Source organism: Rhinolophus hipposideros (genome assembly GCF_964194185.1).
Source record: "Rhinolophus hipposideros genome assembly, chromosome: 15".
Lineage (NCBI taxonomy): Eukaryota > Metazoa > Chordata > Mammalia > Chiroptera > Rhinolophidae > Rhinolophus > Rhinolophus hipposideros.
This window is the reverse complement of record NC_138061.1, coordinates 23036897-23154165: the sequence shown is the minus strand read 5'-3', so window position 1 is coordinate 23154165 and position 117269 is coordinate 23036897. Positions and strand designations below refer to the sequence as shown.

Sequence of the window (117269 nt, the reverse complement as noted above, 5' to 3'; positions counted from 1 at the left end):
TTGCCACCTTTGTTCATGTCCCCAGATGGTGTGTTCTAGGGCCTGGCCCACAGGAGAGGCTTATAGGTGGATAGGAGCTCCTAAATGCCTGATTTCATGAATTTTCCCTTTTAATGTCTACCCATCCCCTTGAGTTCAGGAGCTGACTCAGGGTGGACCTGTTGGAGAGCAGTTAACTGGTCTTTCTGGGTTCCTATCTCCATCCCTGCGTGGGGGGAAGAAGGCAGGGGCTGCAGCAGCTCAGACACTAGGCAGGTCAAATGTCAAATGCACTTTATTGGGCCCCTGGGCCTTCAGATGCTGTCCTCACTGAGCTTGGGGCACCCCTTCCCAACACCTCCAGCTGCACAGGAAGTGGGGTGGGTGGAGGGAGTACATGGCTCCTTCTCCTGCTTCAGTCTTGGGTGATGCTGGGCCCCAGCTGCTTGCCTCTCCCCCTAGGGTCCCCATCCCACCTCCAGCAGCCAGACCCTCCTCAAGGTGGGGAAGAGGGGGTGCCTGGGCCTGCAGCACAGGAAGCTGGCTTCAAAGCAGCCCCTGCTCCTGCTTCAAATGGGGCAAGGGGCCATGTGCAACATTGTGGTAGAAGGGAGGGCTAGGAAGACTGTGGCAGCTGGGGTGGCCCTTTCTCTCATGCCCGGGGAGCTGATGGTTGAAGTGGTGAGGTTCAGCCAGCGGAGGCCAGAGGGGAGGACCGGATGGCCGAGTGGGGCAGCTGGTCCAGCCACGGGTCACCAGTCCCGTTCGGCTGGCTCTCGGTAGGGGAGGCCTAAGAGCCTGAAGACATCCTTCTCCGTAGGGGTGGGAAGCACTCGGCCAGACCCCACCTTGAGGCCGTGGGTGTCCCGCACCACAGCTGTGCTGAGGGCGTGCTCCGACAAGCTCATGCCTTTGGTCTTGGCCAGAGCCCGCATGGAGCGGTTGAAGTGGGCAGAGCCGGTGAAGTAGAGCAGGGCGCAGGCAAACTCGCTGTAGGGCACGACAATGATGTCCAGTCGGCGGTGGCGCCGCCCCGGCCCTGGGAGCTGGCACACACCCAAGTACTTCTGCTGCTGGCCATTCTCCTCCTGGCTCACCAAGTCGTCTGTCAGGAAGCCTGGCCCAACAACGGAGAGCTGCTGGGGGGGCCAGGCACCAGGCCCGGGACCACCCCGTCCTCCCACGTCTCTCCTGGTCATCCTGGGTCCTCTAGTCCCAGTTCACCCATTTTCTTGTCCTCTCTGGGCCTGTTTCCTTACCTGTAAAGTGTGTACAGAAATGCCTCCCATCCCCCACCGTTTCACAGAAAGATCAGATGAGACACAACTCACAGGCGGTGCTGAGCACCTGTGTGTGGTGTGGGGGCTGTTTCATCGCTTCCCTGAAATGGCTCTGGCCACAGGGGGTCCTCACGAAGCAACCTTCCCCTGCTTCCTGCCTAGAGTTTCCAACTTTGAGGCTCTGCCTCCAGGGGCCGTCCAGCGCTGCTCTGCCCTGCCTCCTGCCAACCTGCTCACCCAGAGATGGAGCTTATACCTCGCTGCCGAAGGCTGTCAAGGAGCCGACTGAAGACGCCCTGGTGAGACCGGCCATCCGGGTGAGTGAGCAGCACGTCCACATCCCCACAGGTTGCCTTCCCCCGTCGGTAGGAACCACATGCCACACACAGCAGCCCAGGACTGAAGGCCTGAGCGGATTCCCGGACCTGGGAAAGAGCAGTGATGGGGTGCGGGGCGTGGCAGCACCAGGGCCTTCCCTCCCCCATACTCTCAGCTTATGCCCCAAGCCAATCCCTGGGTGCCTGATAAAAGCCTGAGGGAATGAGTCCCAGGGAGCAGAGGGACCCTGGAGAGTGGCATTTCTCTAGCTTCACTAGGGCAGAAGAGAATACTCTCACACCATGGGAGGCAGCCTAAGGAGAGATATAAGAAAACATACACTCTGATTCTGAGGGAAAGCACTGATCTTTCTCTCTAGAGCTCTTTCAGAGCAGAGAGAAACATCTTTTGGCCCCTGTACCAACCCACAGGCCAGGTCTATGAAACTCCACTTAGGACAAAGGGCAGGTGGCTGGAAGCCCTCAGCCAGGTCTCAACAGCCCCAGGTACCTATGGATTTGGAGTTAAAGGCCGTGTGTGAGTTGGGGCTTGAGGACTGAACAAGCAGGGTGCTCCAGGCCCAAACCCAGGCATAAGGGGGTCCCAGAAATATAACCACACCAACAAAAAGGAAAAGGAAGGAAAGAAAACAGGGAGGCAATTCTGAGCCAATGCCCACAGCCTTACTTGGAGGAGCGGGGCTCGGTGGGGAGGGAGCTGTGACAGAGGGAACTGTCAGCTAAAGGGTCGTCCTCATTAAAGGAGATAAGCCCGTTAGCCTCCACCCCAGACACGAGGCCTTTCATATGCAGATGGCCTTCCCACCTCCACCCCAGGACACTGAGATTTCTGGGGCCCTGGATACCCTCAGCCAAGATACCTCAATTCTCCTGACAAGCTCTCTGCTAATCCCTTCCCTCCCTTCTTGAGCCTCCCAAAAGGATGGACAGAGGCCTAGGATGAGTAATCCAATCAAAAGCTCCCAAGGCTGGAGCCCTTCAGTGGGGGGACGCAGGCCAGGTGGGCAGGGGGCTGGGGACTCACTGGCGCTTTCTCCTGGCCTGGACACGGTGGCTGATTGACAGTGTCATCGCTAGCACCAAGGCGAGGTGATGCATGAACAAAGGACCTGTTCCACACTGCACTAGCCCCAGAGTCCCGGGGTCTGGAGTAGAGCAGAGCAGGGGGCTGATTTTAGCTAAGCTGTCTGTGGAATTTCCGTGCAGTCCTACCCTCTCAAAATCCTAGACCAAGGGAGCATACCTTGCCCAGAACAACCAGCCCTTAATCCTAACACCAACTGGTCAAGTGATACATCTAACCCTAACTGTGCCCTAGTCTCGCTCTAATCTAGATTTTATATGAACTTGATCCCTAACCCAACTCAAAACCAAACCCTTTTCCTAGGACGACCACAAATCTTAACTAAAAGCATGCAACACTAAGAAAACCCTACTCCTAATTCAGGCCGAACCCTAACTCACCTCTTGCTCTAGCTTTCCTCCGACCCCAAACCTAATCCTACAGCACTATGCTTCTTCGCCAACTCTAGCTCAAGCCCTAAACCAGCCTTGGGTGGGCTTCAGAGGGTCCATACATCTGGAAAGAGATACAAAATTTTGTATATTTGTACAACTTTTGAAGAGAAAGAGTGCATAGTTTTCACCACGTTCTGAAAGAAGTTTCTGAATCAAAAAATGCTAAGAACCTTTGCCCTGACCCACTCTACCCTAGCCAGTTCAAAGCTCAATATCCTTCAATTCTGACTATAATCCATCTCTAATCTAGCCCTAACACGAACCCAGTCCTAACACCATTCTAGCATCTAAGCCAATGCTGACTCAGCCTGACCAATGAGAACCCCAATCCAGGGAGCTGGTATTACAGCCCTTCCCGACCAAAGCCACCCACCCCTCCCCGGGTCCCACAGCTTCCTCTGCCTGTTGGACTCCCCACTGAGGGATCAGAAGTTCTTGGCTTTGAGCCAAGGGCCTGGCTCTCCTCACTTCTCTGAGACACTTGCTTACTGTCTGCTCAATCTCTGTAGCCTCCTCCCTGGGAATGCGTTCCAGAAAGTCATCGTAATGCTTCAGGCCGATGGCCTGCTGGGTAGTCAGGGAGGCCTGGTTGCGGATGTCTTCTAAGCTCCGGTAACCCTGCAAAAACGAAGCCAAGGGTGTTGTGTATATGGTGGTGGTGGTTGGGAGTAGGAGGTATGAGGATCTAAGACCAACGAAGAGGCGGTGAATGAACACACACACACACACACACACACACACACACACACACACACACACACACACACAGCTTCCATTGCCCCAGACTCCAAAGAAGACCTGAGGCCAGAGCAACCCCAGGAGCAGATGGGTCTGTAATCAACCCCAGGCAGAGGTCATGGAAGACATGCCCCAATCCAGCCCTGCCACAATCCTAAAATACTGGTTCAAGATTTCATCAGTCTAGGGTGATTCTGGGTATGGCCAAGTTTGGGAAACACTGCTCTGCATACTCAGCCTTGAGACCTGGTCTCTTCAGACAGGCCCTTGCTGCTCTGGGAGACAGAGAAACATACTTCTACTCTCTGCCTACATTAAGACTAATGCCTCAAGTATAGTAAGCAACAGGGCAGTTCTGAGAGCTAGGAAAGGGGTCTGCAAGAGCCTTGGACCCCTTGAAAACTGGTCTCCCTATAGTCTCGGTTCATTCCCATCAGAGTAAGGGAACTACGGGTCAGGAGCTCCAAGACACAGCGAAACTCAAGTGGGGGCTGACCTGATGGTACCACATCTGGGCAGTCTTGGTTCCAGCTCCCCAAATGTTGGAGAAGAGCTCCAAGACAGGCACACTATCGCTGATATAGTCCAGCTTCCGCAGATGTCCGCTCTCCAGGATCTCTACAATCTTCTCGGCCATCCGCTTCCCAATCCCGGGGATACTACAGGCCTCCTAGAAGTGGTAGAGGCAGAGGCAGGAAAGAAAAGTGAGAAGAAAAGAGGAGTAGAGTCAGCAGGTGGGGAAGCTGATTCCTTCAGCAGATGTCTGAAGTAAAGCCAGCTTAGCCACTTGGCAACTGATGGCTGTGTAAAGCCTGGGCACAACTGAAGATGACAAGTTTGGATGGAATGGGTTGGTTAACTTGTGTTTTGGTTGCCAGAGGGATGGAGATCAGCACAGGAAGCGGAGAAAGGGCAACAAGGAAGATACTCGTCACCATCATCATCACAACAGTGAGAGCGTTTACTGAGGACTTACTGTGTAACAGGTCCTGCACTACCGGGATAATCCCGTTTAGTCCTCACAGAAAACAGAATTTCTTATTCTTAGTCCCCTTTTACTGTCGAGGAACCTGACACTCAAAGTTTTAAGTGACTTGCCTAAAGTCACACAATTAGTTAATGATGGAAATCAGAACTCAAATCTTGGATTGCTCGCCTCCAAAATGGAAACGTTTTTAAAACAACTTTTTATTACCGAAAAAAATCCAAAGTAGAGAGAACAGTGTAACAAATCTCCAAGTACTCACTGCCCAGCTCCTATAATTATCAGGATTTTGCCAATCTGCTTTCGTCAATCTGCACCCCCCCCCCGTTTTTTTCCTTTGTGCAAGTCCCAGACATTGTAAAATCTTAAGCACTTCACCTGATCCCCACTTGTGACTGGTTCCTCCATCAACCTTGAGCCAGTCAAGAGCAGACCACACCCCCATGCCTTTGCATACCTGTCCTGGCCCCCAGGTACCTGGTAGGAGGTGACAGGCTTGTGGAAGCTCTTGAGGGCATTGATGGCCTTGGCATAGCCCAGGGCCCTCCACTTGTCTCCCTGAACACCGTAGGCTTTGGCCAGCACTTCCAGCTTCTCTGTGATGTGGGGGTTGTGGTTGGTAGCCTTCTGGCTTGAAGGCTGTGCACAGACCCACTTTTCCAGGCCCTCAGGGGCTCGGCTAGGCTCACCATCTCCCTCAAGAGGGGTGGGGTAGCGGCCACTGATCAGGGCTTCCAGATCAGCTGCGCTAACCTGGGTCTCTTCCCCGTCACTGGTTTCATCCTCAGAGCCGGGCTTGAGGTAGGGAAGAAGAGACAATGAATTCATGCCCCCCCCCCCCGCCCATGAATGCTCCTCAGAGTTGGGGGTTGAGAGTCCTAGTCAGACCTAAGAATAAGGCTGGGTCATCTGCATCAGACTTGGATCTTCTGAAGTGTGGGGCTGTGTTCCATTTGATTCCCCCGGTCCCAGCCCTAGTATGCCAGTGGCATGGGGTAGATATGGTCTAGGCAAATGCAGGAGTGATGAGTGCTGGGAAGAGCTAAATGGCTTCACAATAAAGAGAGTCCTCCTCTCTCAGGGGCCCTGGACTTTCTGAACAACCACCAGGCCTTCCCTGTTTCAGTGATCTACTTCCCAAGGAAAGGGAGCCGTGGGGGCTGAGACTCCTGACCTGGGCGTGGGTGCTTGAGGCTTCCTCTGCCTTCTGGGGAGGAGATACTGGTCTGGTGGGAGAAGAGGGAGGAGAGAGGGCTGTCCTTGGCAGACCCTCACAGGCTCCGGGAGAAGAAGAGTCTTGGTCTGCCTTACTGAGCTGTGGTTGGTCCAGGTACCTGCAGGGATGGTGATGGGAGGTTAAGAGACAAAAAGTCTCGTCCCATCCTGCTCCCAATCCTTCTCTACTCTGAAATCTTGGTTTTCTCTGTGTTCAATTCAGACAATGAGAGTCATTTTTAACAACCCAAGGAGAGAGCTCATGATGCTGCCAGAAAACATTTGAGAGAAGACAGGGACCAGCCCACCTGTCGGGGACGAAGATGCTGAATCCTGCCGTGTCCACCAGCCTTCTCTCCTGCAGGCATAAGCTCAGCCAGGCTGACTTTACCAGCTGAACCCCCGAGGGCAGCCGGGGCAGCCTAAGGAGGCGGAGGGCTCGCTCACAGTCCATATCTTCATCCACCACAATGTGAGTGACCCCTGGGGTCTGGGCAGGGCATATCTGGCCACCATGCTGGACAATCTGCTTCTCAAAGAGTTCTGCTCGCGCTCGCCCAATGCCAGTGGGCACAACATGGGTCCGCAGGGAGCTCAACCACTCTGTGGGGTGGACATTCAGATGCCTATTGTCATAACTTTCACGTATGATCCAAATAAACCCTTTATAGTATCCTACCCCCAAACAATCATTTTCCTTCTATCCAGACAGCCTGCCCTCTGGGGATTCCACCTTAAGCATACAGTTCATTTCTTCAGGGGGAATCTCTTGACGTAAGGGGTAAGGATTCTGATATGTTCTGTTTCCTCGTGTAAACTACAACATCGTCTGACACATTGTACATATCCTATAAGTCACTTTGTTTGATCATTTATTCTTTCAACAAATATTTAATAGACACCTACTGGGTACCAGGCACAAGACACACATCTTGTCGTTACAGGCCTCACATTCTAACAGATTGCCCCTCCCACCCAATATAAGCTTCTGCTATCTATTTGTGAATTTGGCTGCAAAATATCTTATACCTCTGGGGACCTGAAAGGGATTTCTGGTTCCCCCACATTCCCAACCACAGGCAACTTCCTGGAAAGCAAAGGATTCTGCTGGTCATTTCCTTAGGGACCAGGGAGTATTTTCTGATTGATGGAGGTCTCAGGTTGGGGTAAAAGAAAACACAAGTGGCCTGTCAAAGACCGAACCAAACCTAGTGCAAGCCAGGGTGGGCAGAGTCAGCTCTAGTATTTGATTGTGAACAGTGTAGGAAGTCTGAAGGTTCAAGTACAGGAAGGTTCTGAGACTGGGTCCACTCACCTCCTGTTCCTTCTCCTTCTTCCCTCTTGGGAATCTTTGCAAGTGCTTTTGATGATGGATTGGCATGAATTTTCTTTCGCTTGGGAAATGCCTTCACGATGCCCCCAGAGTCCATTGAGTTGCGGCCTGTTTGAAGGTTGATCAGGGTGGCTGTCATGTGGAAACCCAGACTTGCGGTTCCCTAACCCCTTTGCCTATGGAAGTGGGGTCTCTACTGACCAGGCCTTGGGGGCAGCAGGGTCTCTCAAAACGCAATCGAACGTCAGTGGTTAGCCTAGTGCTCCACTCACCAGCCTTTCAAAGTCAGAGTATCGGGGGAAATGAGAGAAGAACGGGACTATTGGGAGTACTTTTGAGGGGTATGAAATGGTATCATTCCTCAGAGGGGTTGCTCTACAGATTCAGTGCAGCGTCTGCCGGGCTGCATTCCCAGAGGCTTTACTAACAGGGAATGTCAGGCTAGGAAATGGCGCTACATCTTTAGGAAGGACGGGCTTCCAGGAGTGGAGACTGGGGAAATCTGAACATAAACTCCACATAAACTTTCTCAGACCCACAGTGGAAAACATAGGGTGGGGTGGGGTGGGGAGAGTTAGGGAGTAACGCCCTGCACCTGCCCTGGTCGCAGGCCTCTCGGCATGAGGGTGCTCAGCCTCCCAGCTGCAGGGAGATGGGGTGCGGCCGCAGCAGGTGTGCAGCGCCTTCCGGGATTGGGGGAGCACCGGTCTCACAGCTGCGGGGGGAGACTCCGGCAGGTGTGGGGCGCCCTCCTGCACACGCAGCTGGCACGAGGTCGGGACTGCCAGCTGGGGCGCAGAGGAGGACTCCGGCTGGGGCCTGGAGCGTCCGGACCCTGCCCCCAGAACCCCCGGAGTCGGCCCGGGATAGGGTTACCTTCAGGTTCAACAAGCCAATAAAGGGACGGGCGAAAGTAAACTACTCTCTACTTACCAGGGCAGCCAATGAGAGCGGACCAAGGGCGTGAGGGGGGGGGAAGGGAGGGCAAATGACCAGAATAATTTCCGGGTGAAGCGGAAGTGACCCTAGGCGGAACGGTCGCCATGGCAGCGGCTGGGCACGCGACTGGGCGGAGGGAAGATGGCGGTGACAGGCTGGTTGGAGAGTCTGCGGGCGGCTGAGAAGACGGCGCTGCTGCAGGACGGTAACTCGAGGGCCCCCGTGAGCTGTTTCGTCCTTTTCCCCAGGGTCCAGCCCTCCACGCTGGCGCCTCCAGGAAGGGCCTCAGAGCGTGGGACGGCAGAGCTGGAAGGGTCGCGGCCGCCAGCCAAGCCAGGTCCTGCATTTGAGATGAGGAAACTGAGGCCCAGAGAGATGATGTGATTGGAACACGTGTCTCTGAACACCCTCTAATTTCCTGTATATCACCGCGCTCCGCTCGGAGTTCTGTTACTAATAAATAATACGTAATTCCTTTCACATTCATTGTCATTTGCTCCTCACCCTAGAGGCTGTTTCCATCCCATTTTACAGAAAAGAAAACTGAAATCCAAGGTGTTAGACCAGCCCCGGCTCCTCCAGCCAGTCTTGACCTGGGATCCCATGAACCTCAGTCTGGGGGTTCTATTGCTGAAGGAAGCCTGGTGTCACGGAGAGGCGGCAGAACTGCGCTGTAGTTAACGACTCTGCCATTGATTTACCCGGGACTCTCCGAGTCGCCCCATTTACCTGTTTGAACCGCACTTTCCTCATCTGTAAAATGAGCTGGATGGGCTGGCTACCTGTTATCCATGAGGTCTATTCCAGTTGTAATATTGTTTGTAAGTGAACCTCTAAATGTTCCCTGGGTCTTTAGGGGAGACAGAGTGAGGGCCCCGGGCTGCGCCTGGAAGACATGGGCACAGGGCTATGGAGTCTGACTTTCTCTCTCATCCTGAGATTGGCTGGTGTAGTCCCCCCACCGTTCCGTGCTTCAAGGTCCCTTCCTGGACCCACTTGGCAGCCAGGATGAATTAGGTCTGAATTCCTGTAGCTTTTAGGATACCAGCTAGGGACTTACATCCTCAGGCAGAGGCCAATCAGGGACGCCTGGAAGTTAAAATCAGCTGCTCATTTGCTCATTTATTCACGCAGCATTTTTACTACGTGCCAAGCTGTGTACTAGAGCAGAAATACATGTTGTCTCAGGACTTCACAGAGTGGTCAGGAAAAGACATGTAAATAAGAGTGTGTGTTAAGTAGAGGTTAGAATCTTCTATAAAATGCTATGGGAGCACAAAGTGGGAAATAATCAGCTCTTTGAAGGAAGGCCTGACAGAAGAGGTGATGTTTATAGGTCCTAAAGAATTAATAGTCATTTGCTAAGTGGAGAAGAAGGAATGGCTATTCCGGCAAGAATAACTCACATGTAAAGGCATGGAGGTGTGAAAGTATATGGCTGATTACTAGGGAAATACAAAACATTTAGTGAGGCTGACTCATTCACCCAATCAGTCCTAAGAACCACTTACAATGTGTCGGGTACTAGGTGCTAGGGTGCAAGGGTGAATAAAAAGTCTCTCTTAAGAAGCAATGAGGGGAAATGATGGAAAATAAACAGAGATTGCGAATAAATTGGGATATGTTGTGATAGATCCCCTATGCCAAGCTAAAGATTTTGAACATTATAGGACAGTGGTTTTCGTTTTTACCATAAAAAATACAGAACATAGAATTTACCATTTTAACCATTTTAAGTGTACAGTTCTGTGGCATTAAGTACGTTCACACTGTTGTGCGAGCATTACTACCATCCATCTCCAGAAATTTTTCATCTTCAACTGAAACTATACCCATTAAACACTAATTCCCCATTCCCCCTGCCCCCAGCCTCTGGCAACCAGCCTTCAACTTTCAGTCTTAATGAATTTGATTACTATAGGAACCTCATGTAAGTGGAGTCATACAATATTTGTCTTTCTGTGACTGGCTAATTTAGCATAATGTCTTCAAGTTTCATGCATGTTGTCACATGTGTCAAAACTTCCCTTTTAAGACTGAATAATAGTCCATTGTATGTACAGACCGCCTGTGGTATGTTCCTCTGTCCATGGACACTCAGGTTGTTCCCACTGTTGTGAATAATACTGCTGTGAACATAGGTGTGCAAATATCTGGTCAAGTCCCTGCTTTTACTTCCTTTGGTCTCAGGACAATGTTGAAGCAAACAGTGTTGAAACCAGGATCTTGGTGAAACAATGTTGTTAGTTTTTCTTTCCAAGCCAAAAAAAAAAAAAAAAAAAAGGCAAACTAATATTAAATATACGAATACACCTTGTCAAACCTCTCCTGTAGATTTACCCTCCTGTAGGTGTGGGTGGGTGGGTGGGTGAGTGATGTGACCTCCTTCCCACCAGGAATCACTGCTGTTGGTAATGAGAACCTAATACATTTTATATTTTTATTCAAAAATAATTTATGTTCATTGTGGAAATATGAAAAATAAACAAGTCACCCATAATCTTATCAGCCGGAGATAATTATAAATTACATTTCATACGTCAGCTATATTTTTCCATGCATCTACAATCACACATATGCATTTTTTCTTTTAACAAAATATCATACTATTAATATTCTTAAAATGTTTTATATATATACATACATATATATATATATACATATATAAAACAACTATGTATTAGACTAAAGTATAAATGAAATATAATCTTTGGGTAAGGGAGGATATTCTAAGCACAACTTCTGGGTAGTAACCACAAAGGAAAACACAGTTGACTATATAAAAATTAAACACCTATTTGGGAAAACTCACTTTAAACCAAGTTAAAAGGCAATTGAAACAGCATATTTACAACATAGATGAGGTGGCTAGTATATACAAAGTATATGCTAGCAAAGTATAATATAGTATAGTATATACAAAGTATAGTATATACAAAGCTCAATTAGATTAGTAAAAAGAAAAAAAAGATGAATACCCAAGTAAAATAGGCTAAAGCCTAAACAGAGAATTCACTAGAAATGTGACCAATAAACACTTGGATCCTGGTAAGGTCATTAGAGCATGGACGTAGGCCGCAAGTGAGTTTAAGCCTGGGCTGGTCACTTCGTATGTAGGTTTATGGCTTTGGACAAGTTGCGTGACCTTTAAGCTTCAATTTTCCTCATTTGTAATACAGGTAATGGTGGCAACTAGGATTATTGTGAGAATTAAATGCAATAGAAGATGAAAAGCGCCTGGCCAATAGTAAGCACTACGTCCTGCCTGGACTCAAGACTGGACTCCAGGGGGAGAAGAGGTTCAGGCCACACACCCTTTGCCGCTCACAGGCAGCATCTTGTACGCCACTCCTGACAGGAAAACCCCTTCCAGCTCCTGGAGCCATCCAAACGATTGAGGGTGTTGTGTCCTCGGGGCCTGCTGAGAGGCATACAGATTTGGTGTGCATTTCCCTAGAATGTATATTAGGAACAACGCAAGGGAACTGTGTCCCAGGGGAGTGAATTGGACAGGAAAAAGACTTGGGAGATCAGACACAGTTGCAAGTGGCACCTTTAGTTGGTTAAGGGCTTTGAGGCTCTTATTCATTTAATGTACATTGGGCCTGCCTGCTGGGCATTCGTCCTCTGTTATTTGAGCTAGATTTTGAAAGACGAGGAGGGCAAGGAGGAGATGAGAAGTAGTATGGAGCTATTACTCGTGGAAGAAATGGCAGAGCGAAGACATGTTCAGAGAAAGCTTCAGAAAGGGAGAGAGTCCCAGAACATGTCTTAAAGTAATGATGGGCGATGGTTGGCAGGAGTTGGGAGGCTCTGGGAGGGTTTCTCAGTGTGCTCAAGGCTCTTGATGTTTCCCAGGTAGACCCCTTGAGCTGCAAGGTGCAAGGCAAGAGGAAGCTTGGGGGTAAGGCGTTCTCTGTTTTGTGTGTAGGGAGAAGGAAGGTGCACTATTTGTTCCCAGACGGGAAGGAAATGGCCGAAGAATATGATGAGAAGACGAGTGAACTACTCGGTAAGTGAAAGGGGCTCCCCGTGGGCCCTTAGGAACACTTGTGGTGACCTAAGCATAGGTGAATACTCCTAACCTGAGCTTGAGGGAGGGGCCCAGCATCAAATGTGGGAGCCAGGGGAGACTGAGGTCTTTGAAGCAAGATTGTTCCTGAGAATAATCTGAGGTCACTAGACACCAGAAGTGGAGTGGGAGTCTGTTTGACCACTCCACCCCAGACAAATGAGAGACTGGGTAATTCTTCTAAGGTGGAATGGGGGATGTAGAGAAACCGTTGGGAGAAACTTTACAGAGAAGGTGGTGCCGGAAGTGAACCTTGTAGTGGTAAGGACAGGCTTTTACTGCAATTTCTTTGCTTGTTTTCTTTTTTTTGTTGTTGCTTGTATTGTCTTTTGAAGCCACATTAGGAACAAGCAAGTACCAGAGGCAGCAGCTTCTGACCTTGCCTTAGAAGCAACACTATGAAATATGACCCTCATCTTGGAGAATGTCTGAATCAAAGGGGGTAAGGGGTCGAAATGGTGGTTTTTGCAGCCTTGTCATTTGCATTCCTGTAGCTCTTTTCCTCTAAGAATCGCTCCAACTTGGATTTCTTGGAATTATTTGATTTGTCCATCCTCTGTTCCCAGGTCTGCACATCAGCATTAACTGACTTCCCAGAGCTAGGTGACTGATTCCTTGACCCAGAGCCTGAGACTGTCAGCAGTGGGAGTTGGTCTCTTTATTAAGTTCTACCTGAAATGCTAAGACCAATGATGGAATCATGCACTGGGTTATTTTCTTGTCATTATTCCTGACTTTAATTTCTTCCTGGGTCTGATCGACAGGTAGTAGTGGTGAGGGAATTTCTTTTTCCCTTTTTCTGACAGCTCATAAATGTCTAGAACCGACAACATGGATTATGCTGGTTTGCATTCTCTTAGTCTCCAGTCTTTAAATGTTTGTCCTGCGCATGTTCAGTCACAGAGTAAAGTGTTGATCCCTCCTTATTATGAGCTGCTTGGGCTCCAGTCCCAATTGGTTTAGTCTGGTGCTATTAAAAATCTTGATGTGTTTAGCATATGACACTGATTTGGTGGAAACCAATACAGTAGTAATATCCTCACAATGCATTGTAATTTATAGCACTCCCAGGGGGTGACAGCCTTGGAATGCCTAACAGGGGCAAGCTTATGAAAGCAGAGGTCACGTGGGCTAACCACCAGCATCACCAGGCTAGAGACTAGCTGCAGCTCCTCTCCCCCAGCCCCCAGCGTCACCTCTTCTCTACACAGAGCAAATCAAACAGCTATAGCTGCTGTGGCTATAAAAATAAACAAACAAATAAAACCTGGGTCTCTTAGTTGTACTTGGACATGAAATTAAAATGAAAAAAGTCCAGATTCCTTCATTTGTAGCATCCCACATTAACCTGTCATTTCTCCTCTTGGCAGGCGGCGAATAGACAGTGGTCTCCAAACTCCTTTTTTTAAAAAGCAGAAATGGAAGTTCATGGGAGAACATTGTTTGGCTAAAGTTGACCTAGTAATGATATGCATATCGTAACTTTCATTGAGCACCATGCCAAGTACTTTATGTGAATTATCTCGTTTAGTCATCTTCATTATGGCCCAATGAGTTAGGTACTGTTGTCCCCATTTTACAGTTAAAACAGGCAAACAAAACCCTGGAAGCTTCAAGAGTTTAAGCACCTTGTTCAGAATCACATAGCTGGTTAGTTTCAGGGCTAGGATTTAAACCTCGGTCTGTCTGATTGAGAGCCTATGCTTTAGTCAGCAACTCTTGGGAATTGAGAATACTTAACCCTGTTTTCTTTTTACTAAATTTTGCTCTCCCCAGAATGACCTGAGTAGGGGCTGGTGGGGGCAGGACAGAGATGGGCAGAGAGGAACACCCCACTCGAAACACCAGGCCCTTTGAACAGCTGATCCTTTTCTTACCCATTTCTAACCACCACACCACACTCCCACCTGCTGTCATTGCAAAGTAGTGTTCATTATTAACTTTTCTTTCTTTTTTCTTCTAATCATTTTTTACTTATTTTCCAATTACCATTGACATACAATATTATATTAGTTTTTGGTGTACAACATAGTGACTGGTATTTATAAAACTTAAGAAATGATCACCCTGATAAGTCTAGTACCCATCTGACACGGTACATAGAGTTATTATAATATTATTGACTGTATTCTCTATGCTATACTTTACATACACATGATTATTTTGCAACTACCTACTATTTTGCAATTACTTCTTAATCCCTTCCCCTTTTTCACCCATCCCCCCAAACCCCCTCCCATTTGGCAACCATCAAAATGCTCTCTGTATCTATGAGTTTGTTTCTGTTTTGTTTGTTCATTTATTTTCTCTTTTACACTCCACACGTCAGTGAGATCAAATGGTGTTCATCTCTCTCTGACGTATTTCACTTAGCATAGTGCCCTCTAGACCCGTCCATGTGGTCGCAGGTGGCAAGGTGTCATTCTTTTTTATAACTGAGTATATTCCATTACATATATTTATCACTTCTTCTTTATCCATTCAACTATTGACGGACAATTAGGTTGCTTCCATATCTTGACTATTGTAAATAATACTGCAGTAAGCATATGGATGCATATATCATTTCAAATTAGTGTTTTGGGTTTCTTCGGATAAATATCCTGAAGTGGAATTTCTGGGTCCTTCTTTGTCTCTTGTTATAGCGTTGTTTTCAAGTCTACTTAGTCCGGTATAGGTATTGCTACTCCAGATTTTGTTTTGATTTGTTTTGTTTCCATTTTGATGAAATATTTTTTTCCATCCCTTTGCTTTCAGTCTGCGTGTGTCTTTCAATCTGAAATGAGCCTCTTACAGGCAGTATATATATGGGACTTGTGTTCTTATCCATTCAGCTGCCCTATGTCTTTTGATTGGAGCATGTAATCAATTTACATGTAAAGTAATTGCTAATAGATATATAGTTATTGCCATTGTATTATTTATGTTTTTTATCTTTTTTTCTTCTTCCAGGAGTCTCTTTAACATTTCTTGTAATACTGGTTTGCTTTTTCTTGTCTGGGAAGCTCTGTATCTGTTCTATAATTCCAAATGATAGCTTTGCTGGATAGAGTAATCTTGGTTGTAGGTCCTTGCTTTTCATCATTTTGAATATTTTGTGCCAATCCCTTCTTGCCTGCAAAGTTTATGTTGAGAAATCAGCTGGCAGTCTTATGAGAGTTTCCTTGTAGGTAACTAACTGGGTTACTCTTGCTGCTTTTACTATTCTCTCTTTGTCTGTAATCTTTGGTGTTTTAATTATGATGTGTCTTGGTGTGGGCCTGTTTGGGTTCATCTTGTTTGGGACTCTGTGCTTGCTGGGCTTGTATGTCTAATTCGTTCACCAGGTTAGGGAAGTTTCCTGTCATTATTTCTTCAAATAGGTTTTCAATTCCTTGCTCACTCCTTTTTGTGGTACCCCTATGATATGAATGTTGGTATACTTGATGTCCCAGCTATCCCAGCGGCCCCTTAAACTGTCCTCATTTCTTTGGATTCTTTTTTCGTTTTGCTTTTCTGATTGGGTGTTTTCTGCTACCTTATCTTCCAAATCGCTGATTAGGTCCTCTGCTTCATCTAATCTACTGTTGATTCCCTCTAAGGCAGGGGTGTCAAAACTTTTTTCAACGTTTTTTACCAAGGGCCATATGCGGTAAAATACACAAACAGCCGGGCCACTCACTCGAGGTGAAGTACGTATTGCCTCACCTGATTTATTTAAGTAAACTAAATATATCTTTGGAATTTGCTGCAGGCCAATTAACAATGGATTGCAGACCGCAGTTGGCCCGCGGGCCGCAGTTTTGACCCCCCCTGCTCTAAGGTATTCTTCATTTCAGTTATTGTAGTCTTCATGTCTGACTAGTTCTTTTTTATGTTCTCTATCTCCATTTTTATGTTTCCTAACTCTTTGTTGGGGTGTTGGTTCTGGGGCCTCTTGGAAGGGACTGTGGTACAGGCCAATGTTAGCCACTTTCTGTGCCCTGCCTACAGCCACTTGGTATGAGCTACAAAGTTATCTGCAGATGGGTGTCACTTGTGCTGGGCTTGGAGGTGCCTCAGAGAGGCTAAGCTGCAAACTGAGGCTGGCTGCCGCTAGTGCTGGGCTTGGGACTGCTTAGCAAGAGGTACAGGGCATGCCAAGGTCAGATGCTGCTTGTTTTGGGGTTTGTGAACCTTTGAGAGATTTTAGGAAAGCCCACAGCATGAGCCAAGACAGACCGTTTGTATGAGAAAACTACTGGAAGCAATTTGGGTGGGCCTGCAAGTTGGGGGGGGGGGGCTGGTCTCAGGGAGTCACCAGGGTGGGGTGAATGGTGTTAGCCAGGTTGATGGAGACTCAGATGTGGTGCCCTCCTGCACTGCAGGCTGGGTGGGTGTAGGTCTCAACAAAGGAACAATGGCTTCTGCCAGCACTTCTGTCTAGGAGAAAGCTGCCCCTCCAGCCCTCGTTCTGAAGCCAGACAATTCAGTTCCTCCTCATATGTCCCTGGCACCTTTTGAGCTGCTGCCCTAGCTCTAGAGCTGAGAATGAGTCTGTCAGAGAGTAAGTCCATGTGAGCCCTTTAAAAGGAGCTCCTGGAACTCCAACTGCCTTCTGTCTCATTTCGTCACAGTCTCCACTAGTTTCCACATCCAGAAGTCATGGGGTATCTCTTCCTGGCACTAGGAACCCTGGCCTGGGGAGCCTGATGTGGGGCTGGAACCCCACACTCCTCAGAGGGTACCTCTGCAGCTGAAATATCCCTCCTGAGTTTTAACCCCCACACATGGGTGTGGGACCAGCCCATTCTGTGCCTCGGCCCCTCCCACCAGTCTCCATTTGGCTTCTGTACATCCTTAGTTATGGGACTTCTGTTCAGATACGCTTCAGGTGGTTCTCAAAGATGGCTTTTCTGTAGTTTACTTGTAATTTTGATGAGGTCCTGGGAGGAGGTGAGCACAGCATTTACCTACTCCACCATCTTGACGGTCTCATTATTAATTTTTAAATATAAATAATCCCAGGGTCTGAACTGACTTTTACTTGTGTGTTCTATTAAGTAAAATATGAACAGTGTTTTAGTGGCCATAAATGGTAATAGTTTCCATTTTTCTAGCTAATTATATAAATTTGATAATTGGCAAAACTGGTTTTCTGTTAGGAAAACTCAGAAAGTAATTTATAGAGGAAGAATTACCGGTAGTGCGTCTGTCTAGGTTGGAGTTCTTCCAGTCGGTGTTAATAAGCATAGCAGTGTCATAGTTTTTCTACCCTCTCAATGCTATTCATTCTTATCCCTGAATACATACAGCCCCTTACATGAAGGCTGTATGCATTCATAGAGGGAAAAACTGAAGGGCCCCATAACAATGACCGGAACATCAAACCAGCCCCAGAGGAACACAGCATGTCCAGAGGTGCAGAAGCTGAAGGGCAGGCCATCCCCTAGCGATTACATTCGGATTACCGGCTTAATCTGCTTTGGTATTTGACTGCCAGCCTAACCACCCCAGGCTGCATTTGGAGGATATTGAGCACTTTCATCCCCAAGCACTTCACTGGCTTTATAAATGACCCACTCGATTCTCTTCAGCCTCCTCAGGGATGGGACGTGGCAGCTGTTTAATAGCCACATAGCAACGTTGCAGTGTTTTAGGGCAGAAAAGAAGAATCCTACATCCAGTTTAAGCTGCAGGGAGCATTTAGGAAAGGGGAATGTAATTATCCACATTGGAAGTGGGCCAGGGTTTGGAGCTTTGGGGAAAGAGGCCTTTAGGACCTCTACTTTCCAGCCCACCTGAAAGATGGGGCCTCCTTTCAGCAGTCTGGGACATCAGCCTGCTTCCTGCTGACTTAGGAAAAAGCCCCCAGGCGCTGCCTCCTTCATGTATTCCCCATCGGATCCTTTATAGGGTCATTGAAAGTCTCCTTTCCAAGGACTGGCCCTGGCTCAGCTGGGAAGATATGACAGCGTCCCAGGGAGCTGCCTTGCACACACCAGTTTGGGTTTAACATATAATCAAATCAGAATGACAGCAGGTGGAAGCAGTCTTCTGTTGCCGCAGGAGCTGTCCTTGAGTTCAGGAACAAAGACAGGACAAGAAGATAAGACAAAGTGTGGATTTGCACGTGTGCATTCATGACCACGTCCATGGGAAAAAATAACAAGGACTTCACCCAAATCATTTATTGGTCTTATAAGGGAATGAATAAGGAGACTTTCTAACAAAGAATTTAATCCCAAAGAGTTGAAACAAACAAACAAATAAACACACAAAACAAGGTGAAACAACCAAAGGTACTAAGTTCCTGTGACCTGAGTGACTTTTTAAGGTCAGTGGTAAAGAAATGAATAGCTGACTTTCCTCTTCCTTAGTGTACTCCTTGGGAAGGCCTCTGTGCAAAATCCAACACTCCTTGGAGTAAAAGAGTAGACAGGAAATCCTGGGATCTCCATTGCCTCTGTTGGCCACACTGGTATCATACGTTAGGACATGTGATTTAACAAGGCCCGTTATTACTGGGGTGCCTCACTTATCCAGCCCCAGAGAGTTAGGTGCTCCTCATAAATTGCATTGTCAGATAAAGCCTTTCTTTTAAAGACTAAAATATAAAAAAAGAAGTAGAGCTACTTAAAAAAAAAGGAAACCTTTCTAAATATCATGTATGCTTATTGAACATTTATAGAATATAATTTAGCCTTTTATTAGTGATTCAAATTCTGGACTTGGAGGTAGGAGACCTGAATTTTAGCTGTGGCTTTTGCAGGTTCGTTTATCTCTCTGAGTATTGGTGATTCTTCATACTCTGTCCCCTTGGAGGGTAGTGGCAAGGGAAGAAACGCTATTTCCCATTTAGAAAATACAGGCATTGGACTAGCTGCTTTCTAAGGGAACCTCCACCTTTAAATGTGTGATGATTGTGTTCCACCGTACAGTGATCCCCTCAGGGTCTAAGGGTGCGTGTTTGCCCTCACACTGAATGGTCCCCGTACTTTGTAGTTTTGCCATTGCCCTCCAATGTGGGCTGTCCTCTCATGCTGTTACCAATATGCCTGGGGAAACAATTTTCTGCCTTATTCTACACATAGCCTTTTATATATAGTCTGAGTGAGAATCGAGGAGTGATCTTTCCTGCGGTATAGAGTGAGCTGTGTGGGTCTCCTCACAATAAGCCACTGCTTGGAGGCACTTGTCACTTCTGCGTTTGTGACTGTGACAGAGGCCCCCAGAAGGCTGGCTTCCAGTTAAGCAAGGTGCTATGTTAAATGAATAGATTTGGATATACTCCTGGTCACAGTCCATTCACTTAAGAGAGTAGAAGTATTTGTGGAAAAAAAAGAAAAAGTTGCCTATAAAGCATATTTCCAAATTTTACTCTTCCATATTAATTTTCATTATAAACTTGGAAATGTGTTCCTAGGGAGAATTTCTGGCCCTAAGACGTAATAAAATCACACTGCAGAATGCAGCAGACCTTGTAAAGGCACATATTCAAGGGAAAATTCTAATTTTACAGCACACTTTTGTGTTCAGCTTGCGTGCTTTACTTAGAGCAGTGAGGCTGTTTGGGTTTGGCACAGCTGCTACAAAGGTCTCAAAGAAACCCACCCGTGCTCCCGATTCAGAGAATCAGACAGCAGCTCTCATCCCCCAGCCCAGAAAAGGGAGCTAACGGCAACAGCTGCGGCAGCATCCCTGGTCCTTTTTGAGCTGTTTAGCTCCTTACGACAGCGTCAGGAATGCTGCTGGCCTTTAGCAGCACCTGGGCTGCTCAGGCTGGATGATGCCCCAATGCAGCAGGAAGGGAAAGGAACAGAGGGGTTACAGCTCCGGAGGTCCCTCCTGCAGTGATGGGCTGCCCTGTGACAGCAGTCCTAATGACACGGCTGACTGGGGTTCCAAAAACCCTGGCAGGGCTTTTCAGGTCATGTCCATTGAACTAGTTTGTTTTCAATGTATGTGCCTTACTTGAAAAAAAAATCTTATGCAAACATCTGGGTTGTAAAAGAAGGTAAAAATAGAGATGGCTGTTTGCATGATAAAAGGATGATTCCCCATCACAAAAATTTCCCATTAGATCTTCTATAAATAATGTGTTTAACATATGATGTATGCCTAAAATTTTGTTTAAATACAACTTTGGGGCTGTTGTTTTAATCCTGGTTTACCTGAAATGAGTAAATTTCTACATTTGAACTTTCTGAGTCATGAGACAAATCTGCCTATTAGCTTTCAGCCTCTTACTTCATTTTTCTTTTACACATTTTTAGATGGAAAAAAAAAGCATGTCAACTCACTTTTTGGGAACCAAATTTTCCCAGTTACCCATAACTATGCTTTTCCTAACTCTTACATTTTCCCCTTAGTCGAAGCCACACCTGGGGGTTTCTTAACTCCACTTGGCTCCTTGCCGAGTTTGTTCCAGTTCCTTTTGTCTGGGTGTCGATGATATGGCCTATATAGGTTGTCTAAGGTTGAAATGCTCTACTGAGATTTCAGAGGATGTGAGGTCCCTGCTCTGATGGACAAAGCCATTGGAAAGGCCCATAGCTCCCACTTTTATTCTGTTCTCTTACCTCCGGTGATGTCCATGATTCAGTAGAAAATAGCAGAGCCCCTTTCATCCCCATAATCCCATTGCTTCCTTCTCTCCCCAGTGAGAAAGTGGCGTGTTAAAAGTGCCCTGGGAGCCTTGGGCCAGTGGCAGATTGAGGTGGGAGAGCCAGCACCCCATGGAGCAGGGAGCCTGGGGCCTGAACTCATCAAGGAGAGCAATGCCAATGTATGTCTATCTGTCAGGTGTCTTGGGTTAGAGGGGCTGAGGGGGAGTGGGCTGCCAGCCCTTGAGGACGGACCATGTTTTGTTCACTCCTCATCTCCAATGTGCCCACCTGCACACAGTAGTCTAGAGGTGCTTGATGAATGAATACCCAAAGGGTTTTGGCTTGGTCATCCCAGGGCGAGTGTCCCAGTCCTGGAATGTCACAGAGATAACAGCATCAGAGGGAGCTGAGGAGAAGAACTGTCTCCCGTGGTCCCTGTGGGCAGAGTTTTGTGGAGGGGAGTCATCCCTTCTACCCCTCCCCAAGAACAGTCCTGGACTTGGATTTGCCTTCTGCAGCCCATCTTCATGCGCAAGGACACCAAGATGAGTTTCCAGTGGAGGATCCGAAACCTCGCCTACCCTAAGGATGTCTATAGTGTCTGTGTGGACCAGAAGGAGCGCTGTGTGGTTGTCAGAACAAGCAATAAAAAGTAAGTAGTGTGGTGGGCAGCAGGCTGCCTGTGTCGGAACTGGGTGGGGGTGGGCTTTGACCCGGATTAGGGCTCAGACTGCCCCCTACCCCTGTTAGGGGCCTCAGAGACACCGCCTCCAACTCTGAGGGAGGGAGGGAAGAGGGCTGCACTAAAACCCCAGTAGGCACTGAAAGCTGAAGGGCTTCCTTCCAGCAAGACCAGCTGGAATAATGTAATTGGCTCCATCAGGGCAGGGAAATTTGAACATGTGTCTGGTCCAGTACCTGACACATACTGGGGCTCAATAAATGTTTGTTGAATGAGGGGATGAGGGAATCATCTGGCTGTTAACTTGTGATCTCAGGTGGTTTTGCTGTGAGGTTATTGTGACTTTGACCTCTGGCTGGATCTAGTCCATAGTGAACTTGGCCTGGGGATATCACTGTTGGAGCTGGCAGGGAGCCAGGACCTGGAAGTCACACTTATCTGAGGTGGCAGTTACAGGACTTTGAAGTGTTGGCCTGGGAGCAGCAAACCTGATCCCTTCCTTGACTGAGGGACAGTGGGAAGATGCTTTGGCCTCTTGGAAGTCTCTTACATTATGTTTCAGAAGGGGTGCTCAACTTCTGTTTGCTCCTCTCCTGGTGGTCTGCTGGAGGAAGGCAAAATGTAGGGTTGAGGGAAGAGAAGATGGCCAGGGTGGAGATTTGATCCTGGCAAGGATGCCTCCGGACTGACCATCTTGGAAATGCATCGATCCCATTTACGTTTCCGGAGCTCTGACTGATCACAAGAGAAGGAAGAACGCTGTAACGAATCAGTCTTGCTGTGGGCCAGAGGGCTTGCAGTATATGACCAACTCCCATGACGTAGATTCGGGGTATTGACATGGGAGGTTTTGTGAGTTACTGGTCCACAAGCTGTGAAGCCACCCAACATGGCTCATGGGGTGCTAAGCTTAGCTCAGAGGTGCCCCCGCTGGTTTACATGCAGTAAGGAGGACACAGCTCTGCCCATCTTCTCAGGTGGTGTAGTGCCAGCCTCCCCTTTCATCTTCCTCAAGTCCACCCACAAGGCCCACAGGGAAGCGGCGTGGCTCCCAGGCTTCCCCCAGTGCAGCCCTGGGTCCTGCCCACTTCTTATGACCTCCCCTCTACCCCATCACTTTGGCAGGGTTAAGGGGACAGGGAAGGGGTGGAGATGAATGAATTAATTTCAGGATTATTGCTGTACATGCAGCCAGTAGCCCCTGCAGTGGACCTTGTCTATAAATATAAAGTCATAATAATAAGGGTTTGCGTTTATAAAGCACTTTGAAGCCCTCAGACAAAAGGCACTTTATTCCCGTTATTGTTCTCATCATTAACAGGAGTCAGTGCCTAAAGTGGAATTTAGCAATTTCAGACAACAGAGAAATTGCCTTTAGGAAAACAAACTCCATGCTTCAGCAAGCATTCCCTGGCGTAAGAAGCCTTGGGTCCAAACTGGGAACAAAAGTGCTTCTGATAGCACTTGAATCTGCAGCCCAGCAGTTTGTGGAGCTGGCTGCTGCCTCCCTTTTGTCCCCCAGAGGTCACTGTCGAATACAGATATCAGACAGAAATGTGATTACTGGGGAGCGAGAAAAGAGAGGCTAGCTAACTCACCAAAAAAATTCATCTGTGGGGAGGTCCTCTGGGTCCCATCTCCTGCGTGTCTCCAGCCGTAGGTGGCGCTGTTGGCCAGCAGCTCCATGGCTACAGGCCCACTCCAGCGCCCAAGGCAGCAGGAGACATTTTTGAACTGATGGGTGAGGCCAGGTGGGGTGGGGTAGTGTCCCTGGAGGGGGTAGAACCAGGGGTTGGAGAGGAGAGGAGTTTGTCAGTGTCCCCTTTGGAGCCAACGCTGAGCCTCTGGTCCAGTGGCCCAGCCTAGCCTGCCTCAGGTCCCTCTGCTGGGAGGTAGGCGAGAGGGACCACCAAGCCCCTAATCCTGAGCCTAGTGGTATTTTCATCTTTGACCTGGAGTAGTAATGTGTCCTGTACCTTTACTACCATTAATTAAACAGAACTTAATGGCTATTCCTTTGAGCAGTGTTTAACTTTCTTAGGATACTTTAAAAATATTTTTTCTGGTCATCACACTGTCCAAAGGTGGGCAGGGTACATATTTTTCTTCTTGTGTTATATGTTAATGGTTATGTAAGGGCATCTGTAAAGTCAGCATGATGAAGTGACTTGCTGAAGGGAATGTTAGTGGCAGTCTCAATGCCCAGGCATCTGGTTTCCACCACTCTGGCATTTTTCTCTGATTTGAGTTCTTCCTTCATCTGGAGGTTCTGTGCCTGCCTGGTTCTAAGGTTCTGGCAGGTGGTTACTAACAGAAGCCAGAGTTCCTCTGTCCATACTACCTTGTCCCTGAAAAACTGTGTTGGCCACTTTTCTTGAAGGAATTGATTCCAGTGCATTATGCCGTTGGCCTCAGGTGTTAGTGAGGATGAATCAGAGAAGGAAGAAAGTGCTTTTCCAGGATCCCAGTGTGGAACCATCTGTTCCTGTTAAGAGTGTTTCTGCAGAAAATGTTCTTAGCCTCCACCTAGAAGCTGGCAGCTGTAAGTAGAATGAGCCAGGGTGCTGGAGTGGGAAGATGTCGGCTTAAATCTGGCCTCTTCCATGTATTAGTTGTGGAATTTTAGGCAAGGTTTCCTCATCTATCACAGGAGAATACTCACACCTACCTCAAGGATTGGAGAATTTGATGAAACCGTATATGTACAAATGCCTAGCACAATGGCTGGCCTGAAGCAGGTTCCCAATTCTTTGGAAATTGGGACCTGAAGAGAGTTTGGCTGATTTGACATCAGCGATACTAAAATGTGGGAGGTGTTAATGTGCATCACTAGAAAAAAGGATTCGGTGTTCAAATAAGTTCAGGAAACTCCGGATTAAACAAGTTTCTCTTTGGTTCATACCATGTTTCCCCAACAATAAGACCTAGCTAGACAATCAGCTGTAACGTGGTCTTAGTTTACTATAAGACCCAGTATAATATAATGTAAGAAATATAATACCGGGTCTTATATTAATTTTTGCTCCAAAAGACGCATTAGAGCTGATTGTCCGACTAGGTCTTATTTTCAGGGAAACACGGTAGGACTTCTGAGAACCTTTAGTATGTGTATGTGTATTGTGACTCTAGGAGGGGCTGCTGTAGGCAGGAATGGCCATTTTTGTGTGGACCCTTGATGTTTAAGGAAGAAGGAAGATTTGCCCACCGATTTTCTAAGGGCTGGACTCTCTGGGGGCTTCTCTGGACCACTCCGCCAACCATGTGTGCAGTTGTACAGGGCACCCCCTTGAGGCTTGTGGGGCACGCCCCCATGCACTGTAAGGGGCAGCGTGACGGACTCCACAGTGGCCCGCCCTGCCTTTTCTTTCAGCCTGTCCTCCAGTCTCTCTCTGAAGACCTGGCTTTTCTCAGTTCACTGCAAGGGAGATTGGGCTGGGAAAGGACTGGGAATTGGGAAGGGGATACAGTGGGAAGAGAGTGATGGGGTATGGTAGGTCATTTCTGAAATAGCCAAAATGAAGGAGGGCTTTTTGACACATGTTGAAGAGAGATACAGAGTTGGCCTGTTCCATGAACTTTAAGTCCATCTTGGGCAGCTCCTTTATTTGAGGAAGGAATTTGGAGCAAGAAACTGAGGGTCCAAAGCTACCTGGCTTTCCCAGGGTCACAGGGCAGGGCCAGGAGGCCTCCTGAGAGCATCTGCCTCCATTTATGTCTTTTGAACACCTTTGAGATTCAGAAAGGAAGACCACCGTATCTTAGAGAGTGCTGTGGGGACCTGCAGGGTGGCTTGCTCCTCGGGGAGCCTACCCCCCATACCTGCCCCATCCTTGGAGAAATGCAGGGAACCTAGACCAGGTGGTCTATTTGAGGTAAGAATGTGGAAAGATGGAGGGGTCACGAGATTTGGTGAATTATTACTTGTAATTAGGGAGTCTCCATTCACGAGTTTTGTGACTTTGGCAAGATACCTAACTGTTCTGTGCCTCAGTTTCCTTTTCTGTAAAAGAGGATAATAGAAGTAACCAACCTGAAAAGGTTGTTTTGAGGATTTAGTGTGTCTAGAACAGTGCCTGGCACAGAATAAGCATTAATAAATGTCACCTTTCACGTGTGTCTGATACTGAGGACAGAGAAGGGAAGTGGAACTGGGGGAGTGTTGGGTATTTGCAAAAAGCCCGGGAATTACCTTCTGTAAGAGTTAGCTTGTAGCAAGAACACAGCACGGTCTCCTCAGGCAGCCATGTGGCCTTGTTTCTTCTTTACCCTTAAATCTCCAGCTCACAGCTCAAGGCCTGGGACACAGTTGACGCCTAGGAAATGTTTGCTACCTACCTAGGGCTGCCTGAGGCTAAGCATTCTGGCTAGTCCAGGTGCTGGTGAGAAAGTCAAATTTCCTTTCCTCTCAGGGCAAACCCCAAAATCAGGGAGTGGAGATGAGAAGGGGGTGGGGCTACTCTGTGAGGAGATGCCTCGTGAAAGGTGGGAGTAGGACAGGGAAGGGGGCAGCAAGCCACACACCTCACATTCCCTTTGACCTGCTGTCATTGAGGCCGAACCCCAGGATTCCTTTGGTAGTCCCGTTGCCCCAGCTTGGGGAATATAGCTGGACATTGCCCCTCTGAGGGTGCACAGGTGTGCCCCTGTCCGCCCAGCATGCAAGCCAGGTAGGCAGAGAGGATACCCCATGCTCTGCACAGGAAGGTCTTATACAGACCCTGTGGGTTCTGCTGGGCTGCCGGTGGTTGGGCTGCTTCTCTCCTGGTTCTGCTTCTTGTGTATATTTGCAGGGAAGATGTTAACACTTCCTAACAAGCCTTTGTGTTCATCTAATCTCTGCTGTTTAACCTTTGACTCTCCCCTATTATCAGTGTCTGCCACCTTTGCTGGCCAGACCTAGGGCCCCAGGAAGAGACCTCAGCCTGTGCTGGCTAGGAAGAGGATGAGGCAGGCATTCCACCCCGTTAGGCAGGCAGATGGATCGCCTTTCCCTGGGGCAGAGCTTTGGAAAATAAAGCAAACCTGTGGTGCCATTAGGACCCCCCAGCCCCCACTCCTTTTGAACTGTCAGCCTTTAAGTAAACATTCTTTTCCTGCCATGGGTCCCAGCACCTTGGTGGGGAGCGGGGAACCTGGGAGGAGAGGGGCCCTGAGAGCCTCTGCTAAACTGAGGGATTTGGGCAGGGAGAACGGGTAGAAGTGCTGCATTGATGTCAACTCTCTGAGTCCCCAGGGCATCAGGGCTTTTGAAGTGGACTCGGGGTAGCTGTCACCACAAGGACCAGGCTCCTCTGAAGTATTAGAAGCCCCTCCTCTCCAGGCCCCTCACTTGAGTTTGTTTGTACCTGCCTGCAGGTTTCCCTCCCCAGCCCACACATCCTCCGCAGCAGCAGTGATGCCGTGCCCAGGTGACAGGTCTGGCAGCCACTGGCCAGAGCCTAGGCTATACTTCCACCTGGGAGAATGCCAAACGGGCCTACTGCTAGCGATGAATAGGCCATTCTTTGTGCTCTGGTGTGATAAGCACCCAACTAGGAGCAAGGAACTTTAATCCTGACTCCATTGACAACTGGCAAGACATTTCACCTTACTGAGCCGAGTTTCCTCTTCTTGAAAGGAGGTCAAATTTCCTGCAAAACAAAGTCAGTTACACACATTATAGGATGGGTATTGCTATCTGGGATTTTTGTTTTGTTTGTTTGTTTACTAAAAGGGGTCATTAATCCCTGGACTGGCACCTACGGGTGATAGGGATTGTGTGGTGTGGAAAGGGGCGGGGCCTCAGGGCCAGCGAAGTGCTCGGGCCCCAGAAATCCAGCTTCCACGGTGAGTCACATGGCTTGTCCTCTGGGAGCTTTCTCCTTGTGCGTGTACTTCCCTCTGCCTACAAGTAAGTCAGCTAGCACCTCCTTGAGAGATCCCAGGGGAAAAAGGTAGCTGAGGCCTTCAGTTGGAAGTCCCATGTAAACAGTAACGGTCAGTCCTCAGTTTGGGAGGACAGCTCTAGATGTCCTTATTCTGTCCCTTGTTAGCACACATATCACATTTTCTTGGGGTGCAGAGGAGGCCCAGCTTGCCTGAGCTGTCTGTGTATGCCAGGTTTCTTCTGCCTTTGGTAGTCCCAAGCTTGCAGAAGTGGCCCAGAGGAACTCCCAGAGAGAGATAAGGGTGGGTGAGGGAGAAGTTTTTATTTGAAAATGCAGAAACCTTGGAAACAGAGCCCAGGATGTGAAGACATGGGGTGAAAAGCCAGAATAAGGGTGGTATGAATCACCCTGGCTTAATCAAGGAGTCATGACTCTTCCTGCTTTTCTGCTGGACCATCTATAAGACCTTTCATTCTTTTGTTTAAGCTCCAAAATACTGGTGTTCTAACTGGCTTCTCGTCTTCCTCTCTGGCTGTGTGGAAGGTGTGGGAGAACTGTTTAAAGCTAGGTGGCAGAGAGCCTGATGCCCATTGTTTGGGTTATCTTGTTGGGTGTCGCCATGGCCGCCTTATGTCTCCACAGATACTACAAGAAGTTCTCCATTCCTGACCTGGACAGATACCAGCTACCTCTGGATGACTCTTTGCTGAGCTTTGCTTATGCCAACTGCACCCTGATCATCTCCGTAAGATTCACCCAAACTTATCACTGCAGCAGGGAGAGGTTCCCTTTTTCCTTGCCCATAGGAGTCCCCAGTTCCTTGGAGTGTGCTTGCTACAGAACAGGCATCTCTAGTTCAGCATGGGGAGAGCAGGGTGGGGGCTCAGGGAGAAGCCTGATCTAATCAATCACAGCTGGAAGAGGACAGAGGGTGACGGGAAGGGGTGGAAATCACAGGACTGGGGTTCTGGTCCAAGGCCTGCTCCTACCATGTGACCTTGAGCAAATCTTTCAAGCCTGTAGGCCTCAATTTCCTCATCTTTGTATAAAGAGATCAGAAGGTGTGTGTGTGTGTCTGAATTATGTCTTCTCCCTGGCTTTGTCCACAGTACCAGAAGCCAAAGGAGGTCCTGCTGGCAGAGTCAGAGCTACAGAAGGAGCTGAAGAAGGTAAAGATGGCCCACAGCAGTGATGGGGACTGCAAGACCCAGTAGTGGACCCGAGCCTGCACTTCCGGGGTGGCAAGTGGGTGAGGCTCTTCCTGTCAGCTGTGAGACTTCGAGGCCTGGGCCTTTCTGGCACAGGCAGTCTCTTCTCTTCCAGGCTCTGAAAGAGCTGGGCCTTGGGGCACTCCTGGCCCCCTGCATCGTGGTCTGATCTGAGTAAAGTCACTCTGAGTCGCTGTAGGTAGACTGCCCTCTTGTCCACTTCTGTATGTTCCTGTCCCCAGGGAGGGTGCTGGTGGCAACGTTCCCTTCTCTGTCCTAGGGACCTTCCATATAAAGGGAGGCATGGGCCTTAGTGGTGAAGAGGGTGGGGGGACCCTGACCATGCAGGACAGGGCCAAGGTCTTCCCCCATCTGTTTGCATCAACTCGGAAGACGACTAGGCTGAAAGGTGCCTGTCTACCTTAGCTTGCAGAAGTGGCCCAGAGGAACTCCCTAAGGGTGGGCGAGGGAGAAGTTTTTATTTAAAAATGCAGAAACCCTGGAAACAGAGCCCAGGATGTGAAGACACTGGGTGAAAAGCCAGAATAAGGGTGAAGAGTGTGTGTGTTAAGGTCAGGTGAAGACGGGTCACCACACGTGGACAGCAGCTTGGCCCCCGGCAGCCTGGAGCCCTTCCAGGGTCCCTTCTCCATACCCCACAGGTGCCACACTTCCACCCGAGCAAAGGGGTGGGTGGTCAATGAGAGGTTTTCCTAAAGAAAAGAACCTTTGTTCCTTGGAACACTGAGCCATGTGGCTGGTCTTACCCTTTGCCCAGCATGCACATCTCCCAATTTGAATCTGTTGTCCCCGCTCCCTGGGACCTCCCAGGACTCCGTAGTCAGTGAAGAACCAGATCTGTGAACAATTAAGCTTTAATTTTACAAAAACGAACATTGTAGCGTATCTCAACAGCTGGCCTGAGGCTGGGCTGGCTCAGAACTCACTCAAAACTACTGGGTTTCCTTTGTCCTTTCTTGGTTTCAATGCGAGACCAGGCCACAGTGCCCCAGAAATGAGTCCACAACCCCAAGAGCTTACTGAGGGGGGCTCTGATCGAGGAGGTGGAGGCCGGTACCAGCGGGGGTGTTGGCAGCCTCACCCCTCCTTCCAAGGAAAGGGTAGAAAGGGAGCACTGAGAAGGCTGGGGGCCTTCCCTCACTCTAGGTGACCACTGTTCTAAGAAGGGCTGGGATGCAGGGTTGGCCTCTCCAGGGCACATCCTTGCCCTGGCCAACAGGGAAGCAAGGCCTGGCGGGTTTGGCTGCGTTCTCCCAAAGCAACAGGTCCCTTCTCTCCAGCCGGTTCCGGGGAGGGACTGTGCCTCTGGGTATCCCGATCCTCAGGGTCGGCAGCCTTTAGCTTAAGGGCTCGAGTACTGTAGTCACAGGTCTGGGAGCACAGGCACGGGCTGGGGAGGAGGTATCACTGCAGCATCCAGGCAGAAGTGTCCCTGAGAAGCTGGCTTCCCTGGCCCACAGGCTGGGGCAGCCCTGACTGTCACGGGTTTTGAAAGTCCAGGACGTGGAGGTTGTAAGACAGCGCGGCGTAGAGATGCTTGGTGGTGAAGCGCAGGCAGTACACAGGACTGCTGAGGGGCGTCGAGGTCAGCGGGAAGGCCTACAAGGAGGGCACAGGGACGGCAAGAGTGGCCTGAGGAGGAGGCGTGGGAGCCGGCGGCCAGGATTCCCAGGCCCCGCGCCGTGGGCCAGGTGCCACGACAGCCTTCCTCCCACCCGCTCCAGGCACGCCCACTCCCACGTGCAACCCAGACAAATGAGCGCGGGCCTCCCGGGGGCAGGCGGTGGGCGGGACGCTTACGTGGAGGCAGGCCCTTTGGCGGCGGTCCCACAGACGCACCACACCGTAGTAGGAGGAACCAGTGGCCAGCAAGTGGTTCCCATCGGTCTGCAAGCAGTACAGGGTGCTGTCGTGGGGCTCCTCCCACTCCATGACGCATTTCCTACCCCGGAAGAGGAGATGCAGGGGGAGCTTCAGGGCCGTCCTCCACCCCCCCTCCCCATTCTGCTGGGAGAGAAACTGAATCACCAAATTCTTTAAAATCCAGCCTTGATGGGGGAAAGCCTCTGCAGTAAAAGTCTTTTTCTTTCCAGACTCCAGGGCAGATTTGTTTCACACTGACGCTGACTACACGTCAAAGAGCTTAAAAGGCCTCGGAGAGGTAGAAAGGCCTCAAGAAAGGCAGGGACAGAATGCGGAGGGAAGGCATACCGACTGTCCCCGAGGCTCTTGGCCTGGTGGCCGTGGTAGCTCAGGTCACAGGGCCACTGCTGCCCAACGTGGGGCGTCTACACCAGCCACTCCCTACCAGCCCCTGTAGTGAAGTCTCTGTGCGGTCTCCCACGTCCCTCAGGGCTGGACTGGCACAGGGCTCCCACTATCTGTCCTCCTGCCCAGTTCACTCACCTGACACTGACGCGGAGGTCCCAGTAGCGAACATAGGTGTCATAGCCACAGGACAGGAGCGTGGAAGGGGACTCATACATGACATCCAGCACCCCAGCTCCTGGGGGAAAGTCACTGCCCAGGTGTGTCATCAGTTGCCCACTGGGGAGAGACGAGGAGCAGAGGCTGAGCAACGGTCCACCTTGGGCCACACAGATTCTCTGAACCTCCAATTGGCACCAGTCAGAGGAAATGCAACTCTCCCTCCTGAACTAGATTTAGACCCTTAGTATGTGGGGCCTAGAGGGGTGATGCTCCAGACCCCCACCCCTCGCACCCCAGTCCTTGCCCCTCCCCCAGCAAAGACCTCCATCAGCTGCCAGCGGCCCCTCCATCACACCTGCAAGCTGGCCACCCGCCACACAGCCTCTCCTCTGGACGATGAATGGGCCGTGCTAAAGGGGTCAGACACACACACACACGGTTATTTTATACTCCTTGATCCTGCAGGTCATGCAGTTCTGAGCTGCCTGAGTCCAATGCCTTAATTCCTGCCTGTAATCTGGGGCTCAAACCTCATTGGGGATAAAGACCACACAAAGGGAGAAGGGAGTCCTAGGAGATGTTAAAACAAGTAAACACCTTTGTGTCTGGGGAGAGAAATCGCTGAGAAAGCAGCTTAGCGGGCTGGTCCCTGGTGTTCCCGGCCGGCTGGCCCCCGGCCCGGGGCGAGCACGCCTCTGTGATCACAGCCCCCAGCCTGCTGGGCTCCAGCTTGCTCCTCCACCCTCGCCCCTCCCGGTGGCCGAGAGCAGATTACTGAGAAGAACAATTTCTTTGTGACTGTGTAATTCCCTCCGTGACCGCGGCAGTGGGCAGACCCCTCGCCCCAATGCCAGACCCCTAGCAACCATGCAGGGGGGCCCCCTGGCCCTAGCAACTACCCCTCAACATCAAGTGCACCCGCTAATCCCTGTGGCTAGGAGACGGGTAGAAGCAGTGAGTTTGCAGAATGATGGGGGGAATTAAGAAGAGGGGCACCCTTCAGCCCCCATTCCTTAACTTTGCCCAAGAGATGCTGGGCTCTCCTCCATGGCATTACAGGAGAAACAAGGCCCTGGACACTTCAGAAGAACACATGGGCAAGAGGCCCCAGCATGGAGTGGGAGGGCTTAGTGGCACAGCAGCCCAGTTTGGGCCCAAGCAGTGCGTCAGAGTGTGAGGCAGACAAGACTGCCAGTCACGTGTGGATGTGGCCCTCAGCGCCAGTCCTCCCACTGCACACAGACTAGACCTTTCTTCTCTTGCTGCCCAATCTGCCTTTGCCCTTGAGCCCTGACAGTGAGGTGCCCCCCCAGCAAGGAGCGCTGTTGCTGTCCGGTGGGGGGGAGTTAGGCGCTAATCCCTGCCCCCAGCCTCCTCCCTATGGCAGTGCTCTTCTTCCTATGGGGTAGACCACGCTAAGCCTCTGTATGTCAGTGCTGGGTGGGAGCAGGGAGGACCCTGAGGGCCATCAACCAGGAAGCACCCCCCCCCACCCCGGCATCTCCTAGACATCACTGACCTGCCTTCTCAGATGGGCCACCAGCCATGATTCACCCCCCCCGCCCCCTCCCCCCCCAGCAGGCCAGAGCCCTGAGAGGGGCTAGTCTACCTCATGGGTACACATGCACATTTGTGCACACTGGGTAGGGGCTGTTTTGCTCCACAGTTCTCCCTCTCCTTCCAGATTTTGGGACCCTGCCCCCTCCATTAGTGAGGCCTTCAGGAATGACTGAGGAGCTCTCCCCTTTAATCTATAGAAGTAATTTCATGTTTGTCTGTTTGAAATAGAAGATGAAAGACAGTGGGGTTGGGGGCGTGAAGCCCAGCATGGCTCTACCTGCCCACCCCTGGTCCCAGAGTTCAGAAGGAAGGAGAGCTGGGCACCCATGGCTGGGCAGGGTCAGCAGTGCAAGGGCCACACCCAACAGCAAGTTGCCAACCTGGGCCCTTGCCCCAGCGTCCAAGCCACCACTGGAAAGTGTACTGCCATAGTATGTACAATAAGAACACAAAACCCTACCCTCTGGAGGAGACTCAAGGGCCAGAGTGAGCACCAGTCCCCCGGGACCAGGACAAGTCCCGAGACCCCCTTGCCTGCAAGCTCAGCCTGGCCATCGGCTGAGGAGCTTCTTTCTGCTGCACTTTTCTCTGATTCTCACAAAAGGCCACACACACCGTAAATGGGCCAATAAAAAGATACAATTTCTCTTGCCTCTGGGCCAGGGACCCTTGAGACTCTGTTGTGCAGTGCCCGTGAGGTTAAGTTCAGAGCATAAACTGACACACCAGGCTCTGGGAAATGGCCCGTCTCTTCAAATAGCGGCCCAGCAGTGCCATAGGAGCCCTGCTGGGGCTTTGATTTGGGAAAACAAACAGAAATGGCACCATGGGCCCTTTGTGGCCCCCACCCCAGGCCCAATTTAACTAGAAAACTAGCTCAACTGCTCTTGGTGGAGGGAGAGAGTTCGGCCCGACAATAGCCCCAAACTTTGGGGGACAAAACAAGCTGTCTGTCTCCTCAGCCCCTCCTCCGGGCTCCTTTTCTTACTGCAAGTGTGTTCTTGTAAAAACGATTAGATTGCAATTTGTATAACATGGTGACCCCCAAATTCAGATGTTTCACCCCTTTTCTCTGGAAAGAATGTTAAGAATGCTTCTCGGCCTATCACTGTGGGGGGCAGGAGGGGGTGCAAAGGTTTGGCTGTCACACAACTTGTGTGGGAACAGGGCTGCCGCTCAGAGCCCCAGGCCAAGACAGGAGCGAGGGCTGGGTCTGTCACTATAGAAGACCAGACAAAAAGTCCCTTCCCTTCCAACTCCTGCGCACAAAGCCTGGGCCTCCAGGAGCCGCTGACAGCTCGGGGGCCTCCACACCCAACCTCCCCAGAGCATGACTCCAGCAATTCTCTCTCGACCCAGGGAAAGATAAAGACAGATGGGGCTGCCGCTGAGTCTGATGAATGAGGCCAGGCTTGGAGGACAGCCTGAAGGGGATGTGTTCCCGCAGCCTGGCTATGTGTGGCCTCATCCCAGGAACCCTTGGGAGTGGGAATCAGGTGAGGGAATCAGGTCTCCCTGGCCCAACCCACCCTGCCGCCCAGGCAATTGCGCTGATGCTGGAGGAAGTGGAAGGCTGGAGAGGGACTTCCTGACTGTCAGGGACGAGGGGAATTTAAATAAGACACCGAGCCCATCACCATCTTTATGGGGACAGCTAACTGGAGGTAGGTGCTGGCCCTGAAGACCCGGATGTCTGATCTGGGACAGGCCCTGAGTGCCAGGCTGGAGTCTGGCAGGGTGGGGCGGTCCCTGGCAGGAACACCCCTCTCACCCCAGTTTGGGCCCTGCAGAGCCTGGAAGCCTGGTGCCCTGTTCCCCTCCCTTCTTCTGTCCCTCCCTCTTACCCTCCCTCCTGAGTCCTTTAATCCCAGCCTCTGGACACCTCCTCCTACCTGGCCTGTCTGAGCTCCCACCGCAAACCTCCGCCATAGAAAGTCCTCCTGTGCTAAAGTGTCCTGAAATACCCTGGGCTCCCACCTCCCGGCCACATCTAAGAATGGCTGTGGACCCCACACCATTTTATAGCCACTGTTAACATGCTGGGTTCCTGATGATGCTTCCTGGAAATCCTATGGGTGCTCATTCGTGCATCTGTTGGGTGTGAGGACGCCCCAGCTGGCATGTGCTACCCCAAAATACAACAATGGCTTTTGGGGGCGGGAAAGGATAGAAGGGTGATAAACAGTTCACCTTCCTACATCTTTTCTGCTCTAGGGACAGGTGGCCTGAAGGTATAAGCTGAGTCCAACACGGTTGCTAAGACAATGGAGGTTTTTCCTCCCCTCCCTCCCTCCTTCCTTCCCTCACTCTCCTTCCCTCTCTTCCTTTCTTTGATCAACAACCATTTATTGAACAGCTGTACACAAAGAATGTGCTTAATAAAAACTGCAGGGAGAAGTGAAGCGTGTGACTTTGCAGGAAACATTGTCCCTGTCCTCAAGGAGCTTTCAATCCAGTGAGGGGGAGAACTCTGTCATGTATCCAACTAACAATAGCAGATGTGACCTGGTGAGTACCAGAAGAGAGATGAAAGAAGGATTTATAAGGACACAGATAGGAAAACATTTTTGGCTGTGAGTATTGAGCAATTCTTCAGTGAGTGACAGGATTGTGACAGGCAATGACGGGAAGGGGGATGGCCCAGGTGAAGGACCAGCAACAACAGAAGTGCAGAGCTGGGGCACCTGATTGGCAGTCTGGTTTGGCTGGAGGCTTGGGCACGTGAGGGGAGCATTATCTGGCTTCCAGACCATGGTGGGCACACTGCTCAGCTGGCATTAATGCCACGAGTGGCGGAGCCACAAGCCTTTTGAGCAGGGAGTGGTTGTTATAGTCCGGCCCTCTGGTGGGGAGACCAAGAGAGTCAAAGAGGCAGACAGGTCCCAGATGTAACCATGAAGTGGTGGAGACGAGAAGCCCATGGAACTTCACCGTCCCTGCCCCACCAGGTGAGAGGATGGGCCTCCCCAAGTACACAGGCTCTCACATGCATGTGTGTACGCGTGCACAACCCCCAGCACCCGCCCGCGCACACGTGTTCAGACACAATGGCTCAAAGGCCAGGCAGCCGGGCAGCCCACTTTGTACTGCTAACAAGGGGACCGTAATTACAGGAAGGGACAGCCGGGCAGATAAAAGGATACAAAATTTCAACATCTGTTGCCATAAAGGGATAAGGAGAAGTGAAACGCAAAGTATCAGTTTGGTGTCAGCAGGCAGAGAGCCAATTTCAAAGAGTTCAGGGGGACAGAGGGGACAAGAAAGAAAAAGGAAAGGGGGGGAGAAAGAAAGAAAGAGAAAGAAATTACAGGGTTCCTTAAAGAGGTAAAGAAAAAAGAAAATGAAAAAAGCTGTCAGTAATACTTTCAAAGAAGAAGGCAGGTACTTTAAAGAGGGGCAATTCCCGTAATCAGCCTGACTGAGGGCCAGGCCCCCTGCCCGGGTGGGGGCGGAGGGCCTGGGGCAGAGACAAAGCCACACCTGGGTGGGATGGGCATTGATGGTGCCCTCAGAGCAGCCCAGCCTACACTCAGGACACCCGTTCCTCCTGCAGATGGTGAAAAAGGCTCAGCCAGGCACCCCTTGCCATTCCAAATGCCAGTAGATGCCCTGATATTCAGCTTCTGTCCTCAGTCCAGGGTCCCAAGGTAAGTTCCTAGACCGAAGGAGAGCTATACCAGGCACCATGGTGGCTGACAAAGTGGCCCTATGAATGCTCTAAGGGTCACCAGCCCTAGCCATAAGGGTCAGGATCAGGGTGGGCTTTCTGATTGAGGTGCTGTTTATGCTGAAGTGTGAGCATGGTCCCAGCAGACAGAGGAGAGGTAATCCAGGCACAGGGGGCAGGCGGAGCAAAGGCTCAGAGAGGAAAAACAGAGGACACCACGGGGACACCTCCAGGTCTGGCATCACAGGCCTCTCCATCCTGTTGCCCAGCTGCCCACCACCACCTGGGTGGCCACTGTACCCGGCTCTCAGAGCACCAATGACAGATCCAGCTCAAGTGCTCCTGGGCAGAAAAGTACAACCCACAGCAAGAGCAAGCCCAGGGAGGGGGTGTGTGTGCTGTCAGGCCAGTCAGACCCCCGCCCCCAGGCCCTCCAGCAGGTGGGAGGCAGGCCCCATACACACAACACCTTCCCTGGGGCCTAACCGAGGGCCCTGCTCCAATGTTGACAGAAAAGCCAAGTTGGGCCTTGATTCCTGCAGACCAGGCTCAGGAGCAGGATGACTTTGACACAATACCTTGGGGCCAGATGAGACCCCAGGGCCCAACTAAGGATATGGTAGCAGTTGGCGGTCAAAATGGAGCCCTTGGGGGCTGAGGCCTGGGCCTGAAGACCATCTGCCCTTGGAAGCAGGGACATGCTGGCACCTCCGGGTTAGGTGAAGGTCTCTCTTTCTTTCTGCCAGGTTTAGACAGGTTAGAAGTCCTATCCTTGGGCCCAGTCCATGGTCCCCAGCCCCAGGAGAGATAAAGGCAAAAAGGAGGACAGGAGAGGGGAACAGCCAAGTTCCTTGCTATCTAGGCAATGGCTGTGTGCCACAACTGCCCTGTGACCTGTGTGCTCCAGCCAGGACCTCCTCTTCCCTAGCCCCATAGGAGACAGAATGAAGGGTCGAGGGAGCCATGGTGACCTTGAAAGGAGTCCCCAGGCGTTGTGAGAAGCTGCCTGAGGACAAGTACTGAGAGGCACAGATATCCAAGGAAGCACTGGTGCCAATAAGACACCTCCACATCCGAGCTGTGGCCTAGCCCCCACCACCATCCTGAGGGCAGTCCCTGGAGGGGTGATGCTCAGAGAAAACTGCCCCTCCAGCCCCCCCTCACCCCCCACCCCGCCCCACTGCCAAGTCACTGCACACACATAAAAGAGAAAATCCCAGTGCTCCTCAGGTTTCAGCGGTGACAGGTTAAAAGCAAAAGAATCCACCCAGCACCGCACCCCGCCCTGCCGCTGAGTCCTGCCGGCAATGTTGCTCCACCTTCCAGATTGGCCTGTCAGTCAGGCTTTGGCCTTATTGAAAGATCAAACTCTGTCCTGCCTGTTCATTACCTTAATCCTATTTTCTACATGGCTTTATTATCTGCTCGGGCTTCTCTGGGAAAGACAGCTACAGACAGTCGTCCTGTCCATCTGCTTCCTCCCACCACGAGCGGATGCCTCCACCAGGGCAGCTTTCCCTCGATGCCCGCACCGCTTGGTCCTCCCAGCTCCCCTGGGGATGGGAGAGATGTTTAAACAAGGCCTGGCTCCTCTCAGTGGTGAGGAGGGGAGGCTGGGGGCTAAAGAGAAGGCAATGCCAAGCAACTCCCAGGGCAGCCCTGCCACAGGCTGGCCAGGGGTACAGTGGCTATTTCTTGTCTGGCTCCAGTGAGAATCGAGGCCATAGCTGTCCGTGCTCATTCTCACTCAGGCTCTTTCTGGGTTCTATAAAAATTCAGTGTTTGGGCTTAGTGAGGTCTAGGATTTTCATGAAACAATGCTGTTCAAGGAGCTGGGGCCTTAGAAGTCACCCTGGTCCTAAGTCTGTGCCCAGGTATACCCCCCGCCAAGGCAACCACAGGCAAAAGAGGTCACTCCAAGATTACTCAACCTTTGAGATAAAGCGGGGCTGCAGGGGTGTACCCACCCCCACCCCTGGCTTGTCCACCATCCTGAGCCCAGGCCACTGATGATGCCCAGGACAAGACCCAGCTAAATGACTAAATAAAACTGACTTTCAGCAGAAATGCCCATCTTTGTGGCCTACAGCCTACTGTGGAGAGCCTTCTCTGTACCATGAGGTCAGCAGGTTCACCTTCCCTTCCACTGGTCACAGGTCACAAACATTTAGACGATTAAAAGGCTGAGCCTCTACAAACTCCCGGTGCCAATGTGGAAGACTGCTGTGGACGGGGAAAAGAGAGTGGAGGAGATAGGCCCTGAGTGTGTACTTTTACAAACTAATTGTTTTCATGCTGGTTCTGTCAGGTAGGGGTAATTAAATCCCACTTACGAATGTGGAAACTGAGGCCCAAAGTGGCTCCCAGATCATGAAATCACTGAGCAGAGTCAGCTCTGAAAGCCTGTGCTCCCTCTGCAGCTCCTCACAGCGTCCCTGCCACACAGCAGAGCAGGGGCTCCTTCTGCCCCAGCCCCATTCAGAAGCAAGAAAGTGCCAGTAGCAGGCTTTGGTGGGGCAAGCCATGGGAGTCGTTTCCAGAGACTGCAAGAACCCCAACATCCCAGGAGCTCCAGAACAAAGGAGCCCTTGGAAGTTTTCGCTATTCTGGCCACACTGTGATGCAATCAACGACAGTCACAAAAGTAGAAGACCTGGAATAAGAGAGGTGCTAGCACCTCCCACTCATCAGCCCACACCTGCTACGTGTAGTACGCAGTTGTAAACACCCCATTTCAAGAGGGATCAAACCAGATAAATCAGAGAAACTTTCAGGTGAGCATGGTCCTGAAATCAATGTGAGACCCACACTGTAGGTCCCATCCAGCTATTCCTCACTCGCTTTCTTGCTGACCAAACCCTGACTCTGTGCTGCCTACCTCTCCTTCCCCCACACCAGTGTGCATGGCGGGAAGCTGAGCTCTTCCCCAGGCCCAGAAGGTGAAGCTTGACTGGTCACTCCATTTTCTTTGCCAGCATTTGGTTTAGGGTGAGTACTGGAATATACTTTGGCTCACTAAATATAAGGAGAAGTCTGTTTGGGGGCTCTTAGGAAGGGCTTCCTCATCTTAAAAAGAGACCACAGGCAGGGACATGTCCTCTTCTTCCTCCTTCCCTTTGGGTATTACCTTATGAGTTGGTAGAGATTTTGTAAACAAGCCTATGGGCAAGGGCAAAAGCCCCCTTGACTGGGGTGGCAAAGCAGGAAGCTGAGGAGAAAATGGGCCTTCATAGTCTCATTGAGCTACTGAACCCATCAATCCTGGAACCAGCCAACCATCCAACTTCTGGATGGGAATTTAAGATAATAATAATCCCTTTATTGTTTGAGCCACTATGAATTAGGTCTTCATTACTTACAGCCAAAAGCACCTTAACTGATCTACTATGTTTCTGAGCAACAACTGAAGAGTCTCGGACTTTTGGCCTGGAAAGGATAAGACCCTGGAAGAGCATACCCAAAGTTTTCTGAAATTGAAAGGTGTGTCTTCACAGGGGAGGTTCAACTTGCTTTTTGTCAGGATCATAGCTCCAGGAAGCAGATTAGCCCTGATGAAGGGTAGGCATTCTAACTCTTGGAGTTATCCAAAGATCTAATGTGGTGTTTGGTGAAGTTGCAAGTTTTGAATCCCTGCAGTTGGATGATTATCAAGAGAATCTTGTAGAGAAAACCATATTTAATTAAGACATCTCATGTGTTATAAAATAAATCTTTTGGAAAGACTGACAACACAATGGATTTTTCAGAAGAAAATATATGGCTCATACTTTCCTTGGGAAATGCAAAGAAAAGGAGAAAACAAGCTAGAGCACCCGAGCAGGAGAAAGGCAAGATGCTAACGTACCCTTATTGCTAACGTACAGTGTAACACTGAAAACCAGACTGTAGGTACCTAGGGTGAGGTGAAGAGTTCTTAGACTTAAAAAAAAAAAAAAAAAAAAGTAACGCCCCTAAATGCAGCTGATGATGTGAAGGAACTAGATCTTTCATACATTGGGGTTAGAATATAAAACGGTAAAGATATTCAAAATAGTTTGGCAGATAAAAAAACTAAACATATGCTTACCAAATGACCTAGCAATTGTACCCCTGGGCATTAATTCCAGAGAAACGAAAATGTATGTCCACACAAAAGCCTACACAAACGTGCACTACATCTTTATTTGCAATAGTCAAAAAATTAGAAACAACCCAAATGTCCTCCAAATGGGTGAATTCTATTCAGTGGGAAAAGAACCTTTGGTGTATCCATGCCAGGGATGTACTACTACGCAAGAAAAAGTAAAGCTCTGCTGATACATGCAACACCTTCTGTGGGCCTTAAGGGAATTATGCTGAGTTAAAGGGGGGGAAGCAAATTTCAAAAGGTTACATACTATATCATTTTATTTATATAATGCTTTCAAAATGACAAAATTATAGAGATGGAGAACATGTAAGTGGTTGCCAAGGGTTAGGGGGAGGAGGAGAGGAGGATGGGTGCAACTATGACGGGTACATGGGGGACTTCTGTGCTGATGGAACAAACAGTTCTGTATTTTGATTGTAGTAGTGGTTACCTGAATCTACACACAGGATAAAACTGCAAGGAACTACACACACACACACACACACACACACACACACACAGTGCAATCTGAACAAAGGTCTATGGACTGTACCAATGTCAATTTCCTGGTTTTGATTTTATATTATATCAAGACGTTACATAGGTACCTTGCTGTCCTATTTTTGTAACTTCCTATAAATCAATAATTATTTCAAAATAAAAAGTTAAAAAAATACAGAACAGAATGACAGATAATCATATGGGAATGTGTCAAGCCTGCTCAGGCAGAGAATTGTGAACAAAACCTGGATGTACTTTAACGGTTCTGTATCATTCTTTCTATGGATATGTAGGCTACTTCCAAATTTTCTTTATTTTAGAAAAATCATCTCTGAGGATAGCTGAGATTTTATGTAGCCATATAGTCAGGCATTCCTCAGAGAAAAAGCATCATAAATCCAAACTGGTGTTACCATAAATTTTATATGAACTTATTTACCTCTTATACATGACTTTAGTCTCCTCAAGCTAATGGAACAGTTCTATGTACGAAGGTGCCACAGCGGAGGCTGTCAGTGGGTTGCAGGGCAGGAGTGCCCTGGACCGTTGGGTAGCCAACTGAAGCAGGGGCTGGCTCAGCCAGCTCTCTCCACTGCCTCCCTGGCGGCTCCAGCCCCACCCCCACTGAAAGCCATGGGGGGCTCAGGAATTTCTTACCTGTTGAGGTCCCAGATTCTTAGGGGTGAGAAGTGCCCACAACAAGCCGTCCCTGTCACAAAAGAGCTGCCAAACAAAAGGAGAGCAGAGTTAGATCTGGCTTGTCAGAACTTGTGGCGGAAATGGCTGCACAATTGGAGGTGCCTTACTCATTCTCCAGGGGGTTGTGGGGTTAAGCCAGGATGAGAGAAGCAGCCAAGAGAGCCATCAGAGAAGTTGCAGGAAGACCACTGGAAGCATGGTGAGGGCTGTAACCTCCCAGAACTGCTTGACCAGAGGAGCCACAGGTTCAACCAGAGCTGAGCTTGCCACTCCGACCCAGCTGTGTGGTCTCCGTCCACCTCACAAACTGGTCTCTAGATGTGCAACTCTGAGGCAAGGCAGAGCAAGCCCGTCAGGCTTCAGTCGTATGACGTTCACGAAGCCATGGCACAGAAACAGTCTCCTGGGAACAGGCTGCTGGGTGCTGAGAGGTGACGCCTGGTCAGAGCCGAGGGTGGCTGGGGGTGGTATTCCTGAAGGTTTTAAGAGCTCAGGGAATCTGGTAATATGGCACAAGCACAGGGCAGGTGCAAAGGCACCAAACTGAGAAACAGAAAACTATGAAAGGTGAGTAACAATAGGAAAAGATGAGATGGGTGAAATGCTAGCATAATATATGAGGATGGGAGAGTAGGGAATTTCGGGGGCAGGCAGCCAGGGCTGCCGTGGAGTGGGATGGGAGTCAGGCAGAGTTGAGAGGACAATGACAGACACTGCCAAGAGGCGGATGGGAAGGAACACTCTGACCATATTTCCCAGAGTGACTCTTAAACCCCAAGAAGTTCAATATATAGAATTCGGAGTTTCGCTTTAAGTGCAGACACAAGTCCAGTGAGAAGGATGCAATGAGCCAGACTGGCTAGAGTGCTAGGACTAGAACTTGAACCTAAGGGCCAGGGCACTCCTTTGTTAGAGGATTTGGCAAGAGTGGGGAGGGGAAGCCAGCAGGAACCCAGGGCTTGAAAACTTAAACTGTGAGCAAGAGAGTTGAAAGAAGTTGTGTCACTCAGGAGCCCTGGGGCAGGGCAGGGCCAAGTCCCTGCATGTCGGGTGTGGGGGAGGGGGACTGGACATACTAATGACACGTTAGCCATGTGAGGCAGCGGCCTATCCGCCCCGGCCCTGCCCAGCACCTGTGGCGCTCTGATCCCAAGAGTGTCAGTGGGGAGATGGATTTCTGCAGAGAGGGCTCTGAAGAAGCCAGGGGCTTTGGCTGGGGGGACGCTGGTCTGTTGGGGGAGATGTTAGGACATGCATTGCCCAAGCCACTGATTTGCAATCAAAATTGCAGGGCAGACGGACAAAATGGCTATGTGAACTACCCCGGGGCTTCCATGCCCTAAGCCAAGACTTCCTCTAGGGAGCTGCTCCATCATCCCAGCTTCCTCTCAACCCACAGGAGTGCCCGCAGCCACTAACCTAGAGTGATGTGCCAAAATAGCCACTCCGTCATGCCCCAAGTGACTCCCAGCCTGGGAAGCAGCTGCTGGACAATGAAGCCCCAACTACAAAGCCAGGAGGTATTGTCCTCACCTCCCTCCCCTGACATTTTTTTCTTGAGTGTAATCCATTAATAACTGGTAAAGCCAATTACCTTGGGTTGGAAACATAATAGCCACTTGGAAATCATTGGAGCGGGCAATTGGGCTCTCCAGACTTTTGAGGAGTCAGGGCCAGGTGAGGGGCGCCAGCACAGACATCTCTAAAGGAAGCCTGTGGCAGGCCTTTGACTGACCACAGGCCTAAATTAGCGTCAAGTCAGTCAATAGAGAGAGATGGGAGGCACCTGGAACCCGAATCCCCGCCACTCCCACAGCTCCGACCCCCCAGCAGGCTGGGAGGAATGAGAACACTTTCCCCTGGGACTCCTGTCCTCTATTCCTACCCACCAGCCCACCCTGGCCCTGTCCGTAGGCCACCAGGAGGAGGGCCTCTCACCTTCACACCCCACCAAGGCCTTTCTTAATTGACTGGACATGACACTCATGAATGTTCCTTTCCACAAGCAGTCCTTTTCTCTTGGTTTACCATGTAAAGCAGGGAGGAAGAGAAGGAGGGAAAGTAGAGAGTCCTGGCACTTATGAGGACCTAAGAGTTTAATCAATTGTAACACTCAGTAAAAAAACCACTTAAGGAACAGTTAAGCACATTTGAAGCCAGGTTGCTCTGGGGACACTCACCAGGACTCACACCAAACCCTGGGACTGCCCAGGGACAGGGACAGCAAACCTGTACTCAACAGGCAGAGGTAGAACCTGCCCGCTCCCCAGGCGCCTTGACCATCCTCCCTCTTTGACCTCACCTTCATGGGACTAACTGTATATTGGGGGTTATCTTCCCATCTTCCCTGGTGAGATCGTGGACCATCTGGTGGCTCTTATGTACTCCAGTGCCCAGTACAGTGCCTAGCCCAGAAGAGGCCCGAGCTCAGGCAAGCCTGGCATCACAGAGATCACCATCAGGCCCAAGCAGTGGTGTAGGAGCCCTCACATCAGAGACAGACACCAGGAGAACTAGTGGTTCTGGTACTCAGGTTGAGAAATAGAAAATAAGATACAAAAAAGAGGAGAGGAGGGCCGGCCGGGTGGCTCAGGCGGTTGGAGCTCCGTGCTCCTAACTCCGAAGGCTGCCGGTTCGATTCCCACATGGGCCAGTGGGCTCTCAACCACAAGGTTGCCAGTTCAATTCCTTGAGTCCCACAAGGGATGGTGGGCTCCGCCCCCTGCAACTAAGATTGAACCCGGCACCTTGAGCTGAGCTGCCGCTGAGCTCCCGGATGGCTCAGTAGGTTGAAGCGCAGGCTGTCAACCACAAGGTTGCCGGTTCGACTCCCGCTAGTGCCCCCTGCAACTAGCAACGGCAAATGGACCTGGAGCTGAGCTGCGCCCTCCACAACAACTAAGACTGAAGGACAACAACTTGAAGCTGAACGGCACCCTCCACAACTAAGATTGAAAGCACAACTTGACTTGGAAAAAAGTCCTGGAAGTACACACTGTTCCCCAATAAAGTCCTGTTCCCCTTCCCCAATAAAAAATCTTAAAAAAAAAAAAAAAAAAAAAACATAAAAAAGAGGAGAGGAAAGTAAGAAGGGAAATTAGTTGGGTGTGGACAGGGTGAAAGAAGGTAGATTCTTGTTGCCTCTGCCTGGTGTAGGTCCTCTTAATTACAGAAGTAATTTATTGAGCACTTACTATGGGCCAGATTCTGAGCAAGTATTTCAAAAGCATTATCCCATCTAATCCTCACAGCCCTATGCAGTAGGGACTACTTTCCCTACTTTACAAACAAGAAAACCGAGGCATAGAAAGGTCATGTAACTTGCTCTAGCTCACATAGGGACCAAGTAGGAGGAATGGAATTTGAACCCAGTGAGTTCTGATTCCAGAGCCCAAGTGATTTTATACCCCTTTCCCTATAAGTGCTCTCCCCAGCACCTAGTATAATGCCTGACACATACTGAAAACCCAAATGCTTATTGAATGAATGAATGGACAAATGAACAAATGACTCCACCTGAAAGAAGAAAGGAGAGCCGAGTGACTGAGGAGGGGCTGCAGAAGTAGCGTGCTCAGCAGCTGTGCTGGTGGCTGGCCTGGAGCTGCCCAGCTGGCCCAGGCCCCAGCCGCTCTGAGCTGGGGCTGACACACTTTGGCAAGGGAGGCCACCAGAGCTGTCACATTATTCACCAACATGCCCATCAAGTGTATTCAGTTCTCTTCAACCCACATTGGCATTTTAATTACTGTTGGGTAAACTAATTTGTACAAATGAAGGCTGGGCTGCTTAATAGAATATGCAAGCTCTCTGACCTCTGACAGGCACTGACACGAGATACAAAGGCCGCCGAGGAAGGCTTTTTATCTGAGCCTTATTACTCTCTATTACTCCAATTAGTCAGGCTCCAGTGCTCCTAATTGGAGGAAAAATTGCAATTAAATCAATTTTTGATGGGCTGCAAGTGGGCTCCTGAACGGCCCCGCTTGTGAAACACTGATATTATAGCAGCAAAGGTCACAGGCCTCATCGGCACCTGGGCCCCCCCAAATTTCCCTTGCCCCCCACCCAAAATGCTCCAAGAAAACGCCTGCCCTTCTATCGGCTAGGCCAGCGAGGGTGGGAAGGAGGGAGTCATTGGAACATGTCAGGTCTCACTGCTGTTGCTGCCATCTGCCAACCTGTGCCACTGACGTCGTTACAGCACTAAGTCCCACAGCATGAATGCTGTGCGAAGGTCACCACACCCCCTCAGCCAGGGGAAGCCAGGGGCAGTAGTGCAGTGACAGCACTGTGCGGGAGGGACTAGTGGAGTGGGAATAGAAAGCCAACAGAAGTCAGGAAGAGGAGACACAGGCCAGGGCAGGTGAAAGTGTGAGGCAGCCAGTTCCCAAGATCCAGCCAACAGGGCACCCTGGGCCACCCGAAGGGATGGGAAATAGATGTGCTTGGGAAGGAAAAAAGAGAGAGGCAAAGAAATCTTGTTCTCTCCAGCAGACGTATCACCTTGCGGCTGGGGAAACATCCACCTGAATGCTGTACACAGACCAGGAGGCTGTGAGTCACATCAGTGGTTGGGACAGGAGCAGACTTGAGAGGTCTGCCATCCCCATTAATGCCTGCTGGGGGTGGGGTGGGGTGCCCGAAACTAAAGCTGTACGATCAGGGAGGGGAAGGTAAACACAATTTGTTCAACAAACTAAAGGATAATAAGACCTTTTTGTTTTTTTAACAACAAAGGAGGTAAGAATATGCAATGGGGGAAGGACAGTCTCTTCTCTTTAATAAAGGGTCTTGGGAAAACTGGACAGCCACATGCAAAACAATGTAACTAAACTATTACACCATACATAAAAATTAACTCACAATGGGCTAAAGACTTGAATTTAAGACCTGAAGCCATAAAACTCCTAGAAGAAAACATAGGTGGTAAGCTGCTTGGCATTGGTCTTGGCAATGATTTTTTTGGATCTGACTCCAAAAGCAATGGCAAGAAAAGAAAAAATAAACAAGTGAGACTACATTAAACTAAAAAGCTCTGCACAGCTAAGAAAATTGACAAAATGAAAAGGCAACCCACTAAATGGAAAAAATATTTGCAAATCATATCCGATAAGGGGTTAATATCCAAAATATACAAAGAAATCATACAACTCAACAGCAAAAACAAAAAAAAACACAAAAAAACACAAGCTGATTTAAAAATGGGCAAAGAACCTGAACAGTTTTCAAAAGAAGACATACAGATGGCCAACAGGCACATGAGAAGATGCTCAACATCACTAGTCATCAGGGAACTGCAAGTCAAAACCACAATGAGATACCGTGTTTCCCGAAAATAAGACCTGGCCAGACAATCAGCTCTAATGCGTCTTTTGGAGCAAAAACTAGTATAAGACCCAGTCTTATTTTACTGATAATATAATATAATAAATATAATATAATATATATAATAAATACTAGGTCTTATATTAATTTTTGCTCCAAAAGACACATTAGAGCTGATTGTCTGGTTAGGTCTTATTTTCGGGGAAATGGTATCATCTCACAACTGTTAGAATGGCTAGATAGTACTAAAAAGACAAGAAATAACAAGTGTTGGCAAAGATGTGGAGAAAAGGGAACCCTCATACACAGATGGTGGGAATGTAAATTGGTGCAGTCACTACGAAAAACAGTTTGGAAGTTCCTGAAAAATTAAAAATAGAACTACCATATGATCCAGCAATTCTACTTCTGGATATTTATCTGAAGGAAACTAAAACACTAATTCAAAGAGATATATACATTCCCATGTTCATTGCAGCACTATTCACAATAGCCAAGACATGGAAACAACCTAAGTGTCCATCAATGGATGAATGGATAAAGAAGATGTGGTACATAACACGATGGAATACTACTCAGCCATAAAAAAGAATGGAATCTTGCCATTTGCAACAACATGGATGGGCTTTGAGGACATTGTGTTAAGTGAAATAACTAAGAGAAGGATGAATACTGTATGATTTCACTTATATGTGGAACCTAAAAAACAAACAAACAATCAAAACAAAACAAAAAACTGAGCTCATAGGTATAGAGAACCGGCTAGACTGGTGGTTACCAGAGAGAAGGGTTGGAGGTGAAAGGTAGGTTGTCAAAAGGTACAAACTTCCAGACCTAAAATAAATAAGTCATGGGGATGTAATGTATAGCATATGACTATAGTAAATAATACCATATTGCATATTTTAAAGTTGCTAAGAGAGTAAAATTTCTCATTGGAAGAAAAATTTGTAACTATGTGTGGTGATGGATGTTAACTAGACTTACATTGGTGATCATTTTGCAGTGTAAACAAATATCAAATCACTATATTGTACACCTAAAACTAATATAATGATATATGTCAATTATACATCAATGAAAGAAATACCCTGTATATAGAAAAGAATGGAAGGAAACATACTAAAATGCTAAAAGTGATTGTGTTTGGGCAATAGAGTGATTAGCAATTCATTCTTCTCTTCAGTTTTCTTTATTTTCCAAATCTTCTTTAATGTGCATGTGCTACTTTTTAAAGGAGAAAACATATTATTTACATCTTATAAGAGAAAACACAACAAAACCAGATATTCTTGTCCACTGACTCATGGCCAGGACAGACAGACCCGAAAAGGAAGTGCCTGTTGGAGTAGGTGTCAGCAAAGGTGGCCCTGGCACACCTTGGTCTGAAGCTTTGGGACTGACCTGTAGCCCAAGGTTAGGACAGAAAGCCCCAGATCAGAAGAGAAGGGCTCCACCAGCCTCATTCTCCCAACTGGGCATTGGCCAGTAGGAACAAGACTGACTTCTGACCCCCAGAGCTGGCAGAGGCCTGGAACACCTCTCCCAGTCAGTCTGTCTCTCTCTCTCTCTCTCTCTCTCTCTCACGCGCGCGCACACACACACACACACACACACACACACCCCAGCCCTCTCTCAGTCCAAGTGCATCAGGACAGGATGACTACCTACAAAGTCAGGCTCCGGACAGAGAACCCAGAGGCTTGGGCTCCCAATACTTACCTTCCCTCTGCAGCTCTGACACACAAGGGCCAACAAAGCAGGGTTTCTGCTCCCCTAGAGAGGAGTGCAGTCCTACTGCTGGGAAATGACTCCACAGAAACACAAAATGACTATTTTCCACTTTAACCAATGGCAAAAGGTCAGCCTGGCCAAGACCCTGGCCCAGACTAGAAAAGAGGCAGCGTGACGCAGAGGCTGCTCTTCCCAAACGCACCCACTCCACTCAAGAAGCAGAAACTTAGAAACTTGAGCAATGGAAGGACAGAATTAACAGATCAAAATTAAGTATATCAAAAACAAAAACTCACAGTACAATGGAATAACATGTTCATTCAATCTACTGAATTTAATAAGAAATGTGCTGCGGGCTGCAAGGAGAAGAGTTTCTATGCTCTATTTTCCATCTATGAGCTCTAAACACAAGAATTGCTCCATCTACTCCCAAGGGAAAGAAATGGCAATATGTTCCAATGCAAAAGGAAAAACTGACTGGTCAGACTTCCAAAGAAATGATGATATGATATCCACAAAACTATGTACCCAACGAGAGGCATGGAAAAGAAAAGAAATAAATATGGTCATTATTTGCAAATATAACTGTCTACCTAGAAAATCCAAAAGACTTGATTAAAACACTGTCACAACAAATACCAGGGTTGGATGAGGTAGTGGGCATGCTGCAAACCATAGTGGAAAGGCGTGCAGGCTCAGCGCTCCTGGCTCTGCCACCTAGTGACCGTGTACTCTTGGATGAGTTGTTTAACGTCTCTAAAGCCCAACTTCTTTATCTGTAAAGCAGAAACAATAAAATGACGTAGGCACAGGCTTGCTGTAAAAATTACGCGATAGGACGCTTAGAGCACTGTACAGAACACAGCAAATACACACAGGTGTTAGCTGTTACTATACACCAGCAGTCACCGAACAAAATGTAATTAGAAACCTATTCACACACAAAATTAAGAAACTATAAAATAGCCAAGAATCCTAACAAACAAACAAAAACCCAGAAAACCAAGACAGCCTCGTATGAAAAAACTATAATACTTTACACTAAAGAACATAGAATTGCTAAATAAGTGAAGAGATACACAATGTTCCTGGATGGGAAGTCTGTGGAACCTAAAAAACAAACAAACAATCAAAACAAAACAAAAAACCGAGCTCATAGATATAGAGAACCGGCTAGACTGGTGGTTACCAGAGAGGAGGGTTGGAGGTGAAAGGTAGGTTGTCAAAAGGCACAAACTTCCAGTCCTAAAATAAATAAGTCATGGGGATGTAAGATTATAAAACTGTCAGTTCTCCTCTAATTAATCTATAAATTTTACTTAATCAATTGATTCTAAAATTCATCTGGAAGAGAAAATGTACAAGAATAACCAAAACATATTTTTAAAAGAACACTTAGAAAGAACTTGCTTTATGAGATATCAAACATACTCGTCTATAAAGCTGTAGTATGATGCTCACACTGGAACAAATAGATCAATGAATCAGAATAAAGAACCCAAAGGAATACCCATATATTGAGGGAATTAGTAGATCCTAAAAGTGGCTTTTAAAGATAGTGGATGAAGAATGCACTAATCAGTAAATGGTATAGAGACCACAGGACACACACATTTGGAAAAAAAATAAAATTAGAGCCCTACCTCACAGTAGACATCAATTCCAGATGGAGTAAGGGCATAAAGTTTTTAAAAACGACACAAAAAACCCCTAAAGTATTAGAGGAAAATATTAGGTTGGTGCAAGAGTAATTGCGGTTTTTGCAATTATTTTTAACTTTTTAAACTGCAATTACTTTTGCACCAACCTAATAGCTTTATAATCTTGGAGTAAGAAAGACGCTTCTCAACCAAACAAAACTTTGAAGCCAAAAACATAGAGATGACAGAACTAATAACCAAATAACAAAACTTTCTACACAACAGAAGACACTGCAAACAAGAAGCTGAAAGGAATTACCAAATATATATAATAGTCAAAAGATTAACACCCAGAACATATAAAGACAGCTTATAAATCACAGGGGGAAAAAGTAGGTAAATGAGCAAAAAATTTCAGTAAGTAATTTATAGGAAAAAATATACATGGTCAAAAACATATGCAGTACTGTTCAACCTCCAAGAACTAGTCTAAGCAGTTTACATAGATTAATTCATTTAACCCTCAAAACATTCCTACATATTTGATATTTTTCTAGGTATGATAATGGTATTGTAAGTACATTTTAAAAGCATCACTATCGTTTAGAATATACACTGAAATTATTTGTTTATATGCCTGACATTTGCTGTAAAATAATATGAGAGGGGAAAATGTATGGGTAGTGTTGGTGAAGCAAAATTGGTCAAGAGTTGATCATTATTCTATTTATTTTGAATAGAATAATGTATATTTTGAAATTTTCCATGATGAAATTTTTTTTAAGTCACTCAGGGATATGTACTACCAATATCATTCCCCTTTACAGATGAGTAAATTGAGGAATAGAGACATCAAGTAACACCAAGGTCACACAGCTCGTAGGTAGGAGGACTCATGATTTGACCTCAGCCAACTGGGTTCCAGAGTCCAGCTCCTCATCACTATTCTGTACTCACTCCCCAAATTAGATATTTTTTACCCTTCAGAGAGGCAAAAATTTTTTTAAAAAAAAAAAACTGATATTACCCAGTACTAATATGTGTAAGAACAAGTACTTGTATACACTGTTTGTAGGTATATAATCTGATACAGTCCAACTGGAGGGCAATTTGGCAACATCCAAAAACTTTTAAACGTACTTACCCTTCAATCTAGCAAGTCTTTTCTAATTACCTTTCCTAGAAAAATATCTGACTATATGCACAGATAGGAAAGTGCAGAAAGTACACAGATCGGTCCTGAGGCATTGTTTATAACAGCAAACCACTGGAAACAACCTCAGTGCCAATCAGTAGCAGGATGGCTAAGTAAAGTACATGTGGTACCTCCACCTTACTCTGAACGGGAATGCAGCAGTAAAAAGAATGTGGTAGAGCGATGTATTCCAACAGCAACGGACCTCTGCACCACATGGGAAGAGAAAGAATTCAAGATGCAAAACAAATGCATAATATGAGCCTAAAACAAAGCAAAACCCTATATTTGTGTGTAAATGTACATATATACATATTCATGAAATTATATGCTGTCTGATATTTGCTTCAAAGGAAAAGATCTGGAGTGACACAAACCAGACTTCCTACAAAAAGAATGATGAGGAAGGGGCCACAGGAAACTACAGTGAAGTTTAACTCTATATTTTATGTATTTTAAACTGTTTGGACTTTTTACAATTGGAACATATTTATATATTACTTAGAAAAAATAAAACAAAATAGAAAACCAGAAATTGAAAGGAAGATGGTAATAACAATATTCATTTTGAAGTTGCCTAAAAGAAGGGTTACATATTGGTGGCACACTGAATTCTGAATATCGGGCTTCAGATTCTGAATGTTACATAAACCACATAGTCACTTGGCTCCATCCTGACCCTGGCTGACACCCTCTGACAGAGACCCTTCACTTGGGGGGCTTCCAAGTGGTCAGGGCTGGGAAACAGTTGCCTATGAGAATTCACAATTTCATCCCTGCTCTTACAGCACTTTCCCCCTAAACTTCTGCTTCATAACCACTCTCTCTGTAAAAAGGTAAACAAGCTTCTTTAAATAGGTGCGTTTCTGATCTCTGCTGGGAGCCCAACAGAGATTGAGGACATGGCTCACCCCACAGCAGTGCCCTGTATGTATCGAGTACTCAAATGACAGTTGCTACTATGGCTAGCTCAGCCTAAAGCACAAAATACACTTTGAATTTCAAAATAAATCACTTTTTCCTTTTAGGTGGTCAATTTTGGCATCGTGGCAGTGCTTAGGCCCAAGGCCTGGGCTACCAGGCTGCTAACACCTTCTCCTGGGCATGGGTGGCACACGTGGTCTGATAATTACTGAGGTTTGGTGTTTTTTTTAGGTCTGCTGATGAACATAAGTGGCTGGCATTTGAATAAAAGCATGAGATGAGAGGATGACGAGAACCATTAAGACCAACGGTGGCTCTACAAGAGAGGAAAGCAGAGCTCGACTGGAGAGCCACACAAATAAGGAGGACATCAACTCAACAAGTTCATTTTAAAATTTGATTCTTTCTAAACATCCCCACATTAACAAACCACCAAAGGAGCTTCAGACTCAGCCTTTATCCAGAGGTGGGCAGGAACAACAGAGAAGAGATGAAGCCAGGTCGAAGAGAATTCTGTATAACCTATAATCCGAGGCCCTACATCTCTGACCCGCTGTCACATTTAGGCCAGCAATGAAGCCCCAAGAGATTGGCCTGATTCTTATTTTTATTCGCAATGTTCCATTGGTTCCAAAGCACCAATGTGGGCAGTCATTTTCATGTGATGAGCATCAAAGTACAATCAAGGCCTTCTAGAAAGAGGTTCTCTCTGAGGAATCAAAGGGCAGCAGAGTCCACCCCGACTACCCACAACATGACTGCATGGCCTTTCTCATCCATTGCCTCCTAACTCTGGCCAGGCTTAAAGTAAGAGAGACCCTGAAGACCCACCAATGAAAAAGAGTCCAGCAAGTTCAAAAAAGGGACGTAGAGGGTGAGTGTCCACCTACAGTCTCACCACCACCATCTGCATCCTTGGACTACTTCTCTTCCACCAAGACAAAGGGAGGTGAAGGGTGGGTGAGGTTTACACTGGCTCAGCCTGGTCTGACTGCTCCACTATTACCCTGAAGGCTATTGCAGGGGAGAGAGGGCACTGAGGAGAGGGAAGGGGGTGTCCTGCAGATGGGTAAGCCAGTAGGGCCTATGCTTCATAAATTATACACCGCGGGGCTATGGATGTAGGATCCATGAAAAGAAGAAAGAAGAGGGCCGTGTGTCTGTATACATAGGAAGTAACAACCCACTCCTCAAGAAAGAATGGCTATGTTGTAAAGAGGCCACCAGCAAACCTTAGCGTGCAAGTCCAACTCATAACTCTTGTGTTGCCTCCTTCCCTGAGATGGGAGACAGCATGAGCCCCAGAGCCCTCACGCTGGCCACACAGACTGAGGGTTATATTACAGGGGAGTGGGAAACAAGCATTAGGCATAAGGCTCAGGATGTATTAAGGTGAGGGCACTGAGGTCCTTTTCTGCAAGACTTCCATACAGGGCTTTTCAGGAAGGAGGAGTTCTGAGGAACCTCCAGGTTAGTTCGTTAGCAGCACCAGGAATTTTGATCTCAAACTTTGCTCCTCTCCAAGATTTCCTGCCTTCTTGACAATGGTACTAAGGAGGGAAGAGTCAGGAACCTCCGTCTTTTATCCTGTTCTGCGAGGTAAACTGTACTCCTGGAGGCTAATTCAGGCCTCCTGCTAGTCACTGTCCTCTGGAGGAGGCCCAGCCAGGCCAGGCCTGTGCCATCCCAGGACTTAGCTCCGTGTCTATGCCCCACTGGGAGGGTGCTGGCCCGCTGCTCATTTGTCCAACCTCACGTGTCTGCAATCTGCCTTTCCCCTGTGCATGTCACGCTAGGAAAGTGGCAGGTTTTTCTAAGGACACAGCATCAACAGCTTACAAAGGAAGACTCTCTGATCAGCAGACCAGTAATAAAGTGAGGAAGAGGAAGTTAAAGGCTATAGTGTGACAGTTTCCTCCAGAGTCTGACTCCAGAGTTTGGCCAGGCTCTGAGCTCAGTCACCACCCACGTACTAGTGCCTTCCACATAAACACTTTGGGACTGGATATCATGGAGTAATTTGGCCTTCACTAGACACCTATTGTTCTGTCTGCCCTATACTTTCCCTCCATACATGTTATTCCCGAGAGACTTCCCCTGTTCTTACACTCTGTCCCTTCTCAGGCCACAGTTAACTGATCAAGGGATGGGCAGCTGACCCAAGCTGAGCCAATGAGTCTCTGGTCTGGGACTTTTGGAAGCCAGTCACTCTCCATGATTTAAGCTATAAGCTGCCAAACTCAGGAACTCCTGGCAGCCTTTGGAATAAGCTGGTCAGCTGGGGAAAAGGGAGGAGCTGAGATCTGGAAAGAAAGAGACGAATACCCCAGATAAAGTCCTGGCAGTACTGTGGCCTGTGGATCCTACTCCTGAGCCTAGCTGTATTTGTGCTCTTCCTTTGGCTTCATTGCTCAGCTTTGCCCCTGGATTTCATGAGCCAAACATTCCCAGTTTTATTTCAGTTCATGTGAATTTGGTTTCTGTCCTAAAACCAATTTGTTTTGATCACTACAGCGCCTCTGTTCAGTAGCTGCTGTTCACTCATCGGAATGTCATCACTGACAGATGAGCAAAGGGCCCTGCCAGGCACCAACTGGTCACCTGGGGGCCTGGCAAGAACAGACACCTCAACCCTTAGATCAAGAGCTGGTGGGTCTGCTGGAGAGCAGATAACACAGGGCAGCACACGGTGCCTGGACGTTCAGAAGGGGGATGGCGTCATTTCTTATACCTAGGCCCAAGGAGAATGCCAGGAAGAAAACTCCACTCCCCCACTCCAAGTAGTAGATGGGGAGATAGTCTGGACAACAGCAGATATCAAGGCGGCTGCTTGCATTATTTACAATAGCCAAGATATGGAAGCACCCGAAGTGTCCACCGACAGGGACTGGATAAAGAAGAGCTGGTACATACATACAATGGAATATTAACCATAAAAAATAATGAAACCTTATAATTTGTGACAGCATGGATGGACCTAGAGGGCATATGCTTAAGTGAAATAAGTCAGACTGAGAAAGACAAATACCATATGACTTCACGTATACGTGGAATCTAAAATAAATAAATAAATAAATGAACAAACAAAATAGAAACAAACTCATAGATACAGAGAACAAATTGGTGGTCGCCAGATGAGAGGGGGGTTGGGGAGAATGGGTGAAAAAGGTGAAAGGGATTAAAAGGTACAAATTACCAGTCATAAAAATAGTCACAGGGATATAAAGTACAGCATAGGAAATATAGTCAATAATATTATAATAATTACATATGGTGTCAGATGGTACTAGACTTACCAGGGGGATCACTTCGCATGTTATATAAATGTCTAATTACTATGTTGTACACCTGAAACTAACATAATATTGTATGTTAACTATAATTAAAAAATAAAATTTTAGGGCCGGCCTGGTGGCTCAGGCGGTTAGCGCTCCGTGCTCCTAACTCCAAAGGCTGCCGGTTCGATTCCCACATGGGCCAGTGGGCTCTCAGCCACAAGGTTACCAGTTCGATTCCTTGAGTCCCACAAGGGATGGTGGGCTGTGCCCCCTGCAACTAAAATTGAACATGGCACCTTGAGCTGAGCTGCCCCCCGGATGGCTCAGTTGGTTGGAGCGCGTCATCTCAACCACAAGGTTGCCAGTTCGATTCCTCGACTCCCGCAAGGGATGGTGGGCTGCATCCCCTGCAACTAGTAATGGCAACTGGACCTGGAGCTGAGCTGCGCCCTCCACAACTAAGACTGAAAGGACAACAACTTGAAGCTGAATGGCAACCTCCACAACTAAGATTGAAAGGACAACAACTTGACTTGGAAAAAAGTCCTGGAAGTACACACTGTTCCCCAATAAAGTCCTGTTCCCTTTCCCCAATAAAATCTTAAAAAAATTTTTTTTTTAAAAAAGAAAGCCTGGCACGAGGCTCTCTCTCTGATGGGACAGAGTTTGGTCCACTCTCAGACCTTTCTATTTTCAGTGCCAGGCATCTGAGAAATAGGTACCTTAAATATACTTTCTAGGTATTTATCCAACTTGAATTAAAGACACACATAATTAAGATAGCGATGAAAACATAGGTGTTAATTTTACTATTTTCTCTTTGTGTATGTTTGAAATTTTTCAGAATTGCAAGTTGAAAACTACACCCACACAAAATTAAAACTTTATAACCTCAAAAGCAACTCCTTTGTTGCAACTTCTTGTATCCCTTTCCTACACTGACCCAGTACTAATGGCCCCAAAACCAAGGGAAAAATAAATCTGACCATATGAGCAAACTTGAATATCCCACTGCTGAAGCCCTCTGAGTGACGCAGTGACACACACAAAAATGCAGGAGGAACCAAACAGAAAACTCACACACAGCATGTAAAATTTTGCTTTTCTTAAAAAACAAATATAAAACAAAAAGCTCCACACATACCAAAAGCAGTCCCCCAAAACCCTCTCACTCTCTTTTTTTAATGAACCTGGCCCTAGGTCAGAAAGACATTTGAAGTCATAAATCAGAAAGTAGGTGTGAAGAAACCAAGGCCCATACATGGAAAACCACATTCTGGAGCATAAAATAACAGATGATATCATATGTCATATAAAAACTATAATTATATCACTCTATATTACATAAATAGACACTTATGTATGTGTCTGTATACACACATAAAAAATGTGAAGTAAAACATGACAAGTATCTGAGCTCCTCTGAAGACACCGTCTCCCTCCAGGTAGCTGCCGTGTGGAGGCCACCACGGCGAGCAGCCCATTCCTGCCCCTCTCCCAACTACTCCATACACGCCAAGACCCCCAAATTCTAACCAGTCCTTGCTCTCCGTGAAACCTCACCTCCATGCTCCTGCTCAGGACTTTGTCAACAGCCCTCACCTCCCCACTGCCAGCCTGCAGGCACCAAAATCTGCCTCCTAAAGGCCCCTTGGTAGGCAAATAACTTGGCATATTTGTTTTCTGGGAAAAGCCAACCCCTCGATGTTTAACTTCACCTCTTTGGAACATTGGAATAAAGGCCAAACACATCATGAGCCACAGGGAAGCACTGGAGCCAGGACAGTACCTGACTCAATGCCATGCCCACCATCAGTGCCACCAGGCCCTCCCCTAAAGTGCCAACCTGTGGGACAGGGAGGGTGTGGTACCTGTGTTACCTGTGATATGCACACCTGTGAATTACCAAATTATAGACTTCTGATGTGTAAGTTTACCTCCCTCTCGCCACCCGCCCCAGATAAGATAAATAACGTCATCTTATCTTTCCAAATGGTGCTTCTCCGGTGGGGGGGGGGGCAACTGGAGACTCCCACCATAAGTCCTATCAGCCAACCTAGATACCAAGAAAGCAAGTGCCAGCCCAGGCCACTGATTCCTTTCCTGCTGAGTCACCACACCTCAACCCCACCCAAGCAGCATGAGGAAGAACCCTGAAGATTAACATGCCCATCCATCACACACACCCCTCTCCCCCAGCCCAGGGCCAGTAGGTGGCTGCTGGCCATTCGGCCCTCAGCTGCCAACTATCCGAAGCAGAAAGTTATGCAATGGCGCAACTCCCAGGTGCTGGTATTTGGCTCCTGGAGGAGAGAGAACACGGGCCCAGTCACAGACTTGGGAAGAGGTACACACCCAGCGGGCTGTCCTGGCCTTGCCATCTTTGCTGAGAAGACACACGTAAGCAGACACACACGCACACACGGGCACACACACAGCCTGTGTTTGCTCCTTTTGGGAAGGTGGCACCCAGGGTGCTGCACACATCCTCACACAGACCCACCACTACTTGGGGAGCAGAGAACGGGTCCGTGGGCACAATACACATCCCACACACATGCTTCACAGCCTCTGTAAGCCTGCACCCCGCAGGAGTCTCCCCAACCTTCTTGGGCAGTCGTGGTTTCCAGTCAGCCCAGGTGTGAAGCCCCTTCCGTTTGCTCCCCTCTTTGGCCGGTCTCTGCCCCTCCCTTCACCCTCCCCCAGTAAGTGCTTTCAGGCCACACAATGAGTGGGAGGAGGAGAAACACTTCTATTGAGGAAGGCGTTTTGTTGTTTCATCCCCAAGGTGGGGGCTGAGGTAGGGAAGGAGGGGGGGACCCACAAAATTTCTAATAAGCAGTTTCTCTCCTCAAAGCTAAAATGATTTTCTTTAATTGCTTGGTGGGAACAGTTCATTGTGGGGGTCTCTGCCCTCCCCCCGGCCTAATTGACTTACTGAAGTTTAACAGGGGCTTTCACCTGGAGAGACTGCAATTATTCCCCCCATCCCACATTCGTACCTGGGCTCTCCCCACAGGGGGCCTTTGTTCCCCCTAAATACAGCAGTGACACAAATGTCCTCAGCAGCAGGGGAACTCACGCAGGGAAGTGGTAATTTTCAGCCCGACGCAATTAGCTGAGGGCTTTTCAGCCTTCCCAGTGAATGGCGGGGAAACTTCGGCATGTGGGAACGGTGCGCAGGGCTGCTCTGTGCAAGTCAAACAAAAGAGGCCTCTGAATTGGGCCCCGTGGTGAGCCAGACCAGGGCTGGTGGGGGCAGTCGGGACTGGGGCCTGGATGAGGGACCTACATGGTCACCCACCCAACCTGTGCCTTCCAATCAGGGCCAATGGCCCCAAATAGCTTTTGGGGAGGCGGAGGCAAGACGTTTGTCTTGTACCTCGCACCATAGCTCTGCACTTATGAAGCCAAGAATTGGAAAAGGGTGGTAGGACGGGGCTGAGGCAGGACAAGGGGAGCCAGAGGGCTACAGTGCCTGGTGCTGGCACTCACATTACACTTTGGACCTTCACAAACAACCCTGAGGAGTCAGGAAGCTTTGGGGAGACAGACTCTCTTGGGAGTGCAGACAGGGAGACCCAGGGCTCTAACACTTACGTCTACTGTTGCCACCACAGCTGCCCCTACTGCCCCGCTAAATAAGAGGAAAGAGAGTCCCCTGCTTAGCGGTAGCTTTGAGGCTGGGGAGGCACAGGGTGAAAGCAGCATGTGGCTTATCTGGGGTCAGCGCCCAAGTGTCCGAAGGCCAGAATGTGGGCTCCAACAGGTGAAGTAATATGGTTACTGCTGGGCTCTCCCAACCAGCCCTAGGAGAGCCCTGACCCCGTTAGGTCAAACTTTTTGCCTGTTTACCCAACACTGAGATCTAGCCATAAAAACAACTGCAATATGATGTGATATCCGTACCCCGCTCCTTCACTGGCCTGGCCTGGTTGCTAGGAACCACTGTTCCTGTCCTCACCCCCACCTCAAGCGGTTCAGAGTGATTCTCTACGGAAAAGTCTACAAAGTAAAGGAAGACTAGTCCAAATACCCACAGTTCAGAGATGTGAAAGCAGACCCTCCCCTCAGACCCCACCGCTCCTAGAATAGGCTCTTCCTTCTGGGAGCAGCCAGACCAACGACCTGCAAGGGACAAGCAGGCCTGTCGCTCAGAAGGGCTGGCTCAGCTCCAGTCAGCTCTGGCCTGGATTCTGTCTTCCCACCCGTACATCACCTGTGTCACCCCTACACAGCCAGCGCCCCTCTGACCCTCAGATGGAGGCTCCTGCTCAGGGACTGACCACCTGTCTCATAGAGCAAGGCCTTGCCTGGGCAATTCCTGAGCCAGAGGCAGGCAGAGATGGGCCTCTGCAATAAGCACCTCAGGGCTTTCCAAGGCAGCACCTATCCTGTGCTAGGCGCTGGGGTGTTCAGGAAAACGAAACTCGCATGAGCTTGTCCTTAGGCAGCTGAAGGTGAGCCAGAGAGTCCAATCTTCAATTCGTATTTTTTAAAAGTTGGAAGCAATTCAAAACAATCAATAAGCTCTAATCCCAAATGAGAGAGAGATCACCGAGAAAGCAGACAGTGTAGCACAGTGGTTAAAAAGCATGGGCTCTGGAGTCAGATGCCAGGGCTCAAACCCGGGCTGTATCAATGAACGGAAATGGCTTTGGGCATGTTAATTAACCTCTCTTGGGCCTCAGTTTCCTTACTTCCAAATTGAGGGTGGTGACAACAGCTATCTGGGAGGGTTATATGAGATATAACGTGTTCAGCACAGTGCTTGGCATTTAGCTGGCACTCACCCTCATCCTCATCATTATCACCACCATTTACAGGCAACAGAGAGGCACTGGGGACTCTTGGTGAAGAAACGGCCTTGTAAAAGAAACCTATACCATGCCCCTCCTAAAGCCCCAAGAACTGGGTAGAAAGAGACCTCGGGTTCCCTGTCCCTATTCTGCCGACCACTTCAGAAGCGACTGTCAGTGCTGATAACAGACATGACAAATTGAACCTGGCAGGACCACAGGGGATCCTGAACCAATCGGGGGCCTTACTGGGACAGCACGGAATTCGTGCCCCTCTAACGGACCACAGACCCCTTCGTCCTCTCCCCCCCTCACTCTCTACCCTCAGCCTGCTGGCTGGAATGCAGGGGCCTCTGTGCCAGAAGGTCCAGGCAAGACAGAAGGCCAGGAGGCACAGGTGGTTCTGAGGACATCCCTGGGCTCCAGAAAGCATTTCCCCCACAGGCGCAATGGAGCTGGGGCTTCTTGTTGGTCAAGATGCCTTTGCTTGTTTGGGCTGCAGCCCAGACAGTAAGGCGGCCGGGGCAGGCCAGGGGACGGAGCGAGGGGCGGGGGTGGGAGTAGTGGCAAGCCCTTTTGGCACCAGCTTCCTCCTTCCCTGGGTTTCTCACTTTGTTCAGCGCGGCAACCCAAAGGAGGCTGGGGAAGCACTTTTCACTACCGGGCAAATAAAGCCACAGTGAGAGGGAGAAGGATGAACGGCTTGGGGGGGTGGGTTAATTTGGTTTTGGGGTATTTAGGTGATTTGAAAAAATAACAAAAGGAAGTTGTTTCTGCAATCCATTTAATTTCAAACCCAGAATTCAGATCATAAACAGCCAAAAGTGATCCCACAGCACCTAATACGTATTATCCCTCTTCTGAGACTTGAAGTCTCAGTGGAGACAGAGTTGGTCCAAAAAGGCCTGGTGGGAATTTTCCTACATCCTGGTGGGGTTGGTTAGGTATGGGGCACAAGCATGGCTTCAGTCAGCCTGACCACAAAACTCTGGGATCTCCAGTTCCCCAGGGCCACACAGACCCATGCAGTCCTGCTAGTCTTGGGTATGCATGGCTTTCCAAACTAAGGCTTGACATCAGGGGCTACCAGAGCCCCCTTCTTCCCAAGAATCATGTCCTCCTGGCCCCAGGTCTGGCCAAGGCCTCCTACGATGGGTGGAGGAGATTACAATGGTGACCTTAACTTGTCTGTTTCCTTCATTATTTCCAGTAAAGGAGCCCCAGCCACAGGTCATTCTGCCTCTTTTGAGTCCTTTCTACTGGGCTGCAGACTTCAGACCTTTGTGGTCCTACCACCTTAGAGAAATCTTTGACCTAGGAGAGGTTTTCACATAGCAGATTAAGGTAACACTGGGCCTGGGAATCCCTTCCCTAAGCAGCTGCCTGCCATCCCGCCCAATTCCTCAAGTTTTCCTCAACCACTCGCACCACACCCCTAATGCTTGCTTTGGAACAGATTTGTTCTGGTGGCATGTTTTAGTCTGCATTTTTGAAATCACAAACTATAAAAACTATGGGTTTTCTCTTTGGAAAAACATCAGGATACCAAGGTCATTTGATTGGAAGTTTCTTTTCTTTACCACTAAGCCACTTGGGATGGGATGTAAACCTTTCAGAAGAATGAAAAGAAACGACACAAATTTGCAAACACACTTGACTGTGGTACAGGTTCCTGATTTACTGGCTGGGGGACCCACATCACTTCAGGCTGTCAGTGCTACACAGTACCTGTGCCAAGTGTTGGACACTTTTAGCTACTGGCTTGAGTTATCCACAGTAAAGATTTCCAGAGAAAACCAACTTCCCGTCCCCCCCCAAAAAATTCTTCTCCCTCTGGAAAAGCCAAGGAGTTTAGACTCTGGTGAAAAGCCTGCTTGGAACCCTCGGGTCAGCCGCCCCCTCACTGGCCTGGGCCCGGTGCCAAGTCAGCGGCACCTGCCCTCATCCATGCTCGGGGCCTGCATCTTCCCATACGGCCACAACCACCCACTGTGACTTGCTTGAGAAGTACACAACTTCTTTCAGAAAACAGTGTTTCCTTGCACTCCACCACCAATAGGAGGAAAATTCACAAGGAAGGGAAGTTCCAGGGAAAAGAGTGGACAAGATAATCTAGAGAAGAAAAAAAGGACTTCAGGAAACATAATGATTGCCCGAACCTCAGTAACTAGGTTCCTAGTTCCTCCTCCGTGCTCCAGGGAAAAGGCAACAAGGGGAACCAGTGGCTTTAAGAATCCACATACATGCAACACACACTCACTTATGTCGCAGTGTCTTCTTGAGGACTCTGTCCCAGGAGAAGCAGTGACACCAATACAAATGAAGGTAATGAAGGTGAAAGGCAGGATTCCGTGTGGGTCATCTCAGGAGAGGTTGTTCTTACTTGGGGGGAGGGCAGCCAGAGACCAAGGAACCTGTCTGCCACCCTGACACACACTTACAGGTGAGACAGGTGACAGATACACACAGAGTCAGGAAGAGAATGGCAGGATCTTTTAAGGCACAGGATCTGCGCCTTAAAAAACACACAAAAAACCCAAAAAAACCCAGCACTGGCTATCTATTGTTCAGTTAATTGTCATAAGGTGCCAACTGCTTCCTCTGATCATCTCTTCTCCTTTTTTGGGGGAAGTAGAAAGTGCACAGAGGGATACTTTTCCCTCTTTGTGGCGAGGAATGGGGAATAAAGAGGGAAAGAGGGAGATGAAATAGCTGCCTTCAATAGGTGCTCAGTGAGTTTATAAATCCCAGGTTCATCCAATCACTGGGGAGGTCCCAGGCTGAAGAACGGAATTAGAACTCCACTAGGGATTAGATCTACCAATCTTAGGAAGACATCTGTGTATTTAAAGACCCAGGAACCTCGGAGTTTGAGCTAAGCAGAGATTTGTGGTAAAAGCAAAGGATGCTTTGAGTGAGAGAAAGCAAAAATTCTAGGCCTTTGATGAAGTCACAATAAGCATTGATTCTAAATGAGATTTTGTACCACTGTTCTTGGAACCCCAGCCATGGGAGAAACTCTCCCATGACAAATCAGTAGTACATTTTCTCAGCTTTCCTGAGACCAATGGACACCAGATAGTCTAACTGACTAGACAGACCCTAGACAAGTTGCTTCTTTGAGCAAGCACTCTGGATCAGTTTTCTTGGGGAATGATTGGACTTCAGGCATAAGCCTTAGCATGGCAGCGGCAGGAAGGAGTCAGAACTTTAAGCCAAGCTCACCTGACTGACTCAGGTAATATTCCATGGACAGGACCAGGCCGCCCCTCCCTGGACAGAAATTATTATGCATCCAAACAGGACCCGGTAAAGGTCAGCCCACCCCAGCCCTTCCTTGGCCCCAAAGCTGAAAGTCTGGTGCATGCTAGGAAACAACGGTTGTCAGACCAGTACACTGCATCTCAGTCTCACCATTTTGTACTTTTAATACAAAATTTAAAATGGTGAAATACCAGGTCTCCCAGTAAGACAGGGTTTCAGATCAACATTTTCCTTGTCTGTCCAATTTCCTCAATGTTAGTTCCAGAAGAGAGGTCCTTACCCCCACTAGGGGTTTTTCACCTCTTTTTTATTGTCAAGGAATGAGGGAGCACCTCTAAGCACCCTCCTACTGGCCCATCTCTCCCTCCCTCTAGCTTGCTTCAAACTCTGCCTTAAATCCTTGGGTGCTCCACAAAGTTACCGAGAGCAACTGCTCTTCCTCCAACTAGATATAATTATACTTTTAAAGAGGGAAAAAAACAGCTCAGGGAAACCCCAAAGAGGTCTGCTGCACTCTTCCCCTTGTAATGAAGCTTAATAATGAAATGCCCTGAACTCCACTTAATAAGAAATGCTCATTTTCTCCAGCTGAACACCCCCTATAGATATATCTAATTTGTTTTCACGTTTCCATCTCTTTCCTCCATTGAGTTTGCATTTAAAGGTTATGATCTTTTGGTGCCCTCCCAGCCCTGGCAGGACAGCCTGGGCTGTGACTGTTTTCTGTCATCTTGGAGCCCCAGCATGACCGTCCCTGACACCCCTCTCTTCCATTTCACATCCACACATATAAGCTCTGTCTCTTTCAGGCTTTTTATGAACTGCCTACAGAATGCAAGAGAAAGGGAGAAACAGCATCTGGAAAAATTAAGGGAAAAAGGGAGGGTATTTCTGGAAGTGCCTATTTCTCAATGAGAGAAATGCTCTCTACCACAGAATGGCAAAGCTGTCCCTGCATCAGTGGGGCCCAACTGACTCAGGCCCTTCAAAGGCTTTGGGGCTCCAGCTCCTTTCCCCTCATCAGGACTCTCAGTGTGACTGGCACCAATTCCCACGACAGTCTAAAGGGTGCCAAAAGCAGCACACAGGAGCCACCGTGCTTGGGGAGCCTTGGCGGGATGTCTCTCCTGGGCCACCTCATCTCAGTGACCAGCACGCATCTCTTTCTTCAGATCCTGTGCAAAGTGAGGATACAGACTCTTTCTGAAAACATTATTCCTCAGATGAAGGCCCCACCCCCAGCACCACCACCAGGACCATAGCCTGGCCATGGGTGGGCAGGCCGTCACCACCAGCTCCTTAATTCAGAGGTACCCTTAGGTTTCCCTCTCCCCAGAAGCAGAGCAGGCCACAACTAGGCTGAGACTCCCAGTCTCCCCCTTCTCAAGTCAGGCATATGCATTTTCTCTCAGCAGGACTAGGGCCCAGAGTAAGTAAAGACCCTTTCCCCAGCTCCTGGCACAATGTTACACTGCATGAAGTGCATGGTAAAGGTAGAAGACATCCTGTTGGACAGTCCCTAGTGAGCCTACCTGTGACAGAGCTCTCGTTCTCCTCACTGGGGAAAATTCTGTCCTCCCATTCTGTCCCTACTTTCTAGGGACTCCCCTCAACTGCCAGAGATGCACATTTGAGATTTGCCAATGCTCCCCCAGACACTCTGCCTCTTTTCTATCTGGTCCTGGTCTCTCCTGACCCTTACCCATCACTGGGTAGTCATCTGCAGCAGACTTGTGCTCCCCCAGCCCCCACCCCACCCCCGTCTGTCCCCACCTCCCCTGAACCCCTGCAGACAAGGCCCTGTCCTGGCTCCCTGCGGCGCACAATCTGCGCTCCTGCCAGACTCAGTCACAGGAGGGTGTAACTCACTTCAAGCTGGCAGCCCTGTGTGGTAAAACTGACTGCCCCCCTCAAGGGTGGTGGGGGGCCAAGCAAGCGTGTGCCTGCACATCCCAAGGTGCTCTTGTTTTCTGGGCACCATGCGTGGTCTCTGACAGACACATAGATGGGGGAATCCTCTGCCAGCCAGAGTTGGCATCTCACCCTACCTCTTAAATCTGCCACTAGCCTCCGGGGCCGAAGACCCTCCAAGAAGAAGAGGCCTAACAAGACAAAGACCTGAGGCTCCCCAGCCTGGCCTCCCAGCCCAACACAGACCCGCATTAAAATCAACACTCCGTGAACACACAAAACTGACAGGGCAGAGGGGGAGCACACATCGGATACAAAGATCAGGCTCTCTGGAGACGCGGCCTGTTGGTCTCCCATGTTAGCTCCAAGTGACTAAGCGCAGGGTGGGAAATAACGCCATCACGGCAGCTACAGCTCCTGCCTGGGCTCCAGGCAGGTTCAGCAGTCTTTTCAGAGGGAAGATGCCTCTGCCTGGAAAAAAATGCAAGCATTGTGTGGGGACCATTACTGCATGCGCCTCTGCACATTCCTTCAAGAAGAAGGAGCCCACTAGTCCCTGAGCCCCCGGCTCTGTGCCCCAGTGATTGTGCAGGCCTAGGACACACTGCACATGCCACCTGGCCCTTCCCACCAGGCCCCCGGCTCTGGGAGCGGTGGGAAGGGGCCCGCCAAACACCCTGGCTTCATTGTGCCCCAGAAAGAGGGGACTAATTACTTGCCTACACTCTGGAGCGCCCAGGGAGAAAACAGAGGCCAGTAGGGTAGAGAGGGTGGGAAATGGGGGTTGGGGGGGTGCGTTGAAGAAGGGAGAGAGAAAGCCACAGGATACATTTCAAAGTTTCTCTAGCAATTTGGGGTGGGAGAAAGAAAGCCTGGTCCTGATGTGAAATCATACAGAGGTCAGGGCTGGGTCTCCCACCCTTGTGAGAAAGTGGTGAATCAGGGACGGTTTATCAAACGATCATTTTTCTCTTTTGAAACTGGGAGGCAGCAGCTTGGACAATTCTGCAGATGTGCTTGATGAGTTAGGGACAAAAATGGCCCTTCTCTGCCCCCCTCCTCCTCTCCTTCTATAAGGGCTCCCATCGGGGGTTGCTTCTCCCTCCACTGCCTCCCGGACCCTCCCCTCCCTTCTTCAGTGGTCAGCTGAGACCCCCACCCACTGCTTGCTTTTGTACTCTTGGCCTTTGGACATACTGGCAGGGGCCTTTATGAGACCCCAATCAAGACCCCCATGTCACAGGTACCTAGTAGAGACACCAGACCTTTTCAAACAAGGGACAACAAGGAAAATCGGCTGGCCCATTGTCTCTCCTCTGTGCTAAGTGAGATGAAAGGGGCCCGCAGCCCCCTCCCCACAGCCCGCCTGCCAATCACCTCTAGTTATTAAGGTCACAATGTGTAAATTCTTTTGACCTGCACCTAATCAAAGATTCACCGGCCCTTTCAAACCCGAATGGGGAGGAGGGGAGAGATTCCCTCCCATAAACCCAGCAAACTCTCCCTCAATAAAACTTCTCTCTCTGAGTCCTTCTCTGCTTCCCATCTCCACCCCCTCGCTTCTCTTCACTCCACCCTCCTCACCACTAGCTTCAAACACAAATGACAAGCCTCATGGAATTACTGCCTCAAAATCGTAAGGAGGATTTGAAAGTTTCTATTTAATTCTCTTCAAAGAAAAAGTTTTCAGACAGGCACAGTTGCCCAAGCAAGCCCAGAACCTGGGCAGCCCCCAGGTTCTGTGGCTCTGATGCGAAATCTCTCCAATGGCAATGGTCAATTGGCTTTTTTCTCCTAAATCAGCCTCTCTTGCTTTGCTCTGGATACCATTATACATGGAGAAAACAAGTGGGATTAATGATATTCCTTCACTTTGTCACTTAGCATCTCTAGTTCAGTTACTGACCCTCCACAACCCACCTTACACTGGGTTGTGAGCTCAGGGGAAAAAATTATCACGCCCAAAGCAGCCAACCCTCAAGGGGAAAAGTAACCATAGGGTAGAACAACAGAATAAAACACGAAGAGCCCAGGGAAAGAACTTGAGAGAGAGCAAAACTTGGGATTTATTGTAGTTGGAAAAGTACAAAATGCTTAAATCAAGCAAGGGGAATAAAATGCTTGCAAATCTCCATGCGTCAGTATTAAGGCTGTGCACTTTTAATCTCTCTTATCATCACTTAGAATAGGCAGGAGGCCTAATAAACAAGGTAGTGATAAGTGAGTGTATGTAAGTTGCCCACGGTCTACTCTTACGGGATGTCCTCCTCCCTGTCCACTCCTTTTCCTCTTGCTTATCTAATGGTACTTTTTGCCTCTTGGTTTCTCCTTGCCTGGCTGTCTTTATTTCTCTCTGAGCTTTCCTTTAGTGTTAATCCCTCATGTTATTTCAACTGTTGTCTCCATGCTGATGCCTTCTGCATCTCGACCCCATGTCTGAGCTCCAGGCCACCATTCCTGGCTGTCTCTGATCATGGCTACCTGACTGGCCCATCACCACCTCAACACAATGTGTCTGAAGCAGAACTCAGCCTTCTCAGAGCCAGGTTCCCTGGTAGTCATCAGGCTCATAGAGGAACTCATTGGGTCTCTTCCCTCTCTCCCCCACACGCAGTCATGACTGCCTACAGCCTCTTTCCCCTGCTTCTCCTGAATCCAGGTTGTCATCCCACTGTCCCTAGAAGTCGAGTCCCTTGCTGCTAACAAAGCAAGCAGTATACAAACAGCCTCAGTCCCTCCCCTCCGAAGTAGCGTATATACTGTGCCACCACATCAATCATTTCACAGCTTCAATCTTGCCAAAAATCTTCCATGGTTCCCTATTCTCCTCAGGTTAAAATGAAACACTGCTCCTCAAAGCCCTCTAAAACCAGGCTCCAAACCTCCCCTCCAGCTTCATTGCCCACCGCTTCTTTATACAAACCCTCCGGCCCCGCCAGTCAAACTTGTCTGCTCTGAACCCCAAGTTTACATTGAGCTTCCCCATCCCTTATCATGTCTTTGCTCATACCAGTCCCCTTGCCACAAGTTCCCTTCTGCAATTAAAGTAGAGCTATCCTTTGAGTCCCACTTCAAATTTCGTGTCACCCAAGAAGCTCCCCTGATTTCATAAAAAGGCTGCTGCTTTCCTCCGGTTTCCTGTCAGTAACCCTGACAGTTGCTAGCTCTCCCACTGCACACGTACTGGAATAAATCTGAGGATGAGCATTGCTTCCCCCACTGGACTATAAGCCTCTGGATGGTAAAAGCTATCTCTTGTGCCTGATACTCCCTACGTAACCTTGCACACTGCAGCATTCTCAATATATCAATAAGGCAGACACTCCAGAGATACGCATTACACATAGAAAAACATTTCTGAGTTTACATTGCCTTTTTAAACAAATTCCAGTGTTTTACCTTATTTCTTTCCCCAAAAGGTCCTGAGCATGAAAACATGTTTAACGCTGCAAGTGAATGGAAGGAAGGATTTTTTTCAGGGCGATGGAAATATTCTAAAGTGAAGTGTGGTGATGGTTGCACAGCTCTGTCAATTTCGTGGAATTATATACTTAAATTATACACTAAAATAGGTGAATTTCCCCCCCCCTTTATCCACCTCCCGCCTCCCGCCGCCTCCCCCACTCCGGTTGAAGCCGTTGTTTCTCAGGCTAGTTGTGTAGGACACAGCTCCCTGGCCCCTGCTGGTATTATGAGCCTTGTGCTCCCCCCTGGCTAAGGCTGTCCACTCACAGCAGCTCATGGCAGCTCTCACCAGCTGCCGGCCACTCACAATGGCTGCCGGCCACTCACGATGGCCACTGGCCGCTCATGGCAGCACATGATAACCCACGGCAGCTCATGCCGACCTCCAGCTGCTCATGGCAGCCCAGCTCCAGGGAGAGCCCTTGTTCACCATCTTAGCTGTAGAGGGTGCAGCTCACTGGCCCATGTGGGAATCAAACTGGCGACCTCAGTGTTAGGAGCACGGAGCACCAACTGCCTGAGCCACCGGGCTGGCCCAAATAGGTGAATTTTATGGTATGTAAATTTTACTTCAATAAAACTGTTTTAAATAAAAAAGTAAACGTAGGTCCATGAATCCTTAATTTAAATAACTGTGTAAAAACAAGGAAGGATTCTCTATACAGTTGCCTGATACTGAAATAGACATTTAAATGTAATTTATGTTTTTGCTTATTATAAAAATAGGCACATTATAAAATAATTTAAATACAAAAAAGTAAAAAGAAAGTAAATGTCAGCAGAAATCCACCACATAAGAAATAACTCTGAAGAGATAGTCAAACAACTACCATATTGTTTTGTGACCTTTTTTCATTTAACAATATGTTATGACATCTTTGGGGGTCAATAAATATACATCTATATAAGTCTTTCGATAACTATGTAGTATACTGTTGGGTGAACGGACCATAAAATATTTAACCAGACCCCTATTAATGGATACATATGTGTTCTTAATATAAATCTTTATACATATATTTTGCATACTTGTCTGGTTACTGCCTTAGGATAAATTCCTAGAAGTAGAATTTATGTATCAAAATGTTTTCACATTTTTATTTTGATAGTACCAAACTAATGCAATTTTAAAACTCTATTCCTCTCCTTATTCCTGGAGATAGTCCACCCTTACCAGCCTGCAAAGAAGGATTTTCCTGACCACAGACCTCTATCAAGTGGAAGTAGCCTTTGAACAATCTATATTTTTTGTATTAATTTTTTGTTTTTATTCTCAAACACAGCTCACCATGTATACTAGTGAGGTTCAAACTGGCCAGGAAAGTAGAGGGCTTCAAACCCATGAACTCATGTGTACCTCTCTTTTTGCCAAATGTTACAAAGTTCATCCTCATGTCCAACTGACCCTTCTCTTGGGTCATTTACTGGAGGACCTCACGCTAATCACTCACTTGATCTCCCATTCAGGCCCAGGAGGAAAAGAGGCCCAGACTTGGCCAGGACAGCTAATGCTACAGCTGCAACAAGGCAGAAAATCTAACTGGAGAGAGAGAAACATCCTGTAAGAGCAGAGTCCTCGGGAGAAAGAGAGACAGTGGGTCATGTACTTTGAGCTAGACCCTCTCCACAGGCCCTAAAGGCGATGATGCAGTGAGTTCAGGGTGCAGAGCACGTGCTAAGTGATGGCTGATGAAATCTGGGCAGCATCCTATAGGGAGACTGTGCTCCTGAGACCCCAGAGGTTTGACCAGGTACAACAGGACTGACCCAGAACAACTCTCGAGCTAATCTCTCTTTCAAAATTCCTCAATCACTGAAGAAGGGAGGGAGGGACACTCACGGTGTCCACGGGCTGAAAGAGGTCCACTTCACTTTACCCCACACATCTCAGGCTTTCCTTCCCTATCTGTTCAGCCAGTGTATGTCACATGTCACATGTGCAAGAGCCACACACAAGGGAGAAGCAGCCCCCACAGCTGCACAGTGGCCTCTACTACTGGGACACATCTTTTTTTCATTTTTTTTTTTTTTTAAGATTTGATTGGGGAAGGGGAACAGGACTTTATTGGGGAACAGTGTGTACTTCCAGGCCTTTTTTCCAAGTCAAGTTGTCCTTTCAATCTTAGTTGTGGAGGGTGCTGTTCAGCTTCAAGTTGTTGTCCTTTCAGTCCTAGCCGTGGAGGGCGCAGCTCAGCTCCAGGTCCAGTTGCCGTTGCTAGTTGCAGGGGGCGCTGCCCACCATCCCTTGCGGGAGTCGAACAGGCAACCTTGTGGTTGGGAGCCCACTGGCCCATGTGGGAATCGAACCGGCAGCCTTCGGAGTTAGGAGCATGGAGCTCCAACCGCCTGAGCCACAGGGCCGGCCCCCTGGGGCACATTTATACTTGAAAAGCTCATCCTCCATGGCCTCCTAGCCTCTCTCTGTATCTTCTTGTCTAGCTCAGCTCCTAGAAAGAAGCCAGGGAAGTTTCTCACCTGACCACCTGCTAGGCCAGCATGATGAAAGTGGTGGTCACTCCCTACCTATCTCCACCTCCAGCACCAACGAAGCTTCCAGAAGCAACAGAGACATTAGTGTCTCCAGCCAGGAAGCAGAAAGCCACACCTCTGTAGATAGGGCAGATGAAGCATGGGAAATCAAGAGAGGAAAAAGGCCTGGTTGCCCTACATTCTGCTTCATCAAGCCTACCCATGGTGGTAAGAGGATCAGAGAAAGCACAAGATGAAGAGCCTTGGCTTTAACACCTCCAAGAAGGCAAGCTCCTGCCTCGAGATGCAAGCCCTTCAGCCCGCACATGGAGGCTGCAGCCCCCAGGATCAGTGTGCACATTTCAAGTATACTGACTTTAGACAGGGCTACTGTTTCCAGCCTGCTGTGAAAATCAAAATACTATGCCATGACCACATGGCCATTGTTCTAGAAGCTGGATTATGGCTTTGCCATAGGAATGAGCGGAGGAGAAGACAGCAGGGCGAGCTGAGCAGGGCCAGAGACAAATCTGAACACAAGAACATAGAAAGTGTGTGTGGTGGTGGTGGTAGGGGAGAGGATATCACAGCAAATTAAGATTTATAATTATTTTAATCTCCTAAAAGTTTCTCTCTCATTACTTGAAATTCTCATTTGCAAATTAAGATTCTGCTGAAGATTTTGGATGTTATCACATGCCAAGTGGCACTCCACCTATACTTTTTTGTTCCCTCCTATATTTTTTTGTTCCCTATTTGTGTTTTAAATTTGCATTGCAAACTATGACAAAGGAAAGCTTCTGCAGAAAGCAATTTCCTGAGCTAGCGGATCTTGGACTAATATTCCCTTTGTAATTACCAAGGTTTCTGTAGGCACGGATTCCCCACTCTCCTCACTCCACTCCTCCCTCCCTTACAAGCACCTTCTGCCTGAGCCACGCCTATCTGACAGAGCACTACAAACCATGTCACAAACGCCCCCCTATGAAAATGCCCCAGCCAGAGAGAGGAGCAAGAACCAGCTGGAAAAAGGGGCAAAGATCTTGGGTAGTCAGCTTAATCGGGGACCCCAGAGGCATAGGGGTTTCATCTGTAGCACACAGGCACATATCTCTTACAAAAGACAGGAAATAAAGCCCCTGACCCCAAAAGCTCACAATCCAAAACTTCCAAAGAGCCCTGTTCAAGAACACGCTAGAGAGGCACGAGGATTAGCAAACGTCCAATCCACAAAGCCAGGCATCTTTTAGTATTGGTCTGAAGGAAGAACCAAAACCATCTGTTGACTTGCTGAAGCATAAACGCATCCTTTATGGTCATCATACACAGAAACTCTAGTCAGCACAGCAGAATTCAGAATCAACACACACCTTTATGATTCATAGCAACTTTACAGCCAGTTTCCTATATCAATGGTGTCAACATATTCTATTGTTGGTTATATACATATATACTCTCTTTCTTGAGAAATATGTTCCAGCTCTTGGATTCTAATCTCCTAACCCCCAAATGGAACTACTATAGTAAAGAAACTTACTGAGACTCAGTGATCCTGGGAAACTGTTGTGGCAGCAGAATTCCTATTGTTGGGTCTTAAGCCCATGACCAAGTAGAGCCATGTGTGACTGTCCTGAACTAGGAGAAGAAAAGAAATACAACTGATACTGTGGACCGTCACTTGGAGATCCCAGGGACCAGGACTCTGACAGATGAAAGGGGGGAAGCACATTTTCAAAATATTTGAAATGAAAAGGAAAACAGGAACTTATGACTTAACTCTAAATTAAAATACTGAAATCTGCCCCAAATGGCCTGAGAGCCACCTAACTGCAGGAGGATGGGGTGATCCTTCCACCTGTGACATGACCCCCCAACACATAAACATACATTAATGCTACTGATCCAGCCACACCCCCATCATTTCCTTTTTCAGGATGTGGGTGTCCGGCCCATCCCATCCCCCAGTTTACTTATAAGAGTAAGCTCTATTGGCTCAGGAAACTAAAAACACAGATATTTCATGAAGATCCTTCTTTTGACTGATCTGTTACACCTAACAGGTGGGGAAATCTTCTTAAATATACGAGTGTTATCATGACAGGGCCACTGGAACGGATCGGTGCCATAAGTCAGACAGGACTAGAAGTTTCCGCCCCACCATCAGGTTCCTCTTTAGCCTTGACAGATCAAACTCAAGCCGAAGCAGGCTACAGAGATCAGTTCAGTCTCTGAGCCAAAGGTCTTCACAGTGAGGGACCAAAGCTGCCCTGGCTGGGCCTCTGCCGTCCCGCGTCCCAGATTAATCACCACCAGGCAGGGTCTGGACACCAGGCTGCAATCTGAGCCCAGCAGCACCTGCACAGGGGTCACCCCAGCTCCTCCCGCACTCCACTTGGGCAAGACTTCAGGGCATGAGGGTGTCCACCTGTTGACTGGCTTACCTGGAACAGGAGGGCAAGACACTCAGCCATCTTCAGTCTTGTAGATAAGCCACAGAACCTCTGAGTGGATCAGTGAAGGAAGGAGGAAAGATGTGGTGACTCAATAGTGAAAGCAAGGCTCTAAGAGAAAGAAAACCCTCAGCTTCTGAACAGAAAGAAAGGCTCGAAGAGCCCTCTCACTACTGTCTAAAGAGGAAAGCTAGCTCGAGACCAACAGCGGGTGAATTAAGCCCTCAGAGGTTATGAACTAATGAGATGCTTTGTGTTTGGTACACATTGTCATCATCTACAGATCAATAGGATATTGATGAGAAGAAGAGAGATCAAAGCAGGGATGTCTTTTCAAAACACCCCAAATAGTGCCCGATATGCAGTGTTTAAGGAAGCTTAGAAATTCACTCTGTGAGGTGTAAGAGAGCTTCCTCTAAATGTCAAGACCTCAGAGAACAGTTTCCTTAAATGATCACCTAAATCAGTAAGCTATTTCAAACACTGTACACTCAGAGCTGGTCGCTAAGTATGATGTGTGTACACATACCTGTCTATGTACTTTTTAAGACCAAAGGGCCCTATTGTATTATAAATTCTTCTCAGATGCTAATCTCTTTGATATTTTTGCTTCTCTAAGTCAAGTAGAGTAGGAAGAAGTATTCTTGAGGCTCAAAAAGTATCAAAAGGAGAAAGATAAGCATGAAGATCTGTATCTTAGAACCATCTGTCCCAGGCCCTTACCCATGATATAAGCAGAAACCACTCGCTGGTGCACCCTTTCCCACATGCCCATGACCCCAGGGAAGGAAGGGTGGGGAGGGTCAGAGTCAGACTGAAGTGTGTGTCCCTTGAAAGAGAAAAGTACAGGTCAGATAAGAGGAACAGGAGCGCCTGCGCAGTGCTTTCCTCTGAGGAGGGACACCCACGTCCTGAGTGTTGCACCTTGTACCTCCGGAGCTCCGTCTCTAGGAAATTCCCTTTGAACTCCAGCTGCAACCCAGAGTTAGGAGAGAGCAGTGGCTACAATTACACACTGGCTGGGGGGGGGGGGGGGCGGGTGCTGCTGCATGTGACAGACCATGAAAGGTCCCTGCCTATAAAACAGACTGGAAAACAAACCCTTAATTTAAATGTTAATGAAAGTGCTGTGGAGACATCAGAGGCTTCTCGGCTGCTCAGAGAACAGCTATACCAGCCACAGAATTTATGGCTCCCCTCACCCTCCCGCCTTCCTCTCTGCCTCATCACACACTGAAGTTTAAAGAGTAAAAAAAAAAAAAAAAAAAAAAACTAACTAATTTTAACATTAACTCCATGCTTCCACCTTGGGATGTGATTGCTAAATTATCTGTCGGCAGAACAGTGATCAAAGGTGGAAAAACACAGGCACATTGCACACACAACCCAGAAAAGTCAGCCACAGCTGCGGCAGGAAAATTACCTCTTCTCTTCCTGATGTGGGAAGAGTAGAAGAAATAGCGGTGCAGGCAGGGGCGGGAGCCAGGAGGCGCAGGCCGCGGGAAGAGGAGGAGGAAGGCTCTGATACCTCTACGTGCTCCGTCCCCGGCTGAGAACTTAGCACACCCATTTCCCATCTGACTGGTCTGTCTCTCCATCAGACTATGCTGTCTAGCTCACTGTTGTTTCCCCAGGGTCTAGCATAGCAGTGCTTAAGCATCTGGAGAGAGAAAGAAAGATTTGGGGCAGGGTGGGGGGCAAGAAGGAGAGAGACAGAGATGGAGAAAGAAAGAACTGAAACACTGAGACTGAGGGAAGGAAACAGATCCCTGTTAGCGGGACAGGAGCTCAGTGCGTGGACCCTGTATCCACAGTCTCCCGCCTTCTGCAGCAGTCTCTGTTTCTATTTGTGGTGTTTTACTTAAGTCAACTCTTGACAACTGAGCCAACCTTGCTGGCCAGGGAAGAAGTCGCTCCCACAAACAGGTTCTGGGCCAGCCGTGGCTGGTTGGTTTGCTGGTCTCAGGCCAGCAGCTCAGCACATGAGACTCCCTGTGCCCATCCTGCCCTGAGTAGTGGCAGAAATCCAGGGTCTTGAGGAAGTGAAACCCACCCCTGTGGTATTTCATCCTCGCTACTGATGGATACACCCGCCAGAGAGGCTTGGCTTAGCACAGGCAATGAACTTGAGGGTGGCAGGCACTGCCACGAGATTGAGCAGGACCAGACTCTGACTCAACTGTATCCCTACACTGTACCTTTTCCAATTTTTGGTCATTTCAGGCTGGACCCAGGGGCTCACCTACCAGTACCCAGAGCTTCCTTCTTTCTCCAGGTGTCATGACTCTCCTTCTAGACATGGCAGCCCCTCCATGGTGTCTTTGTGCCTCTGACTCGCTCATCCAGGGGCACCACATGCAGGAAGCTCCCTCCTACATGCTCTGCAGCCTGCAAAGGGGGATACCACCCCACTCCTTGCCTAGGGAAGGTCTCCTTTCCCTAAACAGGCCCCAGAGGAAGCTTCCCTCTGCCCGACCCTGGGACGGTAGAACAGAGAGATCTTCATGTTGGCCATGGGCCCAGCCATCAGGAGGACCAGTCACAACGGGAAGCATGATAAAGTCATTCATCTTTCTTCAGGTTATCAAGATTAGGTATCCTCTTCAAGATCCAGCTCTCCATCACCAACCAGAAGAGGCAAAAGTCAGAGGCACAACCTTTACTTTTGATTCATCTTCCCCTAAAAGCACTGAGTGAGTTATGAAGCCCAAGGCCAAAGGATTGCTGAACCACTGGGAACCAAAAGAATCCAAACTGAAAGTTGGCTGCCTCTTTTTCCAACTTTCAAACCTCTCTGTCAGAGAAAACTCTAAATGCAATTACCTTTCACTAAAGAAAGGTGCATTTCAACAAGCTAGTGAATATGCATCCACCCCACACATAACACACAGTAAACCCTGTAGCCACTGGAACAAACACCCTGCTCTCCCCAGAAACCCACCCCCTTACCAAACAGTACACAGTGACTGCTTTCCTTCCAGACTCTCCCTCACCTCAGGGAGAAATGAAGCAAGAAGGGGCAGCTGCTCCATCAAAACCCCCCAGAGACCACAACTCACTTTACAAATTTGAATCGGTACATTTCATGCAGACTTGGACTAATCCCCCCAAAAACAAACAGGCCACCACAGTGAGCAAAGTAACACAAAATTATATTGTATATTTAATAACACAGCTAAGTCAAGTTTCTACACCTATACCACTCATCTATTTCCCTAATGACAGAAACAAGAAAGATGGTATTAAAACCCAAGTGTCCTGGAAAACCTTCCCGACCACGCTCACTCGCACGATAGCAAGTGTTGTTCAGAGATGGAGAAAGGATTTCGTTTTCTTGGAGGGTAATAAATATGGTGTCTGCAGAGGAAGGAGGAGCTGTGGGTGCCTCTTTCTTCCCCTCCCAGGCAAACAAGGCAAGTGGGCCTACAGATTCATTTCACCACCAGGGCCCCCATGCCTGGCTCAGATGGGGCCCTGAAAACTGAAGACCTATGAGCATCTGCATTCCTGAAATGGGGCATGCAGTCACAGCTGCCTGATAAGTCCAAGTTTCGATTATATGCTGCCTTCCCCAACCCCTCTCTATCCCAATTCTGGCCTCCAGGAAGACAGAGTGTTCCCTAATCCCCACAGAGCCTTTCAAGGGCCACAGCTACTGTCCAAGGTGCTGGTGGTAAAGGCACGGCAATGACCCACGGCCTGCCTCATGGTCTTCCCTCCCTCAGCCCACAGGATGTGGCAACAGGCTGGGGACCTGAGCACCAACGGCTGCCTCTTCTGCCCTGTCCTACATGTGTCCTGCATCGAGCTTCCCTGAGCCTCAATTTCTCCCTCTGCCAGGAATGGCATCCCCCTGCCCCTCAACTGGAGACAGCCTAGTTTCAGGCACTTAGTGTCGCCCGGCAGCTGTTACAGTCATGTACCTATCTTTTCCCCAACACTGAATGGGATCTTCAAGGGGAGCTGCCTCATGGCAAGTGTTCAGTCAGTACACAGGGCGTGAGGAGGAAAGAGAGTAAGAAAGGAAAAGATGGGAGGGAATGAAATTGAGGCTTTAACAGTTCTGCATTTCCTCACTCTTGAGTATTTACTAACTTTATTCAACTGGCAATAAAACACAATGCACATTTTTAAAAGTCTGCTTTTCCATGTTACTCATGGAAAAGTGCTCAAAATCCAATGTGACCTCAGGAAGTTGTATCTCTGAGACCAGCTGAATGTATTTCGGCCCCACAATTCCACCCAGACCTATGGCATGCCTCCAGCATCTGACTTCTATTCCGTCTCATACCATCCTTCTTTCGCTCAGCCTCCCCTACAGGAGGAGGGCTTCATCTGTAAGTCATCAGTCTTTAAAACAGGATTATTGGACTTGGGGCAAGAAGGTGGGTAGGAGATAGAGGAAAAGGTCCTTGCCTATCATCCTCATGTGGAGACTACTGGTTTCCTGCTGTGTTTTTGAGTGCCTAAACACAGCTCTAAGCACATAACTGATATTAAATATCATCTTCTATGACTTTACAAATCAAGAACTTAAGGTCATGGAAGGAAGGAAAGGCGACATTTGGACACAGGGAAGAATACCTGCTTTCTCCCAGTCATGAGCCCCTCAAAATAAGCGTAAGGCTTGAGGTCTCATGTTTCAAAATATAAGTGGCTAAGTACACACATAAGAAAAGAAGGCAGAAAAGCCTCAGCATCAAAGATAAATATGACAAATAGCTCTGACAAATTATTGTACATAGAAGAAAGAGATTAATTGAGAAAAGAGGTGTGCCAGGTCTCCTAACTATCCAGGTTCCTTCTATTTGAATGAGGGAGCAGTGAGGGAGTGAGAAGTTGTCAGATAAACCAGGAGTATCTGCCCTAGAAGACAGCTGCTGCCTACCTCCCTTCATGTTCTTCGTGAGGGGTCCAAAGTTTCATCACATTTTGGTGATATTGATGACCACACGCAATGGGGAAGGTAGCAGGGAGGGGAACAGCAGGCAGCCATTCAGGGCAGGAACAATACAGGGGGGAAAGGAGAAGAAAGAGAGATTCCTGCTGAACCCCACAAGAAGACTGCAAAGAGCAGTGTAATTCCTTGAGGGTCAGGTGAAGCGTGAGCACGGGTGGAGAGGTGAGAACAGGCAAAGCCACTAAACAAATGCTATACCAGAGAGGAGAGATTCTGGTTGACATTATATTCTGGCCCGCTTTGCAGAGGATTTTCTTATTCATTATTTCAGGTCATCTTCACAATAATCTAGAAATGTCTATCAAGGAAATACCATAGTATTTACATTTAATAGATGAGGAAACTGAGGCTCAGAGAAGGAAATGACATATCTGAGGCCACTCTGCTGGTTGGTGGCAAAGCAGAACCCCAGTGTCCCAGAACAGACCAAGGCTGGGAGGCAGTGACTCCCAGATTGAATGCATGGTTGAGTTTATTGAAAGGTTCAAATTCATAGACACAGAGAGAAGAAATGGATCTAATAAGATGAAAAGACCCTGTCCCAGGATATTTTTGGGTAAGAGAAAAAGGGGCAGAGATGTCACCAGTATATACCCTGATAATCTATGTAAAGACACAATCCCAAATGCAAAGTGTTTTTTAAAAGAGTCCAAGATACCATCTGTGCAGCTATGGGAAAGGTCATCTCAAATAACTAAGGGTCAGAAGTTAGACAGCCAACCAATAGTGAGTAAAAGAAGTGCTCTAAGTTTTCAAATTGTCAGATTTACATAATGGCACTGAGCGGAGTGATTCCTACGGCTATTGTCCTTGCTTTAATAATCAGTTAAAGATCATCCCCGGGCAAGAAAGTACACCAAGAGGACAAGAAGTCTCTGAAGGAGAATATGAAGAAAGCATAAGACCCAGGTTTTCACCAAAGATGAGGCACATCAAGGATGGAGCAGAGGGTCTAGCACAGAGCTAATGACTAATACGTAAATGTTAGCTGCTAGTAGTAGCAGTCACAGAGTAGTAGTACTAGTAATAGAAAGTGAGGTCTTTCCTCAAAGCCAATCTCCAACTTGTGGCCAAAAAAACCCAAACTCAGTTCACTGTGACCTAAACTGCTTCTGAATGACGAGGGCAGACTCTGTCCTCAACCTCTTACTGACACCACCTTCAACAGTTGCCGTGCTCTATTCTGTTAACAGATAGCCTAACACACTCCAGAGGAGGTGGCTGGAGTAGAGAAATATGGGGTGGGGGTGCTGGGAGGGCCTGTCTGCGCTCTTTGTCCTAAGCCATGTGCAGGAAGCACATGGGCCATCGCCAGCCCTGAAGAACTTCCCTTCACCACCGACCCCATGCCAGCCCACCCCGTCTTCTTAAGCCAGCAGAAGTCCACAGGGAACCAACCACCAAGACAAAATCAGCAGCCCACCTGTCCCCTCCCACAGCTTGTTCCGCCTTCCTTCAGTCCTTATACCTACCAGCCCACAGAGGCCCCCCCAAGCCTGGCTAACTGGCTTAAAAGGGGCAGCATTAGGAAGAAACTGGGGAGGGGATAAAGCTTGATGGCTCCATTTTCCATCCTCCGCTCCCACACACTTAGGCCTCTCTACTCCCTGCTGGTCTTTCCTTCCCTCTTTCCTAGGATCGCTAGAATGATTTGTTCTGAACAGCGACAGGTTTATAGGTTAGCCGACACCTCCGCTCTGTGGAATTTTAATTAACTTCTCCCATCGTCAGTATGCTAAGGAACGGGGTCTCCATTCTCTGGGGTCAGCAATGTGTTTCAGGTCCTGCTATATCAGCCGTCAAATTGAAGAATTAATGACGTGGCTAATCGGCTCTAATTCTTTAGGAAGAAAAAAATTTGAAAGCGAGTTGTGGAAGGGGGCAGGAGGAGGGGTGCAAGCTCCATGGGGCGAGGAGAAGGGGAACGGGGTTGAGCAAAGAGGGGAACTGACTCTCTCATAAAACAAGTGACTGACTTGAACCCAGTATTTCAGGCTAGCAGCCCTACAGTTTTCCCATTGATCATCTGGGTGGGGAGTGAAGGGGAAAGAAGTGGAGAAGACCCTGGGTAAATGCTGTGACACAGCAGGTGCAGGACAGGGCATCTATGTACCCTGCTGGGGAGGAGAGAGGCTCTGTCTTGGTCCAAGAAAGCAGAATCAGGATGCATAGCTCATTCGGTTATAAAGCTAGAGAAATACCGGTCAGGCCAAAGGGGAGGGGAAAGCCATCATCAAAAATTTGGCACCTCTGCTACAATGGTCAACGAATCTACTCCACATACCTGTCTTTGGATGAGGGCCCAATGGGACATAGGCCCCGAGCCTCTCCTGATGACTCAAACAAACCACTGGTGTGAGTTGTGAGAGCTGGATGGCTGGTGCTATCACTTCCTAGGGGTACTGAGAGGTCTCTACTTTGGGAATGATCTGAAAGGGCGTCTGCTCCAGAAGGGACACTCTTGTCACAGCTGGACTCAGTTACGTTCTAACACAGTATCTTTTCCTTTACTATCCTGGGGCTAGATGCTTAGAAAGTTAGCCCTTAGAAGGTTATCTCAACCCCACGCATATATGAAGTGAGCTTCAGCCCTCAAGTCTCTGGAGGATTTCCAAAATCTCCGGGAGGATAGCTCAAAGTAACCTAGAACACACAGGTGGAAGACTTCCTAGCCCACCTGACATTGTAGAATAAAAGCATTATTAGAAGGGACAAAATCAAATCCAAAAATGTCTCCCTTACCTGAGTAATGGGCTGATAGCAATGGACCAGACTCGGTCTTCAGTCTGGATGGTGTGTAAGCACTGCCCGAGCCGACCTGAGGCCAAAGGCCATACCTAGAAACAGGAGAGGAAATGCTCGTGTTGGCATTGCCTGGGATGGGGATGGGGACAGGAAAGATGCACCAGGTAGGGTGACTGTCCCTACGGGGGTGGGGAAACGGAGAATTCTTTCTGTCCTGTATACACAGAGATCAGAGTACCAGCAGAGGGGCCTCTGCAGCTTCTGGCTAGCCTACACCCATTAGACACTGGTTCCCAGTCCTAACCACCCTCTTTAACTTCCACCCGATAGCCCTTACTTACCAGCCAATTTTACACCCGGGAAATCAGAAGTTCCACATTCCTCAGCTGAGACTTGACTGGGACAGTGAGTAGATGGGGCTCAACTCTCTTAGCAACCTCCCCATGTTTGTGGATTTCCCTTTCTATTATCTCTCACCAAGATTTTACTTTGGGGAGATAGAAGTGGGGGGAGGAAGATCAAGGCACAGTATGGGAGGCTAGAGACAGAATTAGAGAGGAACAAAAAGAAAGATGCAAGAGAAAGAAAGAATGGGAGAAGAAGCGAGAGACTTCAAAGTAGGAAGGTGGTGTGTTGTTGTTTGTTTGTTGATAAAGCCCAGGATCCAATGCTATTCATGTCAGCAGGGAATTTAGCACCTAGTGTCACCAAAAGTAGCAGAAAAGCTTAACTCTTTTAAGCCTCCATATCTTCTACAGGTTAAAAATATTGTTTGGAGCACATTATCTGGTCCCTATCAGTCAGGAATGTACATTAGCAGCCACTCTGGGCTTAACTCTAATCAACACTCACAGAGCCCTCTCAGCAGCCAGTGCATTTAGAAATCTCCCATTAAGCATGAGGCCCCCACACCTTACCCTACCCCAGATGACACACACAGGGAAATAAGCCTCTAACCAAACAGAAAGGAAACCTCAAACATACAGGGCTGTCCCCAGACAGCAGCCAAGGTGGGATCCTGAGGCAGCCAGAGGGATCAATGACCTCTCAAGGTCCCTGCAGTGCTATAAGGGGAACACACAAGTCAGTCAGGACCTTAGATGGAAGAACTTTCAGGAAACATTCCTTGAGTTTAAGGGGTAAGTAATGGAAGGGGGGGTGGTCCTGCCTTCTTAGGGTCACATGGTATCACTACCCTATAAAAGGAGAAAGTGTTTTTAGATTTTGTGTGCATGATGGGGGGAGGAGGGTATGAGTTACTTTTTCTAACATAAAGAAAAGAAAATAAATTTAACAAGATCCTGAATGGGGACAGGCAGAAAACAAAGGTAAATACCACGACTTTCCTGAGGTGCCATGAGTCTGGCTTATTCATCTGGATCTGCAGTCGGGCCAGTTTGATAGTAATTGGATGCACTTCTTTTTTTTTTTTTAATCTTTTTATTTTTCTTTTCTTTTTTAAAAATTAATTTTAGGTGTACAAAACAATGTAATAGTTAGACATTTAAACCCCTCACAAAGTGGTAACCCCCCCCTCCCCCTGGATGCACTTCTAATGTCCTCTTTCAGACAGCCCCAGATTGGAAGAGAGGGCTACTTTTTCCCCGAGCAAACTCCTTGCATGGGTGGTGGGAGACACTAAGGACTCTGATTACAAAATCTATGGAGACAGCCCTCAGCCTGAATTCATTAGTGCCCTCCAGGGAATAGGCTGGTGGATTCCTAGATTGTGCAAACCACAGAACAAGCTTCCTGGTCTCCAGGAGGGGCCTAGGAAGCATACTGCCAATTCTGAACATCATCTGGGGAAAGTGGCCCTCTTTCCCTGGCCCAGAAGCACACCATCTACCAGAAACATGAGTATCAAAAAAGAGCCTTCCCTGGAGAAGATATAACTCAGTGGGAATGAACATTTATACAGTCCTTTTAAAAAGCAGTTGGCTGGAGTGGTCGGTTACCTCACTTGGCTAGAGCACGGTGCTAATAACACCAAGGTGGCCAGTTAGATCCCTGCATGGGCCACTGTGAGCTGCACCCTCCTTAAAAAAAATAAATAAAAATAAAAATATAAAAGTAAGAAGCAGTTGGTGATATGAATCAAGACCCTTAAAATGACCAAAGCCTTCGACTCAGTAATTCTACTGCTGAGACTCTAGCCTAAGAAAATAATCCTAAAATGAAGAAAAACATAAAAATATCCCCTGCAGCCTGCAGCAGCAGAAAAAGCACACATGGGCTTTGGAATCAGACAAATTTGGGTTGGGTTGAACCCTAGTTGTTACTTATTATCTCTGATCTTACAAATGTTTCATAATTTCTCAGCCTCAGTTTCCTCATGTGTAAAATGGGAAATAATATCTATCTTTCAAGGTTGCAGTGTGGAAAAGTGAAGATATGTATAAAGTACCCAGCACGGCATCACAGTGTTTGTTAGGTATTCGGCTTCGATAATGGGAGTTCTTAATGCTATAGGAAAAAAAATAACTACAAACATCTACCAACAGGAAAAATAGTGACTAAATTATGGTAAGTCCATTGTGAAGCCATTAAAGATGACACAATTTGTAATAATTTGTAATAATAATGGAAAATCTTATAAAATAAAGTATATTGGTATCTAAAATATATTATGAGCATAATTATGTGGGGAAAAATTATCATAAAGGATGAATGAGAAAATGAACCAATTTAAAGTGCTTAGCACAATGCCTGGTTTCATTCTATATTGTTACAGAACAAACAAGCAAACCTATGCATTGAAAAGTAACTAAAAGAAAAAAAACAAAAACCAAGTTCCCTCTTCATAAAGTCTCCCCTTCCAAGCCAGATGTGATCCCTCCACCCTCTGAACTTTCCCTGTCCCTAGCGCTTACACTGCAGTCTTTGGCCACTTCCAATCACCTCATAGCCAATGCACGCATGTCTCAGCTCCCCTTAAGGAGAGAGACTGTATCTTTGTCCCCTTTGAAGGGCCCCAGTGCCTTGTAGGCACATATCAGAATGAATGAAAGAACAGAGAAAAAGGAAGAAATGAAAGGATGGTCAGTACTGGCCCAGGCCCACCAAGAACGTAAGCTACCATCCTGTCACATCTCAGGATGGGGCCAGCCCCACTAAAGAGGCACCCACTGACTAAAGAGGCACCCACCGAGAGGCACACCAAGCTAAGTCACAGTACATTTGAAACTAGGGTTGGGGGAGGGGAAGGAAGAGGATTTTTCTGGGCAGTCCCTTGCTCAGAAGTCTTACAAAGAAAATGTTTGAGTTCCCTTTACCCCTATAAAACAAATATCTTTCCTAAAACACAGTACATATTTGGGGAACTCCACCAAACAGGCTATAGATGTTTATAGGCAAACATGACTTCTCTTAAGTTCAGATGTATTAGAAGCCTGAAGAAGCAGCTGTAGAATTGCCACTGAAAAGAAATGGAAAGTCAGTTATAAAAGACTGACTGTGGGTAACGCAGAAATGGGCCAGGAGGATGAAGGTGGCTATGTGCAAAGACAACCATGGAGAGGAAGGAACTGAAGCAGCATCCAATAGCCAAAACAGAGGAGCTAGCCTGGAGGTCACTGGGGAGCCCCAAACAAATAACTAGCTTTCTGAAGCTGAAGAACCAGCAGGGAGAATTCTGTCACTGACTAAAAGAAGTCCTCAAAAGGAACAGAATGTACTACAGTGACAATTAAATAGGATTAAATAGTACCTATTTCAATGCTTTTAAGACACTAAGTCACTAAATAGGGTTGAGTCAGTACTTAAAACACAAAACTAACCCAATATTCCAGATAAAATTGTTATCATTCTTTGACTGTAGGCAGTCCATACCTGAATTGCTACTTGTGGTCATAAAGCTTAGCTTTATACTGCTCGGGGTGTCAGGGTACAGAGAATAGGACAGAAGAAAGAGATGTCATTGAAAAAGAAGAACCAGGGGAAGTTTGAACCCATGACAAGAAGAAGCCATAATGAGATGGGACTATGTAGGTCACACACGCCACAAAAGGTGTCTGCGCAAATTGACTTCTGAGCAGAACAGCAAGTTAAGGCCAGTCTCTTTGCAAGGAATGGCACAAAGACAGTGATCAATCAGAATTCTGAAGTAAGTATGGGGTATGGGAAGCAGGTGATAGGAAATTCAGTTTCCATGTTGGTTGAAAAAATTTTCTGGATTTCTCAGGTTCCCTGTGCTGGTGAGCATGTCCCTGATAAAATACAAAGTGTAAGGAAGAAAACAGCAAAGGGAGGAGAAACTTCCATAAATAGAAAGGAACATATTTAGCTCTTTTGATATGAATTAGCGACATTTTTCCATGAAGGAGTAGTCACCAGAGGGCACACGGAGTCAGAAAAGTTAGTGAGTGAAGCCTGCAACTTCCCTCTCCTGAGTCCTCTCCCGTGTGTCTTAGAGACACATGCTGACGTGAACAAGCGTTTGCTTCTGTTGTCACTGCGGAGTTTCCAAAGGCTGGGGAACCGACAAGCGAGATGCTACTGAGCCTGCAGTACTATCAACTGAATCGACAGCAAAGTCCCCACAGCAGCCCCAAAGGACCAGGCATATGTTGGGCTGCTGGATACAGGGATGGAGAAAGTTCTTCTCTAGCTCACGGGTAGGAGCCTATTTGACCCAGACATGGATGAACTGAGTCCACAAAGCAGGGGGTCACACTACTTATCAGCCTCATTCTGCTAGGTCTTGTCAGATGTCTGACTGTAGACCAGGCAATTTGGCAATGACACAACAAATACCACCCTTCTCTTGTCATCTTTCTACTGCTTACAGACCACATCACTCTCCAGAGAAGCAGTAAAAACACATTTTAATAATCAGCCTGATTGCTTATAAACAAGGTGGTGAAAAATTAACCTCCCTAAACAGAGAGCAAGCAAAAAAGAGGGAGATTTTAAAATAAAATATTGGGGTTAGAACTCAACCCACAAACTTGAGGAAATTCGGCTCAGGGAGGAAAAGCTGGCCAGGCCCTCTGTTTTTGAGTTCATGCCACATTTCAAGTGAGTGGCAAGCTTCCCAGCCACTGTCCACTCCTTTCCCAGGCCAGCTGGCAGGGACACAACCTGGCATGGCAAGCTGCATGCCAGAGGCACATAAGTGAGTCCTTTATTGTGTCGTTCCCTCCCGCCCCCACCCAGTGCTCTCAGCCAATCCCAAGACTCAAGGCCCTACCCACCCTCTCCCACCCTACTCCCTATAGAGAGAAGGGAATAACAGTATGTAAGGGGGTGACCACCTCACCTTGGCCGTCCTGTCCCTGGAGCCACTCACAATGATGCCCCCTTTGCAATCCACACAGTTCACCTCCTGTTCATGAGCCGAGTACTTGACAGTGAAGGTGCTATGAATCTTATGAACGCCAATCTTCCCATCTCTAGGAGAGAAATAAGGAGCTCACTCCCAATAGCCAAATATTCTCTCTGTAGGAAGCGAACAAGTCTACAGAAACAGCCCAAGTCTCCAATGACATCCAAATTTGCTAAGCTTTAGGCAATTCAGTCCAATAAGGTTCCGAGCTTCTAGATACCTTTACTTGGGGCGGAACAGAGCTGAGAGACAAAACAAATTTCCCCCTTGAGAATATCAAGACCAGCTTCACTTTTCATTAAAGGCTCTTCCTGTTTTCCTTCTTTAGCTAACCCTATTAAGTGCCTTTGGTAAATCTCTCTGCTTTAAATGGAAAAAAAAACCACTATTCCTTCTACTAGTCTCCCTCCTCATCCCTTTGGAATTGAGACAGAAAAGTCAGAGGCAGGCAGAAGGTCCCTGAAGAATCCTAAGGAAGAGGGTGGAAGGAAAAACCTGCAGCACTTACCCTCCTGCACTGATAATATGCGAGTTGGCCAGCACAAAGTGGCAAACGTCCTCATCATGCCCAGCAAAGACTCCCAGGGGCTGACGGTTCAAGCTGGCACCATCTGGGCGGAACTGATAGGCCAGGATGAAATTAGCCTGGGATATGTACAGAGAATCACCCTCTAGCTGCATCCAGGGCATCTGACTGTAGAGATGGAAAACAAAATTTAGCAATCATCACAATACAGCATGAAAACTCGACTCCAATCCTTGGAGAAGCTCACTAATCCCTAAGTTAGCAAGGTTGACCTGCAAGACTAAGTCTATACCTTACCCCCTCCTTCAAAATTACCTACACTTAGGCTACCTTCAGAAAACTACAGTGATTGAGTTCAGCGGTGACCTAATCTTCGCACTATCTAAAAGACAGTCATAATTAAAAGACCAATTAAATATCACTTTTAATTGAAGAATGCTTAAGCATTGGGTTAGTGGGTAGGCCGAGCTTAGAAAATGCAATGATTGAGGGGTGGGGAGGGGCAAAAAGACACCTTCCACTCTGGTGAAGTAATTTTCTTTCATCTGTGTCCTCACTGATTTGATTCAAGGTTCCAAGACTCCCATAAATGCCTCTTTCCCAATAGATTAGTTAAAGTAGGATAGAGAGAAGAGTGAGCCCAAGGAAGCCCCATTCCCTTGTCCTATTAGAGCAAGGGGCCATTCATAAGTGAAAGGAATAAAGCCATTTAGGAAAGGATGCTAATGTTCTGATTAGATACCTAGATCCTCACAGGGGATATCTACATAGAGAGTAAGTGTGGCAATGGAAAAACACAGCCCCAGGGCAGTCCACTATAGTTCAGGGACTAGAGAGAAATAGTCAGCTCTCATAGGCAGCTGATAAAAGAAATCCACAAATAGTTAAAGATTCCCTCTACAATCTGGCAGGAGGAAAAAAGGTTAGAAGTCACAGACCAGTTCTATGGCGTGGAGTGAGCCTTAAGAAGAAAGACTTCCAGACACCAGGCTGTCTGGTAGGGACTAAGCCCCTTTCCCAAAGTAGACACCCCAGCAGCCTGTCCGACTCCACATAGGGGTCCTGGAGCTACAAGGTCCCAAGCAAAGCACTGGGACAACTGATTCATCCCCATTTACAGAGACACCATCTCCCACTGCCAAGCCTGTCTGAGCAAACTGGGCTGTGTTTCTTCCCCAGACTCCTTAATACAGGCGTCATGGGAATGTGGAAAAGTTCTGCAAATTGACTTGACGGGCCATTAAATGCAGCTTGGACTTTGTAGTAACTGAGTTTCTGCTCATGAGGTTTTTACAAGTGTGTGCATATATTATATGGAACATGTGTAGAGTGTGTATAGATGCCTGTATTCTCACTCATTATGCACACTCCTCTTCAACATCCCCTTGCACGAGTTTGTGGCATATTCAAGTGGGCAGCAGGCAGAGGGGTCTGGAATTCATGTGTTTAGAGCCATCTGGTAAACAGCCATTGCCTAGGACAAGAAACCAGGTTCATGCCAGGTGAACAGTGGAGAATCCCAGGGCAGCCTGGTGACTGTTTAGTGTGTTTATTTGCCAAACTGCTTGAAGCCAGCCCAAAAAGACACCAAGGACAAAACCTTGATAGAAAAATAAACTTTACTTTCTGGTGTTAAAAGGCAAAAGTGGGAAGGAGAGAGGAAAGTCCTTCCTTGTAAAGAACCATGTTTCTCCCCTGTAGCTTCTTTACCATTAACACCATCGCATAATTCACAGCAACCAATGTCAGTAAAACCAGCAGAAACGGGACACAAGCAAAACAGAAAGGGTCATCAGATGAAGAAGCCTGCCTGTGTCTATCAGCGCAGGTCCAGGGCAACCTGGAATGAGGAATCATGATGTTCCCTATCCATTCCAACCAATCAACAAGGAGCACTTTTTTGATAAGGAGTCAAAAAATAACTGTGAAATAATTTAGCATTGATGAAGCATAAAATGTATGGTATTGGCAGTGCCAAAGCCATTATCTACATTTCCTGGCACTTTTTCTAAGCTCTACCTCCTATAACAGATATAGCCAAACCTTTAGATTCTAGTTTGCCTTTTAATAAAGTAGAGGAGAGGGCTATAGGAAGCCAAGAGTGAAGGTGTAACTCCCTAGAGTAGAAGATTTAAAGAAAAATAACTGTAAAACAAGATGGGTTGAAATACTGGCTTCATTTATTTCTTCTGATGAGGTGTATTAACAATGGTTACCTCTGAGAGGTAGGATTATAGCTTGCGTTTTATTTTCTTCTTCACACTTTTCTATAGTTTTCAATTTTCTAAAATAAACCATTAGTTTTATAATCGTAAAAAATATGGAATTCATTAAAGTACACTTTTTTATAATCCTCTTTTTAAATGTGAAAAAACGTTGTGCCTCTCACGCCCCCTTTGTGGCAGTTAAAGGATCACTAGGGCCATACCACCCAAGACAGGCACATTTACACTCTAGCTGGGACCAGATTTTTCACTTCCCAGCATGCTTTTCTGTCCCAGATAACTTTTTAAAAGTCAAGAGGCAAAAAAAAAAAAAAAAAAAAAAAGTCAAGAGGCTACTAACCTGCATCTCCACTTCATCAGAATCCCCTCTCGGCAGCGCCCCATCCTCCAGTTCTGAGACACCTTCACTCGTTCCTTCACTGGTACACTGGCCATCCTGTGTCCAGACAGAACAAATAATCCCATTACTACAACTCACTGCCAACCAGAGAAAATTCCATGGGTTTACAAGTCAGGACACAGGAATATCTAGAATATATCTGGATATAAGTGAAGGGGTTAGGAGACAAAAAAGGGATAACTCTTCTCTCTTCATACTAGGATAACCAACAAAACCAAGGAGAACAGCCTGTCCTTTCAAGTGTCTATAGTGACACCAAAGCAACTTAATGGAGAAAGGATGACAAAGAGAGCTAGAACCACAGGGAAAAAAATGAACCCTGACCCCTATTTCACACCACACAGAAAAACTAAGTCAAAATATGTCACAGACCTAGACATAAAGTCTGTTGATAAAACTGGGTATCAACAGAGCAAAAAACTGATTTAGATTACCATCTCATATCACAATACGATAAATTTCCAAAAAAGAGTGAATTTAAAAGTTTTTTAACTCGACGATTTTAAAGCACTTAAATTTTAAATACTGCATAGAAGAAAAAAGATATTCAAATGAAAGCAACAGAGTGGGGGTTTTATACTTAAAAATACCACAGGTACAAGTTTTATACCCAGAAGTTTTAGGGGACGGATAAAAATCTATCAGGATAACACCCTATCTCCAATGCCCTGTCATCCATATCCAACAGCAGATAAGAACAATTACAGAGGCATTTACAGGATAAAACACTGGGGAAACATCCCCCAACAATAATAGTTTACAGACATGTACATTACAACAATTATTAAAGTACCACCTCACATCTATGAAGTGGAAAAACCAGACACGAGCTTTGGTTTGATAGAAGGGTTTGGGTTTGGTTATATATTGTGAGCAGCACGCTGGTACAGCCGTTCAGAAAGGAATTCTGTTGAGAAAAGTTGTTAAATGACAGCTTCAACCCAGCATCGCCACTTTGGCACTATATCACAAAGAAATAATTCAAAAGCAAAAATATTTTTACAAAGATATTTATAGTAGCTGCTATATATTAGAGCTAAAATCTGGAAATAGCCCAAATATCTGTCTGTAGGGGAAAATGGTATACTAATGCAATGGAATATATTGCCACGGAAATGTGACAAATGTGAGGACGGCAAAATATTTTGGAAATGACTATAGTAAGGAATGGTAATTTTAAAACTAAGTCAAATTTCTAAAGGTAGAGGTGAGGAGACACTACATAAAATTACGTCTCCATAAATAACAGGTCAGAAGAGGTAAATAGATAGGTGTTTTAGGAAGTGAGCAATGTTTTCAACATATCCCACAAGTATTGACAGTTAGGTCTTTCAATTTATCTTTAACTAAATAGTAGATTAAATGAAGTTACGGAAAAGTACAGAATGCAGACTTAGGAAACTGGGATCCAAACCTGGTTATCTAACTTCTCTAATTGTCAATTTCTTCACCTATGAAATGAGGATAGTATTTCACTCAATTGTGGTGTTTTAAAGATGACAACTAAAACGAAGTACAGTATAAGTTATAAATCACTACAAAAAAGTTAATTTTTACATAAATATAAATATATGTAGTGATTAATATCCATTAATGGTGTCATCTCTAAAGCTAATCCAATAATCATTTGTTTTTCTTCTAATTTAATTATAACTATTAGAAATTGTTCTTCTAATGTCAAACTTAGCACTCTTTTCAGGCTGAATGATTAGGATTTGGGTGTACACAATGTTAAAGCTCAAATATATTACTGAATTTATCCACTGCGTGAATGTGGTCCTTGGTTTCACATTACTAATAAGCAATCTATACTACCAGCTGGAAGAGAGCTAAGGACAGTAAAAGATAGTCAACAGGATGGACCAAAAGTGAATTCTTAATGAAAAAGATTAGACTCCATGTCAAATCTTATCTGTAAATCTCTCCCAGATATAAAAGAAGACATTGTTTATAATTAACCTCTCTTCTTGAGTTAGGTCTAAGTTCAGAGGTAAAGGTGAAACCAAAAATTGAACATTCTGGATCATAATAAGAAAGAAACAAGGAGGAAATAATCAATATATTTCCTGAATTGGGTAAAGGACAACACTTTTCTCTTCTCCCTGGTCACTTAACTGCCATTTGTTGACACTTTACTAAGGGTCAAAGCACTGCCCGGAGGGCTGGTCACAACAGCAAGAAATTTTCAAAGTTGAACTTTAGAAGCCACTACCAAACAGCAGGTGCAGGCGTCTTCTCCCACAGTGAATACTGCCTCTAGTACTTCAAATCAAATTTGAACTTTTTAAAACCATTCCATTTAGCTTTCACTTGAGAAATAGTACCACTTTGTTAAAAGCAACTTAACTCAGCCTTTTCATCCCTTTTGTTCTCTCAATCATCTCTGATGGTTTCCTAGCTGGTGTCCAAATGGTATCTATATTCTTAGTGGCTTCGGTCTCTGAATAATCTTTTCTCTGAAACAGGTATCCCTCCTTCCCTGTGGGGGCCTGTCATGGCCCAGTCAAAAGAGGTCAGAGGAACAAGGCAGCAGAAGTGCCTGAGGAGACAGGAGCTGGTGCCCCTGGGAATTCAGTAAGGACCCCTGTTCCCATCTTTGAAATGCTCTCTGCTTGGTTGTTTCTCCAACAGCTACCAGTGTAAAGTGGGGGTGCTCCCTCCAAAAATGATTGGTGCCCTGTAAATAAACCTCTTATATGGTTGTTAAGGCACGGAGGAATCTCTAACCTGGCCTGTGGGCCTGGGAACTTCCATTTTCCCAGCCCTGCTTCTCTTGCCTCAGGCTCATTTTTCCACTTGGGCCCCCTCCCTCTCAGCTTTCCGGCACTTAGTCACCATTATAGTTTGACTGCATTCCTGGCCACATGACCTATTTTAAACAAAAACAACACAACATGTACCCACAGTAAGCTATCAGGCCCCTTAAAATCTTGGCAATAAGTGAGTCCAGAGGGACAGAAATTAATCTAGGCAGTTATCTAGAGTCCTCTTTCATTTCACCTCTCCTCACTCACACCCCAAACCAAAAGCAAATAAATAAACCTAGTCTGAAGAAAAATGGGCGAGGGGTGGGGGGGGGGTAAATGAAGGGGAAACGTGGGTATATCAGAGAGGTCTTAAACCTGCAGTCTCTAAAATCAGAGAACTCCTGGATCACAAATCCATTTCCCTCCCTGCCCCATCTTGAACTTTGATTCCCCTTGATGCCATCAATGCTGCCTACCTGCATGACTGGCATGATCACCATAAGCATAAATTCCTGCTGACTTGGGGCTTAAGAATAGGACGGCATCTGTCCACAAGTGTAGAACAAAGCCATCCATCTCAAGGAGCACTAGGCTAAGGAGGGGAAACGGGGCTATGCCAAATGATGCGTGGGGGCTTCAAATTTTAACTTAACACTGTCTCTGATTTCTTTCATCGTCTTGCTCTCCAGAAAGCTGATTTCCCCCCATATTGTTTGTAGCTACCATCTCGTTTACTAAAACTAAGAATTTGGCTTTGGGCCCGGCCGGCCTGGTGGCTCAGGCAGTTGGAGCTCCATGGTCCTAACTCCGAAGGCTGCCGGTTCCATTCCCACATGGGCCAGTGGGCTCTCAACCACAAGGTTGCTGGTTCAATTCCTCGAGTCCCGTGAGGGATGGTGGGCAGCGCCCCCTGCAACTAGCAATGGCAACTGGACCTGGAGCTGAGCTGCGCCCTCCACAACTAGGATTGAAAGGACAACAACTTGACTTGGAAAAAAAATAAAAAGTCCTGGAAATACGCACTCTTCCCCAATAAAGTCCTGTTCCCCTCCCCCCCCCCCAAAATCAATGAGCTATAAAATAAAAAAAAGAATTTGGCTTTAATGTACAAGTATTTAAACAGCCCCAAACAAGAAACTTCTAACTATTTATACTTAGTGACAAACTAAGTCCTCCAACAGCCTCAGTAGCAGTGGTCTATTAATTAAGGTTCAAAAAAAAAATCAATGAAAAATCATTATATTGTGTTAAATTGCTTACCCTTCTGGCCAGGGAACAGCCCCAACACACAGGGTGAAGTGAAATTGTAGGGAACATGGCAGCATGAGGACAGGATCATACACGAGGAGATCACCCACATCTCCCTTGAAAGGCCTCCAAATGTCAACTCACCTTACTCATTCAATCTCTCCTTCATGGCTCCATACTATGTAGCTGAACTCCAGCCAAGTCCGTCTCTTCTACATTCATTCCTGTACCCATACCCTCTCCTATATTGCCAGCACCAGCCTACTTTTGTCCTTGACAAATGCCTCCTTCCCTCTCCTGGGAAACGAGTCAATTCACCCATTTTTCAAGATCCAGCTTAAGCCTCTACTTCCCTGAATCCTCCAAACATTCCTCTCGCTCTCATATGAACCCTTAGACTGAAACTATCCTAAACCTAGGTTTGTTAGCTTGTTACAGCTATATGTCCTGTTTATCTAATACAGTCATAAATTCCATAGAATTAAGATTTAAGTCTCTTACCGTATTTCCCTGAAAATAAGACTTAACCAGAAAATAAGCCTTAGCATGATTTTTCAGGATGAAATCCCTGAATATAAGCCTTAATGCATCTTTTAGAGCAAACCTTAATATAAGACCCGGTCTTATTTTCAGGGAAACACAGTAGTACTTCTAAAAGTGGATCTCAACCAGCATGCTCCGAGCTGTGGTATACTAGGAACCCTGAATAAACATGCCATCAAATTTTAAACAATTTATAGAATTTATTTTCCTCCAACTAAAGATCCATGCTTTTATGAAGCTTTCTGTCAGACATGCCACTGAGCCACAAAGTGGCTCATGACACAAGTTGCTGCAAATAAGAGGAAGATTGCATTTCAGAGAAATAGATATGAACTTTACCTCAAAGGATGCAGTAACAGTTCTACTCAAACAGTACATGCCAGATAGTAAACAAGTAAACAGACAGGTTTTTCAACTTTCTGAAACATACTTAAAAAAAAAAAAAAAGCATTCACCTTTAATCCCTTGATGTACTATCAAAAATTCTAACATCACACAAAGTATGTCTTAGACACAACAGGTGAGAACCATGATCCTAGCATAATAGGTATTTTATAGCTACTGCTTAAACAAGTTCTTAAAAGTACAGTTCTCCCTTAGGCAAGTCACACTTTCAACAATATCTGCAGATTTTCAGGAGCCTGGACACACTACCTCCAAGCTCCAAAGGCCCTTCCTAAAAATGTATAACACACCACATCTTTAGGAATTGAACCAAGGCCTCCAAAATCCTTATGCTACAGAGGCTCCAAGGAAGGAATAGGAGCAGATAAAGTATCTTCATGTGGCACCCACGTGTCAAAGCTGTCCAAAGCAGTTTCAGAAGCACTGGGCATAACCCTGATTCTTTACATGAGCTTAGGATTTATTCACATTCATTTCCTCCTATTGGTCAAGTTCTATATTTACAGAGCACTAGACCAGTGTGCATGTTCTGCAAGATGTTAAGAGATATTAAACAGTAAAAAAAAGAATTTTATGATCAAAACATATTTGGACAGTGCTGGATGAAACAAAGTTAAACACGTCTATCACTGGACAGCTCAGGGCCTGAAATTGATCAACAGGCATTATGAATCCCCAAGACAGAGGATGTGGGTGGAGCACAGCATTTCCCACACTCATTTGATCACAGAATCAGTTTTTCCAGAATCCCACAATACAAATTTCACAGAGGCTGGTCTAGCACTTTCTGAGAACAACAGCAAGAAAGATGCCACTAATTTTGGTGAATAGGCCATCCTCGAAGTGAGCCATGCATTGGGCACTAGCAAACTCAGAAGTGGACTTTGTTCTCATACCTTCAAAATGATTTCTCCCTGGGTTCCCCATCTGAAATGTGAGGAATCATCACACGACTCTGCTTCTCAGGGTTGCTCCTCACTGTTTTCAATCGTGCAACTATGTTCCATATGAATTTCAAAAGCAGGTTCTCAGTCCAAGTGACCAAGCTTCCAAATCCCTGGTGCCCTTCCAGCCTGGGTGAAGGGATGGCGAGAACATGAACCAGATACCACCCAGAAGGTTTTTACATCTCCAGTTCCTAGGCCATTATGATAAAGTCAAACTGCAGCCAAGATAAGTGATGAACAAGAGGTTCTCCTTTAGTAACCCACTCCTAGAGGAAGGCCTCTCTGAAGTACACACACCATCCGTATCTGAGTCTTGACTCACCTTTTCAATGTGGAAAATTCTAAGGGAAAATTCAAGGAAACATAGGAGGTCAAAGCTGGAGCTACAGGGAAGAAAAAGAAGTACTGGAAGAAGACAGAACCCATTACAGAGCTAGTCAGCAGGGGAAATACTGTTCTTTTCAGTGAAACAACTTTCCAGGAAAAGTATCTCAACATATTTACTATAAAACAATTTAATTTCCCTGTCCCATCACCTGCCACCCCATCCCCATCCCCCCCAAAAAGACCACAGATTGTGGATTTCCTCTCATTCTTGGCAGAGTTACCAGAAGAAATATAATACCCCCTTCGGACTGCTCCCAACAGCTGCTGGAACAAGAGGGGGAGCAGGGGGTAACCTTCCAAAGCTGCCTTTAAAAATGACCATTACCCCTGCTAAACCATGCAGCCAGTGAACATAGGACTTCTCTTTCTCTACTACTTAAAACAAGGGGAGACCCCCCCAACAGCAAGTCACCCCTAGTCCAAAATACTTGTCTCCAATCCACCTGCTCTTCTCAACTTGACTCTAAGCTGAAACTTCTATACAGTAAGCCACCATTCTACTTCTTCTCTAACATGTATTTTCTGAAACGATCCTCTATTACTTCACAGGACTAGTATATTTTATTTGTTTGTTTAACTCACCAATTTGCAAAGTAGGGTTCTTATCAAACTCCATTCAGTGAAATTTCTTTATCTCTGTCTACCTCCCCAATACCTCCCCCGCACACACACACACCACATGCATCTCCTTTCAGGTCAAGCGTTTTGAAAAGCAAACGTCTAGGAACAAATTCAGCAATGGCTACACTATACCCTCGCCCTTCTCCCCTTCCCCCAAATCATTACACACTAAATGTGCTTCAGTTCTGCCTAGAAAAGCCCCATCACCAAGCAGCAGAGAGACTTCCATTTAGCCTTCAGTCTCTCAGCTGAGACCACCAACAAAGAAGTTCACAGATGTCAACTGGGGGCAGAGGCAATATCTCTCTTTGCTGAGGAGAAACTGGACAGAGCCTCCAGCATCATTCCCCAAAGGTGACAGCCGGGGTTGAGTGAAGACCGTGAAAACTGTACAAGAGCTGGGGGAGAAAATATAATGTAAAGAATGATTTGGAATCAGGGGCAGGAGAAGGCGGAGGGATGAACTGGCTGACCCCAAATGTCTTTTCCATCTCTAACTTCTATGATTCTTTGACCTCCAATTTTGTGCTGCGGACAAGGAATGGAAAGTCAACAGACATGGTGATGTTTTGAAAGAGCCTGGCAGTCTGCTCTTGTCATTTAGTGGCCTTTGCATGTATTTTTTAAGGTGTCTCCAAGCCCTGTCTTCATTTCACAGTTGTCACCTTTCTCAGCAATTTGAGCTCATGTCAAATACCAAAAAGAAGAAGAAGAAGAAAGAATGTACTGGCAATTAATTGTGGGATAAAGAGGGACAGGCACGGGGGCCCATTGGGTGGCCTAGACTTCCAGGGAGGGCAACGTGAACAGTTTGGATATAATGAAGAACTGAATCAAAGTGGAGACAAGGTGGCCAAACCTCTAACAAGAGATAAATTCTTTCTCCAGTCGCACACTTGGTTTTCAATACAGTTCAAGCATTTACATGACTCAGGATTCATAAACAATTCTTAATTAGTCCAACCAGCTTGCTTCCATGGATTACAACTGGAGTTCCATCTGAATCCTGTTCAAACCTGAGCAAGACTGCTGAATAAAAAGGCCTTTCCTCAAGAATAAACCAAATCTTTGGATTCTCAACCTCATCTGATGGTTGACACACCTGAAATAAATTGTGGAGCTTAGCAAAAATCTGTTTCTGTAGCTCAAAGTTGGGGGGGTTATGCCAATTTTCACTGAAAATTCAAAACTCAATTTTCTCCTGATTTTTTCAAACACTTAATCTCATCTTAAATTTTCAAAATTTACTGGGGTCTGGTCTCAAGAAGAGTCTACCTGAACTTCTCCCTGTTCCATGGTTATGAGTCAGGACCAGAAACTAATCCAATGCGAGTCAACCCAGAATTAAGGTTAAGTTGTCACACAAAAGTAATTCTTTTCCATATCAAACACTCAAAAATATTATTTTAAAAAATCTATATGCTTCCTCAGTGACCTCAATGTCAGTTTGTTTTCAGCAGCTTAAGCACAATTTTTACCTCAGGTGAAGGTGTCAGACACAGAAAATTTAAAGTATGGAGTACTGAAATATTTTCGAGATCTTATTCCTGTACGAATTTTGTAGACTTTGGGTTTCTCCCTGTTTCTGCCTTGAAAGCTAGGAAATTCATCCCTTACCATTCAAGTCTTACAAGACTGGTAAAGATATAAGTAGCTTCTATATTCTCGTAGCCTTGGGAGAAAACGCCTCTTCCATTCTTGCAGCTTGCTTTTGGAGGTACTAACTGCCCTAGACTATTTCCTGCTTCCACAGATGTATTATTTTATTTATTTTAAGCATGTAAACTGAACTCCACTTTTATTAACACACAAAACCATTAAAAACAAGGCCTTTCCAAAATGGCTGAAGATAACATCCATATATGAAACCTTGCAATTAACTGGAGAAAAAGTGACTCTCCTCCCTAGGTAAGGCAGGAAGGTGAAGGAGAAAGCCGAAAGCAACTTTAAGTTGCTAATTGTTTTCTGAAAATCACTGTTTAGGCCTTAAATGTAACCAGTCAGCAATGCCTTCTCTGTTCAGAGTTAGGAAACTTTATGCTTTCTGAGCCCCAAAAATGCTCTTAGGCACAATCATTTTAAAACAAACAAACACACTCTGCTTATCTGTGTCCATCTCACCACTCTGGACGTTAATCATCACTGAAATAGATACCCCAGTCCCCCAGCCTCAAAGAGCTCCCAGCCCACAAGACCCTGTCTGAGGAATGAATGTACATGCCAGAGCAGACACCTCTGAGTCTTACACCCTAAACACCGATTGTTAGTTCTAGGCAAATCTATCACAGGCAAATGCAAGAGAGCACCCAGCTATTGCTCAAAGGATATTTAAAATAAAATTCAAGTTTGAAAACATGTAGGACTTAATTAGGGAGGAAGAGGATTAAGTAAGCTTTTTTAACATAAGACTGGCGAAGTACTTTTTAAAAAACAGATTTACATACTAAGATTTTTGTTTTCTTTTCATTCTTTGCTCTTGTTAATTTTCAGTATCAGAATTTGCAGATAGCACCTTTGCTCTTCTGACTGTCATACTGTCTAACTACATGCACTTAGCCTCTGTTAGAAACTGACAGAGTTAAATTTCACTGTTTTGTTTTTGAAGGCTGAACTAAGTTAGCTTTCCTCTTATTCTTTAGGGAAAACTTAAAAGATTGCTATATGAAACATTTCCTTGATTTTTATATTAAAGATATTTCTATTCCCCCAGGCTTCATAAAACCTTCAAACAAAACTGATTTTAAACCAGATGACTGATTCAAACTGTCTTTGTGTCTGCTTTAAAAAAAAAAAAAAAAAGCTCAGGATACCTACCAGTGTTCACTGTTTGGGCAAGAGGCCTAAAGGGAAGCAAATTATTTGTTTGTGGTTTTAAAGTGGCCAAAATGCCTTCAAGCACACATATAAGACCATTAACAAATCACAAGGAACCAAAGCAGTTCATCTTACTCAACAAAGCTATGATCAGTTAGGAACAGCCAAACTGAATGGGACTTGCCCTGAGCCGGAAGGTCAGTACACCTTAGCAGTTTGTGTTTCTGAGAATCAAGAGGCTCTTCAGCAGGGAGTGCAGACCCTAAGCCCACAGGTTCTGCTGTCATGTTTCCAAAAACATTCAGGACAGGTGAAAGAAACTAAGCAGTGTGTGTTTTCCCCCACCTTCTGTCTTTAGGCAGCATCTCCAAGTCAAACCATCTCTACTTTTGCCCTATACAGACTGACTAGAGGAGAAGCCAAGCAATTAAGAAGTTCCATTCTACCACAGTTTGAATGCCTACTATGTGCTGAACCCTGTGTTAGCACTTACACATTATTACATTTAAGCCTCATTTTACTAGGTATGTTATTCCCATTCTTTAAGATGATAAAACTCTGGTGCAGTGAGGTTGTATGGCTTCTGATAAAATGAAGTTTTGTGTCATACTTATATTATTCCACTGTCCAGTCTGCAGTTCATTAGCCCAAAGCATGAACTACAGCTCTGACACTATCCAAGCAGCCATAGTCTCACTGAACTTTGGGCCCTGGTGCCTTGATTCCCTAAGAGGACTGGGGTACATGCTGTCTACTTCCAGGGATGACAACCACCTCTCTTGGTGGCTTATCACATCTCTGCAGCTGTCCAGAAACAGACCACACTAGTAAACACTCTCTCCACCTGCTCTAACACACATAACTTCTCCCCTTAACTCAGAAAACATGAGCAGTGACCTTGGTCTTTATCAAGTGCTGTGGTAAAACAACTTCACTAGGTCAGATACCTCATCCTAGGACACAAACAAGGAATCAAAACACACATGGCTAATAAATAATAAAGCCATATCACTTTGCAGTCTCAAAGCACTTTATACTATAAACTCATTTTTATTTTGTTATTATCGCTTATAGAACATACACTCATTCCCATTATCTCTCTTTTAGAGCACTTGAAAAGGAAAGAGAAACAAACATCAATTCTTCCATTCATTCATTCAATTACTATAAAGAGAGAGAGAAAGCCAAAGTTGGCCTTGGCTGGCTTGGGTTCCAGTCATTTTAGCTAACTTCTCTTATATGTCAACTGGTATGTTCTCTAAAGAGTTTTTCTTATAAGAAATGAGGGTAACAAGACTACATGCCCCCCAAAAAAACCCCCAAATCCCAAAGAATCATTATCATCGACAACAAAATCGTACTAGAATTAATACAAGTTAAACAAAATGATCAGGTTAAAAATTTACAAATTATAGTAATCTTGTACATCATTAATAAGACCTACCTGGAGATTGCATTAATAATAAAAACAAAATGTATAATATATTTAGGAATACTTATGAAAAAGGATAACAACAGATATGTGGGAGCTTTATAGTGAAAACCACAGAAACTTTTGAAAAGACAGGATTTTTTGCTTAGAAGGTTGAGTGGAAGTAGGGACATCTCACACACACACAAAAATCCAACAAGGATATAAGCCTAGCAGATACTAGATTCTATCAAAAAGCAACAATATTTAAAATAGTATGGAAATGGAAAAATATGTCAGTGGAACAAAATGAAGAGTTCAGATATCTATCCTGTATGTATACATACATATATATACATATGTAAAGTTAATATTTGGCAATGTAAGCATTCTAAAACAAAGGGAAAGATAAGAATAATTTAACAAAAGATGTAGTGATAACTAGGTAGCTGGTTAGAAAAAAGTGATATTGATGAAAATGTTAACTATTAAAAAAAAAATCAAATTATAAGAAAATCAGCAGATATTCAGAGAAGATTTATCAGGTCCTCAAAGGAACTATAAATTTCTCAGATTTGGGGGAAAAAAGAAAATAAATCATAAAAGACTGACAGATTCTGATATATTTAAATGTAAAACTTCTATAAGCTAAAAATAAAAACCTAGGAAAAATACTTGCATCAAAGATGACAAACTAGAGCCTAATATCTATGACCCATAAGTATTCCAAGTTTATAAGAATAACATCAAGGCCCCAATAATAAATGGGCAAAGACTAGGAACAGACAATCTCACAGGTGAAACAAACACATGGGAAAATATTTATCCTGGTCAATGGCAAAAGAAATGAAAAATAACTAAACTTGGAGATATCATTATATAGCCACTAAAACAGCAAAGATATTTAAAATTCTCAATGAAATTGATTTAATCATTCATTGCTGGTGCCACTGTAACTTGGTATATCTTTACAAACCTATAACCTTTGATCCAATAATGCCAATCTTGAGAATTTATCCTTAGTAACTAATTCAAAGACATATATGCTATATGGCATGTGACATATCTCAATCAAGCTGTTGCCCAAAAATGCATTATTCATTTCATTGTTATCTCTAATAGCAAAAAGCTGGACATAACATAAACCTTTAATATTAGAGGAATGTTTTTCATCTCATTATGGTACCGCCCACAAACATTTATTATGTACCTATTCTGGTAATCAGTAAGATAGCAAGCAACAAAGAAGTTTGGGACAAAGAAGTGTGCAACTGAAAAGTAATTCTAAAAAATGAATAGTTGTCTGGAGGTGGTGGCATTATAGCTTTTCATGTTTTAAAACAGCTTTTTTTTAATGTTATACTGTATCAGAACTACTTTTTTTTTTTTTTAACCCAAACTGGATAGAGTTGGATGCAATCTGAAAGCTTTTTTACTCCCTCAATTCCATACATTTTCCCTTTTACTTAACAGTTTAAGTGGTTCGGGAAAGTTTTTCATTCACAGGTTCAGACCAGGAACTGGACAAACTGCAATACCATGTCTGTATATACAGCCTAGATCTATCTAATCCAGCTGCCTGCCGTCAGCGGACACCCTTTTTTGTGTCGTTTTGCCTGTTATCATCAAGTCATAAGCTATACTTGACATTTAAACCAAGGGTCTTCTTTTCAGGTCTGAGCCCTTTTCTCCATGTTCGACTGTATCTGAGCCCCGAAACCTAACAACCTTTAGAAGGTGAAAGGATGCATGTCCACAAAACGTTCGAATACACCACACAGTGGACATAGATCCTAGACCTGGACCGAAGGAGGCCTCCAAAGCCACAGCCCAGCCGGGCTCCTCTCGGGCTGAGGGGCTCAGGGAGTCAACGTCTGGGAAAAGACAATTAAAAGCTGAAGGGAATGCTTAAGATGGCTAATTGTGAGGAGCCGCCCACGGGGAGGGTGCAGACTGAGGGATGCTCTTGGGAGCTTCCTCGGATGGGGGCCTCCGAGAGAAGGGCGTTCCAGGAGGGGTCTCGGCGGAGGCCAGGTTTGGGCCTCGGAATGCGGGGTGCGACACCGCCCCAGGCTGACCAGGCCGCGGCGCCCCGCCCTTTCCCGGGACGCGGGCAGGCCCGGGGCAGGGAGCGGGCGGGCGAGCGGGCGCTTACAGGTCGGTGCCGAGCCGCGTGAAGCCGGAGTTGAGCGAGGCCCGGGCTATCCGGCGCCAGAGCAGGTCGCAGCTGGTGAAGCGCCGCAGCCAGCGGCACACCTGAGCCAGGCGGCCGAGGGCCCGCATGTCCAGGTAGGAACAGATGAGCAGCAGCAGCTCCTCCGGCAGGCGCCAGAGCGCGGGCCCAGCAGCCGGGCGGCCGGCCGACTCTCGAGCCGCCGCCTCCTCCTCCTCGACTTCCGCCGCCATGGCTGCCCCTGCTCCCGCGGTGCGGCCCCGAGCCTGACCCACTCGTCCCTGTGCTCTCCCTGGCCTTGCGTCCTCCCGCCGCCCAGTCCTGACCCTCCATTCCTCCTTCCTCCCATCGTCTCTTCCTTTGGCCTCCTTCCCCGCCTCTGAGCTCCCTTCATGTCCCCTCGTGAACCTCCTCGCCCCTTCCTCCACGCTTCCGCCTCCCTCTCCTTCCTCCCCCGGGCCTGCCCTCGCTCCCGCCTCGATTCCTGGCCCCGCTGCCTCCTTCGCCTTTTGCGGCTCCGGCTTCCCTTCCGCCCCGCTTCCTCTTCCGCCTTGCCCTGCTCCTGCTTTTCCCTTCCCCTTCCTTCGCTTCCCCCTCGCGACCCTCCCTTCCTGCAGTTTCCTCGCCTCCCCGCTCTCGCCCTCGCCTGGTCCGCCGTTCCCGGAGGGCCCCAAGTGGCCCCGGCTGCCCATGAGCGGCCGCGGGGCCGGCCCGACGCGGAGCCCAGCCGGAGCTGCCGCCGCCGCCGCCCCCGCCCCGGGAGGAGGCGACACCATGTCGGACCGGGTCACATGGGGCGGCGCGGGCCGAAGCCTGGGCCCGCCCCTCACACCCGCGGCCGTGGAGCGGCTTCGGGGTGCGGGCCGGGAGAGCGGTCTTCCCTCCACTATCCTGTGGGCCTCCCGGAGCGTTTGGTGCAAGCACATGCATTCATTCGTTTAGCATGTGACGCCCGCTAAGAGCCTAGCCAAAGGCCGCAAGAGCAGCTTCAGCCTTCAAGTAGCTTCTACTCGGAGCCCCTGTCCTCAAGAAGCAACCACTTGGATGGCCTGCCCCCCTAGCCCACCTCTTCTTCGGATGATGCCTCCTTTCCACAGGCCCCATGAACTGCAGCCCTAGAAATTGACATATTTCTTAGCCCAGGGTTCACACAGGATATGAACCACGGTCCTGGCAAAGACCTGGTATCTTAGACATTTGGGGAAGTTTGCAGCCCTCTAGATCCTGAATCCATAACTCCCCAGTAATGTAACAGTAAATGGCAAAGCTAGGGCTTCTTATTAGTCACCACCTAAATGTAAGTGAATTCTCCAGCGTCACCCGGGAGCTCTTCCCCACACCACCTATATCATTCACAAAGGCACCAATCTAAAGAGAGAGCTAAAAAAAAATCCTAAAATCTAAACATGCTGTCAAATACTGTTGCCCCTAGTCGCACATGTTTGTTCCTCATTTGAAATGTGGGATAGTTGAAATTGAGGTGTGTTGTGTGAAATACACACCAGATTTTGAAGACTTATACAATAAAGACGTGATAAGATTTTTGAAATATTGGACTAAATAAAATATATTTTAATGTAACTACAAGAAATTTTTAAATTATACCTGTGACTTGCAGTTGTAGCCCACTTTATTTTTATATTGGACAGTAGTAGGCTAGGCAGTAAGATTTGGAGGGGAGCAGGGAAGATACCTATCCCTGTCTGTGTATACTGTATCCCAAATTCTTATGGGAAGTATTTGAGGGTTTTATTTTGTATTTACATCTTAAGACCCGTTTTCAGGTAGCAAGAATGAATGAGAAATTAACTCTGGAAATTATCCAACACCTAGCATAGCCAAGGAGAGACCTTGGGAAGCAACTACATTGCATTAAGCTGCGGCAGAGGCATCGTGTAACAAGGTCAGACCGGAATCTGGCTTTGCCCTAGAATCCTAGAATTACTTTTTGATCTTAGCAAAACAACAACAAAAAAACCCCACCTATCTTGGCCTTTTAGTGTTTTCAGTCTGTAGTGGAGATAATGCCTCTGCCTTACTTTCGAGGGATAAATGAGATGATCCCTGTAAAATGCTTTGAACTCTGCTAAGAAAATTCTCAATAATAGTTACAGGTCAAATCCTGTTACAAAAAAATACCCTTACAAAAAAAAAAAAAAAAAAACCAGGCATTATATAGGAAAAGATTTCTAAACTCCAGCCAGTGGTTTACTTATTAAAAGCAATATTTCATACATTTCAGTACACCTAAAGATTTAGACCATCTCTTTGAGATCATTGTAAAGAAATTTACTTATTCATACTGTTAGACAGCTATTGAGGTAGGAACTCTGCAAATTGAGGTAATGTCATCATCAACTCAACATTTATTGATTTTACTACGTTTGTGTACTGTGAGTGACTCTGGAAGGAAGACAGATGAATACAGTATATGGGTCCTACATTTGTCTTCAGATTTGTGTTAGACACGTTTATAATTTCTTACTGTATGACGGTTTTTTAAACATTTGACTATTTTTAACCGTATATGTTTTAACACAGAGTAAAACTGAGTAGGTAATCCACATTGTACCTAGTTTTCAGTGGAGGACTTGAAGGTACAGAAAATATTTAATTAACCCAGCATAAATCAGATCAGCATTAAAATCCACAGTCGTACAAGTGCAACTTACTCTTTACCCCATGTTGCCTTCATTGATGGATAAATTAAATCATCATTTAAAAACATCAAATCACCTTCTTTCACACCCAAACTGGACGATTAGGTGAACTGTTTAAGGTAGAATTTATGATTTAATGATTTCCAAAAAAAGCCAAAGTACTCGCTATGCAGAACGGCAAAGCCAAAATGGAAAATTGGCATATATTCTGTTATTTGGTGGTGATGTGTATCTCTAAATTCTTGAGCATTTTTTTTAAACCTCCAGTTTAGTTTCAACTTAAAGAAGCAGCTAGAATTTTTCATTACTCCTTCATTTCCTTGTCCTCCAAAACAAACAAACAAACAAACACATTCAATTTGGGGTTTAAACCAACCTTGAAAAAAACTGCATCACAAAGAAAGCACTTGTAAACTTCTTTTGGGGAACAGGGTATTTTAAAAAATCAACTGTGGCTAAAAAGATGAGTTTGTAACTAAAGTAAATGCATTATCTTCGTGGAGAACCTGAGTAGGAGAACCTGGAAAGGGTACAGTGGACTTCAAAACATCTTCAAGAAAAGTCGTCAACTCCCTTGAAGTTCAAATCCAGGAATCAATACAGTGGAATAATATAAGGGGGTAAAATTTACCTTTGTTTTTATAAAGCTTCTTATTGAAAAGTTTTTAAATTTGCATATTAATAAGTAAATTGAAAACACTGGATTACTTTAAGCTTAGAATGCCAAAAACATGGAATTCATGATATTTTAAAACTTAAGACTCAATATGAATTTTATACTGGGTATTTAGAAACAGCTATATATTAGTTTACTTTTAAAGAGAATTTTTAAGTACCAATATAAAGTTCTTTGTATATGTCCATGTAAGTGACATGCTTAGTAGTGATTTTTGCTGTTATAGCATGATATACTGTATGCTTAGGACTGTAAAAAGGCTAGAATTGTGTGTTCTGTCCATTCTTAAAAACATAGGTGACCATTTCAGGCAGGAGCCATTCCCACATCCAGTACTCCAGTGTCCACATGCCCGTTGGTTAAGCCCTCAGGGCCCCAGCCTTTAAAAGTAGGCAGGTTTAACAGGGGAATTATTCTGAGATGAATGAGAGAGACTATTTTATGACTGACAATTTTCAATGTCATACATTGGCTCAGATGTTCACAATTATTTCTCAATAATAATAATAATACCTTACACTGTGTTTCCCCGAAAATAAGACCTAACTAGACAATCAGCTATAATACGTCTTTTGACCGGATCTTATATTAATTTTTGCTCCAAAAGATGCATTAGAGCTGATTGTCTGGCTAGGTCTTATTTTCGGGGAAACACGGTATTTATTGAGCACTTACTATTTATCAGGCACTATATCATAAGAGCTATCCATGTATTGTCTCACTTATTCCTAACAACCACATGAAGAAGATACTGTCAGCGTATTTTTTGCAGAAGATGAAGCTGAGGCCTGTGGTCACATGGTTCCTAAATGGTAGAGCAGGTATCAAATTCAGTCTTACCCCAAAGCTTGTACTCTGAACCACGTCTCTGCCATACACAGCAGAAAATGGAATTAAGGCATTGAATTCAGGATCCTCTAAGATCTCTTACAACTAATAAAGATACACCTAATAATACTGTACCTTTGATTATCAAGCAATTCTGGTATCTAAATAAAAGCTGCTTTTGAGCGATTAAAGTAGCTCCTATTCTTGTCTCAATTATTTTTTAGGAGTTAACCATGCAGACCTACAACATCTTAATGCTTTCCTAATCTTTTGTCAAAACTAAACGGATTTGTAGGCACTAACATATTTTGCAAAAGAACATTTAACTGAAGTTTAGTAATTCCTTCATTTTGCTTCAACATCACTTTTCTTCTGTTACATTTAAATAACAGTCCATATATGGTATGTAGCCTATGAGCCTTTTTTGTAAATGTGTCTCTATCTGTATATATGCAAAGGGAGATTTTATAGAATGATGTCAATGGTTATTTCTAGGTAATAGAATTTTTGGATTTTACTTTGTATTTTTTTGTATTGTTTGATTTTTTTTTTAGAAGAAGCATGTATCACCTTTAGAGAATCAAAAGAAAAAAAAAAAGTTGTCATGCAACCACACACACCACGCAACAAGGAAGTTGGAGATTTGAAACCTAGATCACCGCCCGAGTTTTTAACTAGCCACCTAAGTTTCTTCAAACTTTATTTATTCCATTTAAAATGTGTATCATGTAATAATAAAATAAAGAACAAATTAGAGTATTAGAAAGAAGAAAGAAGAGGCCCAACAGTGAATGCCGTGTCTACATATGTAAACATTTGAGCGCCTCACAAATGGAAGGGTAGAGTCTAAAGTGTTATTTTCAGAAATTATCTATCAGGTTGGTTAGTTTATATTCTGAAATCCTGTTAGAAACACCACCAAGATCTGCTCTCTTTTTCTATGAATCCACCGTCTTTCTAATATTCAAAAATAAAATATTTTTATTTCACATGAAACAATTTAAAGTACTGTTTAAAAATGCTTGTGGTTACTTTATACAGAAAAGACTAGAAGAAAATAATGACCAAATGCTGGAAATGGATGCTTATGAGAGGTGGAATTATGAGTAGTTCTTTTTGCTGTTGCATTTTCTAAGTTTTCTGTGGTGAGCATGTATTACAAAAAGCCTAAGAAGTATTTACATCTAAATATAAGAAATAATTTAATTAAGCTAGTTCATTTTAATATTTTAAAAATTCATTTTACAAATCTCCTGAGCAGAAGTATTCTAAATAATTTGTTATACTTCACCTTTCAGGAAGATGGAACATAACTCCTCATGCCACCCCTCCATATACACAGTCCTGAGAGGGCTGCATAGAATGACTTCCTTCCAAAAAGTACAATAAGGAAAAGGGGAGGAAAGAGTAACTTTATAGTGGAGAAGGCTGACAAACACTATTTCAGCCAAGTGATTGAGTTCAACATCTATAATGATGAGTCATGTTAATAGTAGGTACCCTTGCTACAATGTTATGAAAGTAGTACTTTACTTCTGTGGTCCTCCTCCCCAAAACTCATAATCCCAGTCTAATAATGAAAAAAACATCAGGCAAATCCCAATTAAGGGACGTCCTACAAAACTATCTGACCAGTACTCCTCAAAAATATCAAAATCATCTCAAATGAGAAGTCTGAGGAATCGTCACAGCCAAGAGGAACCAAAGGAGACATCACAATATAATGTGGTATCCTAGAACTGAAAAGAAAAATGACAGTAGGTAAAAACTAAGGAAATCTGATCAGTCCATTAATCGTTGCAAATGAACACTACCTATGTAAGATGTTGATAATGAGAGTATATGGGTACTCTCTACCCTGGCTTCACAATTTTTCTGAAAACCTAAATCTTCTACAAAATAAAGGTTTTTTTTCTTTAAGTTCATTTTAGTCTTTTGTGACTTTTATAGAAAATCTTTGCAAAAGTTGTAATACACATGAAGGCAGTGTGTTTCTTGAGTTATTGAGATTCGTGATATTAGGAAACCTGCCCCCCAAATGCAAAGGAAAGAAGGAAAACATGTTCCAGAAGTCATCTCCAATAAAAAGCAAACTACTACTTAAGATTTCTAGTTATTCAAATTAACAGCTGTACTAGAAAGATTCATTTTCCAAAGGGTCGGATACCATTCCAAGATACTATTCTGACTTTACAACTGTAAGGAAACAGACATTTCCAGTTTTTATATAAATTTATGTGTGTGTATTTAAATATACATATATAATGTAAATATACAGATGCATACATACACATATGTCTATCCCATTATAGACATATAGACCATATGTCTATAATGGATAGAAGAGCAAGTAAGGGGGTGGGCAGGATAGAAATAAAAAATGTGACTTTGTAGGGAAAACAGATTTCCAGATTTGCCAGTGAAGCAATGCTATCATTAGTTAGTCTGAGATAGCCTTCTTCATGTCAATAGGTAGTGGTCAAAGAGATTTTGAACAAAATGTAGAGCACACCAGCATTAGGCGCTAAGATAAATTCCTGTATTGCTATATGGCATCAGAATTTGTGATTTTTCTGATCTCTGTCAGAAGACTGAGTCATTTAACCACAAATGATGGAAGATATAAAATGTAAAGATGAATGGAACCACAAAATCTTGTGAAATTTTCATGATTGCCTGGGGATTTATTTAAATAAAGACAGACATACATACATACATACATACATACATACATACATACATACATAGAAATATGGTCACCACTGAGATAGAATGTACACAGATATGAGGGATTTTTCCAAGAAAAGAATGATAAGTCCTAGCAAAAAAATTTTTCTCTTAAGTATCTTAGTTCTTCTGGAAGAAAGTGCCAGGTCAAATATAAAATTCTGAATAAAATTCTGATTTTTTTAATTAGTTTCAGGTGTACAAAACAACATAGTGATTAGACATTTATATACTTCACAAAGTGATAACCTCAATAAGTCTATTACCCATCAGATAGTACATAATTATTACAATATTATTGACTATATTCCCTATGCTATACTTTATATCCCTGTGACTATATTTTTAAATTATAGTTGACATTCAATATTATTTTTATATTAGTTTTAGGTGTGATTCTTTAATTAATATTGCCATTTAAGAATGCCCAACTTCAGGTAAAGTTTTTCATTTGAGACATTCATTATACTGAAGGAACCCCTAGATATAATTTATCTTGTCTTAGGTTTTGGGTCCTGTTAAAAATATGAAAAACACAAAAAGCATCTTTTCTATAGTATCATTCAATTACATTATTTTGAACAGATGGTGCATTGTATTCAATTGTTAATATAAACAAAAGTTTGGATGTGAATGGAATAAGGATAGGTCTTATTTAATTTTTTTGTTTTTTACTTTTGTGGAAAAATGTGCACACACACACACACACACACACACTCATATTAGGTAAAGCTCAGTTACAACTTTTGGACCAAAATTTAACTGTTATCCTTTGAGAACCTGTGTCATTGCTTTTAAAAAATTATATATTCTGGGGCGTCCGTATGGCTCAGTTGGTTAGAGCGTGAGCTCTCAACAACAAGGTTGCTGGTTCAATTCCCGCATGGGATGGTGGGCTGCACCCCCTGCAACTAAAGACTGAAAACGGCGACTGGACTTGGAGCTGAGCTGCCCCCTCCACAACTAGATTGAAGGACAATGATTTGGAGCTGGGCCCTAGAGAAACACACTGTTCCCCGATATTCCCCAACAAAAAAAAAGTATATATTCTGTATAATATGCTTTTCTCCTTTCTTATAATAGCTGGTTCAAAAACAAATGGAGAAAAATGAATGAGAAAAATCCCCTACATTTAAAATCCACCATAAAGAGAAAAGCAGGAAGAAGTCCAAGCTAGACTCTGGGGATCCTCCCAGGTTCTGCAGGTTGACCTGGAAACAAGGAGTATAGTTTGAGCTCTTCCTATAGCAGCAGAAGTGCTGGTCAGAGAAGTTTCCAAACACATGGAGTTTAGTGAGACCGCCTGCTTCTAACACAGGACAGTGGCCACTAGACTACCAACTCTTGCTTTAACACCAGCTCTCCTTGACAACATATGACTGGCTCTATGCTAGAAGAGTTTCCCAATAAAAGAGTGAGCAAAAAGAAGCTAAACTTCACATCTGTGACAGAAGCTCATACATAAATTAGGAACAAAATGGACAGATTGAAAAGCTGAAACTGAACTCAGTGTGATAATAGAAGGAAACAAAAATTGCCTAGATATCAGCCCTGGCAAGACAGAGTTAGGAGTTCAAATCCACACTTGGCAAGTGCATGGGTCTCCAAGTACTATGGAGCCACCAAGAAGTAGAAAGGAACTTTGCCCAGGTGTTCATGCATTTCTTAAGCATGACCAGTCTCGGTGGATGTGTGACACAACACAGGAGATTTAATCTATAATCTCTCAAGATCTCCACCCCCTGGATCTCTCAACAATAGGGGAGGAATCATAATGGTCAGGCTCTAAAGCTTGCCCAGCTCTTCAAAAAGAGTTGAGGTCACTTAGGAGTTCCAATTTCCCCGATTTGAGACTTTAGTCATATACGAGATCACATGTTTGAACCCGTGTTCAACTGAAGGGGTGTAAAGCAATATTTAATATTTTTTAGATTAAAAGAATTAAAGTTAACATCAGCTATTAGAAAGAAATTCTCAATTCAGTATTTTCTGTTAACCCACATAGGGAAATCAATGAACAACTGAAATGTTTGAGCAGTTACGTCATGATCTGATGTAGGTGAGATCCATGATGACACTGAGAGGACGTAACTGAAACTTGGCATCACACAACTTCCATAATGCTGGTCTTTTGAAAACCATAAACCCATATTCCTTTGGGTAATTTTTTCAAGTTTTCAAATGTTTAGAAAATAAAAATTTTAAATTTGTTCAAGAGCCTTCCATGTTGCAATTAAAATCACTCATTCAACAATACCCAAGATAGAGTCACAGAAACAACCTAAGAAGAAACAAGCCACTGACAGAGAATAAAAGTGTTTGGAACAAGCCACTGACAGAGAATAAAAGTGTTTGGAATAAATGTGTTTAAATAAGTCATAGGACATCCATAGAATAATAAGCAGCTGTGAAAAAGAACAAGGAAGACCATACGCATTGTTATAGAAGGATCTCTAATATACTTTAAGTGATAAAAGAAAAATGCAGAACTGTGTATCACATTGCCATTGGGGCAGGGGTGGGGGGACTATGTTTGTGTGCTTCGACTTTTGTATGCCAAATGTCACAAAAACCTAGTATCAGTGTTTGCTTCTAAGTGGAGAACTGGGTGGATAAAGGACAGAGTTTCTTTTCACTATAGTATACTGTTTTACACCTTTTGAATTTTTAACTATTAACTATTTGTGTGTATTACCTATCAAATAATAAGCCTTGTCTCTAAAAAGTAAAGGAGCATTTTGAACACACAATGGGATTTATAGATGATATAATACAGAATTGTACACCTGAAATCTATGTAATTTTACCAACAATTGTCACCCCAATAAATTTTTTAAAAAAGTAAAGGAGTATTTTGAGCATATTTTGGGTAAATGGAAGAGGCCACCATGAAATAAATTTCCATTACCTTACAATAGAGAGCTATAGTAGAGAAAGGGGGTGGGGGGACTTGCAATATGTTAACTGCAATGTCAGAAGGTAGATCAAAATTAATATACAAATTGTGAAAATATAATTACTGACAGAAGGAAAAAGAATAAAGTCTGTCTCATTGCATTTAAGTAAGTAGTGATATGTTAGGGAAAAGGACTCAATGGAGAAAACACTAGAATTCAAAACTTACAAAAAAAGGAAGAAAATCATTTGTGAACTAAAGCTTCAGAATGTTGTAATATCACAGTAAAATGTATAAATTTTCAAATGAACTCCATCAGATCCAGAAATCAGTAAAACAATTTCACTTTCTTAAAATGCTTACACAAGCACACCCCTAAAACACACATGCAATTCAGACACATACTGTAAGCAGCGTATAAGACCATTAAGACAATTCGGGACTTTTTTGGCTATTTCTTTTTTAGGGGTCATTCTTTGCATTTTTACTGCTCTAAATTTACCTCTTCAAGTCACAGCAATGCAGATTGAGCTTTCTTTCTTTTTCAGTTTTGTTCTCAACCAAATCTTTTGTACATTTCTGGAATTTAAGCCACCTCAGTTACCGCTACTTATCTATAACACCATTGCTTTGAGGGATTAAAGCAGGTTTCTTGTAATACACTTAGATCAAGAGTTATCTGAGTTGAGAAGAATATCCTGTTTGAGTTGCCGATGGGGAGTCTTTTAAAAATTTTTTTATTTTTTATTTATTTATTTTTTAAAATCTTGAGTTGTTTTGATTTCCCCTGAGAGCAGTAATCTTCAGCAAGTGATATTTTTTAAAAGCCCCAAACACACCACAAAACATTCCAAGTGATTTTTAACTCCTGAATGAGGTTGAGCTACCTGAGTGATTCTCTCTCTTCTCTTCTTTGGCAGAAAGGATTAGAAACCTCCGCAGAACTTGCTCTCTATTAAAGTGGAGTGCTGTGCATTCATTGGCAAGAGGTGAATTGTTTTCAGATTACATGCGAAAGAGTGTGTGTGTTTCTTTCCCACATCAAAGACTTGGATGGAAGCAGTTCTGAGTATTGCCAGGGATGCAAGAATTGGTGCTAAAGTGATTAACAAAATTGCTTTCCTGCAAAAGAAGCACAAAACATTACCTAGGGATTAGAGGAGGAGAGGGCAAGATTAAAGGTGATGTTGAATTTTGGGTGGAATATCTTATCCATCTTTTTCAAATCACGCTTCAAGGATTCTGTGGCCCCTCCTTAAGGAAACCTGAACAAATCAAAGTCTTACTTTCTCAAGTTTTATACACAGGGGTGCTGACAAGGTAAAATTAAAACTACTAACATAAACAGCACTCCCTTTATGACCTCCATATCTTCCGCTCACACTACAAATACATTGTGAATGTATTTTATTCAGCACACACTAATCACTCCATTGATCAAAGATTCTTTCATTTGTAATTGGTTTGTGTGTCCACCTGATGGACTTAAATAATAGTGTTTTATAGAATTTCTGGAGTTGTTTGGTTTTAGTAGATGGTGACTTGATTAGTATAGCACCCCTTTTTAAACATATCTTTCACAGTCAAAGTCTTCGCCTAGTCAAAATGTTTAGAAAAAAAATCCATAAAGCCTATATTCTAAATAGTGAAGAAAAGACCATGCAGCAAACCTCACAATTTCTAGTTTAGGAAAATATTTTAAGGGTATCTTTGAAATGTCCTAGGACATGCTTTGTCACTTAGTATTTTTTTCATCTCTTTCAAAAACTGAATTTAAGCCTCCCTTCTTCCAAGAAGCCCTCCTGACTTTAGTCTCCCTATCAAAGACAGGCAGAGATATATAGGTACATGCAACTGTTGTATAAATAAACTTTTTCTTCCTCCTTGGTTTCTTCGTTTAAAACATTAAGTCCAAAAAAGGAATGAAACATATCTGGATAGGCCACAAAAACATAAAGTTGAATATAATTAACAAGATAAATAAATTCAGAACAATATATATGGTATGATACCATTTACAAAAAAAGTTTAACACAAAAAACAATATCATAATTCTTTAGGGAACATATACATGTATGTAAAAGTACAAAAAATAGAACAGAATTACATACCTGAAGCTCACGGTCATGGCTGTCTCTGGGAAGGAAGGAGGGAAATGAGATTGGGAGCAGTGAAAGGAAATTTTAGCTACGTCTATAATGTTTATTTATTTGAAAAGGGGAAAAAACATTCAGCTAAGATGATTCACTTAGGCATAGTTCTGGGATGTGAAGTGTCATTGAAATTCTTGTCTAAAAACACAGCAGAGGTTTGAGATCACTTCTTTGTCTTCAAATTATTTTCACAAAACATAGTTCTTTTTGTCAGACACTAGTTATGTCTTACTTTTTTTATAACAATAAAACTTGTTCCAAACTGATTAAATCAGAATAGTTGTGACCTCCTCTTTACCTACAATATCCTCAGAAATTAATGTACTGTGGTGACAGAACTTTATCTTTGTGTGTGTTCTGTAAAGAATAAGACACACCGTGAGTCCTCAGTAAAAGGAATAAATAGAGGAATAAAAAAATAAGCACTGGTTGCTTGCTGCCCCACATGCAATAGTTTGTGGGCGCTTTCATTTTGAAGTTGTTTCTTGAGGTTGTCTATGTGACGTCTTCTCTTTCAGGAACTTGTTGAAAACAATCATTTTTTTTTTATCTGTCTTTCCCTTGAGGTCCCGTAAGGTCACTGGACATAAGATAGCTGTGAAATTTGACATTGTTCCAATTTAAATGCTTTACTCCAGCAAGTGCAAGACTGTGGACGCTTCGGTGTGGGGATTGCCATGGCCAGGCCGTTTCTGAGACTCGCCAGCCCTCCAGGCTTCAAAGCCTGCCATCCTTGATCTCACTAAAGAATGTTTTTGAATTCTATGTCCATCTAGTGGTTGCCTGCAAAGATCTACTTGGCTTTTTCTTTCTTCCTTTTCTTTCACACTTGATCAGTGAGATTCTGTTTGTGATGGGGGTTTTGCCCCCCCTTGGTCTTTAATTCTTTCACAGGTGGTTTCAAAGTGTCTATCCTTAGCCACTGCTTTCTATAAACAAGCAGGAATTCATGAACCGCAGTTACTGATGGCTCTCCTCACGGAGCAATTCTCTCCTCACTTTGAAAATAGACTGTTTTGTGGACAGTAAAGTACAGTTCTTTTTCACAGATGAGATTAGAGGCTTGAGGGGAGGCTAGAGGGAGGGGAGGTTTTTCTTTTTCTTTCTTTCTTTTTTTTTTTTTAACTTGAGAGCCTTTGTGTTGTAACTCATTTTAGCAAATGCAAGAACTTTATTTATTTTACACTCAGTTGCACCTTTGGTTAAAGATGACATGGCACTAAGTAGAGGGTGCTGGGAATTTGCTGATTACCTCATTAATTCCAACGTCTCCAGCATCCCAACTGTAAGGTTAAGAGTTGAAGATCAGATGATGACAGGAGAAAATGTGGTTTCATATCCAAGAGATTAAATTATATCAATTCTACCTAAGAATTTTGATATTCCAAAGGGGTTGAGATATCTATCTTATCACCTTTCCCCTTTGTGGGCTGAAAATCTCTCCCCAGGTCTCAGTTCCTTTGATTTGAGGTTTTAGGAGTGGGTTCAATCTCTTATCTGTAGCAGCTGTTGGTCTTTTCAGTTTTCACGTGGATCATGAAAATTGGGGAGTTGATGGATTTATACTACTCTGAGCTCTGGGAGAAAACATAATGGAGGCCAAGTGTTATCACTTGGTTCCTAACACATTCACAGTGGTAAGGCATATATGTGCCTTGGGCCACCTTGACCTCTAGGAAAATGAGGGCAC

At 45.9% G+C, this 117269-nt stretch overlaps 3 protein-coding genes across 10 annotated transcripts; 1 reads left to right on the top strand and 2 right to left on the bottom strand.

Annotated features, from left to right (window-relative positions):
* Positions 1 to 257: 257 nt before the first annotated feature.
* POLL (DNA polymerase lambda) lies at positions 258 to 8386 on the bottom strand. Of its 4 annotated transcripts, none has more exons than XM_081074614.1 (9): positions 8320 to 8386; positions 7369 to 7494; positions 6362 to 6656; positions 6013 to 6172; positions 5316 to 5633; positions 4350 to 4523; positions 3605 to 3733; positions 1516 to 1684; positions 258 to 1096 (listed from the first exon to the last, which is right to left on the bottom strand). In XM_081074614.1, exons 2-9 carry the CDS (start codon positions 7481 to 7483, stop codon positions 732 to 734), a joined length of 1725 nt encoding a protein of 574 aa, XP_080930740.1. In that variant the 5' UTR covers positions 7484 to 7494; positions 8320 to 8386; the 3' UTR covers positions 258 to 731. The 4 variants fall into 4 exon arrangements, with proteins under 4 accessions (XP_080930740.1, XP_080930741.1, XP_080930742.1 ...); XM_081074615.1 differs by having other exon boundaries at positions 7982 to 8329; XM_081074616.1 differs by lacking the exon at positions 8320 to 8386 and adding an exon at positions 8263 to 8311.
* A 17-nt stretch (positions 8387 to 8403) lies between these two features.
* Positions 8404 to 29005, top strand: DPCD (deleted in primary ciliary dyskinesia homolog (mouse)). 2 transcript variants are annotated; one of them, XM_081074622.1, is made up of 7 exons: positions 8404 to 8530; positions 12257 to 12337; positions 21019 to 21143; positions 21483 to 21616; positions 28156 to 28258; positions 28623 to 28682; positions 28818 to 29005. In XM_081074622.1, exons 1-7 carry the CDS (start codon positions 8467 to 8469, stop codon positions 28893 to 28895), a joined length of 645 nt encoding a protein of 214 aa, XP_080930748.1. In that variant the 5' UTR covers positions 8404 to 8466; the 3' UTR covers positions 28896 to 29005. The 2 variants fall into 2 exon arrangements, with proteins under 2 accessions (XP_080930748.1, XP_080930749.1); XM_081074623.1 differs by having other exon boundaries at positions 8405 to 8530; positions 28623 to 28866.
* Positions 29006 to 29579: 574 nt separating this feature from the next.
* FBXW4 (F-box and WD repeat domain containing 4) lies at positions 29580 to 104542 on the bottom strand. 4 transcript variants are annotated; one of them, XM_081074618.1, is made up of 9 exons: positions 103622 to 104542; positions 90284 to 90379; positions 87701 to 87886; positions 87127 to 87259; positions 81864 to 81958; positions 41666 to 41731; positions 31149 to 31289; positions 30543 to 30684; positions 29580 to 30341 (listed from the first exon to the last, which is right to left on the bottom strand). In XM_081074618.1, exons 1-9 carry the CDS (start codon positions 104413 to 104415, stop codon positions 30222 to 30224), a joined length of 1773 nt encoding a protein of 590 aa, XP_080930744.1. In that variant the 5' UTR covers positions 104416 to 104542; the 3' UTR covers positions 29580 to 30221. The 4 variants fall into 4 exon arrangements, with proteins under 4 accessions (XP_080930744.1, XP_080930745.1, XP_080930747.1 ...); XM_081074619.1 differs by having other exon boundaries at positions 30543 to 30629; positions 103622 to 104532; XM_081074621.1 differs by having other exon boundaries at positions 104286 to 104383.
* Positions 104543 to 117269: the final 12727 nt, after the last annotated feature.

Excerpts from the sequence above, each read along its gene's own strand:
- FBXW4 (XM_081074618.1), bottom strand. The coding sequence starts at position 104,415 with ATGGTGTCGCCTCCTCCCGGGGCGGGGGCGGCGGCGGCGGCAGCTCCG. Across the intron at positions 41,732-81,863 it reads GCTATCAGCCCATTACTCAG|CTCTTTTGTGACAGGGACGG; the intron begins GTAAGGGAGACA and ends TTTGTTTGGCAG. Across the intron at positions 31,290-41,665 it reads AGAATCTGGGACCTCAACAG|TGGGCAACTGATGACACACC; the intron begins GTAAGAAATTCC and ends GTCTCTCCCCAG.
- DPCD (XM_081074622.1), top strand. The coding sequence starts at position 8,467 with ATGGCGGTGACAGGCTGGTTGGAGAGTCTGCGGGCGGCTGAGAAGACG. Across the intron at positions 21,144-21,482 it reads TCAAGGAGAGCAATGCCAAT|CCCATCTTCATGCGCAAGGA; the intron begins GTATGTCTATCT and ends TGCCTTCTGCAG. Across the intron at positions 28,683-28,817 it reads TACAGAAGGAGCTGAAGAAG|GCAGTCTCTTCTCTTCCAGG; the intron begins GTAAAGATGGCC and ends TTTCTGGCACAG.
- POLL (XM_081074614.1), bottom strand. The coding sequence starts at position 7,483 with ATGGACTCTGGGGGCATCGTGAAGGCATTTCCCAAGCGAAAGAAAATT. Across the intron at positions 6,657-7,368 it reads AGAAGGAGAAGGAACAGGAG|AGTGGTTGAGCTCCCTGCGG; the intron begins GTGAGTGGACCC and ends TCCACCCCACAG. Across the intron at positions 6,173-6,361 it reads AGCATCTTCGTCCCCGACAG|GTACCTGGACCAACCACAGC; the intron begins GTGGGCTGGTCC and ends CCATCCCTGCAG.